At 38.9% G+C, this 130,061-nt stretch overlaps 1 protein-coding gene across 1 annotated transcript; it reads left to right on the top strand.

The window, feature by feature from the left end:
- The first annotated feature begins 13,057 nt into the window (after positions 1-13,057).
- Positions 13,058-121,620, top strand: LOC122992315 (diacylglycerol kinase beta). The gene is made up of 25 exons (XM_044366078.1): positions 13,058-13,387; positions 30,017-30,696; positions 37,732-37,808; positions 47,764-47,914; positions 51,368-51,631; positions 53,279-53,431; positions 53,901-53,950; positions 54,334-54,408; positions 55,532-55,651; positions 57,339-57,456; positions 57,826-57,914; positions 58,711-58,827; positions 60,037-60,135; positions 61,610-61,720; positions 61,819-61,892; positions 64,343-64,417; positions 68,560-68,645; positions 69,384-69,473; positions 72,954-73,114; positions 85,571-85,635; positions 94,793-94,883; positions 99,523-99,724; positions 113,946-114,066; positions 116,344-116,404; positions 119,309-121,620. The coding sequence occupies exons 2-25, from the start codon at positions 30,630-30,632 to the stop codon at positions 119,405-119,407; spliced, it is 2,616 nt and encodes an 871-aa protein (XP_044222013.1). The 5' UTR covers positions 13,058-13,387; positions 30,017-30,629; the 3' UTR covers positions 119,408-121,620.
- Positions 121,621-130,061: the final 8,441 nt, after the last annotated feature.

The raw sequence follows: 130,061 nt of genomic DNA, 5'->3' as shown, positions 1-130,061 counted from the left end.
GAGCACAAAGGTCTTTGTGACATTTCTATTTTGGAGCAAGGGCCTCTCTGCCACTCTGCCGTCTGCTGTCTTTGTTACAGTCTGCCCAGCTGTCCACTGTCTGCTAATGTCACAGATGAAGCGCAAACCTCTGCAGCTGACTGCTTGCATCTGCTCATCTCACTTCATTTTCACATTAAAGAAAGCCTGCAGCTCTTGTCGTCACACTTTCTGAGAGGGTGAGAGGAAGAAAGGCAAGTTTTATAGGTGAGAAACCGAGGAAAAACACTCCCACCTCTATCCTATACTGCCCGTCTCAGGAGTGAGCAATTTTTTTCTGAATTGCCAGGTTCAGGCTCAACTCAATAATTTATCATATGTCTTATGAAAGGCCTCAAAACAGTGTTTCAGGGGGGTGTAAGAAATGTTTTTTTAAATGCAACAAAGCTTAATAAAAAATGCATAACTTGGAAGGAAGGAAAAATACAAAACTAGTATCTACACAACATGTATGCTGTTATTAAGTCAATGGAGCCTGGAGGCTCAAACTGGTCATCTGAGCATCATGGAAGTTCATCAGAAGTTTTCCCGTGTTAAACCTGACGAGGCGGCGGTAGTAAAAAAAAAAAAAAGATAAAATGTCCCATGTGTGAAAACTGCACTGGATCACATCTCATGAGCCCATCTTTGTCTCTCCATCAGCCTCCATTATACCTCATAAACTGAGCTGGCAACTGACAGTCAATTTATATTGTACATAAACTGTGACAGAGTCAAGGTGACCAATGAGGTGACCAATGAATATGGAGAAGGAGCAAAACAAAAATACAAAACTGTGAAAATTGAAATAATTGAAAACAGTCATCAGGGCCAGAAAAGACTGAATGGTAAACTGACCAATTATTGTGGGAGTGCCTCTATATATGTAAATTAGGAAGACAAAATAGCAGAAACGCCCTTCAGTATAAGTTCAGTCTTTGTTCAGTCTCTTTTGCATGCATGCACAGTGCACACAAGATAATAAAGGCAAGAGTTACAAATAAGTAAAAAAAAAGCCAATAATGGTGCAATAATACAACATCACCACAAAATACAATACTGTCAAAATGTACCATAAAGTTAATGAGTTTCACTTTCAGTGTAGTATTATATGACATGGAACATGTGGTTCACTGAACACTGTTGACAAAAACGTAGACAGTCAAAAAAAGTCTCTCCAAAACAACTGTCTTTGTAATGTTTTTCATTTTCAGGAAGCAAATTAATGAATAAAGTGCATAAAGCCAGATTAGTTCAGTGTAGATAAGACTTCAGCTTTACCCTCTGTTAGCTGATTCTAGGCCCCTGTATGTATTTCACATGCAGCAGCTTCTCTGGTGGTCTAATGCATTTGAATATTTTAAATCCAATTTATGCATTTTCTTTTGAATTAAAGATTAAATAATTGAAGTGAACCTTTGAATAATTCAGACACTGCTTTGGGAGCTGAGGTCAGCAAGATATGGCGACAGATCTGTAATAAGAACAGTTGTAGTGCGACCATCATACAGACCATCTTGTACAAACACAGTGGAGACTATCCCACACAGGACACTGATTAGGTATCTTTTTGTGACAAAAAAAAGAGTAATATGAGGAGAGAAAAAGAATATGCACACAGGTGGTTCAGAGGTTAAGATCCTGTCCTCCACTGCAACAAGACTTATACAGGTGTTCAATACATGTATGAATGAATAACATCAAATCACTACTGTCACTGACCAAATCAATAGCTTTTAGCAGTAGAGCTGCTCACTGGTGACTGAGAGCACTGTTGTCAGTTCAGTGTGATTCATGGTACGCTACATCCTTGTTAAAAGCTTATTAAAAGCCACAAAACCCACAGAAATAATCATAATGTGATGACTGTCACAAATAGTTGTCTGCTGAGCTGTTATCCTTGTAATTGGTGCTTGTACAGTATCATCCTAGTTTAGTCCTGCACTGGACATTGACAGCTTGAAACAGCAACTGACTGAACATACTACTGAACTGAAGACAGAATCAGTGCTGAACGTTGCAGCAGTATGATGTGTTCATATATTGAAGTGTGAACGGTGATGTGATTACATTACTTTAGAATAAAGTGAACAGCACAGTCAGTGCCTATGAATTCTTGATCTGAACTGAACAAAATGATTGAATCGGCAAAGAGATTTGTTATTTCCACATCTTAGGCACAATGTTGACCATCTTAGTTTAGCATGTTAAGATTAATTACAGTAAACATAAAGTACAGCTGAGGTTGATGGGAATGTCATTAGTTTTGCAGTATTTAGTCATAAACCCAAGTCATGGACAAAGCTGAAAAGCTGATCAAATTAAATGATCACCATAGTTGTTAAAAGACAAAAGTCAGTAATGCAGATACAAATAATACATTTTTTAATGCTTTGATGCCAATAGAAATAGCTAATGTGCATCTGTGGTTTGACTGATCCGTTCATAGTATAAAATACAGAATGCAGGTTTTTATTAATGTACAGATGTTTGTCGAACTGTAAGGGAAACATGCAGAGAGACTTAAAAACACACACACATACACACACACACACAGCTGCATTGGTGGTGGTAACTGTGCACCTAAATTATTATGTGGACGGCACAGTTATGGGCAAATACAAACTCCAAACCATTAACAATTGCTACAGAGCTGTTAACACGTGCAGACTGATGGCTGATCCAGCTGTGCCCTTATCATCACAAACTGACGTCACCTCAGATGATGATCCGGAAGACAGAAAACATATACACATTCTATAATGTTTTCATGTCTTGTCTTGTCTTTTCTCAAATAAAAAGATACTGTGTTTACATTTATTATGGATTTGTTGTGATTTGCTGCCCTGTACCTGGTGAAATGTGTGGTGTAAAAATGTGTTCTTATGCTCTTGTTCATCAGTGTTGATAACTTGAGCTGTAAAAAACATCTTCACTTCATGCACTGTTGCACAATGATTTTGCTCCTATTTTTATTTACTGTACACCTATTTTATAATTCCCTTGTGTTTGGGTTCATTTTTTCATTCTTTTTATCACTATTCATGCTGTTTTAATCATTTTACAGTTAAATATTAAAGGCTGTTTTTGCAGCCTGCCTCATTCTGGATGAGGACAGAGAACAACCTTGACCTGTTGTTATGGGGTTGTATAAGAAGACAGAGATTACATTAATAATAATTTGGTTTAATTTATATTGCATATTGCACATTTCATTATTGTACTTAATAGGTGTGATTTCTTAATTTGAATATGCCGCTAAATTCCTATCTTCAGTATGTGTTTGAGGATCACTGCTTGTGTTTTCTCATTAACAGTCAGCATGTGAAAAGTGGAGTGGCTCAGTGACATCAGAGAGGGATTCAACTCGTAAGATCAAAGTGATCCTTGATATTAGTGTCCCTCACTGCCTGCTCTGTTTTCCTGCATCCACCCACACGAGTCGCCCATCTGGGATGATTTCAAGAGACGGTACGCTTCAGATGAAGACATAATGAGCATGTGAAATCTCTGCATTGTTGAACCTGCACATGCATATAAAACACATTCACCTACTCTTTTATTTGGTCACGTCTTTTTCATTATGTAGTCTGTATAATACTGATCTGTATCTACTGCGAAAGGAAATTAATCATTATGCGGTTTCACACGTTAACATTTTAATAGTGTCCAAATTTATGTTTGATTCTCTATTTTATTTTTCATATTTTTGTATTAAATAGTTAACAGACAGGGTGATATAGAAAACATGTTTTTTATTTCAAGGGCATCAGTAATTGGAATAACACAGTAAAGACAGTACACAACATTCAGTGCCAACCAAATCCCAATCTATCCCATCTAAATCCATCAAGTCCTTTTTTAGTGTCTCCCAAGCAGGCCTGTATTTGCCATTTATGACAACGATCTTGATGTTGTGTCTGGAAGTCGAAGGCCGATTCACACATTTTCTTTAGACTAAATATCTTTGTATATGATCAGTTTTAGGCAATAAATAAATAAATGGATTTTTATATTGTCTCACCAGAATTGTATTCCCGGCAGAGTAGTGAAGGCTTTGGTAGAGCATTTAAACCATCATGTTGGTTGATAAAATCTACAGATAATATAACAGTATAATCAGTAGAATGAATAAATAAATGTAAAAATGAAAAAAAATAAAATTGCTGTTTTTAGTGGCTTGGTCAAACATTTCTCATTTCAAATTTCATCTATGGCCCTGCTCTCGAGTAGTGAAAGATAAAGATTTTTAGAAAAAGAAGTAAAAACAAACACTGTTTATGATCCAGCACAGCTGTTTGTTTGTTCTCTCTGGAGTGCAAAAACTTAGGTCAAGTTTTTTTTTTTTTCCATTGCAAAAGTAAAGTCTAGAGAATGTAATTGCATGAAACATCTGAATGCTGTTCCAAATATCTTATTAATATTTCATAAAGCATGTCAGTCCACAAATGGTGCTATACAATTATATCCAAATACTTGCAAATCCAAAAATACCCCATCTTTAGTCTTACATTCAAAACAAGTTTTAGACAAATTATGGTTCATTTTATTATGTGTCACTGCAATGATATTAATGTCTGACCAGTGCCATCAATCAAATTTATTCTTTGTTCCTCTGCATGTTTGTCTCTGCTATAGGAACCACTGGTCTATACCATATTTGCTATATACAGTACAGTCAGTGGTTTTCCTCTGTATGCAGGCTATACAGTTCTGGGTCACATGTTTCAACATATTGAACCTTCAAGACTTTTATGTTGGTCAGCAGTGCAGAAAATAATACACATCAATGTTTTCAACCCCCCTCATGAAGTTCTTAGACTCTTCTCATATTGTCAACAAAATTACATATAAATATAATATAACCCACGTGTGCATGTTAAGCTAACAACAGTTTTCAGATATCTTGTCCAGCTGCTTCATGCAATTTCACATGGATTTCTTTGGGGCAAAGGTTGTCAGTGGCTCCCACTGACAGAGCACAGCTTAAACTTTGAATTATTATATCATTAACATTTTTGTCAAAATGTGGAAAATGTAAGTTAAAAGTATCTTTAAATAAAACACTGCTTGGGTGGGATTTTTGTACACTAGATACTTCAAAGTGTCCAGTTTCCCTTCACACTAAATGATCAATATGAACGAGAAGCTAACAAGAAAACTGCCTCTTTTTGAAAGGTGTGCATTCTTTTTTTATTATCAAGTTACATTAAAAAGAGACGGTGAATATGGACAGAGAACAATGTGACAATATGGATTTTGAATTCCTGATATTTGTATGTCGAATGCTTTTGCTAGCTGATCCATCAATAGTCTGCGGTAGAGAGCAGCTCACAGGCTGACCTTTGTGTTAGACTTTTTTCGTCTCTGTTTGAGAGTCTATGTATGGCACTATCTTCCCCTCAAAGGAAGGAGTCAGAGGTGTGGAGGCCTTTGGGCTGGAGGAAGCTGCAAATAGGTTGATGGATAATTATGTACGTTTATCATTTCACTGCTATAGTTATTGATCCTACCTGTTTAAAAGGTGACATTTAAAGATCAGTAACAAGCTCTGTTGTCTTTCTCCATTGATTTGTTAACTATGCAGCAATATAGCAGGTTTGCTCCCGATTAATTTGAAGGATGCTTGATTCGGGATTATTAGTCACACTGAATTTAAAATTAATTTTTGCTAAGAAATAAATCACAGACTCTCTCTCTCAAAACAAACAAACAAACAAACAAACAAACAAACAAACAAACAAACAAACAAACAAACAAAAAACCAGCTTCCCCTACATTAGTGTTCTCCAGGGAATATGAATTTTTGGTTTTAGACTGATTGCTACTAGCTGTTTAGACAGGCACTAAAAATAGTTTGTTATATCACTTCAATTCCAAGGGACACAGGCAGTTAACCTCATGGAGACCAACATTTTTAGACATTTTTTAGTCCTATTTGTGATTTGAGAACTCGCTATGTTACTGTGTGAGTTTTGACAGGCCTCCACAACTGGACTCATGAAAAAGAGACTAGCTAGACCCCTCCTATGAAGTGTGGTCAACACAGCACAACAGTGTTGATAACCAACACTGTGTGGTCTTGTTGAAAAAGGAAGGGGAGCACGGAAGTTCGTCTCCTAGCAACGGTTGGTTTTTAGTCGTCTGTCAGCCATTGCCATGGGAAACGCCCACCCAGAGGCTTCACTATCTTCCCCTCAAAGGAAGGAGTCAGAGGTGTGGAGGCCTTTGGGCTGGAGGAAGCTGCAAATAGGTTCCTCAGAGGCTTGAAGGTTATTTCCACAAAAGTGCCACAAAACTGTTATCTTCTTTTGAAAGAAGTGAGGAGAAGTCAAATTCTTGTTCAACTTTTAAGGTTGCTTTAAAGGATCATTTTTTTGGTTTATTTTTGTAGTTTCGGCCATCGTTTCTATAAACTATTACATTATACTCACTACGTTCATGGTTGAGATCTCTGAACACAGCAAGATCGCTAAGAAGACTTCCAGTACGGTAAGACATATACAAGCTGCCATTCTGCATACTGACCTACAGGCAACATATCTGTCAGCTGAACTGTTCATCAACAGTTACTTTACATTTTATTGCTATTTGGAGAAGCTGGTGAGTTGCTGCATTAACACCGTGATGACAGAAAGTCATACGTCTTGATGTAATTGGCCTAGCAAATGTCACGTCCTACATAAGGTGAAGTCAATCAATAAATTGATTCTGTGTGATTCACTCACCCCACTTTTGGCCATAAGTGTCAAGCCCCTGCATGGGATTAACAGCTGAGGAAAATTTGTTCCTAGAGCAGCAGTTATGCAGCAGTGACAGAGCCTGTTACTTCATTAACAAATAAAAAAACTGTGCCCCAGAGTGCATTTTAAATGGGAATTTCTGCTAATGTTGACTTCATTTCATGATGCCTGAGAGGCTGTGTTGTGTTTCTCTGTGATATTGGCAAGCTTTTTCAGTTAAAAATATAAAATAATTATCACACTAGCTTTTCATCAATCCAATGGATTTCTTTGTGTATCAAAAACCACATATTGTACTATAGACTCAATGGGGGCTCAGAGTGATGGCTCAGCCTTAACTCAACCTGATGCTTCTTCTCCCCAGAGGAAGTCCAGGCTGCTCAATATTCCAAATATGAATCCCTTTATTGGCTGGCTGTGATGTATCTGGTTTGGCTGCATACATTAGAACGATCCAGCCACCAGTGAGTAAAAAGGCAGAGCAGAGAAACTGACAACAACTCATGAATGTCATTCTTAGTTTCTTCTCCACGAAGACCTTAAATGTGCAGTTTTGATCCTGTTTTTGTCCTTTTTTTGCTGCAACCCCCCCCCCCCCCCACACACACACACACACAACACACGCATTGTCTTATTTGTAGTTGGTTACTTCATCTCTATTCTCAAAGGTTGCCTCTTCTGTAACTATTCTGCAAAAATACTAAAAACTGGATGCTTTTAGATGAACCTTGTCTGAGGACTATTGAATAATGAAAATACTGAGTATGGGTTTTCAGAAATGATGGAGCTGCCTGCTGATGGAGGAATGAATGTTGATGTCAACGCCACTGTGCAAAAAAACAACCCACTCTTTTCAGTTATTGAGTCATCAGCCACTATCAGCCGTGAGTGAGATCCATTATGAAATGTGAACAAATGTTACTAAAGGCTCTGGAGAGTGTCCCTGGCTGTTTTTTTTTTTTTTTTTGCAAACTCTTTCATTCATACATTGTGGGGGACGTGTGAATGCAGATGAGTGGAGCTCAGTTCAGTAGGCTGGACAGATTTGGAAGTGAATGACTACTGCTGCTATAACTTTTCCAAGTGCGACTAAGTATGAACATATCAGTCATGATACCGGGTGTAGAACAGCTGCTCCAGAGGCGAACCACTGGAATGGAAAAAGCTTTTAAGTGATGTTGTTGTGTAATTGTCCCTCTTCATTGCTCAAGCAACTGCCGAGCCACTGCATCTGTCTTCAGTCCATTTATTACTGCCCACTTCCTGTTTTGAAGTTGTTATATTGATTTTTATTGTGCGCATGTGCGTAAGACACAGTCTGTGTGGGTGGTGTGTAGTGTATACATGGTGGTGAGGTATTCAGTATGTAGACTGTTTGCACAAATTCTATTGTCCATGACAACAAAATGGTAAAAATACTAATGATGAAACTGGTCTGTTGTCGGTTGTGATGGATCAACATCGCTGTTCTGTGATAGCGAAGAAAAGTTTCGAGGAAGTGAAACAACAGGCTGTGGTGCAGACCCATGTGTAGCCTTTACTAACTCAACCACTACAGTTAGAGAGGATCTCCAGAGGTGAAACAAAGACAAGTTACACCAGAGTTTGTAGCAGATGCAAACTCTACCGTTTTTTTTTCTCTTGCAGCAGGTGTCACATCAAACTGATTGACATGTGACCTTCAAACCCTCAATCTGAGCATCACAACTTTAAATCTACTCACAAACCACTCTTGAAATCTCACCGTGTGCGTCTTCTGTGACGTGTTTGATGTTGCAACTGTTGTTTCTCCCTGTGATGAAACCAACCTGACCGACCTCTTATCTCATCACTTAGACGGTTAAAAGCCACCTGTGTCCAAGCCCACATGATGCACCCACACACTTCAAGCTTGATAAATGGAAAATAACAAAAACAAACAGTCAATCAGGGAGACTGTAGACGAGGTTTCTTGTTCTGATTTGCTTTCATTTTTCTCATTTCACAACAAGATGTTGTTTCCAGAGAAGATTTTTCTCAATAAATGACCAGTGTGTACAGAGGAATGACTGCATGAGTTAAAACAGAATGATACTCTGATAATGACGATATTACTGCATAAACAACTTGGTCTCCTATAAATAACATTTAAATGCTAGTCATTTCCAACAGCAAATATGTTTTCAGATGTTTTTGGTTTTTTATCAGCATGATGGGGGAACATTTTTAATAAAGGTGTCTGCCAAGAAACAAAACTGTTGATACTGAATGCAAAAAGTCAACATTTTCTGTTTTTGTACAATATCCACTCACAACAAGTAAACCATGATGAACATTTTTTATGCTCATGTTTAGACACTGACACCACTTTAAGGTTAAGGTTAGAGAGAGATTATAACCTAGGTTAAAGGAATAGTCTGACTTTTTGCTTTCTAAGAGTTAGATGACAAGATTGGAAAGACTGGAAAGGTGGAAACAACTAGCCTGGCTCTGTTTAACAAAATCTGCTCATTAAACCATAAATTGGGACTTTTACACTTTGATTTTTGTTTGTATCAAACAAACTAGATGTATCTTTTAGTTAGTGAGCAGCTTGGCAGGTCTGTTGCCTTTACACAGAGCCAAGTTAGCTGTTTCCTCCTGTGTCAAGACATGAGAGTGGTATCAATCTTTTCATCTAACTCTCCGCAAGAAAGGAAATACACGTATTTCCCAAACAGTCAATCTGTTCCTTTGAGTATTGAAAAAGTGCCTCACAGACATTCTCCACCAGACAGGACGAGTTTACTTTATTAAAATATTTATAATCTTTCCCCAACCTCAACTAAAGTGCTTTTATTGGCTGTAAACCAAACCACAAGCGGAACACAGTTACAAAGTCCACGATTTGACTACCCACCATCCATCCCACCCTCCTCCCTACAACATGCATGCAGTACAAAGACGCAGCACTTCTTACACCGGAGAAAATGTCACTGAACATAATCCAAGCAGCAATTTCATCTCCCATCAAACTGTAATTGGCAAAACAAATTAGTAGTAAATGAGTTTGGCATGAAACATAAAATCCTTCACAAGATTTCTTCACAGAGACTTGAATTTAAGTTATTCCGAGCCAATATATCTTATGCAATGGGAATGTCAGTGAAACGTAAGCCAGACATTAACAATCTGCTTTTGATCACAAAAGAGGCAAAGTACAACAACCTGCTATTTTTATCCTATTTGTCTGCTTTTCAAATTAAGCTGCTGGCTGTTTGTTTTCCCTGCTGCAGTTTGCGCCCCTTCTTTCTAGAATTGCTGGCGGCTGATATTTGAGTTTGAATTAGCAGAATGTGACTTTATCCCCGCCACGTGACCTTTGCCTTTACAATTACATCATCATCGTTGACATTAAACAGGCCCCCTTTTCTTCCCCCGTCCGCCTCAAAAGCCCACCGACCAGTGCTTGAAAGTTATCAGTGAATGTCAGACATTCTCTGGGAAGTGGTAGAAACTTGGAGTGAATTGTATTTTCCTCCTCCAACACAATCACATTCCTCTGGGCTACTTAGGAGAACCAAGGCAGCAGGAGAGCCAATATCCCTTTTAAGATTAGTTTGTGCCCTGTAGGTTTTTATTTTTTCTCTTGTCCTACCAAAGAGTTCCCATCGTTATGATTGTTCCCATCTGGACTGTGGCGTTACTGCAGAACCTCTCTTCATTGCTTCTCTTGCCTCTCTGCTGCTTTGTTTGACTGCTGTTCTGTCAGAGTTACAAATGAATGAGGAACAACATTGAAATTTCATTTGCTGAAATTGACAGAAGCTCGGTGTAACTTCCAGACGACAGGAAGATGGAAATATGAGAACGAAGTGAGGGGGAGAGAGAGGAGAGAAAATAATAATACACGCTCCTCTTGTTTCTCTGGGGATCTGCCTCTTTTAGCTCACATGTACAGCAGCAGGAAACGATGCAGCATTCTGTGAAATGAGGCAACACACCACATGTGTGTGAAAAAGAAAGAAAAAAGAAAACTAGTATGTGTGTGTGTGTGTGTGTGTGTGTATGTGTTAACGCTCTTAGATGAGCTGTGAGAAATGCAGGGCGGATAGTTCAACGCTACTGGCTTTATTCATCAATGACTTCACCACAGAAATAGCCAGCTGCACAACAACAGGCTGACACATTGCAGTGACACCTTTAGAGTTGGTTGACATACTGCATGTGTGTAGGGTTGTGAGGGGAGAGCAAGAGAGACAGACAGAGGGTGTAATGGTGGGAACAATAGATGAAGAGATGAAATATAAAAATCAAAAAGAGAAGGCAGAATTTGAGGGAACTCAGAACAGTTTCATGTGCTCTTGTGCTGTTGTTTTGGTCTTCTATTGGGCTTTGACATATATTTATATTTGCTTCCATGGCGATGTCAGTTTTTCCCCAAAGCAAATTTTACCTTGATTTGAGAGTGTATTAAATTCTTTGTATTTGAGCTTTGTTTTGGTAAAGAACTTGGTTGTTATGTCTATACAACTTGCTGCTTTCTATTATTTCCTTGCAACCATTTCCTGTCTTTGTCTCCTTTTACATTCTGAATGATTATACATTGTAAAACTTGAGCGAAATGCTTTGGAAATAATTTACTTAATTATGGTCATGTCAATAAAGCAAATTAGAATAAAACCTAGGCCTGCGAGCAGGTATACAGGTGTCCAGGCACCCGAGCTGCACTGACTCAAGGCAACCAGGAGGATGAGCAGCTCGTCCTCCCAAAAATAATAACACTATAGGTCTAAAATTCAGGCCAGCTAAAACGACCTATATTTACGTTTGCGCCATCTAGTGGCCATAGTAATTATGACCCGGGAAAGTGACGCTGTTCTGATGACGTTGGTATAAGGTGACTTGGTAAGATGATTTTGCCTTGTTACGAGGAGGTGGGTTGGGTGGATGGATAGATAGATAGATAGGAGACCACTGTTCACTTCCCGTTTCCAATCGCGAGTGTCATGTTTCCAAACGCGTGTCAGGATATTTCTTTAAAAACCATAATTTCAAGTGATCTTTTTAACCCTAATCCTAACCAAGTGGGTTTTGTGCCTAAACCTAACCAGACCGTTGTCACACCATAAAACATAATTATTTCTTAACAATGTTTTGTAACGATTTTGGAAAGTTGGAGTGCATTACTACAGCCTGAATTTTAGACCTATATTGTCGTTTTTTTTATGAGGATGTGTTGAGGATGAGCCAAGAAATGCTTCAGCTTTGGACCATAAGGGCCGTGGAGTGTGGATTTGTGCAAAACCTTTTCTCAGTTGTCCTGTCCCAAGCCACAAAAATACTGGGAAAACCTCCTGTGTGAAATCCAGAACATGTTGGGAACCGAGCTTGAATTTGGTCCAATGTGCTCCTTGCATGCACATCAGTAATGTTCATTATAGACAGTTGTTTAATGTCTTGACAGTCTGTGCAAGGAAAAATACATTACTTTAAAGGCTCCCACAATCTCTGGTTGGGATGATAATAATGGCACATGTTGTACTGGACTTCCTGACTTGTCCGATGCATTCCAACAAAAATACCTTTAACGAAATGTGGAGACCCTTCATTGAATATGTTACTGTGAATGTGTATGAGCCATTTTAACTCGGCCTTTTGTGTGAAGTTTGCATGGGATGCTAAGGCCCAACTATAACTGAGTCTCAAAATGAGGTATAATAATATTTGACAGGTGTGCCTGTAGAGAAAGGCATTTTTATTTATTCTTTTAAATTCTTTTAAAAAACGACATTTCTTTTTCTAATTTATTTTTGTTAGTTCTTTGCGTATTTAAATTGTACTGCACCCGTTGTGCTTTAATGTCTTGTCTTCTTTTGTAAAAAGACAAAAGAAAAAAACAATTCTCAATAAATCATTGCGTCTCGATTCACGAGTGTTGAAGTGTCTCCCAGATATTTTTCTCTGCAAAACACTTAAAACCTACAAGGCAAAAATAAAAATGCATAATACTTTTGTATAATTTATAATACTTACTTTTTTTTCCTGTTCACTGACTTGTTTTTCACTGCAGAAGAAAATAAAAGAGAGGAAAGGCAGATTTAACCCTACAGAAGTTGGACTGGGGGAGGAAAAGAAGACCTATTTACAGCTGTTGATTAGTGAAACAGAAAGCAGAGAGAGAGAGAGAGAGGAAACTGAACACAGGGGGAAGCAGAAACACACACACACACACACAGAGAGAGAGAGAGAGAGAGAGAGAGAGAGAAAGAGAGAGCATTAACCATGCGCACATGGGAATCACAGAGACTGAGTGAGAGAGAGAAGAGAGACAGAGAGAGAGGGAGGGCAGCAGAGGGAGAAAAAAGGCTTAATTAATTCAGGGTGGATGGGAGGGATGTTGCTGCTGTCCCTGCCGAGGCTCCTGTGCCTCTGCTGTCGTGCTGCATGTAACCGAGTGTTTGTGTGAACAGAGAGGAGGACTCGGCTGCTGCCTGCTGCCTGCTTACTGGGAAGCAGACGCTAGAAAACCAGACACCAGTCCAGCTCAGCCACAAATCCACGTCCGGGAGCCCACTGGCTGACTGACCGGCAGACTGGTTGGGTCTTCACTGAAGAACTAAACAGGGATGTTACATGGACTATAGTGGGAGTAGCGATGGTCAGAGGTAGGAAAGATTTTCTCTGTGATTATTCCTGCTGTCCCCTTCTCCCATTCCTGTCTCCTTCTTTTCCTTCCATGTCGATGATCATGCAGTTTTTCTTTTTTTTATCAGTGTCCTCTGATCTGTCTTTGTTGTTTCATCTTTCTCTCTATTTTTAGCACATTCTCAGCACTGAAATGTTTTTGTTTCACCATATTTCCGTTCCTGTTTCATGCAGAATTCCCTTTTCTTTTCTGGACCTTTGCCACCGAGCCCAATTTTGTTTCCATTGTATGCCGATTACAGCTTTTGTGCCCAAATGTGACATAATCTTTACTGATTCCCAACTTTTTTTTTTTTTTTAAATGAACTGTATCTGAACCTGTGATGCTGATGAGGCTTTCTGGTAAGGTTTTGTGATAAATGGCATCACAACTTCTCTTGTAGTTGAGGACATTAGAACAACAGAGTGAATGACAGGGGACGTGATGACTGTTTGGGTGGAGATGATTAAAAACAAAACGCCTCAGACTCATTTTATTTCAGGAAGCAGCTGCAGACAACACACTTCAAGAAAACATATGACCTGAAAACATATTTCACCAGTAGGGTAACATGGGTCAGGCAGTAGCAAGTCAAGGGCATGATGATTAACTCTTGTTGCCAAAAGATGTTTTAGTATTTTACACATTCATCCCTTGTATATTTACTCATATTCACCCAGGATGTATCTTAAATTAACTAAAAATGTAGTGTGTGCTTTAGAATATTGTTTTCATACAGTGCTGTCCTCAGTGCTGAGAGGGAGAAGCAATATACAAAGAGGCTGACATATTTAATTTAAATTATAAACTATAATTCAGTGCTATCACTTTATATAAAAGGCCTCTAATTAAACGGTATTGGTTTTTGAGTATATGTTGCACGTCTTAATGTCACTCCCTTTTATTCCTAGGCTGACTCCTTGAGAGCGATGCTTTAGCATGAGACGGCTGACTTCCCGTGATTAATCTCCAGTCGGCACGCCTAATTACATCTCATCAAGCAATCACCAAATGCGATGGTTATTCATTCCTTGACAGTATCCACTTGATCGGTGATAAACATTAGGGATTCTCTGCCCAAGCGTCATCTGTGAGAACGAGCAGAGAGGGCAGCGCTGACAGAATGAGGAGAAGATATTCAGCAGAGAGGCAGAAACACTCGAGAAGAGGGAGAATCTGAATAGGGAGGAGGAAGAGAGAGTGTAAGGATAGAGGATGGAAAGAGGTTGAGGGGAAGAGGATCATTTCGCAGCTCTGTTATGCTGCTCACGTTCTGAGCCCCAAGACAGCATATAAGCGCCTGTGTTTACAATATACGTGTGTGCGTGTGACAGTTTCATGTGTATGTATGCTGTGTTAGTCATGTTGAAATCGTGTTAACAGTCTCTGTGAGAGGCCAGCTGCTGGGTCAGTGGAGGTCTGTGAGGACGGTGGTGAAAGCCTCCTGATGATGTTGCCCTCAGACAGTAATTCATCATATGGATTAGGAGGTGAACAATCGCCTGTCTGAACATGGATCTGTGTGATTAGGACGAGAGCATGTACAGACCCACTCAAAGTGATTCCATTCATTTCCGCACTGACCTGAAAAAACAGAACAAGCTAGATGTATATGACACATTTAATACGTTTTAAACTTATTACCACGTTTACACGGAGGCCAAAGCTAAAAAAGACACTATAAATCACTGAAACCTAGATTGACTACAGGAATCTTTTACGTCAAATCCTCAAGCTGAAGTGAGTGTTCTGAGTCATTATTGTTACTGAGCTTTTAGCATCACAGCTCCCCTCACGGGTGACGGAAAGCACTGATGTTGTTCACCCGTGATATACAGTATTTTTCTTACTTTGCTAAAATACTGCAAAACCCACAGACAATTATAATACAATAGCTGTGTTGTTACACGTGATTGCAGTTAAAATGATCTTTTAAAAGTAACTTTATAGGCCTAGATTTGTACAGTTTGACCGAGAGACACACTGAGCTTAAAATCCTTGACGTAATGAGGCCCTAAGGGGCTGTTCAGATATTGCGTCCAAAAGCGCATGGAAAACGCCAGCCGTCCTGCTTTCATCCTTTTATCCAAGGTGCTTGGGAGGTTGCGCTACTGTTGCGTCTGCTGTTACTAAGCAACCAAAACCGGTTTTAACTTTTTGGTTTTGAATGGTGGTTGGCAACCAGCGTTGGCTGAGCTTTCAACCGGATGTTTTGACGTCCTTGGATGGAAAGGGTGAATTAAGTCCTGTGGAGCTGATTGGTTCATTCTTTTCACATCACCTGTGGTGCGCTTGCTGCATTCAAAAAAGCTGAGATTTTTCCATGTAAGTGCACTGTGGGTGTGCCTGAAAAAACAAGTGCAACGAATGTGTCTTGCAATGGTTCCACTTTTTGTTTTGAGTGTGCTTGTCACGCATCTCCATTTAAAATAATGAATTTGTGCATGCAAAAGACGCAAAAAATGGCATCTAAGGATCGAGGATATTATGTGCCGTACAGATTACAAAGCCCTTTGTGGCAAATTTGTGATTTTGATTTGTGATTTTGAGTCACATAGATAATTTGACCTGATGTGTTTGATACTACAACAAGGACTCCTGGATCAGCTACTTTGTCAGAAATACAACAGACAAGCAACTGTTGTACAATCTGTTTACAGTGCAGCCAAATAAACTGACCTTGTTTTTAATAAAGAAGTCTGATTGACAATCTGATTTCATGCTGTGCAAAGTGCGAGTACTTTTATGCATAATAGGAGGGCACAGTAAAGTTGGTGACCTTGCTGAAGAGTTAGAGGTGCCTGTCACCTCTTCATGTAACAGCTTGTGGTGGCTGCTTCTTTTTTTTGAGCCACTTCTGAAAAATGCAGAAAATAGAATGCTAGTCTTGTTTTGAAGACACATTTTTTATGAATGTTTGTGATCAGTGCTAACTATGGTAACAAATACATTGCTTTCCTGTTGGTGCTTCACAAAAAAAGCCACCCCTTGCTTCATCAGTTGAATGCACTTAATGTGAAGCAGCAGCCTGAAGGAAATGTTCAGTTTGCATTAGCAGTAATAAAATATAGCTCTGATTCACTGTAAAGAGAGTGAACACTAAACAGAGACCGTTATGCATACATCGTGCTTAGGTAGGCAATCTGAACCCAGCTGGGGAATGATGGACTCTGCCACTAATAATAAAAACAATTACACAGAGAGGTAATTACTGAATCCAAATCTATTGAATGGCTGTTGCAGAAAGTAGTATAAATAATATCAAAAACAATGTTTGATTTCATGAAAATCTTACAGATTATGCTTTAATACCATAGTTTTCACTTGAATAGTGATGCGACTGCTTAGTCTAAACATGATGAAAGATCAACAAAATGATTATAATTTTTGAACACCTAAACAAAATGATATGAATCAGTGAAGTAATTCATAATATCCACTTCTGCTAAATAAACAAAAAAATTAAGTAACAAAAGTAATCCTGTTTGACGTTATTAACCAGTAACATGACAAACTGCTGCTTGCTTGTAATTCCATGTTACTATGTTAAGTAGAATTAGTATTATATGTTACTGGATTGAGCTGTTTGATGATTTTTTAAAGCTTTCAGCTCAGTAGCAGCTCTGCTCACAGGCATTCCTTCACTCTGTTTTTCACATGCATCACATGCTTACACACTCGCCTGTTTTTGCTTTGTTTTGTTTTTGGGCTTAACAGGCCAATAGGAAATGTGACTAAAGGACATTCAGTAGACTGTGGACAGGCTTACACTCCCTAATTGAACATAATGTAAACACCAGGCCTGCAGTACTGATATGCCTGTCTGGGTCGGAATATTTGTGCTGGATTTATTGGTTTGACTTTTTACTAGTTCAGAGTGTAATAGTTTTAAAGAGGTGCCCAAATTTACAACAGATTTGCTGAAAGTGTAGAAAATCTTCTATATCATTAAGTAGAGCCTCTTTTATGCACGAAGGTGTTGGTATTCACTCTCATGGGTGAAGCAGCAACCTAAAGTGTTTGCATTAACAGAAACTTCCTTACAGCTCTGAAGAGAACAGGAAAAGCCTGCTACTAAGAGTTTGCTTCTCACATCATGTCATTTTGCCTGATTGGTGGTAGATGACATATGGTCGTGGAAAAACTGAGTGGAAACAAAATATCTCATAATTTATGACTGAATGATAAACTGTTTATGGCAGCCTAGATTTGCTAAAAATAAAGGCGGTGGTTGCTTTCAACATATTTCATCATTTATTTATGATTTAATAAAATTCAAAAGTTTCCCTCACGTACAGATACGGAACATACTGTACATGTGATACAGAGTCATACAGTGTGGAATAAGTTTTTTTGCCAAAGATAAAGAACCTTAAGACTGACTTTCTTTAGTCTTTAATGTGTGCTGTTGCAGAGGATGACTTGGATCTGTGATTTCAGGCTCTGTTAACCTTTTCATGTTGTTGACACATATTGACATTTTATATTCACAACACTGGCCCATCACAGGCCAGAGAAGGAGAATGTACAACTATTCTTTTCAAATGGTTGGCAATCCCCTTTAAATACAGTGCAATCGCTTGTTGTGTATAGCTTGGCCTTTCCATTCCCCTCTACGTTTTACACACAATCCCCCAGTTGCCATGACACCCAGGCCTTCCATAAATACTCCTGGTATTTGTGAGGCTACATCCCCAGTAGGTTAGAGAACAGAAAGCCAGGGCCCTATGTGAGCCTAGCCTGCAGCAGGGCTAATCACAGATCAATCCACAATGTTCTCAGATAGTTTGAGTGTCAGCTACGGTGCATTTCCTAGCATAGGATCTGCTCACTGTGCTGCAGGTGTCAGCCACAGTGGCTCACAACACAGCGCACACATTTCGTTTGTATTTCTTATTCCTGTAACCTTGACAATGTACACCTGCTGAAGGCAAATACGCATGATAAAACTTCAGTATGACTAACGATGCTGAGGAAGATCTGACAGCGATCAGGGTTTGCTGGCCTGGCAAGCTGTGAAAACAGAGGCGAGAACCGAGGTGATTCATTCTCTTGAGATGGAAAAAACTATCACAGAAGAGATCAAATTTTAAAAAAGGACTAAGTGGAAACACTGAGTTGTGATAACGGGGGCAAGAGATGATGATAGTTTGGGACAAGAGGCAGGAATAGCATGTGTGTGTGCGTTTTAAGTATGTGTGTGTGTTGTCAAGTCTTGACAAGGGATCAGCAGCAGTCCTTTTATGGATAAAGATGAAGCTCAGTCAACAACCCCTTGGGACGACTATGCCCCATGCAGTTTGTTCTCTAAAACAATACTGGCAACTTTCTTGAACTATGTCTTTGGCCTGTTGACCTTTGCCCCTTCCCTCTGATGCCTTCAGACAGAGGAAAACTATACTAAGCAAAACTTAGTGGTTAAAGGGGCCCTGTGGAGTTAGTACACTGAGTTTTACTCACCAAAATACATTGTGTGTATCCTTGAAATCTAACAAAAGTGTGTAAAATATATTTCCTTTCTCATAAAAAATTTGCAAAGCTGATCTTCAAAATGTACTTTAAATTCTTGAATTGCTTATATTCATGTTTATGAGCTTGCATTCTTCTTCTTCACTGCCTTTGCTGGAGCACTGCTGTGTTTCTTTGCACATTACAGCCACCTTTAGTTCACTGGGATAGTGTGAAACCATTGGTAGGACTCTGTAATTATTATTATCCCTGAATGAAAACTATTTCAATATAATATTTTTTTCTCTAAATTGGAATTTCCAGTTCCTCTGTATTGTGGTCCTTACTTCTCCTAATTTCCCCTGTTCAGCTAGAGGAAGGTGTAGGCATGTGCCTCCAGCAATACACATTACTGTTCGTCACCAGTTGCTTCTTTGCCATTGAGGAGCTTCACCAGTTCATCTCATGTCTTTATTGTCCCACAGAAGGAAATTATTATTTTTTTTCACAGCAAAGCAGCTTAAAAAACAATCATACATTAATGATGTGAATACAATACACACAAACTACAAAATACACTGCAGCAAATAAGAGTACTGATAAGCTAAGTCTTGGGCACAAATACTGTAATTAAATACAAATTGGATGTATTTTATTTTATTAAGTTTTACACTTTAATTCACTTCATTTCAGAAGGAAATGATGTGCTTAAATTTATTTGACATCTATAGTTACTACTTACATACAAAAGATACAGTATGATCCGCTTATAAAATATAATGAATTGCTATAAAAGAAACATGTAAAAACATTAATGATGGGAGTTGCCAAGATGACATTTTCTTTTCAATTCTAAACACATTTCAGACAGTCAACTCAGTTAGAAATGTTTTGTAGTATGTGTAGTGTAGTATGTGTAACTGTGTGGTTTTGCTCATAAGCAGGGAGTGAACAACAAGCAGTCCAGTTCATTAAATGTAAAATTATACAATTTGAAATATCAGCCTCAAATTTAACTGTCCACATTAATGCCTCTGTCCATGTAATATGATGTTGAAAAAGTGCTGTGACGTAACTTTAGGTGTGTGAGGGTTCGGTGTATAGGATTTTTCTTAACATTTGCTTGGCTGATTGACAGTCTATTGTAATTGGTTTAATGTTGTAATGGCATTTTGTCAGTCATATCAGTGTCTTAATAGCCTTGCTTTATTGCTCAAGCATTGTGAGCATTTTCTTAAGCATCCTGGACCATTACAAAGAACCATCACTGGCGCTAATTGTTCTAAGCAGAGGAAACCTAGGATTCAGGTGATTTAAGCGCCTCAGTGACTAATACTAAATAACTGGCCCTCTCTTGGTCTCAAGGGTAAATAATTAAAACCTCAGCCCACACACACTTGAGCCGTTTGAATTCCTTGTTTTGTGGAAAGCTCTGAATGAGCAGAGAGCGATTATGATGGCAAAAGTGTGGATTTCAGACACACGCAATCCCACACACACACACACACACACACACACACACACACACACACAGGTCACAGGAAAATGCAAATCCAGCCTGAAGCGCCAACAAGCTCCTGCAGGTGTGCAAAGCTTTTATAGTCAGGCATGACGCTGCTGTCAAAAAGTTTCTGCATGTGTGATTACACTGCATGTTAATTACACTGTTGTGTTAAACTATGTGTTAAACAGGGAAAGTCCAGATGACAATAAAATAGAGAAAATGCAGAGCACGTAATGCTTTCCTGTCACTGTGTGCAGGTATTTGTGTAATATTCAGGGAGCAGCATTTGAAGCTGTTGAGTGCTTGGAGAGTGTATTGATATACACACTCAACCTGTTAATACCCATGAGACAATTAGTGTATGTGGGAGTTAATATTCTGACTTCACTGGATTTGAGTTTACTCAACCTTCAACTTGTTAAGACCATAAATAATATGGATTATATGGTTGATAGTGTCAATAAATTTTGTGGTGTCAATAAGTGTTGGACCAAAATTAGCAGAAGAAATCAATGACCCAGAAACAACAGAAAGAGGGCTGTTAATGATTATGGGGAGAGAAATGGGGAGCTTCAATGTTTCTGAGAGCTGTAGAAGAAAAGGAAATCATTGATACTGTTAGCAAGTGTAAGAATAAAAGTTCTACTGACTTACTGACTGAATAACTACTGAAACTGATATGACAATAGTCAAGAACATCATTGATGGTACTGCAAAACCATGAACTCACATTTGTAACTTGTCCTTCAAAACTGGTAAATTTCACAGCAAAATGAAAATTTCAAAAGTTATCCCATTATATAAAACTGGAGATAGACAACACTTTACAAATTACAGGCTGGTCAAATTACAGGTCTTTACTTTCACAATTCCCAAAGATACTTGAAAAACTCTTTATTGAAAGGTTAGAAAATTTCATGGAGAGGCCTAATTTCCTGACTGACAGTCAATGTGGATTCAAAACAAACAGATCAACATCTTTGGCGCTAATTGAATTAATAGAAGAAATTACTTATTGTATAGATAAAAAAAGTATGGAGAATTTATAGATCTAAAAAAAAAAAAACTTTTAATGTCATTGATCACGATATATTACTTGACAAGTTGTAAAGGTATGGTATCAGAGGGATTGTGCTGAAATGGTTGAGAAGCTTTTTAAGAACAGTCAACATTTTTAAAGATAGGTGAGCATAAATCAACATGCATGGCTATTACTTGCGGAGTCCTTCAGGGGTCAATATTAGACCCGCAATAGTTAATTTTGTACATAAATGATATATGCATGCATCAAAAATACTGTTATTGTTTTATTTGCAGATGACACTAATATTTAATGTGGTTTGACATAACAAAATATCATTAAATTTGAACAAAGCAAAGATTATGCTGTTTGGAAATTGTAAAACAAACACTCATGTACAAGTGATGATAGACAATGTTAACATAGAAAGAGTATATGAAATAAATTTCTGTGTGTGATATTAGACCACAAAATCTGCTGGAAACCTCATATAAAATATGTGCGAGCAAAGCTGGCAAGGAGTGTTGCAGTTCTGGAAGAAACAAGACACATTCTGGATCATAAAGCATTGTACACTCTGTGTTGTTCACTTGTTTTACTGTGTCTGAATTACTGTGTAGAGGTGTGGACTAACACGTACAAAAACAACTTACACTCTACACAACTGACAAAAAAGAGCCATAAGGATAGTTAACAATGTAGAACATTGTGAACATACCAACATGCTGTTTTTCACATACTTTGAAATTCATGGACTGGTAGAATTTAAGACTGTACAAATAATGTATAAAGCAAGAAGCAATTTATTTCCAGGTAACATGCAAAAAATGCTCTTAGACATAGAGGGGCGTTATAATTTAAGAGGAAAGTTTAACTTAAAAAAACATTGTGTTCATTCCACTCTGAAGAGGATGTGTATGTCAATTTGCAGGGTAAATTTATCGACTGGTTTCGATATAGAACTCAAACAAAGTCCAAAAATAGATCAATTCAAGAAGATGTACAAAAAAATAATTTTTAAGAGGCATAGTGATGAGAAAGGGTTGGTAGGATGAACAGTGAATTGTATATATGATCAATATGGAGTTAATTGTTTGAGTTATGGAGATCATATAGGTGTATACTTCTTCCTACTCCTTTTTGGACATGGAATATTTATTTATCTTGTTTGTTTATGTTTATGAGACTTTGTTAAATGAGAGTTTGCTGTACGTTTACTGTTCAATTTATTCCTTATTCTTGTTTTGTTTTTATATTTTTTTATTTGTTACATGTTTGAAATAAACACACAGTCAAAGTGGTGTCAATACAGTTTTACCACTCAACACAGGTGTGAATTGGGGCTTGAATTTAAGGTTTCTGGAGTTGCTGTGTAAGCTACGGACCCAGTTATAGCGGGGTATCTATATATAGCAAGTGCTTGCATCATGAAGATTATCTCTGTGCTGTAAATGACTGTTTGACACAGAAAAGCTTCTGTCAGAATCCATTTAATCATATGGTCACACAGTCCTATGGTTTCCTGCAGCAGGCACGTATGCACTGACAGTGAAAGCGCTTTGCTGGTGAACAAGTGTGTTGAGAGCTTCGCTGCTACTATCAGAGCTTCTGCACACTCTTCCTGTAGAGAAGGCCTGCCTAGCCCACAGCATCCTGCTTAACACTTGATGGGGGAATGTCAGTTAGAAGCATCCTGTATGGCATTTTTCCTCCAGCAAAAGTGCACTGCCAACTTTAAGGTAGACTCTTCCAATTCTGATGACTGGACTGACTCTCCATCAGCCCTCTGCTTTTTTTCCTCCGTCAGACTCCTCTCCAACTCTTCCTCTGTGAACATAATTATGCCAGGCTCCTGTTTCTGTTTATCTATATAAGTGTATCATTATCAGTATCCTAATTTGGCAGTGCTGCGCTCTCCACGTGCTTTGTGCCTTGGAATAAATCTTGGTGGTGAATGTGCAGATGCAACAGCAGCAGACTGGAGCTGTGTGTTGGATTGGATGGAATAGTAATGACAATAAACTGTAGTGAAAATCTTCAGCTTCCTTCTACCTTAGGTTAAATGATAGGGATTGAGTGATGCTTACATATTTCTCATCTGCATTTTTTTCTTTTTTTTTTTTTTTACTGAGAACAAGCTATGTTTACATTGGCCTGACAAGGATGTTGAAATTTATTTGTGTTAGCAGCAAAGGCAGAAGTGGGTTCACCGCTACAAAACCTCTTGGGGAGAAGGTTGGTATGTAGATAGTTTGGATAACTAAGTTGTTTCTAGTAAAGATTCAGTCCATTTCATTTGAACCCAGTGTTTCCCAAAGCTTTTTGAGTCTAAACATAACCAAATCTTAATCATAGAGGTGGCTCATCAGAAAATGGTCATGTTAATTATTTATAAAAAAGGGTTAAGTGCACTTGGAAGCTACTCACACATGATAGTGTCCTGGTGATATCAAAAATACCAAAAAATTAAAATATATACTAACTAATATTAATTACTAATAACTAGCCCAGACTCTAAGTATTTCAATGTTAGTTCATGCTCAAAGGGCTCACACATGGCTCAGCCTTGATTGAAAGGTCATTTGGGACAGTGGCAACATGCAAAATATTTTGTCCTTTAGTTAGGAGGACTCGTTTGTTTTATTCCTGTTGGGTAGATCCAATTACCGTAAAAAATATATCATGCAAGTATGTGACAATTACATACTTGTTTTATGGAACTGTCACAGCATAATTCACCCAATGATAGATTAAACACAGTTGGAAAGATTAAAAAAACATCATTGGGTTGCATTGGACAGCTCTAATATTTTGGTAGAAAAATCTTTTAGCACTGTAAATCACATAACAACCTATCTGTAAACCATTTAAATCACATATTTGTACTGTAGGAGTAGCTGACAGATCCTTCACTGTGCTTTCCTCCTCATCCTCCTGCAAAATGTAATCAAACAGACAATGTTTCGATCCAAGTAGGATCTTTGTCAAGTCCCCAACAGATGTTATCATTAGTATAATGATGATAGTTATAATGATCATAAAAGTGTGACACCAGTCACATTTGCCAATATGCACTAACACACATATGCGTATATACATTCAAAGGTGACCTTGTTCATTATTTCGGTGTTGTGCCAATACCTGACTCCCTTTCTTTGGAACAATGTCTTCCTACATCCAATTCACTAATTAGCCACTGCTTTTTCAGGCACACAGAATGAATGCGTGCTGTAATGAACGTAATGTGCTTTGGAGGTGTAAATAACCCTTTTCTATTCCTCTGTCTCTTTTCTTTTCGTAACACAGAGAGGCTCTGTGTGTCAGTGACGCTTGTTAAAACCACAGCACTCAAGCAGCAGATTCGAAGAAGTCTCGATTCCTTGGCCGAGGGCGGTAACTTAACTGGAGACTTCATTCGTTGCAACCCCCTCCTCCCCATACTAGTGAAATGTTGTTCTTACATACTTAGTTATATTGTCCAGTTTAAACATACAAGATGTAATGTGTTTAGAGATTATGGTTACAGATTTTATTTTCAGATGGAGCTCAGAAACTAGCTGTTTCCCCCTGTTTCCAGTCTTTATGCGAAGATAAGCTAACCAGCTACAATCTTCTTATTTAACTCTCAACCAGAAAGCGAATAAGCCTATTAAATATATTATTAAACTATTGCTTTGAGAAATGGAACTGTTTTTCTGTGGTTTAACAGGCAAAGGTTTATCAGGAGCACAGTCAATAAAATACAGTCCTACATGTATGTGGTTTGTGTTAAAAGCATCTTCAAGACAAACACGTAGTGAGGAAATATGCACACAATGTATGCTTATCACGTAGTTACATCTATCCATAGTAGCTGTGGTGATCTCTCTCTTCCTGTATCTCCCCCTGTCTATCTCTGTCATGGTGCCTCTCTTTGTGTGCACTGCAGTGACGTCATAGTTGCCGGGCAACCTTGTGAGCAAAACAGAATCCCTCTCTGCACAGAGGGGAGGCCCCGTACGCTTGATTGGCACGTGCTTCTCTCTCTGTTTCTCTGTCACGCTCTCACAGTAAATACATATAGATATTCCCTTTGTTCCTTTCCCTGTGTTAGTAACATTACTAAATATGTGCAGCCTGTGAGTATGCCATGGGCTGTCTTCCATGTAGTCCAGGAGTGAAGAAAGCAGCTGACAGAGGGAACTGGAGGCATATTAAGTGGTAAAGTAAGAACACAGCTTCACTTTTATAAGTGGCTGATGAAAAGGTGGAGATATTCTGTATTTTTATGCCTCTGCACCAGCGATATCTGTGGCCGGAGGCATTATGTTTTCGGGTTGTCCATCCCTCCATCCCATTCTTGTGAATGTGATATCTCAGGAGGAATTTTCTTCAAATTTGGCACAAATGTCCACTTGGACTCAAGGATGAATTGATTGGATTTTGGTGGTCAAAGGTCAAAGGTCACTGTGACCTCACGTCAGTCCCATTCTCATGAACAGGATATCTCAGGAACGTCTGTAGGGAATTTCATTACATCTGACACAAATGTCCACTCAGACTCAAGGATGAACTGATTAGAATTTGGTGGTCAAAGGTCAAAGATCAAGGACACTGTGACCTCACAAAACACGTTTTTGGCCATAACTCAAGAATTCATATGCTAATTGTGACAAACTTTAACACAATAGGATAAAATGATGAAGTGATGACATTTTTTATCCAAAAGGTCAAAGGTCAACTTCACTGTGACATCATAATGTTCTACAAAAACACTTTTCTGGCCATTATTCAACACCATACAGGAACAGAGGGGGAGATTGTGACCATTTATCATTTGGTCGGATACTGAATTGCTTACACTAATCTTGGGTGTCCACCTTGAAACTGTGGTGATTTTATTAAATTCCACCAAAGTTTTCACTACAAATATTATATGAGTCTGGACAGACATGGACGCAAACTGCAACTTGACTGGTTGGTGGAGGCATACAACCGCAAAGTGGTATTTCTAGTTCTTATTGTCAACTGTCATGGCACATACTACTATTGTTGTCAGGCCCATAGGGGAATTAATCACCACTAACCCTTATGGCTAAAGGCTATGACAGAAACTAAACCAAAGTGTTTCAGGGATGAGAGTTATCATTCATTGTCCATCACAGTCTCAACAAGTTCTTCACTATCAGCGGCAAGCCACTCTCCTCTCTTTTTCCTCTATTATTTGGCGTATACCCTCCAACCAGTGTTGGCAACTATTTTCATTGGAAAGTCAGTAGATGTCGCTAGATGATGTCATAATGTCACATTTAAAAAAATAAAACTGAAGAAAATGAAGTCAAACTAAACAGAACTGACTCCAATAAACAAAAAATAAAACAAATGTATTGTAAAATACATTTACACACAAATATTAATTTTATTTACACACAAAATATCGAATACATGTAGTAACAAGAAAACTGGATTCATAAGCCTCACTGTCAAATTAGTTTTATTGTCCCTTAATATCAGGAACATTACAAGTGAAAGAATTAGGGAGTAACAGCTACTTCCATGGAAGTGCAAGACAGCACTTAAAGTAAAGATATACATAGAATAAAAGTAAAAAAGTAAGATACATAACAGTTAGCGCAACAGTCATTTAAAGTCCAACTGAAATTAAATTGCCTTTTTCTTGTCTGCTACAAATCTGCTCTGTAAATAAATTGTCATGCGTTCTCTGAGAAAAAATCTGAAACCAAAAGGGAGAAATTTATATTTTAAATTCTTTGATTTCATGATTGTGCCCCCTAGTGTTAAATTGTTTTGATTATATACCACTCTGCCATGCACTTGGTGCCTGCAGTCCTTATTTTGATACAGCAAATCCAATCTTTCATAAAACAATAATGTGACGTTCTATCATAGGTCACACTGAGCCTGATATTTCTGATATTTTTCCAAAGACCTTTATTTTAATAACTGATTTTTACCAATACATTAAAAAAAAAATGTTAAACAGACACCCCAACCGTTGTACTCAAAACAAATAGCCTCACATCTTGGTTAGAAATAACATAGATAACACATTTACAGTCACAAAATAACAAATGGAGCATGTACAGATAATGGTCCAATAAGGAGATTTAGAGAATATTTTTTTGTCATAGATCTGACAAAACAGTGGATGTAACAATGTCAAGTTAAACTGCTGCAGAACTGTGACAGCAGGGTTTTCAACTGGCAACATAATGTTCAGTTGAAACCAGCTGATGTTGGCAGAACAGCAACAAACAGGACAGGGAAGTCAGAGAGTATTCAGAGACAGCCCAAAACATTGTTGGTTGTTGGTCTTTTCATTGGATTTGTTTACAATAAGAAAAATAAACACCAAATTATTCTTTAAAAGCTGAGTGTTATACAGAATTATATTATATTTAATTTCAATATTACAATTAATTTAATATCAACGTAGTAATTTCTCCTTAGAAGCAAACATCATATTACCTCGAAAAACCACAGTCACTTGACATATTATTAATCAAACATACCTGTTATCTATTGCCAATGATCCATAGACCCAAACATTATACCCAAAAGTGTAATAAATCCAAATAGTTCATGTTATCCCACCTCGCTCCAGTGAAGTGGCTCATATGTAAAGCAGTAGCTCAGAATCGTAATATTTTATGTTGATTTATGCTTTGAAGAGTAAAAAAACGTTATTCAACCTCACTTCTTTCAGTGGAGGACCATTTCTAAAAATACATTTTTGTTATTCCCTTGGTGAATTTGACTTAGTCACCCATGCTTTCATCTCTTCTCTTGGAACTATGTGTACTTGGGCATCAGTCAAAAGTCTTCTCATCTCCAATTTACACAAAATGTGCGAGTATGAATTCTTACTGGAGGCAACACACTATATGACCCAATTTTATTTTTATACCTTTCCATCAAAGCCTGTTGGCAGTCAATCAGTCAGCGGCTGATTGAATGTATAAAGTGTCTTTATGAAGCATAACATTTATCAGAAAAGCACAGGTGCAACTTACAACATCAGTGATAGCTCTGTTTCACTTAAATGTCTCAGTAAGCCATCCCAGTGAACCGGCATACCATAACCAGGGCTCTGGAACTGACATACTGCAGCAAACTCAAGTCCAGCAATTGATAATAATGTGATTAGTTACACCTGTGCCAGACATGCCTAAATATCTGCTGCGGAAAATATCTACTGCCATGAAATTAATGGTATTATATGTGTGTCTCATTTTTGAGGGCAAAATGGGCGGTGGGTCAAATGGGACATTTTGAGCACAGAAAAAGTTTTCTTTTTTGCAAGCACATTTATTTTGTCAAAAAAATATGATTATTAAGAATAATTGAATTTGAGCAAACAAAACTCTATTGTGTGTTTGATATTATCCACATAAGGGCACAATAATAACCTCTAAACTCAGATTTTCTCATTTGTCTTTTCTCAACATTCCTGATCTGTGCACTCAAGTTTGCCTGCAGTCTTGCTCAACCTGACACAGTAGACCAATAACATTTAGTACAATGATAAATGAACTGTTTTGTCATGAGGACTTGTTGGACAGAATTCTTAGACATCTCAGCTGCTTCACCTGTTCTACAAGAATAACTGATATTTCTTATAATAAAGTGTAGATTTTTACCACTGAGGAGCAGCTTCAGTGGAAAAATGATAGTGGAAAATATCCTTTACCTGAGAAGTGAGATGTTCTGGACAAAAAGCACATGTTCCCTGAATTAAGATGTTGTTTTGGTGAGGATGCCCTCTGTGTTGTTCATTCCAGTTTTATGTGTAGTTTCAGTTTCAAGTCTCTATCAGCTGTAGGAGTGAAATGTGTTTAGACATAACCCAGATAGCAAAATTGCCGCAGGCCAGATCCGGGCCACACCCGACACTTGCAGCACTTTCGTCCGGCCCACATAGCGTGTGGAATGATGACACTTGGGCGGTCCACTCCTATTTCCCAGATCTGGGCCACAAGCAAGCCATATATCAACCAAGAACAAACCAGATAAACCAGAACTGGTCCACATCCAGAGTACACATACCTGAGAACACTGTATCTTTACCAAAAAAGGCATTTGATTTGGGATATTTGGGCCATATTTGCTATTTTACATGAGGGCCGTTTCAGGCTCACATCCATTTTGTCTGGGCCAGAAGAAGGCCAGCAGTGCCGCATCTTTGCTTCAAGTGGCCCACTTTAGTATGCTATCTGAGAAAGAAAAAAGAGGAAGAACCAGCATTTCCCTCAGTTAGCCGTTTTCCCTGATCCTCAGTGTTCAGATGCTTCAACACTCTTCACCTCACTTTCTGCTATAAATCTCCTTTTGTTCGTACTTTGCTGTCATCCTTGTAGCCGCTCTCCCTCCTTCCTCTTCCTCCGTAAACCTCCCCTCCCTACCCTGTCAGTCTATTAAATGACTTTGAGACTTTACTGATTTTTCCTTTTCGACTATACAGCTATTCATACATTTTATATTTTATAAACAGGCCAGACAATGCTGATGATCACCTCAATTTATGTTTTTCTCTTCCCTCCTCTACCTTATTCTTGTGTTTGCCTCTCTCTCTCTCTCTCTCTCTCTCTCTCTCTCTCTCTCTCTCTCTCTCTCTCTCTCTCTCTCTCTCTCTACAGGTCAGAGAGGGTATTTTCTGCTGCAGACCTGCTGAGACGCCGTGTGCCATCTCCGAGTCATGAGGAGTAGTTAGTTACTGTGACAGACAGTCGCCTTTGTGGACATAAATCAGACTTGACATTATCTTCACTGCCACAGGCCGGCTGGGAGCTGAACCACATTCAACCATATCATAGTAGACTAAAATCTATTTATTTTTGTATCCTTTTGTTTTTGTATTTTGTCATTTATGACAAAATACAAATACATATACATAATATATATATGACAAATTCAATACCTGGAGCCCCTCAGCAATATTCAGGACGTGGAAGCAGCGACCTCCAGCCTCAGTTCAACTACACCTTTCAGCTAAACCCCTCTGAACTCAACATTTATCATCTCCCCAGTTTCCAGCCTCAACCTCTACTCGTGTGGCTTCACTTATTTCATTCTTTCACCTCCCACATGCTCGTAAGGTGCTTTTTGTAGAGGGGCAGAGATGATGTCCCAAAACCTCTTGCCTCAGTCTTGTTACACAACTTGACCCAAGGATAACCATCAGTCCCCCTAGTGGCACTTGTGGACCGACTCATTCTCAGACACACAGCCTCGCCCCTGGCCTCAGGCAGTATGGGAGACGGGAGCTGGGTATGTTTGAGCCCAGCTGAGTTTACCCAGCTGCAGCAGTACAGCGAGTGTGAGTACCCACGTGCCTGAATCTAGATTTGTTTTTTGTTCTTTTGTATGTATGGAAGATATGGATGATGTGTTTCTGTGTGCCTCTGTGTACGTGTGCATCTGTTCAAAAGCTTTATTTGCAAAAAAAACAAACAAATCATGTGGTATTGATGCTGTAGTGTGTCAAAGGTTTCACACAACTCATGTCAAAAGAGCATCAAATGGGTTTAAAGTAGCCACAAATATCCCTAACAAGCTAACTGAATTTGTATATGAATACATAAATATATATAAATATATTGAGTCCAATTTTAAAAAAATCTTTAAAAAGTATTTTCGATGACCTAAAATCAGTCAGTTACAAATTATTTTACTTACCGTTTTCTTTTACTTGCTATGTTAAGTTTTCAGCTCTTTGTGTGTAAAAATAATCTATTTGTTCCACAGTATTAGTGATAATTTCCCATTTTCTTTGTTATTTATCTGATAATGGCTTTTTTAAAAACACTTTTAAAAAACTGATTGGAGGTTTAGTTACAAAAGCAAACACTAGACAAACAAACAAGGACTTGAGCCTGGATGATTGGTGTGACGTGACTTTTCCTTTTTTTTTAACATAAAGCCTGAAAGCAGGATGACCTCGAGGCAAACAACCACATTTGTTAGTCAAAAGAGCATCTATCCACCTGCTCCTGGATTCTGTCCATCTAATACTCTCTAACACAAGCCATTCTGTTGAGGAATTACACAATCATGCATGAATCATTCTTTTATAGACTCGTATGAAGTGAAACCACAACAGCTAAATGTGATAGAATCACTGACTGAAAGGTTTGAATCTCCAAGTTCTGATAGAGTAGATGGTTCATCTTGACTTTGTGGACTTAAACTTGTGTGTGTGTGTGTGTGTGTGTATATGCATGGGCACACACATGTATGTATGCATGTATGTGGCTTAATTTTATGTATGAGGAAAAATGCTATCTTCAGACATGATTTCTAATAGCTTGTGAAGGGATGCTGCTTCTATTTATTGCTATAAAACTCTCTTTTCCCTCTCTTCGCAATTCTTTTGTGGTTAACCTGTCAACTCTATCAGTTCCTAAAATTCAAAAGACAATAAGATAAATCGCTTTCTCTTCGTCTTTTCCTACCTCACTGGCTGTTGTGAAATCCTTATATAAGTGTGCCCCTTGATTTGATTGCCAGTTCTTTGGTGCCAGTAACAGAGATCTGCAGTGCTGATGTGGAGGATGGTCAAGATATTCTGTTCTCAGACTGAACAGCAGAAATTAGACTTAGTTGCACTAAGAAGAAAGAAAAACTGATTTGGGAACACACTGTATCAATTTGTTTTTGGATCTGTGTGTATGTTACACCCGGGGCAGTAGTGCAGGACAACATACACCATCATAATAAAGATTATATATGAGATATATGAGGCTAGAGCAGTGACAGTTAAATACATACCCAGTATGCCCCGTGGTCCGACGATACCCGAGCCAAGGGCTTCTATTAGCGACTGTCTTGCTAATCCCACAGTTTGACAGGTTATTTAGATCTGCTGGTTACTTTAGCTTAGTAGTTAGCAATGACACTCATCCACCCATATTTCTTTAATTTTTTCTATATAACAACTCCGATTGTTGATCAGCAACAACATAACATAATTGTTTGCCTGACTGGCCATAGGATTTGGGCTTCTAATAGCTAAAAAGCAATACGCAATAATTTTCTTATTTTATGCTATTAAATTGGCAAAGACCGCAAGTCAAATTAGAGGGACTGTTTTCATCCAAAAAGGGGCTGGGGCATGATGCAAGGGCAACGTACTGGAATGTCCTGCTCTCATCTATGGTGGAGATTTTGAGCCACACTGTAGTAATTTTTGCTCTGGGACTCTTAATATGTCACTTTATTAAGTTTTAATATTTTTTCAGGTGAAAAAGTAACCATGTAGATTCCCAATATGTGGTCAGTTTAACGGCTGTTTGTAAATCTGCTGTGACGTTTCGGAGCCGCTGGCTGGGTGAGACCAGCTGGTCATCTCATAGCAGCAGCCCAACTCCTGCGTCGTCATCCTGGGGGTAACATGATCTGATGAACTGATCTGTGCAGCTCTTTGGTGATTTACTGCTGCTCTAATGACTCTGCAGCATTTTTATATATGATAGAATTCCTTTTGGAAGATAAATTTTGGTCTCACAGATGAAATCTAACTATGCCACATTAGTTTCTATGAATGTAAAGTGAAGCTTCATGTTTTTACCGTACAGAACAACAGCACTGCCTCTGGGGCTCTATATGTACAGCTATCACCATATTTCAATAATATAAATGTATTAAAATGAACAGATGAGTCTATATTAAATATCATTTTATTTTATTGAGCTATCTCCTCCCATCCTCAGAAGTTTGTACTCCTGAGTCGAACTTGCCAAGTCCTCAACTCACCTACCTGACTGTACTGTAACAAAATAATCTCAACTCAAAGCTCTAACACTTTTTTTCTCACAAAAAATAAACTCATTGACAGAGAGATGCAGTAAATTATGTTATTCAGTCTGAATTGCAGCTATAAAAAAACCCCACTATTATGTTGCTTAATGTAATGAAACGAAATTTAATATAGACTGATCTGTTCATTTTAATATATTTACATTTATTGAAATGTGGTGAGATCTGTAGTACAAATAGAGCCCCAGAGGCAGCACTGTTGTTCAGTCCAATAAAAACATGAAGCTTCACTTTATATTTAGACAAACTAATGTGGCAGCTTCAATTGTTACATTTCATCTGTGAGACCAACATTTATCTTACAAAAGAAAAACATCAGAGCCAGCAGTAAATCACCAAAGAGCTGCACAGATCAGTTCATCAGATCATGTTCTCCCCACCATGACGACACAGGACTCGGGCTGCTGCTGTGAGAGTGCTGGCTGTTCTCACCCGACCAGCGGCTCCTCATATCTCCAAAAATGTTGCAGCAGATTTAGGAATAAGCGTTATTTGGATAAAATGGCCACATTTAGGGAATTTATATAGATACTTTCTCAAAAGACTTTAAAATATTAAAACTTAATAATGTGACATATTAACAGTCCTAGAGCGAAAATGACAAAATTACAGTTTATAGCCTGGTTTAAAATCTCTGCCGTTGCCCTTGGGGATCATCAGACTGCAAGGCATACTGGGTAATGCAGTCTCAGCAGAAAGTTGACACTGAAAAAAAAACTGAGAGTGTAAAAAAAAGTTGTCACTGAAAAAAGACAGAAATGAAGAAAAAATCTGAAGATCGACATTGAAAAACACATCATAATGCATAAAATATCAAAATAAAATAAGATTGTATAATTGCAATTTTTTTAATGTCCTTGTTTTATTTTTCAGTGGAACTTTTTTTAGTGCCAATATAACTTCTTCCAATACAAGTGCTTCAATGCCAATGTTTCCTTTTTCACTTCAGGTTTTAATTTCAGTGCCAAAATTTAACTGTCACTGCCCTGACCCCATAAAGATATTGCAGGAGTTCATTTTTAAATACAGTATTTATCAACATATAATTTCACTTTAAGAAGATATTACAAAATATATTTTAATTTTTTATGTCTACGATGAATAGCGTACCTTTGATAACACTGTAAAAATATATAAAATGCAAGTGGGCTACTTTAAAGTTACTAAATGGCTCTGACATAACTGTTTTAAACCTGCAGTGTGGAACTTTTACATATAAATGAACGTCAGTTACATTCAAGGCCTTGAAAAATGAGTTCACATGATACTGATTAAGACTATCACTGCCAGATAAATATCTCTGTATATCACAGTATACAGAGTTTTTGTATCTGGTGTTTGGTTTGACATCCCACATTGGCCGCATTGACTACTATTCTGATTGAAATGAATCATTTTGTGGGGGTTGTGAGACGCTCGAAACAATTTATACACCGTTTTACAGCTGCAACAGTAGTGATTGAGTAGGCTACGGCAGAGCCTATGACGTAAGCACATGTCGATGGTATTTTTGTAATTACTCTCACTGCCAGAAGGGAGGACAACGTCCCGCACTCCAGTTTTAAAGTAGTTATAGATGGACAGATGCTGTGGTGGGTCAGGGCTTCTGATTTCAATTGTTGAAGGGTGCAGCATCTCCTACTGGTTGGAATTCTTAAGTAAGATTTATTCCTACAGTAGGTCGACAAAGACAGCACCAGCACTCCTGTCTAAGAGACAATATACAGCATATGAGATATAAAGATATACCATAAGAGATTTTACCATACTGTCCACACTTCACTCATGCTGCCCGTCAGACCCGCTGCCTCTTCCCGGGGCACCGAGCCATGGTTTGTTATTCAGGTTAAAGTGGGAAGAAGCAGCGGGTCTGACGGGCAGCATGAGTGAAGTGGAGCCTGTGGAGGAAGCACCGGGTTCGTCAGGGTGAAACAGTCCGTGAAGGGAAGCACAGTCAGGGGGCGGAGGAGAGGGCAACAAATCGGCCTCTCATAATCGGCAGAAATGGCCGATGCTGATATTTCATTTTAAAGCTTTTATCGGCCGATACCGATGACATGCCGATAATATCGTGCATCCCTGACTTAAAAGAAACCCAATGCTTTTTACCCCAAATTTCACACAGTGCAACTAGCTAATCCTGTATACTCCTAGAATATTTACGTACATCTTCTATCTACTAAGGCCCAATCTGTGAATTTACAGTAGTACTCCATATATAGAGGAGAAGGCAACCAGCTGCTGAATAACAGGTAAATTTTTTCCATAACGTCTGTGACCTTGACTAACCGCAAATACTGAGGTTAAATGCATTCATGCAGTGTTCTCAGTCAACTGCTTTTCAAGTTGGTTACCCCCCTTGTTGGAGTCACACAAGCTAAATTTATTGTGTTATATTTTTAGGGGTTCATTAACTAGTGAAACCAGATATATAAAAAAAGAATCCTGGTATTTTAAACCACACAAAACAACAGGCAGACCTAACTTCACCCCCACCACCACTCACTGGGCAGCTGAAGTCTAGCCACCAGGTGTGTCATTAAATAAGTTTCCCTTGCTTTTGAACAGCGGAAGTAGCTTTCTTGTTCTTTATCATGTCACAGTATTATACATTTAGCTCACTCTTAAAAGTTATTTTAGAATTGACCCATCATTTATGTGTTTTTTAGTAAAGAATGTGGCTTTGTAAATTAAATCAACTTGTGAAAGCAGCCCAGGACGAGACCCTGCACAGGACAGAAAAATAATCTAGGCTAATGCTCATTCAATGCACATTCGTGTTGCTGACACTGTGGTCGACTCTGATTTTTGGTTTATGAGCCAGGTAGCACTCGAGAAGGACTGTAATCAAAACATGACAAATGTGCACACTGGAAAGGCCCCTGCAGGATGGGAAGGTCTCATTTTTACTGATGGTAAGAGGAGGAGAGACAGGAAGGCTTGTGTATCACTAGCCAATCAATCAAGGACTCAATGAAGGACACTGGCAGTGTTTCGTCTAGAGATACGGCTATGTGAGGGAGTAATACTGTTATAAAGCCATATAATCAAATAGATCAGTCGATTCATAGATTGTAGCCATTTTGGTAATTGTGTAATTGTTTGAGTAATTTTTCATGCAAATATGCTGCTGGTTTTAGGCCCTCACATGTCAGGATTTGCTGCTTTTCTTTGTGTTCTGTGATCATAAACTGAATGGCTTTATGGACTGTTGGTCTGACAAAACAAACAATTTCAAGATGTTGCCTTGGCTCTTGGAATTTTCACTTTTTTCTTACATTTTGCTGACAAAACAAATAAATGAATTGAGAAAATAATGAGCAGATTAATCAATAAAGAAAATAATCACTTTTTGCAGCCCTAATATAATCAGTTAGAGCTGAAATAATTAGTTGATTAATCAATTTGTAGTAAATATTTTCTGGTTCAACATTCCCAAGTATGAGATATTGTGTTTTATAAAAAATAATGAAATATCTTTGGGAGGACTGTTAGTCGGTGTGTTGTATGATGGACACTTTGCAATATTTAATTTATTACATTAATTAATATAGTAATCTGCACTGACAGTGAAAATAATCATTATTTGCCCTATAAACAATTGAAAACCTCTTTGCATGTTCTTATACTGTCTGAGTACATTAAGTTGCAAATGCTGGTCACTTGTGTGCATTTGATGGATGCACCTCACTAATCACATTGTGCATACAGTTAATGCAGGAGAGTAGACTGCACTTTTTTGCACACCGGATGCTCTCTAATCATATTTCTCTCATCTTACCTAAGATCCTAAATTCTCTCTCTCTCTGTCTCCCTGTGTCATTGTGTGAACATCTAATGCACGGCAGGACTAGGAAAGCATTACAGCCTGCAAAGCTGCTGAGCACTAAAAATAATGAAGTGAGGTGTCATCCGTAGTTGATTATAAGAGCTAACATGATTGGTCTTGAGCGTGTGTGTGCATAAGTGTGTGTGTGTATAATGGTGTCGGTGTGGTGATCTGCCCATGCACTTGTGTACATTTGTCCCCTGTAATTTGTTTGACAGGTGATCGTGGGAGGAGGTCATTACAGTTAGTGCTCTGCACCGAGGCTTTGTGATGTGTGTGTGTGTGTGTGTGTGTGTGGAGAGGTCTATGCGTGCATATGGATATGGGATTAGCATCTAAAAGTGAGAAAGACACCATGTTCCCCTTTTCCTTTTAATTAACAGGGTGACTCACAGGCTCAGCTCAACTGATGTAGTCCTTCGTAGAACAGATGAGTATTTATTAGGCCATTTGCTAATAAAATGCACCATGCTCGCTCACTTTTGAGGAAGGATTGTGTGCGAAGGAACGTTTCAACTGAGAGATGAGACTAAGAAAACCACTTAAAAAAATACACCAGGTGTACATAGAGTCTGATGGGGCCCCTTCACTTAAAAATGCTCTGCTGAGTATGTTGCAAGGTTTTCATAAGTGAGCCAAGTGTATCAAAGCAAATACATTGCGGTAAATGCAATAAGAAAATTCTGTTTTTCTCTCTTTCCTCCTCAGACTCTACAAAGAAGCTAAAGGATGTGCTGGAGGAGTTTCACGGTGAAGGAGTCCTTTCCAAATACAATCCTGAGCAGGTGTGTCTGCGCCACGGTTCCCTCCTCCAGTGTGATTCATCTGCTTTTATCCTGTTGTTCTGTCTCTGTCTCATGCTCAGACTCTGACACAACTACTTTCTGCGCTCACACAAACACATGCTGTGACGTTATCAGATGCTCGTTAAGTTCCTCTGATTCAGTGTAATATCAATCATCGAAATGTTTAGTCATTTCCTTTTAGCCTTTTAGATATAGGCTATGGTGGACACACCCTCAGATTCATACTTTGGCAACTGACGTCAGCATACATGTATCAGCTCTAAGCTGCAGGCTGTGATCATAGCAGTTGGTGTAGACTTTTTTATACTGCCGCCTGGACTTTAGACGGTCTCCTTGTCTCCAATATATTCACCATCTAAGCTCTTTTAAATGACCCATTGCTACATTTTTGTTAGATCCAGTGTGAGACATTAGAGGAAAGTGGTGTGAGTATATTTACAGAAGTAAGTGAAACCTTGCTTACCATAGTTTTTTGTCTTTTTTGTCTTATGTTTTGGGGGTCTTTTGGTGTAAGGCAATTTTGTCAGCCAGCCAACCAGGAACAGTTGGACTGATGTGCGTTGATTTGATTGGCTTATTGATTGACAGCTCTTAAAGTTTTTTATAACAGAAGACCAAACACTGTTTATGGACTTATAAGTGGTGAGTGGTGGTAATCTTGCAACCTCCTCCCTTCCGCAGTGCTGGACGTACTGTATATGCAATATGTATTTGTGTCTCCTTCACTCACAAAACATCCAAGCTGTGCAGGACTAAAATCAAAGCGAAAAACAGACCATTTACAAAACCACAATAATCTGTTTCAGCTGGTGTGTGTGATTTGCATTGTCACCACGCCGTTTTATTTTTTATGACCTGAGTACGTGCTGCTCTGATAAATGATCACAACGAGAACGTACGGTGTGACCACTCAGTCGTTGTTACTTGCTGAGCTGAATCACAGCTGATGCATGTCGTTATCAATTAAGTTGCCAGAAAACAGTCTAAATAATAGCTTCACTCATGATATCATATAAACGTTTTTTATATCATAACACAATGTTGTTATATATTTCTCTTTAATTCATCTCCATTCAGTTCTCACGTTCTGTTTAAAATGCTGCTTCCTGTATACACTCGCTGAAATTTCAATTTTACATTTTAATGTGTTCTAAATTTACATGAAATACTGTATTTCCTCTGATTACAATGCAACAAATCATGGATTGCAAGTTTGTTGAGTTATACAGTAATTGTAAACTAACAAGTAATGCTGGCTGGAGTTCACACAGCACTTTTACATCTGTAGAGATCGGCTTGAGTGGTACTGTATGTTCATGCTATTGCTTTAAATTTCACACTAGTGTTTTAAGAATAAATAACCACGTAAAATGAATGCATTACCAACATTATAACATACTCTCATTGAATTAAATGGGCTAAATAATCTGATCAAAGGAAACAAAATGATGGCTAAAATAAGAAAAGGACATGATAAATATAGTGTTTTGGCAGGAAACACATCTCTCTGGTGCTGAACACAAAAAACTTTAACAAAAATGGGCTTTAGGAATATGTTTTTCTCATCATATAAATATAGTAATAAAAGGGGAGTTGCTATATTGATCTCAAATTCAATTCGGTTTGAATTCATATCTGAAATAAGCGATGAAGAGGGCAGATTTGTTCTGATAAATGGGAAAAAAGATCAAAAAGAGCTGACATGATTACAGTAATGTTTACGCTCCCCCTGGGAGTCATATGTCTTGTTTTAGAGAGGTATTTGATTTGATTGGAGACTTAAATATGCTTTTTGACCCTCTATTAGATACAACCAATAGGAAAAGAAGAAGGAATCCTACTGAAAAAAGTATAAATAAGGTACTTAAAGACTGATGCATGGTGGTCCGTTCATGGATCAGACCCAGGATACACTTTTGTTTTGTTCTCAGGGGAAAGATCATAGCCAGCCCAGCACGGCTGGGTTGTAAAAGATAAAAGCCCCAAAACTGTCAAGACTGCAGGGAAAATTGAGAGATCTAGAACAAGCTCACATTGTTAATAAAGACTCCTCTATTATACACCAAATTAGAAATGTCAAGCAGGAAATAGATAAAATACTAAGTGAGGGACTTGAGGAAAACATAAGGCTTATGGAGCAAAGATATTATGAGTCAGGCCCCAGAGTTGAAATTGCTTGTTTGGAGGCTCAGAAAACATCAAGCAGAGACTACGAGCAGCCTGGATGGTATACAAAAAGCATTTGAAACACACTACAGATCTTTATATTCCCAGTCAGACCAGGTTAATAGACACACAAGTGTTGAATTACTGATTTGGTAAAGAAATTAATGATAAACTTTTCTCACCAATAACAATGGAGGAAATAGGTAAAGCTATTTCAGACCTGAACACCAACAAGTCACCTGGTACTGATGGGTTCCCCCCAGAATGGTACACATCCATGAGAGAATGTCTGCTCCCTTTACTGGAGACCTGTTTTAATTACATTTTAAAATAAGCCCCCCCCCCCCCCAAAACTCCTGGAGGAAGGCCTGTATATCAGTTATCCCCAAGGAAGGAAAGGACAGGACGGACTGAAAAGGATATAGACCTATCAGTGTCTTAAACACAGATGACCAAACAGGATTCATAAAAACAGACAAACTCAAGACAATATAGGGAAAGCCTCACGGATTATTGAGCAGATTAATAAGGAAAAAGTTAGCTCTGTTGTTCTCAGTTTGGATGCTGAAATAGCTTTTGACTCAGTTGGGTTGGAATTTCTTTATCTCGTAATGAACAGATTCTGCTGTAGTGAAGATTTAATACATTGTATCCAGACACTTTACTCTTCTCTTACTGCAAGAATAAAGGTTAATGGTAGCCTTTCTAACTCCATAACTCTGCAATGCGGCTGCAGGTGGGGCTGCCCTGCTAGCCCCAGTTTCTTCAGTTTATTCATTGAACCTCTGGCCCAAGCAATACAACAGGAGACAGAATTAAAGAGTATAGCTGTAGGAGGATAAAGTAAGTTTATACACAGATGATGTACTGGTCACAGTCATACACCCAGGTTCAGGCCTGTAAATGCTGGAAACGTATGGGTCAGTGGCTTGCTCCCTCTCGACTTTGACAGCAGAATCAGATCAGTTAAAATGTACATTCTTCCCAGATTATTTTATCTTTTCTTATCACTTCCAGTAGAAATCCCTCATAAACAATTTAGAGAATGGAATAAGCATATTTCACGATTCATTTGGGATAAAAAGTGACCAAGGTTGAAAATTCTCCTTAAACCATGCGTACAAAAGTTTTAAGCACAAATCCAGGATTCATCAATATATTCTTACCTGAATTTGTTCTTACTCGTCGACCAAATTTAGAGCTGCCTTAGATCATGCATACACACAAATCATAAACATCCCACAGTCTTAAAAAAAAGATATAGTCAATATTTATTTAATGTAAACAGTATATTAGAATCACAATTATTAGGCTTAAATATAGCTACAACATTTAAAAGTGTGAAATTGCCAGTAACACACTATTATTATATTTGCTAATTATAAAATTAATAGTTAAGACTTTGTTATCCATAAACCATCGTCATAAATGTAATGAAATTATTAATATATTAAAATTGTCCTGTTTCCACTTTTAGATGACAATAGCTTATACATCGGTATTTCTATATTGGACGGCATCAGAGTGATACCTGCAGCTGTTTAACCAGCAGCCTGTTCAGTATCTTCAAAGCCTGACAGTCCAGTAGAGGTCCAGGGAGGGACGCTCTGCTTTCACTACATCATGGCCTGTTGTGGACAGAGACGAAACACAATGCACACCTGGTGCAGTTCATCAGATCTACACATTTACCAACTTTTTATTTTGTTACGGACATACTGCTTGGTAGTGGTGCAACACGTGTGCAGGCTGTATACACAGGCTCCAAACGGTTGTACCAATGACATGTTTACAGCCAAATCCACCTTTTATGGCTTCTACTTCTGAGACTATTGTTTGCATTTCAGTAGCACTAAAGTTTTCCTACATTTTTGCCATCACGGTCCTCTTTGCAGTGAGTGACAGCTCTCTCCACTGCTGCACCGCTCCAACAGAGATTTCCTTATATAGAGAAACGGGGTGTGGTAGTATGATAATCACCGAGAGTGGGCACACGCCTGTCAATTTAGAATGATTCTGGTGGTAAGAATTTAATTGGCTGGTATACATGTGTCATGAATCTGACAGTAATGCACACTTATTTATGTGCAAAGTAAGAACATTTCAATACACATATTAGTGAATGAGGTCCAATGGGTCTATTCTGGTATCACTTCCATATGTAAGATTGTCAAAAAAATGGGAGTTTTGATAATCTATGTCAGACATATGGGTTGGACTTTTACGGGTATTCGCAGCTTTGTGATTATTTCTGTAAAAAGGTAAAAGGTTCTAATCCATGAAAGCCACCAACTGTTATTCATATATTTATTAATGCTTATAACTCAGGAAGCAATAAATGTCTTATAAGTGAGTTATACCATAGCATCACTTCTCTGAATAAGGGCACTACAGACTATGTGAAATAATGATGGGAAAAAGAACTGGACATTGAAACAACAGAAGACACGTGGCTGAACGCCTGGGAAACACCGTCATCCTCCACCAACTCCCGGACCTGGAGAGACTTCTGCTTTATTATCACTCCCAAACAGAAGTCTAAACAAACTGGCACTCAGCTATGCTGCTGGAGGGAAGGTGGAGAAATCATGGTTGATCATGCTCATGTTTTCTGGCCTTGTCCCTCTATTCAGACCTTCTGGAAGGAAGTAGCAACAGTCATCTCAAAAACCCTGGTTTTAGTATCAGTCCAACATTCACATCCCTCTGTCTTGGATATATCCCTGACAGGCTGAGTAAAGATGATACCTAGTTCCTAAAGGTCTTGCTGGCAGCAAGTAAAAAGGCCATTACAAAATACTGGCTTCAGAAAAACTGTCCTACTGCTGACTTCAGTGTCAATATTGTTAAATACCTACATCTTCAAGAGCAGATGACCTACTGTACTCAAATGGTGTGTTTATTTAGCCAATGAGACAGATCCTTCATAATTATTATATGTTTCGTGTGCAACATTTTATTTTAAATTAGACGAATTTGCCTTGATTTACTGATCATCCCATGACCTCAAATTTGTTTGCTTTTTTGTATTTTGTTTCTTGTTTGCTTTTTGCTTGCTTTCCTTATAATGTAAAAAATCTTCATGAATAAGAAGTAAAAAAACAACTCACCACATTCATAAATGATAGAATTATAAATCAGAGGGGGGCTGGCTGGATCAACCATACGCCCATGTGTTCACTGTCAGTGCTAATGTGCTTGACTCTGCCTCCGCAGTCATGGTGGTGTCACAGAAATCAGCCAGTGGATTAGTCTATATATGCATATGATTTTTTATGATAATGACACATTTCTTCCTCCTCCTGGCATCTCTGTCATCTTCACATGCATTATATTTTCCTTTTTCTCTCGCCTCTCCTCGCTCGTCATTATCACCTCCACTTTGCTTCTCTTCTGTATTTGTGATGACGTGACTAACAGCCCGGCTGGACGTTTGGCACCGTAGGAACCAGACTTTAATGTTCACGTAGTCTGTCTGAGACTGGACTGTCACCTGGCGCCACAATGACCACTGTGGCCCTGCTTCTGCTCTTTGTCAGGGTGTGTGTGTGTGTGTGTGTGTGTGTGTGTGTGCCTGCAATGACTCATCAGTCTGTTGTACCAGCTGTAGTGGAATCTACTCAGCCAGCTGATGACAAAAGAAGACTCTGACCTGTCTTTCTTCCCACTCAGTGTCTGTATTAGTGGTGAGACCACACTGAAGAGGATAGATGGAAAAAAGGAACAATGATTGACACACTAGTCATTAGTGTTGGGGTTTCTCCTTTGAACAGATTAGCACACAACCGTAGCACCATAAATCTTGATGATTGATGAGAGACTGAGAGACAGGGACTGTACATTACAGCCACAGCGCTCCATACCCGTTCAGACATGACGGATTTATCATTATACATTCAGCTGAGCTCTCTGTTTGCAGCATAAATGATGAGGTCACATAAAACCTTTTTTATGGTCAGACATGTTCAACATAAAACAGTTAAAAAGCATGTTTTTAACTGTGTGATATATAAGAGTTGTTGATCTGCCAGAGATGTTATAAAAGCATGTTAGAATGAACTACCTGTTGTATTGTAATAGTATAAAGGAAATGGTGGAAATGGAGAAAAACAAAAAACTAGGCACTAGGGAAATGCAAGAAAAAAGTGTTTGTTATTGCGACCTGTCTGGGGTGTTTATTTTGAACTTTAACAACGGATGAAATAAGATTTTAAGAAGATCCATGTGAATTTATAAAAATGTTCTATAAAAAAAGTTATTTGCAGCACAAACACTATTTCTTTGACAAAGTTTGGTGATGATCTGCAGCTTTCTCTCTATTTTTTTTCTATTTTGTGAAGCATTTTTTGACTTATCCCTTGTGCAAGAGGATCAAGTCCGCAATAAACTAAAATTAACAGTGTCTTTTTGCAGCAGAAATCAACTTTTGGATCAGTGAGACATAAAATCTTCCTTTTAATAAGCTATATTTAGCACACCAAGGATCCCAGGTTCACATCCCCCTTTGTTCATGCCTGGCTTAGTCCTTCTCGAACGTGCAAGGTGGCTCATCACCAATGACATCCTCATTTTTTCAGCCTGATAACTTTGTACTTTAGATGAACAGATCTACTCTGCCAATCTGTGATTGAGACAGGACGTTAGCCTCCGTGGTCCTACCTTTTAATGCCAAAAGAAAGTCAATCAAATCATTCTGGCAGCCCTTCTGAAATGAAAAAGATTAAATGAACCATGTAAATGTGCCATAGCTGCCCTTGGGACATATTTACAGATTGGCAGCCTTGAATGTGAGCCCGCTCAAAAGGAAAATAATCGTTGGTTAGACTTTAGGGTAAACGTGTTTTCTTCAGGGACGAGATTTTCCAAAAATCCATCTGGGTGTACTTACTTTCAAGGCCATCTATCAAAATATCAACACAGCATTTTGTGGTTTTATATCCAGTATATCTGAATATGTATGTGAGAACAGTTCTGTGTGTGTATGTGTGTGTGTGTGTGTGTGTGTGTGTGTGTGGGTGTGTGTGTGTGTGTGTGACAGAGAGAGAGAGAGACATGCACTAATATGAATGTGTGTGTTTTCTATGGCTTGTGTGCACATTTGTCTGAACTTGCCGTGCTACACGATGCGCAGCAAATTAAAGTCTCGTGGTTTGTTTGGCCAAATAAGGAGAGGAGAGTGATATGAATAATGTCTGGGGAGCTTTGGGAGCTCTCAGGGTTAGGTCAACAGTGTTGAGCTGCAGGAGGATCCTCATCACGGTGTGTTCTTCTGTGATGGGCGTCAGTTGCAACAACTCCAAACCCACCGAACAAAAGCATATTAGAAGCATATTTCCACACTAAGGCTTGACGTGCGAAAGGGATCAGCTTTACTTTGTCCTATTTTGGTGTGAACTAAATGTTCCCTGAGAGGGAAGGGGTTTAGTTTGCCCATACAGCTTTATTATGTTTGCTAAGTTTATTTGCATTTACTTTCACCAGATTTATTTAAAACCCGAGAGGAAATCTTAACCACATAGAATGCATCAAGCACTGATTTGGCAAACATAAATGACACTAATGTGCTTCTTCTGGGAGCATATATAAAACAAATCGTTTAACCAGACTGACATGAGAATACAGTTTATTTATTTAGGGCAAAGGAGAGTTCAGGCTTACTTACGTGTAAGGATATTTTCTGAGCGCAGTAGTTCATTCAGTTCATGCTGCAGTACGACCATGTGGTCAGTCATCACGTCATGTAGTGTCAACATTTTGGATTTATTGAGAGTTAAAAATAGTGAGCAGGCCTTAAATAAGGTCCTGGATGCTGGTGGTGGTGGAGAGATGGAAAGACAACAGGAAGATAATGAGAGTAGTTTGGGATGTGGCCTCAGAAATATAGAGACATGAACTGATAGTTAAATGGCAAAACTTGCAGAAACAAACGACAAATTGCATAGATTCCAAGGTTCAATATATTCATCAAAAGAAAAAGAATTATAAAGTGCTCCCATCCTGATCAACCAACTCTGATTACAGAAGACACAAATATACTTAAAATAACACTGTAAATAAGAACATTAAACTATATTCTACAATAAAAATCTGTTAAAAACGTTAAAAATGGGAATAAAATGTTAAGATCAGAGAGGGACATGTTTAGATTGTATAATCTGGTGACCACTTATAGCAGAGGTTTTGACTTGAAATAGCAGGAAAAGCACTGGTGTAATCACAGTATTAAAGCTCAATGTCACAGTAACATATTACTACTACACTAAGTGTTGTAGTTGACTCCCACAGGATGTAATGAAGGATTTAGCTTCATGTAAGACTTGTCTGTTATGTGATGTAACGAAGGATTTAGCTTCATTTAAGACTTGTCTGTCATGTCTGGTGTTCTGCTGCACAGGGAGTTTGTTTTTCTTTTTCTTTACAATGAACAGAAAACTATTGAATTTCTGCATGTATTTTTCAGTCTATTGTGATTTGAGCATTACATCCTTCTTCTTGTTACTGTCCAATGTCATCAGAAATGAAACAGAATATAAGAGTTTTAATGGTTGCTCTGTTTATTTTAGGCGTGTAGGTAAGTGATGCGGCAGCATGCACAATGCCAGGACTGAATGGAATACAACCATCATTAGTTACACCTTTATTTGATCAAAAATCTGCCAGAACAGGCTAATTTAAAGTCTGTACTTCTGCATCATACCGCATACTCATGTTTATTTGATTAATCGCTTTTAATCTGAATTCTGAGTATGTGGTCAAGACTTCCTTCAGGGATTTGAAGTGGTTGAATTGTTCAACCAGATAGCTTCAAGCTTTTCAGATTATGGATGAGTATATTTGAGCGAGTGTGGCACAATAAGTCTCTGCAGAAATGAGGAGCAGTCAGCCTGGTCTACACGCTTACCGCATATAGCTAACCCCTTCTCTTCTTCTACCCACTCCTCCCTCACTCCTTCCTCCTCCTTCTCCTCTTCATTGTTCCAACTGTTAAACAGCAGCAAGACGTTCTCAACCAAGTAAGCCTAAGCCCGGTGGGCTCTGCATGCTGTGTGGTGTCTGTGTCAGCAGACTGCATGTGCATTCTGTCCACTAACATAACATAACCCCGCCTTATCCGCTACAGATGGTGAAGAGGAAAAGGCCAGAGTTCATGGGGTTGTTGAGTTGAGTTCAGTGCCACTATATATCTATCACATGCCTCTGTGAGTGGCAGCTGAGGGAGGGGCAGGGGTTTGCTGGATGTAAATGGTCGGACCATTAACAACATACATTTCTGTATTCAGCACTGCAACTCAGAAATGTTGATGAAACATGTTTTTCTGTCTGTATGGTACATTGTACATACATTGTTTTTTTTCTTTTAAGTCATCAGGCCTCCAAGTACCAAGGTTTTTATCTGGAAGCAGCTTCCAGCACCTCCATTCTGCCCTTTCTAACCTTAGAGACATATTCTGTGCTGGTCAGCTGGCTGGTCTGACAGACTTTGTGATTATGACATTTTACTGACCTTCAAGCCTGAGCAGAGAATGTTTTCACATTAGTGGCTTAAACCCATATTTTCATTAAGCTGCTATTTTTATAAAAGCCATGCCAAACAAAGCTGCAGACCTTCACACAGGGCACTTCAACTTGAGCTGAAAAATCCATCACATTTTTCCTCTTTACTCATTTTTGTAACAAATTACTTGTCCATCTGTGATTTGATGTGAACTTCATTTACATGTACTTCACTGGTTCTGTTAACCTGCCTTTCCTTTTCTGTCCTATGCAGCCCATTGACTATGAGGGCTTCCAGCTCTTCATGGCCACTTATCTGGAGAATGACATCCCAGAAGAACTGTGTCAGCACCTCTTCACCTCCTTCAAGAGCAAGACAGGAGGCTGCTCTCCTGATCAGTCTCGTGCAGGAACGAGCTTACTGGGTAGGTTGTTTTTGTATTTTTGCAGGCAATGATGAGCAACACTGATCACGTAATTTAATTCATAATCTATGAAATTTTTGTCTAAATTCTTTTTGGTTTCTTACAACACACCAGTGAACGTTTCCTCAGGTGTTTATAGGCCTTTTAACACTGACACATGAAGGAGCACAGAAAGACAGACATCTTCGGGGCATTGTAGGTCTTCACTGTGACAGCACTGTGCTATGTGCAGTATCCTAACTGTGCGTACATCCCAGTTCCTTTATTTGATCGCTCCTAACTCGATGACCAGACATCATGAGGGACGTTCCAATTCCCTTATTTCTGCTCTGAGGAGCGAGAAGGGATCCCTGAGGAGTCTTGAGCGAGAACACACAAGAGCAGCCTTCGCGGAAGTCTTTTACCATACCGACACATCCCTTTTTTGGAAATCTGCTAGTGATTGGACGCTGCAGTTGATCATACTACTCCGATACATCATCATAGATTTATATCAGGTCAAATAACACAACCAAATCTCAAGTTTTAGATTTTATTTGTTTTCTGACACACAATTATTGGATCTGTGTTAAAAATAGGTCTGGTTAACAAAGGAACCATAAAAAACTTTCTTCAATCATTAGAAAGATGTTTCTTTTCATGATCTGTTATCTTTCCTTTTAATCTGCATTATGAATAATATGATGATGTGTGTTGGATAGAAACTATAGTTTGATGTGAGATACATTTACATAATTTTCACTTTCCCTAAAACATTTGGGCTTGTAAATCAAATCTTTACAGTTTATAAGACATCCTAATCTTAACCTGCATTATTAAATAATGAATTTACAATCAGAATATAAATAAATGCAGATGCAAAAACGCATTCTGCTAGAAATGGTTCATGTGCATTCAGCATGAGCAGTGAGCATTTACACACTGTGGTTTCTCCACAGTCCTCAGAAAAAAAGTACAAGAGCTGTGAAATTTATGGATTGGAAAATGGATTTAATTAATGTGCAGATGCAGTTTATTCCAAACCATCAAAAGTAACCACAGAGCTCTTAAAGCCGACTGACAGCTGATCCAGATGTGCTGCCATCTTCAGAAACAGACGTCGCTTCAGGTGATGGTTCAGAGGAAAGAAAGTCTCCTTCGCTTCAATCGTGTTTCCTTGTTTCCTCTATCCTTGCATCTTCAATGAGAGGGACTAAGATGCAAGGAAAAGACGTAAGTGAGGGAAAGTGAGGAGAATCGGGATGTGCCATGTGTCTGCGTCCACTCTTCCATGTGAATGCTGCGTGGGCTCTGCCTGTCTGCTCCTCACTGCCGAGCAGCTGAGGGGACAGATGGACTGTTGAGTTAGAAATCTATTTCTGTGGTCTAATGCTTGTGAAAGTAAGATGCAACAAGTGTAGTGAGGCGAAATGTGAGTGACAGCTTGAGAGTCCTAATGTCTCTGTTAGCTTTGTTTGTGATGTCCGGAGTTTGACCCCATCCGGTGACATCGTTTACAGCCGTCCCACTCACTCTGTGTGCCATCATTCAAGACTGTCTGAACTGTAAATTAACTAATAGCTGCAGTCATATTTGCATACGTGCATAGACGGGTGTGTTATTTTTGGATGATGACAGAAGAGCTTCAGTCAGATCAGTCTTTACTTGTTTTCCACTCAGACTGTAAAGCCTCTAATATACTTGCTTTTAACTATGCTTTTGCATGATGGGTACCCCATATATCCTGTGTTCCTTTGGAGTGTTAGCTGTGTTTGTCCTCAGAAATGACCTCTACACATCCGCAAGATACAATTAAGCACATGAATAGTGGGGGTTAAGGTTAGTGAGTTTATCAGGATGTGATGTAAGGTCAAAGGAAGACAAAGACTGAACAAATGATAACAGTGCTGCCATGTTTAGTTATATTCACATTGTGCAAAATGGTAATGAAGATATTCATGTTTTGGCCAGGGATTATTCACCCCTGATCTTTCCCTAGCACACATACTTTTTAATTCACCAGACACACACAATTAATTCAGCTGGTACTGTAGTGTACAGGCTGTAATGTTCTGTAATTTTCCCTTGAATCCCCTGTTTCAAAGCTTTTTCTTTGGGCTTTGGCACACAAATGTGTGAATAATGCCGCTCACGTCACAGCTGTTAGTCTACACATATCGTGATGGTAAAAAGCAAATATATCACACAGGACATGTGACTGTGTATGAAGAATCCCCCCTTTAGGATTTTGCAAAAACACATTCAAAGCTTGACAGCAAAACACACCGGGGAGTTCACTGGCTGGTGTGGATTCTGCTGCTGCTTCAAAGTGTGCTTGGGATCAAGTTCCTCAAGGGGAGACAACTGATACAGCCTGCACTGCCACCTGGTGGTAGACTTGAAATACATAACTAGTGGTCAAATTATTTAAAATCTTCCAATGTATTTTATAAATGTTTTATTAATGGATTTATTCATACATTTTTCAACTGGTATCATGAGGCCACAATGTCAGAAGCTCCCAGTCAAAGGAAGCAGATAAAATATTACCTCCAATTATGCTGTTTGAACAAGTATAGGGAATGCCTCACTATGCTTTATATGCTTCTTTCTGTCTTTTGTCTCTTTAATCACTTCCTCCGGTCCCATGGTATATAATAGAAGCCTCTATTTGGTCCACTGATGATGTAGAAAAACATTAGCTTTCTGCTCTTGACACTAATCAGAGGATCCAAAATAAGGTTGTTATTCTGGTGTGCTCACTTACTGTAATTCAGCTTGCCTCCTAATAATTTTCTGCCCACAAAGTTCTTTAAATCTTGCAGCCACACAGTAATTGTCTGTTCTTAAATAGTATATATACAGGCAATACACAATACTCTTTCTTGCCTAATTTCTCCACTGATGTTCACTCACACCTGCTGCGTCTGCCGCTGTCTTTTTTTTTTTTTTTCCTTGAAATGTTGACTGACTGCAGAAGCCCGTTCCATTGACGCAGGCATCTCTATTCAGACCGAAGTGGCCTGTGCCCCCATTACAGGTACCAGAGCGGGCCGACTAGCCCGGTGATGTCGTCTTAATGGGACAAGAGTCCTGCTGGCTATAACCTCCTGCTCCCTTGTCCGTGTGCTCTTGTTGTGTTGATGTGAGTTCATGGTATTTTGCCTGTGGATAAGTGGATGACTTGATGGTATTTTGGCTTTGTGAAGTATTTTGTAAGGTTTTGACGTAACTGCTTCCTGTCTCTCAATGCATCCTGAGTTTCTTGTAAATGGGTTGATGTTGTGAAGTTGTATTCCTTTATGTTGCTCCTTACAATGAAGCGATACTTAAATTTACCAATCCTTTTTGCATCTAACATTCCCTTCCTCTCATTCTCAACTATATCCGTAATTTCTATTTGACTAACTCTTTCCCTCCTTTCTCTCTTTATCTCTTTTCCCTGTCTGTCCTGTCCGGTTTCGGTTCAAAAAGGGATGAACGGGAAAAGCATCCTGTCTGCAATGGGTCGACACACGCCGGAGCACTCCAGCGTGATGAGCACAGCAGGCTCAGGAGCCACCACCTCTCCTTGTTCATCTCGCTCCTCATCGCAGCATTCAGGGACCGGGACCCACACACCTGGGGGGCCCCACCGTTCACCTTGCACCCAGATCCAAACCTCTGACAGCAGCAGCAATGCCCTGACCCCCAATGCTGCTCCTGCCAGGTCCCCAGTCTCCCCCAAACTTTCACCAGGTGAGACCATGTACACTGAGACAAGATGGACTGCACATGGTTAGGTTTACTTCTCAGTGGTACTTTGACAGGCTCTTATCACTCTTATAATGGCCCAGTATGGCAGACTTATAAAGTATCTGTTTTTACCGCCAAAAATCAATACTGGGAATGATGATGACTGTTTTTAAGTGTCAGGAAACCAAGACTTATCAAGAGCTGAGCATCTAGTCTCATTTACTGTGGGGGTGTAATGGTACAGTTAGATTATAGGTTGGTACGATACATGATACAGCATTCACCAGTAGATGTGCTCATAGTATCTTTAACAAAAATGGAATGAAAGCATGGAGTTATTTCAAAAAATAGCTATTTCTATCTATCTATCTACTTTAAGCAGAAAATTCTTACTTTGTAAAACTAGTTTCTCTTGACCTTGAAAACAGCAGTTTGACAAAATATTTCTCATCACAATACCATCTTAGTTGTGGTTTTTCAGTTTTCAGCCACATTTCATGGTCTTCTTCAGCAAATATTGCTCAGTTTTCAGGGAGATGGCTTAGTTATCATTGAAGATGGAGATGGCTATTATGAAATTTCAAAAACCTAATAGTTTTCTTATTCTAATCTAATTTTGAATTTTCAATGAAATGTAGCTATTATTTTGTACAAAAGCAATAGAATCTCTTTCATTAAAAAAAAAACTTTATAAGACTAAACTTAAGAATAAAAACCTCCAGATGAGAGTCTAAAAAGAAAATGCAAAAAGAAAAAGAAAATGCAAATATCTGAACAGGGTTGGAGTAACAGTATTTTAAACACCCCAATTTAAGCATCTTCTCAAACTGATTTTAGATCTGTGGAGTAGCTCAAGGACATTTTTTAAGAATATAAGCTTGATAACATTTGAGGCAGCAGTTGAGAACTCAGTAGTTCTCAGTATTAATAGATATCATGTAATTGAACCTGCTGACATTCATTCACATTTTGTATTGCAGTATTTGAGCCGCAGTATATTGTCACAGCCCTACAGTCTTAAATGAAGAAAAATATTTTGTGGAATCTGAGTGGGGCCTTACATTGCTGTACCAATGTCCCTAGCAAACATTTCATTATTGGGCATTAAACCAGTGGTTAGCGAAGTAAATCTAATAAAAGTTCCTGCTGGCTGGAAACAGTGCAACTGCAGATGATGTTGCAAGATAAAGTGAGGACATCTATGTGAGAAAGGTCTCCTGATGTTTGTTCCATATTTAGAAGCAACACGAGTAAAGGTAATATAATAAGAGGTTTGTTTTTGCCTTTTTTTTTTTTTTTTTTACTGTGCTGTATTTTTTAGACTCGTTCCCTCTAGGTGCTGCTAATCCATTTATGGCTTTCCAGATTGGTTATCCCTGTCACATGATTTGATATTGTTTTGTCTGCATCACCATCCTCTGTCTGTACTCTGTGTAGTGTTTTGTCAACCTGTTCTCCACTGCTCTGTTTTGTCTCTACCTGTTGTGGATAGATCACTTCTGTAAAACTGTCAAACTAATACGTTAATGCTTAATTTACTGTTGACTGTCTGCTTTTCCTTTCATTAATTCCACCAGAGGAACCACAGCGGAGTAGAAAGAATGATGGGTGCTGTGAGTAGCTTTGAACACTTGTGTTGTACGTCCACAGAGAGAAGCCACTCTGACAAGCGTTTATCACTGCGGAGGAGTCCGTCACCCCAGAAGGGCCCCCCCCTGCCGTCGCCCCAGGTGGTCTTCCTCAAGGACATCGTCTGCTACCTTTCCCTGCTTGAGAGGGGGATGCCGGAGGACAAGCTGGAGTGTGAGTGACAGGGATGGGGGATGCAGGCGGAGGGTCAGCTCCTCTCAGGGGGGCGTGGAGTGGGAGCAGCTGTCGTTTGCAATGTGTATGTGTGTGCTCAGGCCACTAATACCGCTGGTCTCAGTAGCATGTCAGCTCAAGTTGACAGCAAGCGTAATAAGGCTGTTCCTTCCTCTTCTGGCTGCCTCCCCAGGGCCATAGACATGGTGATTACACCTCCCACATGGGGCAGGTCAGTAACATGCTTAAGCCCTGCTGTGCCCAATCTACTTCTTTAGTGTCTAAGGCTATATTGGTGCACACTGACAAGGCTAATCTCTTCTAACTGGTCCCCATGCCCCGGTACAGAAGCAGCATGCTTGGCCATCTGGAGGGAGTCCAAGAAGGAATGTTACAGCTTCACAGAACTACTAATTATCTGATGGTATCTGAGTCATCATGGGATCTCTGTTCTCTCATTCCCCTCTAGTCATGTTCCGGTTGTACGACACAGATGGCAATGGGGTTCTGGACAGCTCGGTGAGTGGATTCTGTCTCTCCCCTTTCTCCCTCCCCTTCCCTTCATCTTTCCCTCTCTGTGTTTTGTCTCTACCTTTGCCCTTTGCACACAGCAGCTCCAAGAATAGTAACTTGTACACTCAGTGACAGCAGTTGTGTTTACATGAGATCATTTGTAATGGTTCCGTTCAGTTTAATATTAGCCATGTGCTGAAGTGATCACATAAACAGAGAAGCTCTTCTGTGAATATGTTGTACATTATATGCAGGGAATTCCATGTAGACTTCATTACGATTTATTTACATTGCAAGCAGGAGTATTTTAACATTTCAGTCATCCATGTTTGAAATGTATGAGGAGTGATGATTGTGGCAGAGGGTAAATGGATGTCTTTCTTTTGTAGGAGCTGGATCGCATCATCAATCAGATGGTGCATGTGGCAGAGTATCTGGAGTGGGATTCAACAGAACTACGACCGGTGAGTGAAAACACTCTCAACTGCAGTTGAATCTGAATCAATCAACCAAAAAACATCATCATTTGCTGACTTGTATGCCAGCTGAAACCTCACCAACCACTAAACTTAACCCTAAGATGATTTTAGAGTTCCAAAAGGTAGAAAATTGCTTTTGTAGCAAAGTGCTACAAGGACAAATGCCTGGCCTATTAGAGGAAAGCACCCGTATTTAGGACTACAGTTTATGAAGAAAATGACTCACAAAATAAGAAATATGCAGGATACATTTGAAAAAAAGATTGATTCTGGGGGACATAAAATTATAATTATATTGCATAGAGAAAAAGGTTATGTGTCAGCTTTTCAACCCTCTGCAAATGGTCAGATGGTCTTTACTTTATGTTCTGTGTCTAGCTATAACTTCCTGTTATTCTGTTGGTATGAGGTACCAGTTAAATATGTGTCTATATAAATGACATAGCTATAGTTTTTATATGTATCTGTAGTTAAATGTATGTAATATCATACTTTTTATTTTCTCAATCAGCTCATTTAACATGCTTTTTTGTTTTGTTTTGTTTTTTAAGTTAAGTTGCGCTTTACCTTTTCTGCGTGGATTACTTACATGTCAGAAATTGTTGAAATTGGAAACAGCATTTATAAAAACCGCTTTGAAAAAATTAAGAATTAAAAAAAGAATTTAGGATCTCCTTATGATCATTCAGGAGCATTTTGCAGTTTTGACATCTACAAGAAAAACTAAAACTGGTGAAACTGAAAACACAATTTTTGCACATTTTATCTGTATGGAAGAATTTTCCACTGTCATAATGGATTTTTATTCACAGCGAGCCCTTTAATCAAACCAAACCATGACCTGATTGTATCGTATCATCACAACCCTACCATTATAATTATTTCAAAGCTGACCGTAAAGTTTGTAAATCTATGTGTCTATTTATAAGTGTATCTGGTGAAGGTTTATCGGTTTGTTTTTAGCTCCTATATGTTGACCTCATGGAAATTTAACAGAATTCATAATAATATTAAAAGTACTTGTTTTGAAGCTGCTAACTGCCTACAACTTCTCTTTTCTGTGTAAACATACTGTGGTTTTAAGGAGTATGTATCTCTGCCACTTTAGATACTGAAGGAGATGATGGAAGAGATCGACTACGACCGAGATGGGACAGTCACACTGGAAGAGTGGATCAGAGGAGGACTCACCACTATCCCTTTACTGGTCCTGCTGGGCATGGATACGGTGTGTGTGTGTGTGTGTGTGTGTGTGCATTTGCATGGTTTCACTTCACACAGCAGTTTGACTTTTGATGATTAATATGATTCTTGTGCTTTATGTCATTCTTCTCTGTTGTTTTGTTTTGTTTTTTTGACATCTTTAGCATTAAGCACTCATTAACTGGTGTTTTTTTTGAGGTTATGGGGTTCTATAGGTGCCATTTTCTTGGTCTGTGTAACCATGGTCACTATCGCTCATGGTACTATAAGTGTTGTTACACTTAAGTGTTACTGCTGGAAGTTTGAAACGTTATATACAAAACATACTTTCTCTGAGCCACAGAGTTTTTGTACATCACATGTGCAGTATCAGCTTTCATGAACTGCGTATTAGAACTTGAATGATACAGGATTTTTGAGGCTGATACCAATATCGATCATTAAGTGGTAAAAAAAAAAAAAGTCATATTGATATATTGTCCATTGTTTTGTTTTTTAGCATGAATATAAACAAACAAAAGAATCCCTTAAACATAATTGTTAAAAAATTGTGACCCCGACACGTACTGAGTTGGAGATTTCACAGTCAGAAAACAGATGTGTCAGTGCTCTCTGCTGGACAAACTTTACAATGGTGACAATTCCTCTTTTCTGTGCTGCAATTTATTGTTAATAATAGTACATATACTGATATAATGTATCAGTCAGTATCTAATATGCATACTGATTGATTGATTGATTGATTGATTGATTGATTGATTGATTTTATGGATTATTACACACACACACACACACACACACACACACACACACACACACACACACACAAATCCAAGGGATAACATGTTAAAGTGAAAACAAAACACTCATTTTCAACATGTTCCCAAGATGTTAAAAGACAAAGAAACATAAAGAAGCATTCAACATAAAAACTAAACAACACAATCTGATATTCAAAAACACATCACCATTATTTAAGAAATAAAAAATTATAACTCCCCACATCAAAACAAGGACAGCTAAAGTTACAATCATTAACAGTCATTGCATATAAATCTGTGACCCTGTTCCATAAAAAAGTCCTACCCTGACTTTTATAAGCCCCTCTCATTTTTAACAACTTGATGCGTAGCAGAAGGCTGTTCCACAACATGGCGGCAGTGTAACAAAGGATCTTCTGGCTACTTCACTTGAGGCACTTAACATGAACACACACCGGCGCTGGTGTTATAGTTATGCTGAGTATCATTGTTATCTGAGAACACAAGTATTGAGGAGCATACCCATTGTTAATATTGTACATATTCTGTTGTTCTACTCTGAGCTGTACTGGCAGCAGTCCTACCTTTCTGAATTCATTGCTACCATCATGAATTTGAGGGGATATATTTCATAAATACCGAATAATATTATTTTGCATCACTTGCAGTTTGTTCGTGAGTTTAGCTGTCAAACCACTGTACTAAGCAGAACACACACAATCATAATGCATCAATGATGACACAAGACAACATGTCATACTGTAGGTTGTTGGACTATTATGTGAGTTACTTCTAGTCACAACTAAAGTTCACAACGGTTGGGTCAGTGTAACTTTGAGAATCCTCTTTACTGTTTGTAGCAACAATCATCACCAAAATCCTTGAAAGAAAAGTGTCCCGCTAAAAGGTTGATTTCCACACTTCACCTGCCCTTTGTTGTCCCCCCTTTAGAATGTACAGGAAGATGGGCAGCATGTTTGGCGTCTGAAGCACTTCAATAAACCAGCCTACTGTAACTACTGCCATACCATGCTGCTTGGAGTTCGCAAGCAGGGCCTCTGCTGCTCCTGTAAGTCTCCATGTCTCCCTTCTCTCCATTTGTCTGCCATGGTGTGTTTTTCTGTCTGTTTACATCTCCATGTCTCCAGTTTTTCTGCTCGTATGACTTCCCCTTCTTGCCAATTTCCGTCATTACCTCTTTGTTTGTTCCTGCATCGTAATCTGTGTCTGACTCAAGTTGAGGTTGTTTGTTGTGCCTGAGTGCCTCTGAGTCATTTTTTTTTTTCATTAAAAACATTAACAATGTTGTATATTAATGTGGCACCCTTGGCTGTGCTGATTTGTAATATAAAGGATGTTGTGGTAAGAACTGGACCAACATCATCCAAGTCAACTTCAGAAGCTAATAAGAGCATGTTTCTCATTCTATTTCCTTCAGTATGCAAGTACACAGTGCACGAACGCTGTGTGTCCAAAGACATCGCTGCCTGCATCAGCACCTACGCCAAGTCACGTAGGCACACCAACGTGAGTACAAACACGATGCGATAAAAGGCTTCATTCTACAGTACACATGAAATGCCGTGCTGATAACATGGACTGATGCTGCAGGGTAATGAGACAGGAACACTGACCAGTCTGTTTGACAGATTCCCACTGGCTCATGGTCCTGTTTAACAGAACAGTAAGGATCATGGGATGCACTGGGAGGTCATGGAGGGCTTCTTATCTGGTTAACATCCTTTGTAATTTAGCATTGACGCAATTAGGAGGTCTAGAATGATTTCTCTGGCTCAGTGGTTGTTCTCTGGCTCAGGTCACATGCTGATTACAGCCTGGTCTGGGTTATGAACAAAACTCACTGTCAGGCCTCTGGCTAAACCTCACATCCATCAATGATTTGAGCCTGGTAGGGCCAAAACAATAGCCTATTAATGATGAGTCAATCATCAGAACAATCTTGATAACTGATTACTCTTTCAAGTCATTTATCAAGTAAAAATGCCAAACATTTCTTAAAAATGTGGGGATTTACTGCTTTCATTGTTTTATATCCTCGTTAATTGAATATCTTTGTCTTTTGGACTGTTACCCAGTCAAAGCAAGCTATTTGAAGGAATAAACTTTTGCTGTTTGAGCTTTCATTAGCATTTTCCACAACATGTTTATAACAGTGATAACTGCATTATTCATTTTGTGAAATAAAATAGAACAAATCCTAAATTGTGTTTGCATCGCTTATGAGAAATTTCTAACTTTGTGACTTTTAAAAAATCAAATAGTAATAATTCCTTACATTTCTCTTCTCTCTCTTGCACTCCAGGCTATGCAGCATGTATGGATGGAGGGTAACTCTCCTACCAAGTGCGACCGCTGTCACAGAAGCATCAAGGGTTACCAGGGCCTAACGGGCCTGCACTGTGTGTGGTGTCAGATCACTGTGAGTTTCCTGTTGCATATAGACACAGATGAACACTATACTCTGCAGTAAAGTGTCTTTTTTATCAGAGTAATCACCTCTTCTTTAACATAAAAGCATTGTATGCAGTATGGAAATATGAAATAATGTATTCATTTTAGTAATATTATGCTATTTACTTCATATTGTAACCTTTCTTAGTGCATGTTGCACTGAAATGGTTTATGTAGGTTGGCTTACATTCACTCCATTAAGACGTTAACCATAACAATTACATGCAACCCCAACCCTAACCCTAACCCTAACCCTAACCCTAACCCTAACCCTAACCCTAATGCTAACCCTAACCCCTAACACTAACCCTAAAGAAAAATGAAGAGGCCAAATAATTTGATTCACATGCAGTAAGGGAAGTCAGGGAACCTTGATGAAAAAACTGGATGATAACTGTGAACCAGCTTGTCTCTGATAGTAGGGACACACCTGTAGGATATTTTGGGAGAGAGGGTAGCTGTCTAAAAACGCTGCTGCAGATGGAAACCTCTTGAATTTTTAAAACTTTAATGCCTTATATCCAGTATATCCAGGTTTGAATGAAGAAATAGATTATAAACCCTTTTTTATAAACAACCTTCTTAATTGTACCTATTGATGGGACTGTATACTCTTGAGTGATACGGCATGATTTCTATGTTCATTATTTATTTATTGTTTTCATTTTAAACAATCCGGTTTTAATATTTCCACCCTGATGAAGACCCTGTGGGGTCAACACTAGTCAGAGGTTTAACCAGTATGCCCGACTAAATGCAGGCTTTCAATATAACTTCTCTCTTTGCTCTGCTTTCTGAAGGAATGTTTTCTTTTCTGTGAACTAAAATGTAATGGTTTACTTTTTAGGGAGCAGCTTCCACCATGTAACAGCGTGCTTAATAGAGGTCACACACACTTAGCAGTGCTTTTTAAATCCACTAGATGTCATCACTGACTTGGATTTCCCTCAATATCAATGCTGCTGTTAAAACTCTCAGGTTCACAGAGCATGTGTTCTCATTCCAGCATGAAAAATATCTGTCATAAAAATGACAAACAAATACATTTTTGATTGACACTGTTTGGCCTGTCAAGCGGTCATATATCCTTTCTGTAGTGTTTCATACTGCTACACTCAGTCTCACAGATGGATAACGCCCACAGTTCTTATGTTTCTGCCTCTCTTCTCTCTCATAGCTCCATAACAAGTGTGCATCTAATGTGAAGCCAGAGTGTGATGGAGGAGCCTTGAGGGACCACACTCTGTTGCCCTCATACATCTGCCCTGTTGTCTTGGTGAGAATGTTGTTTTTCTCTGCTGTCCAACACTATGTACAACACAGACAATGGAGGGATAGTTTAATCTCTTATAATATCATTCACCAGAAAATATATATAAAATCATGTGTGAGTTCATTCAGTAGAAAGCTAAATACTGAATTACTGCTTGCAGGCTAGTAGTAGCACAATTAATAGGCTTAAAAGCTTGCTGTAAAAAGTTTATAGGTTCTTCATAGTTTATGGATAGACAGGAGAGAAGTGGGTGATACTCCAGGAGTGAGTTGAAAAGTTTCCATGGATTTTGTGATTCCCCTGCTTTGCCATGACAATTCGTCGCCGTTGATTCATCCAAACTCCATGAATCTAAGCTGACCACAACTGCTGTTCTTTAGTGAGGAAATTTTGTGCAGCAACCTTTCTAGCCCACATGTTATGATTATCTAGTACTCAAAAGGTAGACTTATGTGAAGCATCGCTTTAATGGTAGTTAATGGTAGAGTATATCCAACTGTATGGAGACTCTCACCTGTGTGTTTTTGGAGAAAGTGGTAATTAGTACCTCTGATGGCAAAGTAGTAAATGAAGGTTGTTCAGTTGATCAACATTGCCCACTGTGGTTGTTGGAGGCTAAGTTGGAAGCACTGCAGCCATGGATGAAACCTGGTGGCTGTTATGATAAAACACTAAACTGTGAGTGTATTTTCCTCTTTGCAGCAACTGGCACCTTTACTTTGTCAGCCCTGTCTCCTACACTACTAATATGATTTACCACAATATAATTACTGGATAAGGGAGAATGTCTGGATGTCTGTATGAGCACATTTACACCTTGTATTGACATGTGATCTGCATCTAGCTATCGTATCTGGATGAGGAGGAATGTATGGTAAGGCAAGGCGTAAATGCACTCAGAACGCTTTGTATCGCATTATGATCTCAGCCAGGTGCAAATGCAGTCCATACAGAAAATCAAACCAGCAACTTGAAAGGTCTTTTCCTGCTTGCTTAAGTAAGCCTGGTAAAACCTGCAAGTTGTAGCTTGTGCTAGTAGCTGTAAGTCTTCCCTCACAAAAGATCTATCACACCCATCTAGGCACTAGTTCCTTTGACCAAGGCGTACTTGTTTGTCGACTTGTTTGTCCGAACACAATGTGGGTCATTATCCAGATAATGTATCCAGATACAGATCACATGTAAATACCAGGTGTAAATGGGGTCTATGTCTGGATGGATGACTGAGCTGGCAGTATTAGTGACATGTTGCCATTCAACAGCTTTCATCTAACAAATCATGTCAGACCTATGTCTACCAAACACCTGCCTCAATTTCACACTCAGTAATGATTCTATTTTTGGGCTTGTCATCTGACTTCTTAATTTCCCTCACAAATACCTCATTGACAAGCTGATTCATATGCATATCCATTTTCACTGTGGGCATTTCATACATTAATACAAGGCCCATGCACCTGTCTTCCTCCTTTCACAGGACCGTCATTCTGTGGTGAAGCGTGGTGAGGGGGAGTCGCCACCCAGCACCAGCCCTGATGACACCAATCAGATTTTCAAATTCTCCCCAGGAGATGGACAAGCTCTGCAGGTATGTCATCCAGGAGCTATGTATCCTGTATGTTGTTAAAGTGACCAAACAAAGCTGGTTAGCAGATGCCTGACTCCATTTCTCCTTCCTGTATCCAGATCACCCCTCTCCCAGGTACTCATCCGCTCCTGGTCCTGGTCAATCCCAAGAGTGGAGGGAGACAGGGGGAGCGGTAAGTTGCTGCCACCCAAGGGCCCTCTACTGTGGTTAGTTGGCCCGCTCTAGTTTTTTTAGTGCTTATTACAATATCATTTGTGTATAGAAATTATATATTCAAGTTGATGACAGCCATTTGACTTCAAATAAACACTTTGAAAACTAATTATTTTTAAGTCAAGGAAAAGTAAGAATCATCACTTTTTGGGTTTTAATTTTTCTAAATAAAATATAGTAATTAAGTGGATTATTAGTGGCTTTGGGTTTTTTGAGGGGATTGGTAAAAAAAAAAAAAAAAAGTGAAATCTTAAAAACGAGATAGGTCAATCAATTGTTTTTTTTCCCATATGTAGATAATTTAGGATGAAATAGAAAAACAAAAAGCTAACTTTATATCTTAAAAGTTCATTTCCACTTTCTAAATGCCTTATATAGGTTTTTGCTTTCTTTTCATTAATCATGTCAATTTAAGCTTTTGCATTTAGCATTTGATTTAAGCTTTCTGCACTTACATTTCAGGAGTTTAAATTTCACTTTTCATTTACAGTATCTAATATCATTTCTCAGTTTCTTTTTCACTTAAACATTTAATTATGGTTGGATTAGCACAATATAATCACAGTTTATTTGCCTTTTTTTTCTTTTAATATTCTTGTTTTCCTTTTATTGAATTTGAATTATGGGTGAAACTATCTCCATTAATTCAACCAAATTTTTTAGCCATTAATTTATAGTTATCCATTTTGGGGGTCTTTGGTGAATGATCAGCGAGCAGCCCATTTGTTTTCTCCTCACTTATCTCCTCACTTTTTATTAACTGAAGCATTTTCTCAGCTGTGCTCAAGCGGACTACTTTAGTGGAAACCGCAATGATCAGTGCCTTCTTGCAGCAGGAAACAGAACTTTTGTGGTGCGAGCCCTAAAGATAATTTCTATATTAAGTATAGTATCTTTGTCTAGTGGCTGTAGTGAGGAAGTCAACTGCGGGATCACATATGAGGACTTATCATAATTAGTCCCTTTGGATACACAGATATACTGTAGTATGCTTAAATGACACTATTATTTAGCTCGAAATTACAGCACACTTCAGGAAACTGATTTCTGTGTCACAGGCCACCAGAGTTTCGAAACCTCCCTGCTGTCATTCTGAACACTGTTATTTAAAGATGAAGAAGGCTACACATGCTGTAAATAAATGTCTTCATTGTTGCTTTGCTCCCCACCTACCACACAACAAAGACCAATCATACCCTGTTGCTCTGCTTCAGCTTGACACATCACCATAGCAACACACTCTTTATTACCATTAGAAAGGAAATTATTCTCTATTAATAGACATTACATTACTTGTGAACAGGAAACAAGAGGCTATTCTATTGCTATTTCTGTCTGTGTGAAAAGCTAAGTGAGGTTTTGCTTTCAATTTTATAAATTGTTCAATTCAGTTGATGACTGAACCAACTTACCAGAAGTTGTATAAGCATCTACATACAAATGCTATAATTTTTAAACTGATTTTACATAATCAGCTGACTGATTCAAATTTATCAATCCCTCATGTACCTTTGTGTGTAGATTTGCAGTACACAAGTCTGTAGCACCTATCTGTCAATTTATTCTAGTAGTCTAATGATATACACTGACTAGCCTCCTGTTGAATATTAAGAGTATATTAGAAGCCTGTACAATTGCCTGAAAAAAGAAATGTATGAAAATCATTGTGGGGGCTTCAGTGAGTATTTTATGTAACTATCACAAGGTTACAGGAAACTGCTGTGTCGACGTGAAGCTCCCTAATACACTGACAGTTTATGAGAGCAAAAAGATCATAGATAGGAGAACGCAAAGCATGCAAACTGAAACTCTCCAGTTCTTCATCTCTCTTTTGTGATATGCTTCTTCTTCCTGAAATGATTATTTCTGTACATGTCAGATAGAACCACAGCACCACTGTAGAACAGATTATTTAAAATGGTGTATGTGGGATGCACAGAGGCCACTTCACATGTATTCAGTAAAGCTATATGATGCTTACACTAAGTGAGATATCCAAACCCAAAACCCCAAGATTTTTATGGCTGTACCATTATTGAAATATAATTTTATACACGCATCCCTGAAATTCTACCTTACTTATTTAAAGATAAATACTTACTTGGTATCTTTGGAAAATTTGGGATATTTTTAGAATTTAATAATATATTAGTATTATTATTAACTATATAAGTAATATAGTTCAGTTCAGGCACTGTTTGGCTGCAAAGTTTGGAGAGATGGACACATAGGGCAGAGATTAAGAGGTTAAGATACTTACATTTTCAGTTCTGCTAACATATAGATGAACACTCCATCATAACCTAGAATATTCAGGTTCAGCAATTGCTGGTCAGAGTACTCCATATACTCTCACTGTGTATCTGATTATTTCAGTCATTCTCTTTTTCTGTCTCCTCCTTCTTTCAGGGTACTGAGGAAGTTCAGGTACCTATTAAACCCCAGGCAGGTGTACAGTTTGGACCAAGGTGGACCCATGGTTGGGTAAGTCTGCTTCAGTCATCTCTTTGTTGGCTTCTTCTTTTAAAGGGGATATTAAACATGGCCAAAGTATCAAATAATGAGGTAAACTTATGTAGAAGTAATCCTTGTCAGCAAAAGGCACCAGCTCCAGACTGCTCTGAATGCTTGGTTTCCAACGTTTTTTCTACTTTCAGCCCGAGCTGACGTCGGCTTGTGATGGATTTCTTTATACAGACATCTGCTCCACGTACAGTACGCGAGTTCACTGCTCTGCTCCGTTAACATTATGGCTTTTTTCCATTGTTTTGGGGATAGTCACACTGAGCCATGACTCGAGTTGAGCTGGCATGCTGTGAGTGTTTTTCCATTACACAGCAGGGCAAAGCAAAATAAGTTGTTTACCTGTTGGAGGTGTGCTGGTCATCAGCTCTTCATCAAACATTATTATCACTGTTGCTGTTTCCGCTTGTGCTATTCCTCCCTGCATTATTTCTAACTGATCTGCTTAACAAAGAGTAACCAAATATCTACATATTGTGTTGTGTCGACTGATTTTTGCGCTGTTTACAAAGCTCTGCTAATTCAGTGAGGAACATGTTAATTTCCTGTAAATTCTTCACAATAAAAGTCTCCTGTTATTTGGTCATTCAAAAGATTTTGATATGAGGCGGTAAAGCAGGAAATGTGGAGTTTGCATCGGCGGTAACTTAACACAACTCTGATATAGCTGCCCCTCAGCAGGCCTCTGGAAAGCTGGCCAATCAGAACAGAGTGGGCTCATCAGGAGGGGGGCCTTAAAGAGACAGGAGCTAAGACTGCCTGTTAGAGACAGATGCTGAACTGAGGTGCTGCATAAAGGGTCAGTGTAAGATAAATAAGGAGTTTTTTGAACTATGGATCACACAAAGCTGCTCTAGTGGAGTCCCAGAGTAAAAAATATAGAGCTGGATATGACATGAGCATAGTAGGTCCCCACATTGTTTATAGTGTAGGTCTCAGCAGTCAGAGTTGTCAGGTAAATATGAGGATGACATACTTTTGTTTTCAACCAGAACATGATGGGGACATTTCAGAACATAAAGGGAGCTTCGTAATGTTAAATATAAAAAAATATGATCAAACAAATATTAATATTTCACTTTTAAACCCCATTTGGGCAGGATTTATTACTTGTTAAGTGATGTTAATATATCATCCCATTCAGAGCCCCTACATGTAGCTGTGCTTTTGGCATGCTTGTATGTTCACATGTACCTCTGAGAGCTGCTGCTGCTGATTGTCACAGGATTTTCCTGTGGAATATTGCTGGCTGTGTCTTCTTAAATCACTCCCTATTTACTGTATAGTACCCTATATTTAGCCTCCTCAATTTTTTGTGTTTGAATTCTAAATGTGAAATTTATGCATTATATAGTGCCCTCAAAAATAAGGTGCTGACCATGAACCCAACCAGGGACCTTTGTTGCATCTAAGATTATGGAAACTTCTGACTGTCTTTTATTGGATAAAAGAATGACATATTTAAAGCTACCATTTATTTTAAAAACAGTAAATACATGTGTGCTAGTAATTTATTATACAGTGACTTTACGCTGCATCAGGAGTTTCAACATCATGAATATAAAGTACTTACTTACTCACTTCTCAGTCTGACTTGTGCTGTCAGACCACCTCCTCCCTTCATGTCAAACTAACCTGCTGTGGAGGTCAGTGAAGGGGAATGGGAACACTGCATTATTGCCATGTTGTGCATTTGACCTCTTGACACACACACACACACACACACGCACACACACACACACACACACTTGCTCATACGTCAGAGCTGAGCACTGCTTGTACTTTGAAATGAATACTGTTATGCCTTCTGTCCATTCATGGGAAAAAATGCCCTACACAGCACAAGAGGCGTAAATGCTTTACCTTGAAGGTGAAGCACTCCACTCAGCATCCTTTCACTTCCATTTGTGTGAGTCTCTGTCCTCCCTTGTCTGTTTCTCTCTCTCTCTCTCTCTCTCTCTCTCTCTATCTATCTCTCTCTCTCGCTAGTCACGACAAGCAGATCTGCTGCCCTCGAGAACCAATTGTAGGAAAAGCGACCCAATGACGCACTCAGGTCTTAGGGGAGAATGCTGTAGATACATGTGGTGTCAAACACAAGACTAGATTAGAAAAGATCACAGTATCATGATCTGAGGCTAAACCTGATGGAATTTTATTTTTTGTAACATTATTACTATTAAGATCATAGGTCAAAATATTGTAATATGTATCACTTTAGCTCATCTTTAGCCTTTTTAATGATGCCTTTTTTATTGCATTCATAATAAAACATTTTCAGTACCCTCCTCAGTACGGTATCTGAGGTTGAGAACATTTTGTTGTGATTGGGACTTGGGGTAATTATGTAATTATTAATAAAAAAAAAGCTTCTGTGTCGTGCTCCACTTCATCTTTTTAAGTGCTTATTGTCTATTATTCCATTAACACATGTCTGAGCACAGGGGTCTCTTCATATCTAAAATGAGGTGATGTAATATTGTTATTGCTGAGCAGGAGGTGAGTTGTGCTGGTGCTGCTAAGAGGGGGACAGGGGCTCTACAGTATGCACAAGTGAATATAAACACATGCATACAAATAAACACACAGGACTGAATGAAGGTCTCTTGTCACATAGAGGGTTAACCCAATCTCAGCTGACACCAACTGTTACCATGGCTCCCTAGCAACAGGATCAGCAGGCTTTGAGGTGAGAGGCAGCTTACTCTGAGTAATTTGTTTAGGGAATGCAATTAGCTCACTGCACTTTCAGCCATTACAAACATTGTTTCAGACCTTCCATTAATGTAAACCTCCATTTGGCTCTTTGTTGATGCATATGTTTCTCCTAAGCTGTCATACATAAAGCATAGCCACAAACAGTCAGGATTAGGCGGCTTAATTAAAATTTTATGCTGACATAGAAGGGATACACAGCTCCACGTTGTGGAAATATCCTCAATGTGGTTGCATATTGGTGTATTTCCCCTGCATGGCCATTGGAGAGGGCTGTCTGCTCCGTGACTTCTGCATCATCTGACCTGATCCAGAAATAATCCACCACCACCTACTTTCATTTGTGTAGAGACCATTAAGGCCAGAAAACAAGATCAGAGCAAAAACTGAGAAGGCTATTTAAGACTTAAGGAAGATGCAAGTAAGGAATAAGTCTAGTAACAACATTTTTATTATTTTCAACAAATTCTTTGAAAAGACCAAAACCATGAATCAGTTGATCTGTTTCTCAATACTTCTTGATTTCCCTAACTTGCCTGTGGGACTCAGCTCCATGCCCATTGGGAGTAAAGAGTGCATTTATTGGGGACTTTTCAGTCGCTTATCAATAGACATTTGCTCCTCTATTTAAAACTTACAGCAGCAGGACGGTGTATGTGGGATTGACTCAATATAAACTACAATGCCTGTGTTCATTGTAGTGAGGGAACATGTCACTAAGTGAAACAGCAGCAGTGGCTCAATGATGTGTTTTTGGACTATGAATATAACATAAAGTACTAAGATATATCAGGCTTTGGCAATACACGAAATTCTTGTTAGTGTGATCAATTAATTATTAGTTTTAGTCTTTTAACAGGATTTGATGACAATAGTGTTGAGTGAGCTTGTTATTATTCAGAACAAATCGGCTACGGTTTATTGGCTGTCACTGTGCAGGACCAGGTGATTGGTGTAAAAGGGGTTGCTGCCCTGTATGCAGCTGTCTCATGACGGAGAGAGATGAAAGCCACTTTCGACACCTTTGTCCCAACACACATTAAAGGTTCCTTTGAAGGGCACGCACTCTGTGACCACTCTGTGACTATGGTTTCTAGGGAAAGGAGTGGAGTGAACACAGCTGGAGAGAGCACACACTTTGATTAAACTCTCTCTCTCTTTCTCTCTCTGTGTCTCTCTCCTCATCAGCCTTTCTGTTCAGTTCATTAAATCATTCAGAGCTTAGAAAATCCCTGTCTCAACTGTTACAAAATCCAATCAAAGGATTTATCACCTACAAATAGCATTCTTAATACACATTGACATTGAGGAGATTTGTGCAGAAAAAGGCCAAACAATACATTTATTAAGTGCTCGGTTCTGCATTTCTTGATCTTCTGTCCTCCTAGGCTCAACTTTTTCCACGATGTCCCTGATTTCCGGGTGCTTGCCTGTGGAGGAGATGGCACTGTGGGCTGGATCCTAGACTGTATAGGTACACAGATTCTATCCTCTAGAGTAATGACTTGAGTATCACAAAATTAGTCATAATAGAATGCTGACTGCAGTATGAACCATCTCAAACACCTGTTTTTCAAGGTTAAATCAAGTTTATTACAACTTGGATCTTGTATTTTCATAATCTGGCTATTGTTTCTGTTGATTGTAATACTACTGCACTTAATTTAATTGCTGAGATCTGGGAACTGAAAAGAGCCTGTCGGAGCAACAAATTCAAGTAGTCAGGAGATCAGACAGGTTGTAAATAAACCCCCAGACTGGCCAAACTGTTTTTTCCCAGAAAAACGAAGGTAGACAGTGATCTTTCTACCCAAACTGTCTGTTGTAAACATCGATTTACAGACAAACTTCTTTGACCTGTGATACTTGCCGTAATCATGCACACAGTTTTCCTGTGCAATTAGGGGTTTTTATCAACATTTGTTTTTTAAGTGATTTAAACTGTTGGCTAGTTTACGACCTGTCTGATTGTCTGACTGCTTGTGTTACTGTCCCATTGCATGTCATTGTAGTGATGTCACCACAGAGTTTAGCAATTAACTTGATAAGTACAATGTTGTCATAACCAATAGAAACAATGGATGCCGCTTTTAAAGTAAGGTCCTAGTATTTCAGAATTTTCCTTTAATTCATCAGCTGACTTAAAAAAAAAACTGTGACCAAAGATATAAGAGATATAAAGAGATTGATCTGTCTGTCTTTGCCTTTGTAGATAAGGCCAACTTTGCCAGGCACCCTCCAGTTGCTATCCTCCCTCTGGGAACAGGGAACGACCTGGCACGCTGCTTACGCTGGGGAGGAGGTGAGACTCTCGCTCAATCATCTTTGTCTGTGTAATCTTTCACAGAACGTCTGTGCCTGCATAGATTGTGAAATTAAAGTTAACCAGACCAGCACAGCCCAGTTAATTTTCATTATCTTCACACAACTATGTTCAGTGACCCACAACACACTCTCCCTTCAGTTGCTTAATAAAGTAATTTGTGTCTTTTCTATACTTGTGTGCTGCACAATCTGATTACCTTCTGTCTTAAATGACAAACCATCTAGTAGAGAAACAGTAGACAGTAACTTAAATCCTCCACGTTCCAGTACTCCTCTTAAATCCCACTGACAACGGGTCATGGTAGCCCACTTGTTACAAACTTTATTCAAAGCTTCCAAACTCATTTTTAATTCTAGTTGAGATTCCCAAATCTCCAAAGATACCAACAATATCAGAAGGGAGTTTGGGAAACTGTATAAAGTGACATCTAGAATATATCCATTTGATGGAATGATGCAGCCATGAAACAACACAGAGTCTTGTTTTTCATACAGTGCAAACATCATATAGTTTAAATAAGGAGCTGGGAAAAGTCTTACAAAATATGTAATGTCAGACAGAGTTGAAAAAGAATTTTAAAACCTTAAAGATACTTAAGGGGAAATTAAAAAAGGAAAACTGGATGTTAAGGGGTTTAAACTGAAAAATTACACAGGATGGGAAACTCTGGATAATGAGTCCTGACCAAGGGCAGAACACTCATTTACAGATTTCTTCTTATCATCTAGTGTTAGAGGAAAAAGATAAAGAAATCTGACTGGTACAGTTCAGCTTTGGGCAATTTATCTCCACTGACAAGCTGGCTGATGGTTGGACTAACAGATATTTTAAGGGTGATTGGTTCAGTAGAGACAGAACAGACTTAAAATGGATAGTTGATCAAGTTGACAGCAGTTTAATCAGTGTTAAGGTTAATTTCAGTGCTCAAAGAATGACTGTAGTTTCAGGAAGGCTCTCAGTTGAATACTGGAATACAAAAGGCAGCCAAGTACGTCTGTGTTTTTAGGAAATGAAAACTGAGGAAAGTGGGAACGCTTATGGGACAAATTAAAAACTGTTAATATGCAAAGCACTTGTGTTGTAAATCCTTTGCCAGTCATTGATTTGTTGCAGTACTTTGGGGCAGTAATTAGAATGGCTGGTTATGACGGTTTGATTGTTGCTGCTTGGAAGACCAGCAGAGCACTTACCCAGGCTAACGAATATTTGGTTAATAAGCTGCTAGTTTTAGAGGGTTTTCGGAAATTTGTTGAATAGATTTTCTTTCCCAGAAATGAACACTGACGTAGGAGCTGGAGTCTCTGCAGCCACTTCACTTGATGAAAAGTGTAAGCAAGGCTGGTCGGCATGGCTATAGGAATGACAATAGCAGCTGGTCAGTTGGTTGGTTCAGTCTGAAATATATCAACGAACACTTGGTGAATTGTCATTTGTACATGCATTTGTTACAAGAATGACTGGCAGTTTGGTTTCTTGCGTGTCTACGGCCAGTTGGTTCCCTAACACAAAGTGTGTGGTTGGAAATTACGGCTGGCTTGCAGTGGGATTTGTGTGGGGCTTACCTCCGATCAACAACAGCAGCTAGCTCCAACCGAAAGCTCCCCACGAGAGTGAGTAGACAGTTCTTGTTAGAGTTTTTTTTGTTGGCAGTGGTTGGTCCCAGAGCAAAACAAAGCTGGGGGTAGTCAGCTTGCAAGTCTCACAGCTAAAGACAAAAAGTTATTCCGGTGTCAAGTCTCTCACTCTCATGGCAGAGAAGCAGATACTTTTAGCCACTTTTAGCAAATTACTGCATTCATTTAAGAAACAAAGTATTAAATTAGGTCTATTTGTGTTATCAATACGAGGGAGACAAATTGCCATAGTCTGAGCTCCGACTTTATTGAACTTCTTCCTGTTCACATCTAGCAGGAGTGCGTCACCCTCCATAGGACACACCTACATATAACATAGTCATTACCACAATATTAGCCATTGTCATCTGTAGATTTGAGACTGTGAAACTATTCAAGGGCATTTTGTGGTACACGTGTATAATGCACAACATAGCCTAAATATGTGTATGAATGAGCACACATTCAGGATAAAATCTGGTGATGGACCCAGGGGGAATCATGTGAAATATAATAAAAATAAAATTGGTGTCATATCTTAAGCGTACCAATATGTCAGAGTATGGCGGTATTTATTAATGTGCTGATGACACTGTTGGAACATACTTCCATCTCTGATCACTATCAAGATGCCTTACTGCCAAAAATAGGCTGTCAGCGGCTGAACAAAACCAGAGGGCTCCCTGGGGTGCTGTCAGGCCTGGGCTGTGTTCTGGGTTCAGAGGTGATGGGGAGGTTGGTCTCAATGAAATGGCTAGCCTAATCAGTGCCATTGTATTTGATGTTTGAACCCATATAATGCACCATTTCACCAATGAAATACAGGAGTATTAATATGGTTAGGGTGAGATAAAAATTATTTAGCAAAGGTGTAGTCAGGACCATTGATTCAAATCTCACATGTACAGTACAGATGCTCACTAGGGTTGATTAAACGTATTCAATTTCTATTTTGAGCCCTCGATTTAAAAAACGTAACCCGTTTCATTACCTCATTCCTGAGCCAATTTCCTGACTTTATTTTATTTTACAATACAAATTGTAGGATATAATATGAATGAATGAATGAATTACTTTTATAACTTTTTATTATTGTGTCATGCATACAACTATGCCCAGCCTGCCTGCATGGGCTTACAAGACACTATAAATTCACATAAGCCATAACCAGAGTGCTGCATATACATCTCCAAACAACAGGAAAAGTCTAAAAAAAAATAGAGGAGCAACTTAAACAACTTTTACAATCAAATCTTCATGACATCATTCTCAACAGCAAAATTCATAAATCACTGTCAGGAATATTATATAGTACTGGAGAAATCAAAGTAAATACTAATTATATAGCTTCTTTTCAAACGCAGCAAACTTAAACACATCAAAACAGCCATTTCAATTTTTTCTCATCATCTCTACATCAGAATATTTAAAGGTTTTTGAAATTAGATCACTTACATCATCATAATTTGAACTGTACAAAAGAAAATGGCACTCAGTGTCCACTTCTGCCAGATCGCAAAGTTTCAACCTGAAAAATTTTCAAATCTACCAACCTCAATGACCAAGAATACCACTTCTCAACTGTGCAACTAAAGATATCATATGTTGGGGCACTTCTATGTGCTAATTCACTTGCCTCAAATTGCCCCCTGAGGGATGAATAAAGTACTTTTCTTAATCTGTAGAACTAGATTCTTCACAAAAAAAAGACATCCTCAGGCCCCCAAAGTAAAAAGTATGTGGACACCCCATCACCTTTGGTTATATCCTTTCTGGTGTTCATTTTAATGCATTTGCTTGTATTTTTAGCCCTTGCACCTTTCTCTGTGGCTTTCCTTGGCAGGTTACGAGGGCGGCAACTTGCTGAAGTTCCTTCGAGATATCGAGCACAGCACAGAGGTGGTGCTGGACCGCTGGAACATAGACATCGTCCCTGACGACAAGGAGGAGAAGGGAGACCCTGTCCCCTACAGCATTGTCAACAACTACTTCTCCATTGGAGTGGTAAGAAGACATTTACAGAGTATAACATTATATATGACTGATTCCATGAATTCGGAGTTTGAAAGGAAAAAAAATCCAAACTGAATATTTATCCATATTTGTGTACAACTTGTTCCTTAGAGAACTTGAAAAGCATAAGACTTATTATATAGTATTATATAGTGTATAAGACTATATAATTATTTATGTTATTTACCAACAGTTATCAGTAGATATTAGTAGTTATATTAATATCTATTTTTATGATCTCCTGGTACTGGCAATAAGAGTGAAACAAGCCCTAATTTGACATTGCACAAATCATCTGGAACAATGCACTGCTGGGAAGCTAAAATGTAGAAGACACAAAAACATCAGTTTCCATGTTATTCAGTGATGACCAACTCTAAGCATGACTGTGTTTCATGGCTAGTTGACACAGAAGATCTCAAAGAGCTCAAAAGATTGAAAACTTGTCTGGTCTTTCCTGTACATTTTTCTCCTAGAATATAAAACACAATTTAATAAAAACGTTGGTAAAGACATATTTAGAAAGTTTGTCTTGTCAGAAATTGAATTATATTAAGCTAAGCAAACCCCGTAATACTTTGATTGTAAATTTAAACCAGTATTATCACTGTATATGTAAAACCATAACTAATTTCATAAATAAATAAATTATATTATCTATAATGCATAATATGGTATCAGATATATTGTTTTTTTGGAAATATGAATTCCAGTCAATAGGTATCCGTAGGCCACAGATGACATATACATCCTGTCCCCAAATTGTCTGATTGAGACATGAAGTATTTGTTACAATAACAACATGGTGACAAAGATTATCTGGTCTGTGTGGACATAAGCAATTAGTAGATTCATTGGTGAATTTCTGCTCCCTCTTGGCCAGGTTTCTTCTTTTAATTAGTGGAAAGAAAACATGCTGCCAGGTTCCAGTTGCTTAGCAACCTTTTTATCTTGCTGTGTCCTGATGGAGGTACTAGCATAAAGGCTCAGGGACGTTTATATGGAGGTGACAAACAAGGCCTTCATGAAGCCTCTGTGATGCTGGTCTGCTGATTTACCTTCAGTGTAGTCAAACAGTGGATGTGTTCCCGCTGCAGATCATGTCAATAGTGAAATGTGTTGTTGAGGGATTCACAAAGTTACAGGACTTCACCACTTCTGTTTTGTGGTTTGGACACACTGGAATGAATCTGAAGCCCATAAATAGTCCCATAAATAGCTTACACCCTAATTTCTTCTCATTCAGTACTGGTCAGTAAGAATGAGCCTTCACTCGTGTACCAGCACAGCAAATAAACACCATCATATCTAACATGTAATTAGAAGCTATACTTTTCAGTATAGCAATGGAAACCAGACTGGTAATCTTGGTGTATTGCCAAACTTTAAGCTGAGTCATCACCATAACCGCTAATGTAGGAGCCATCTGCTGTGTTTTTTTTTCCTTGACATGACATCCTTCCATGACAGCACTATTAATTTGATGAATAAAAATAACACTTACACTTCTACCTCATCAGATATACAATACACATGACTATAAATAAACAACAGTGAAATAAGTGTGAAGAGGACATATGTGCATAGGTAGAAATTAGAGGGCAAGTTTTGGCAGGAAGAGGATGCACCACTGTGACGTTACACAACTGCACTCCTGCTGATATGTGCATGTGTGTCGGTGTAAATGCATTACACATACGCATTAACACTAACCTATGTCTTTGCTTGCTGTAAGGCCATTCTGGTTGTATCTTGCCCTGGCTATACAGTTTTTTAATCAAAGATGCAGCAGTAACTGAATCAACTTTGACCTTCTCCAAACAATGATTCTTTCTTCTCGAACACTGGGGGCAAAGGAGGGAGCATTGTCTTCTTTGTGGCCTGGGTGTCACTGCTAGTGCGTCAGATTGATGGAAACAATTGTATTTGACAGGTTTTCTTAGTACAATTATGCATATTACTACATTTTATCTCTTTTATTTCTCACTCTGGGATAGAATTACTGCCATCATTCAACTGTTTCTGCATCATCATTGTATACTCACATACAATAGTCTCCACAAGTTGAAAGTAACCAAGTTTATTTACGAGTCTATGGTCTGATTTGAGGTGATGGTGCTTTCTTGCGATTATTTGCATCCCCACTACTAATATTATACATTTGACTCCATTTCATTTATGTGAGGTCTGCATTTACTTAAAGATTTCATGCGTAAAATATAGCAGAAGATTATTGCTTTAATAAACCTGCCTGTACATACTGTAAGTTAGTGGCTTGGGGCTACCTGGACCAGCTACAACATCAAAAGGCCATAATGAGTATGTTTATTTTTGCTGACAAGTACTGTATATATAGCCAAAGCCTAATATAACATATTCTTCTGTGCCATAGACCTTCATTGTTGTCCAAAAACTATTAAAGATACACTAGTGAGCTACACCGTTGCTCTGTTCCTTTGTTTCGATGAACATGGGAACTGTAGATTACTTTGTGTTGTTCCCACATACACTGCCCTGCCACAGTAAATACTTGAATTGCACCAAATATGTATTAGTGTGTGCTGAAAAGAGTCCCCAACAAATTCATTATTGACTGATGTTTCAGTAAAGTTTGTTAGAACTACAGTCTTTTTTAAAATTAAATGATAAATTTTTAAAGTCCCCCTCCACTCAAAAAAGGTGTTTTGCTTATTGTGACTTCAGCTGGAGGTTTGACCTTCACTGTGCAGAATGATATACGTAGGTGCATATTCATCCACTGAAGGGGGAAAGTTTCTCTGTGCTCACCGAAAATCTGAGTTTACGCGTGACATCACAACTAGTTTAGAGACAATCCAGGACCAGTATGCAAGCGGGATGTGGAAACTTGCAGTAGATATAGTAGAAGAAGTAGATGTAATCAGGTAATTTAACTTTTTTTGTGGAAAAAAAAATTTTAGACACAAATTGTTATTCAAAGCAGAGTATTCTTATGTGTCTTAAAACATGTCTGGAGGGGATCTTTAAAGATGTACATCTTCAGTAGGAATCAATGGGCTTGGGACTGAATGCCACAGACAGAGTAAAGAAAGAGTTTTGATCCTCTCATGAGATTTGTTGACAGTAAAAAAAAAAATACAGAATAACAATGTACAAGCCGTCTGTGTAAAACTGTGATTGACTCTCAGGTTCTGACAACACTCCAACGTGGCATGGCCATTACACCAGTCGACAGATCGCTGTGCCTCCAGGAGCCATAGTGACAGATGGCTGAGTATCTGGGTGCATACAAAACCTGAGCAAACCAATCTCTGACTCACACCAATGATGTAGCCATTAGTAACCCTCAAATCTGGTTTACTAACCATACAGGGTTTGCGTTTCCTGCCATCCCATCACAGACCTTGCTACTCTAGGTTTGGTTGCTATGGAGATGGGAGGCTGGCAAGGCTGAATCTGAAAGCTTCCACAGTCATCTGTCCTTTATCTCACCGACTTAATTGTGGATGACATGGTGTGGAGCATGCGGTTGGCTGAGCCAAGGCACTCAGAACTGCAGATAAGAAGGTATATTATGTGATTTCTGTTTCAAACTGTGCCTGAATTTTAGATTAAATAACATTTTATAGATCCCCAGGGATGAAAATAAGTTTGTCTGCTTTCACTTTGTAAGTGCAAAAATGTTTAAATTTGGAAAATGTAAAAAAAAAAAAAAACATACCTTGAGAAGTTGTTTTTAACTTCTTTATAGAAATTGAGGATTTAGTCCAACCATTGTGCTGCTGGCAGGAGCAAGTGGATGTCTAAAGGGGCAGTGAGGAGTGAGCTAAACGTGAGGACTGGCAGTACTGAACTAAGCAGAGAGGATAGTGATGAAAATATGTGCAAAGACTCTGCCTCATGTTTCAGCTTCACGTGGCTCCATATAATACCATACTGTCGCATTTTATAAGTCCATTAGTTACGTCACAGATATTTCTTCCCTTGTTTTAGATGTATGTTAATATTCAAGTTGATTCACTAACAAATATTAAAGTCATGTAAAATACTTTAAAAGCATTTGAGTATCGAATAAAGAAAAGCCTTTCATTCACAAATAATGGCAGCAGATTTAACGATCAGTGTACAAATGCATGTCGGTGTCGGTTCCTTAAAGTGTCTTCACTTGACCTGCAGCCTGGAAGGAATCTTGTGAGAGGAATTTGAGAGAAGGAAATCACACCATGTCAGCAGCCATTAAAGATGCCACCTCATGTTGCAGTGAGGACCTTGATCCCTCTGCAGAGCATTTCTCTGTGTGTGGGTTTCTGTAGTTGGGTACACAGATGTAAATGTGTATGTACATGCACTTGAATGCACATGACTGTGTGTCTGTGTATCCTGCAAGCTGATTCCCGGTGTTCATTGCCAATTCCTAATGTGCACCACAATCCCTTACTTTGCCATTAGCCTGACTAGTGCTGACTATCCTGTGCCTCTTCCTGTCTTTTCAAACATCTTTTCATTGACATTTTTCAGTTTTTTAACAAGTGAGCATATGTAAAAAATAGCATGACAGCATAGCATAGAGTCATAAGAACACAATAAAAGAAAAAAATACTAAATAAAACCCCGCCCAAAGAAAAGAGGTCATAGATTGAAGTCCATAGATAAAGTAAGTAGAAAAAAACATAATAATAATAAAGATAAAACAAGTTTTAAGAAATTACAGTAGCGATTGTAAGGCACAGTAGGTAGGCACAATAAATTCATAAAGTCTGGTTTGCACTAAATAAATGAGGTGAGATGAAGCACTAACAACTAGGTTAGTATTGTAGGAGTCAGCAGAGGTGCTGAGGGTGTGTAGTGTCAGAGTATACTTTCAGTTTCAGTCTAAAGAAAGCAGTTATGAAAGAATGTAAAAAAGGGTTCCTATATTTTATGGAATGGATCTTCACTACTTGTAGACACTAGTGCAGTTCCTGTTCAAAATGTGTCTATTCAGAACGGGACGATTGCTTATTATTTCTCGATATATATATATATATATATATATATATATATATATATATATATATATATATATATATCTTGTTTGTCCAGTTATCATAGAATTTCCATTTTTCTGAGCATTTAAAGGACTTCTCATCCACAGTTCATTTATGACAGTAGTTTCTTTCTAAAAGTAACACCAAAAATGTGTGTCTAGCGAATTTTGGGCCTGTATCTTTATTCAGACATGCAGATACAAAGAGACAGGACACAGCAGGATGTCAGTCATTTTAGAGTCTGGATTAAGTTCACTACGTTTAAATTGTGATTATCTTTCGGGAGAAACAAGTCTGACAAAACAATAGTGCTTGAATAAAATTGGCAAGGGAAATAAATACACAGCTCTGTCAGAAACCAACAGCCCAAATAAAAAATGATTCTGTAAAATATGTGCTCAAACCTCAATACACCAGAAAGCTACAGATTCAGTAATTTGCTGAAAACAGCCTGCTTCTTTCTAGATGCATGTCTGAACTCCCTGTGAGACACTCGATAAATTCAGGCTGAGGATATGATCACCCAGCTGATTCCCCTCTGCAGACAGTGCCAGTTGTGTTTGTTTGAGCACTCAGACAAAGCAGAGGCTCTGCTGAGGGGAGATGAACTGAGATCAGCTCCCCTCAGCAACGGTTGGTGAGTGTTTGCCTTTGTGCCACCAGAATATCTCGTAAATTGAGAGGAGGTTAAAGGAGGTTAAAGTAAGAAGACTTTAAAGTTACTCTCTGACACCACTGCTTTCAACATGTAACCTGTTATGAGAGGGTACTGAGACAAAGGCTCGATAAATTTAATGCTGTCCTGAGCAAGAGTGTGTTATTGTTTATTCAGAAAACAGCCAAGGCAACAAGGAAAAGAAGGTGAGCCTATAAAATTTTGTGTATGTGTGTATGTGTGTGTGTGTGTGAGAGAGAGAGAGAGAGAGAGAGGGAGAGAAGGAGAGAGGGAGTATCGCTGGCACAGACTGAAGGTCAGGGGAAGTATCAGTGACAGGAAATCAGCGGCTGCCAGGTTCAGGCCAGGTTACCATGGTAATGAATGGCCGTGCTGAGTGACACCTGGCTGGTCTTAAAGACAGGAGGAAAGGCACTCAAAGACACAAATGGTCAAACACGTGGACATACAAATACATTCACACACATACAGTACATATACCTAGACAGCTTATCTTGTAAACAAAGTTATTTAAAGTCACTGTTTCCAACCAGAACACATTTTTTTCTTCATTTCTTTCCTGATAAAACATTTGAAAAAGCAGTTTTTTAAAACCTGCATCGTTGACTAGCTGGCAGTCTTCTTCCCTGCCACTGATGGCAGATTGCTATGTTTCTTGGCACATTATGGCCACCAACTTTTGATCAGTTAAATACCGTAAAACCATTGGCAGGAATGTGTATTATGATGCTCACATGCCTGAACACTTTCCAAAAGATACAAACAAAACAGCGACCTGCTCTTAAAACCGCTGCTCCATAGCACTACTATTCATCAAAAAGTCCACAGGGTACCTTTAAGATACTCTAGGATCCTTCATCTCCTTCAGTTATGTGTTGCATAACTGAGCTCACAGACATACAGCACATATTTCAAAAGCCAAATTTCTTATTGTTTTATTCTCATATCATAAATTCTCATATAAAAGCCAGTAATCAAATAATGGCAGAGTTTCAAATATTAAGTGGGGTGTGGCCAGCAAAAACAAATTAAAAAACACATCAAAGGGGAGTGGAATTACCTGTAGCCCACTTGGACAGCTCTCGTGCAATGCGAGCTTACAACCACTTACAGTGCTGTCCTTTCATCCCATCCCAGTAGACTTAATCATTCACATTTGGCCTCGTGTGACAACTCCAACGACTGTCGCCTCAGGTGACTCCAACGTCTCTTAATGACTGTCGTTATAACAGCCAGGGCAACTCCAACGACTGCCATTTACACTTGGCCTTAGGTGACTCCAATAATTCTTAACGAGTGTTGTTATAACAGCAAGGAGCACTAACGAACCAAGTGGTATCAATGACCTTTATAAAGACCCCACAGAGGTTAAATACCTGGGACTCCCCGCCAGTCAGTTAGAAGTGAAGAAGCCCCTCGGATGAGAGGCAGAACGTCTTGAAGTATCTACAACCAAGAAGTCCAGTTGCCTTCGACTCAACCCTCTCTGGATGATGGCTCACATGGTAAATTTAGTATAATGTCCATCACCACAGCATTAATTCCTTCAGTCAGTGTCATTTTCAACACTCTGCCGCTCTCAGTTCCTATTTTTAACAGAGTTACCTGCGTCATCCACCTATTAATTCTACATTTCCATTCTCAATTAACGTTAATGTGCCATCAGTGAAATCAGACACTTCCTATAGATTTTTCACATTAAAAGCCAACCAATAACAGGCAGGCTGGAAGACTTTATATGTGAAAAATCAGATGGAAGTTTTGAGTTACATTCACAACTTAACATTGGTTGGGAAAAGCAAAAAAGTAAAAAAAATGTATCAATCAATTGGTGAAACAGTATGTCTGTTAAAGAAAAGAAACCGAGAGCAGCAGAGTAGTGAGTATGACGTGTCTCTTGTACTGATGGAATTAGTGCTGTGGAAATGGACATTATACTGAATTTATCAAGATAACAGTAGGAAATTTTGAGTTTGCATTAAATTAGAAATAAAGGCCTGTCTTTAGTGCACGCCTGTCCCAGATAAAGGCCTGGTTCTTTCTGACACTTAAATAAAGGCACCGCACACAATTTGAAAATTTACAGTTTATAGGTACTACAGTTTTGACACAGACACATAACACTGAAAAAAGAAGTAATAATATTGTTAATTTAATCAAAAGAAAAAGAAATAATAGAGTTTCAAAAATATCTTACTTTTCACTTAAAACAAAGCACTGTTGATATTATATGGACGCCCATTTCTGCCATGTAAAAACTATGCTTATTTATGAAAATGTACTTATTTCTAAATGATGAGATATGTCAAAAATAATGAGATGCTAAATTATGAGATAGTAAGTCAAAAGTTTGCTCATACTTCAACTTACCATTACTTATTTTTATTTTGCCTAACATTTCATGTATTTTTTTTTTTTTAGCAGAAATGGGCTTCCATAATATAAGCAGTATTAAAAGATCTATGTTTTTCGTAATATTAGATAATCAAGAGCTATTTCTCTTTGTTAAATCAGTAATCTCAGCTCACTCTGTATCATGCATGCTAACCTGATTGCCCCAGTATCATAGGAGATGAGAGATTTGAGGCTCACTATATGACATTTCTTTTTGACATTAAGCTAACTAAGCCTCTAACCAGAGGCCAGTGAAACACAATAGGGGTGAACTGACAACCTATTTATCCGCTGGGTGCTGTGGGTCCCACTGAGGTGACATTTTCCAGCCAGTGTTTTTGTTGTTGTTTTTTGTTGTTTGTCTCTCTCTTTTCCCTTCCTCCTTTTTCACATCACCCATCCAGCATCTAGCACCTCCTCTTGCCCCCACACACCATGTGCAAAACTTCAAACGGCAAGATCAAAACAACCTTCATCACACAGGCAACTATAGGCGATAGCAAATGTCACATATTGTTAATGCCAGATTTTTCAGTAGGGCAGAATGAATAAAAGTAGGACTGGTCAGCGATTGCCTGCAGCAGGGGACTGAGAGCAGATTTGGTGACATGAAACAGCCCGTCATGTTTTGGAAAGCTTTGCGGTCGCTTTGTGTCATTGTCTGGCCGTGGTCCACATGCTGTGCTGGACTCTCTGCCCACAATGTATCAGAATCAGTAAAAACATAACTCCCTCTTCTGTCCACATGGGACAAAGGCTCCTCAGGCAGATTATTAACAACTTCCCCTCACTGATTTGTCCAATGTTTTCCTCTTTTATCTACCCTTGTTGTTGTGATAAATAACCTTGCCATGAGAATCAGAATAGTAAGCTTTTTAGTTTGAGCTCTGTGGGCAAAGTTAGCTTCGTGTGTCTTGGGTTCATTGCAGAGGAGATCGCCTGTGATGTCTCCTCGCACACCAGGTTTCAGTATCAAATTCCCGGCCAGTTAAAGCAGCAGATGCAGCTCTATTTTAAGATCTGATATTCGCTGATGCTGTGAGATCTCAGCACATCGGCGTAGCGTCTGGTTGAGGAGGTGCAGTGCAGCAGGCCGGTAGCACCAGTGTATGGTTCTGACGGTGACAAGTGGGGGTGCGTATGATAGCACCTGTCCACCTGTCTTGTCACAACCTTCCGTTCTCCTTGTTGCAGAGCACTGAAACACCTGCACAGGCAGGCAGGGTGCCAGGCTGTCATCACAGATAAGTTTGCCTGTCCAAGATGGAAGATGCAAGACTTCTGTGGAAATATACACCTCTATTATTAGTGCCAGTGACAAAAGAGGATGCTAAAGATAAATGGTTTAACTGGAACACTGTAGATTCACCAGGAAATGAATTAGCACATAGGTTATACTCGCCTCTGCCCACAGTAAGTGGAAACTTTTATGATGAGCTGGGTGGGAAATATTTCACTATCATACTGTGTGGAGTTTACAGATGTTACATTCAAACATACATGTAATGTATGTTTATTGATATTTAGATTTTAAGCTTGGTGCTTTCACACTCTAAATTTGTCTTACTTTCATTATAAAATGTACAAAAGATATGTATTGTGTATAATAGTTTGAGCATTTGTAGAAGAATATTTGTATATCCAGCTTTACCACTGATAATTGTGTGTGAAATGAAGCCTTTTTACTGATTTGTGAAGCTAAGCCCAATATCTCAGAGTAGTCACTGCACACAGAACAGCTTGATCATTAGCCCTTCACTTATTTATCTCATGAAATTATAAAGCTTCCAATTTCTCCAAAATTACAGATGCATAGTGACCATGTCCCCCTCTGCTTATTGTACCAGCTTATTTAATTTTTTAAAATTTTTTTTAAACAGCACATTCAAAAGACAGATTGAAGTTATATGAGAGTGTCTATCAAATTACGTTACTTGATTAAAGGGACAGTTCATCGCAAAATCAAAAATACATTTTTCCTCTTACCTGTAGTGCTATTTATCCATCTAGATTGTTTCGGTTGCCGAGTTTTGGAGGTATTGGCTGTAGAGATGTCTGCCTTCTCTCGAATACAATAGAACTGGATGGCACTTGGCTTGTGGTGCTCAAAGCATCAAAAAAAAATGTACTTGAAAAGCTCAATAGCAATGTCTCTTTCCAGAAATCATGACCCCATTACTCAAGATAATCTGCAGACCTTGTTGTGAGCAGTTTCATGTTGGAACTATTTTCTTTCTTCTAAACTACACCCGCCAACCATGAGTAGATGCGTGCTTCCTTCTGCGCAGTTTTACAGCCTGTTTCATAATCATCTCTTACTGACTTGACAATGTCTTTATGTCCTTATTGCTTTTATGCATCAACCATGTTAACCACCCATGTTAGCAATCATGTGTCTTGTCTCTGTTAAGCACTTTAAGCGGAACCAGATGATGTTATTATACAATGACAGAGTATAGGAAGGAGTCCTTAATTCTGCGTTTTATGCGTTAACATCATTACTGACTCCACCAGCAGAGTGACACTTTCCATCCACCATGCTCTGGTGCTGTATGCCATTTCTTTCACATGAGTCCCATATAGGAACATCTATGTTAGCCATACCACTTCCTATGACATATATTAGATGTAATCTCTGGTGCCATACATCTTGAATTTCTTTTATATGTACAGTGGCTGTTTATCTGTGAGAGAGAAATCACATCCTCAGGCCTGAGTGGAGCAGAAGCAGCTCTGGTCAAGCTCAAGCTGCAGTCAAATTGAGGCTGCTCTGTTCAATTGATCACATCCACTAAAAGCTCAAGTGTCCAGAACACTACTGTATACTGTATGGCCACAGTATACACACGTTTTGTACAATATTCATGATATTCATGTGCTGCTGTAGTCTTTATGTTAATATGACAGCATTCAATTGAGACTTGAACCACAATGGAAGTATTATGGACATTGTCCACACAGTTACGTAACAAGGTGCATGTCTGAAAGGAGCTTTAAATCTATATTCTTCTTATTAATTAAACATAAAGCACTATTAGAGGCTCTTGTGACTACCAGGCTTTTGAAATAGCTTGATAGCTTGAGATTAATGAAAAAGGTTGAGTAGAGGAACATTATATAACATTTCTCCATGCTTTAAGATGTCAAACACTGATGATGCTGTTGTGACAGCATGATCCCCAGCTGGGGTTTACGTATGTCCATAAGGAAGGTCATACTGAGGCTGCTCTTGTGACTGATCAGGGTTACATTCACCTCTGCCCCAGAGGTCAGGGGTTAAGCACATGGGGAGAGGGGGGTAGGGTCCCGTCAGAGCCCTGCTCAGATCAATGTGTGAGCTTTCATTCAGTGCTGCGTTGTGTCATAAGTTAGAGCTGTATTTTACTTAGTATTTTACGATGTCACCCAGCTTTAGTCTAAATTACTGCAGTACATGATGAGGAGTTTGTCTGAGTGGGGATGTTACAGAGACAACTTGACTTCACTGGGAGACACTGTTGTCGATTAGAAAGCAACATTAGATCTAATGGAAAATTCACATTTTGGGTCTTATTGTGGTAGTTTTGGTCAATGTACCATTATCTTTAAATTGTTTACCTGTACATCGCTGTCTGTGTTGATGTTAGAGCTGAAACTAACATCTGTTTCATTATTGATTGATCTCCTAATTACTTTCTTGATAAAGCAATTAATTTTTTGTCTATACAGTTTTAAAATTGCAAAAAATGACAATTAGAATTTTCCAGAGCCCATGGTGACATCTTTACATATCTTGTTTTGTCTTACCAAGAGTACGAAAACCCAAACATATTAAGTTTACTATCATAGATGGCAAAGAAAAGCAGCAAATCATAACTTTGGATTAATCAATCAATCAGTTAATTGTTTCATCTCTAGTATGTATATAAGACGTCAAAGTCGGCCAGCAGTTTGAACAGAGAAATAGTTCTTCAAAGCAAATGACAGTCACAATGGAATATTAGGAAACTAACATCTAATGTTTATCTTTGTCATGCCTCCAAATATATGCTTTTTATAGCTGGGCTAAGATTGGGCCTTTTTAAAAGCCATCTGAGGCTTCCTTTGGCTTCACTGGACTTTGTTGTAAAGTTGTATGTCTAGTAGAGCACTGAAGTCTATGATCTTGACATTGATGGTGGTGAGTACAATGATATGCTAACCTGTAGGTATACTGGTGAAAACTACAATAGCAAAGGGGCGGATATACTTCAAAATTGGACTGTATGCACCAACCAGGACTCTTTCAGACATGGGCAGATGACAAAATGTATGTCACACAGACCACTGCAGCTATGCAAATGCAAAAATAAGTCCTGTAGGTAATGTTGTCTCTTCTCTTCTCTCCTACAGGATGCCTCCATCGCCCATCGCTTTCATCTGATGCGGGAAAAGCACCCTGAGAAGTTCAACAGCAGGTGAGGGAATGGGATATTTAGAATACAGGTACAAGGAGCGAAGCACAGCCACACTAACGTTGATAGTAGCATTTCACATGATGTTTAACCAGTCAAAAAGACTGATGACCTTCCCTGTTCCAGTGTCTTAACACCATTAGCTAACAAGCAATCTCATAACCAGCTACTGAACTCGCACTTTAATCTGGAAACCCAATATCACCCTGAGCTGCAATAATCAGGAATCAATAATAGGACAAAACCTGCCTGCACAGTTGGATCATTATATTGGCAGTGCCTCATCTGTGTTAACTGAGCTATGACATGAGAGTGCATGTAACAAAAGTCTAACTGGGCCGGGTCTATGGTTTCCATGGACATAATGCAGCCATGGCTTCACTTACTGATTGCTTTTTTTTTTTTTTTTTTTTTTCAGTTTAGGTATATATGTTTTCAGTTAATTAATAATGTAAGTCAAATGAAGGGTTGATTATCTAGAAATAGTACTATTACAATGCAGGAGAGCTGAATGAATTCAGTTAGAGACAGTTATGACGTAAATTAATGTTAACATCCTTCTACTAGCAGAGAAGGTACAGTATCTTCAAATGGCAGCCCATGACGACAAGTGCATACCCATCTAATTAATTGTTATATAACGCTGGAAGCTGCCTCAGTCTGACTAGAGAGGGAGAGAGGTCAGCAGAGAGAGTAACAGTGATCCAGAGTCAGATGAAAAGAAATATCTGAGCAATGATGCATACTGCCGTTAGCAGCGCAAGCTCAGAAAGCTGAATTCAGTCTTGTCACACCAGTAAGATATATACGTGCATAAGAGACCTTTGCGGCCATAGAATCTGTCTTTATCTGTCTTTATCTGTCTGTGACATACAGGCTTTCTGATAAGTTTGAAGTCTCAAATGTAATCGGCGATATCCCTGATGATAACATCATTAGATTTTTTTCCCTAAACTTTACAAAGCTCTCTCCAGAGCCACAAAAGGCATTACATTTTTTACAGGCTGAATAGTACTCCTAGTGATAACTAAACTGATCTTCATATGTAAATGGGTGGAGTGCCCATTAAACTGTGCCATGTTTCTGGCCATATTCTATATGTTTCCTATTGTCAGTAAATCCTCTGTGTGTTTCTGAATAGATAAAGCTTGATACAGCTTATTCCTCTGTGTCATAGATCTGCATTGTTGATCAATGCATCGATGAGCCAAAGTGTTTTGTTTCAAGTTGATCCCACATACATCACCCTGCTGCTGGAAATACTTGCTACTGTAGCGCACCAAATGTTTATTAACCTGGTTTTGAAAATAGTCTCCAACAAATGCACAATTTACTCCTGTTGAAGTAACTAACAAGACTAAGAATCTAAAGCCATGCTAGCGGCTCTGTGAGGGTGTACCTTGGTACAGTTGCTCACAGTGACAAGGCTAATATGCTGGTGTATAATGTTCACCATCTTAGTTTAGCATGCTAACATGCTAACATTTGCTAATCATGATCAACTAAGTAGTCAGGATGTGGCTAAAAAAGACTAAAATGCCCAGACTTTTACTCAACTGAAACTTGATGAGGTTGACTAAATATGATAAAAACTAACAAGGACATTTGACATAGGACTAAGACTAAATAAAAAAATAGCTGACAAAATTAACACTACGTTGGCCTTTAAATATAAACATTAAGCAACCTCAGCACCATGACCAACACCATCCACAAATATGAAAAGTTGTAGGGAAAACACCGCCTTTGATGTCTCCCTCCTGTCATTTCCAGCAGCCTTTTGCTGTGGCCACATGTCTTTCTGACGACTCACTCAGATTCACAGCTGAGAACAAACACCAGCAGTATTCACACGGCATCTGTAGACTGATACTGTAGCCCTGAGGTGAATGACAGTTGATGAGTCGGCCAGTTGTCTTCGCTGTAGCCTGAGACTGGGGTGTGTGTGTTAACAAACAGATTGACATATTTGTGAATGTGATGTGATGAAGTGTTTCCTAAAACTAACCTTTATGCAAAGCATTGGCTGGTGTCACTGATGCATGCAGAGTTGCACCAGTCATTTGCTTAAAAGCCATTCTATGTATAGTGTACATTGTCTGTGTGTTTGTGCTTAAATACGCACATAAGCATAAATCCCTGAAGGCGTGGCTCTGAAGGTTTAAAATCACTAGTTGTCTAAACAGTAAAAGAAACCATGAACTGAACCCTCACCTTGTCCACTTTTACTTTATCTGACGACTCAGTAAAGTATAAAAGCTTGTTTTGAATGCCAGTGACTCACTTGGGACTTTGGTATGCTTAGCTGGTGTTTCATGTTGTTTGCATGATGACAACAACATATATATCGCTGCTTTCCTCCACAGTTAATTAGTCTACATACTGTAGAATAAGAGCTAGTAGAGCAAGAGAGAGAACAAGAGAGATGACTTGTTTACTCTTTGAAATTCAATAATTAATGCCTAAGTTACCATCCCCAGTCCCATATCTATTTCCAGCATCACAGGCAGAAGGAAGAGAGGGTGATAAAAGATAAAAGAAAGATACCTCTGTTCTCTGGAGGCCCTCTCTTTGATGCATTAGACAAGGGCCGGAGTAAAAAGATGTAAAGCATTTATGTGGAGAGCAGCAGACATATATTCACAGTCCGCCAGATTAAATCAGAGGTTAAACACATAAAGCTCTCTCTTTTTTTTTTTTCAAAGAGACGCCTCGAGACTTCACTACTGTAGCTTTTTGATGGTATGAAACAATTTCTGTTCTACTGACTGACAACCGCATCACTATGTGAGCCTCTTATGGCTCCAATCAAACTGTAGCTCCAAGCGAGAGTGTTCACAAAACATGCACTATATTGACAGTCACCCACACTCAAAATAATACCAACAGTCTGATCTGCACTATTTACAGTAAGCCAACACTGGAGTTTATTGTTCTTCTGTGAAGTTTCTTCTTCAGGACTTCCACAGAGCAACAGACAGCTGATGGACAACTGCAACTGTTCTGTTGTAGTCTGACTGATGTTTTGGCAGTATAAATATCCGTCCTTTTTACAGCAATTTGAATTGAAAGGAGTCAGTGAGGAGAACGAGCAGTTTTCTCTCTACGGGTGAGCAGATGATAGATCACCTTTGACCTGGTGAGGGAGGCCCATAGCTGCATGGAGCACTTAGCTCAGTGCTTTATTGTCCTCCCTGCCACTCACAATCCCACATTGTCTGTGTGCGTGTGTGTCTCTCTCATACACACACACCACACACCATCCCCTGCATGTCTACTTGCACACAATGCCCCCCCAACCCCTCCTCCAGTGTCACCCTGCCATTGCAGGCCTGTTGGGACAGAGGGGATGTGTGACTTCTGACACTTCAGCCATCTAATGTTCATAGTAGTCAGACCTGCAATAGTCCAAAGCCCAGGTGTTAATGACTTCTCACACTGGGCACAACACACATGTTTATTTAGGTCACATTTGGGGACATTACATAGACTTACATTAATGTCCTGAAGACTTACCCTAACCCTAACCCCTAACTATAACCACTATTTGCCACTGACCCAAAAATCAGCTTTTTCCCAACTGGGGACACAGCTTTTGTTCTCAACTGGACAAGCCATCCCCAATTAACTGGTCTTGGGTTTGAAATGTGTCCCCGAAAGTAGGCTAAGTCAGACCAGTGTCTTTCTGTTTGTATATGTGTGTGTGTGTGTGTGTCATCCCATATTCAAAGAGGAATAGTTAAGCACCATTCTGACATGCACCCCTTTACGTTAATCTGATGGCAATTTAACATGTCAATCTGGTGTCTGAATAAGCACCCTGGTCACTTTTTACTAATATTTAGGTATCACTTTCAACACAGCACAAGTCTGAACTGAATGCCATCAGATTAACATAAAGGCCACAGCAGCACAAGGTAAAACGTGCAGAGAGAGACATGTGTGTCTTGTTTGCTTTCTAACATCACTATAATAAATTTAATATCTCAATCATCATTTCTTATGCACAAAATTGGTCTAATAAACTAGGAAACACTGTGAAAGAGCCAATTTTAAACTGTTGAGATCTATCATGGAGCAGAAGAGTTTAAATAAATATATCTTGTCATGTCTGAATGATGAAAAGCCATCACTTTAACAGCTCGATGAATCCAGCAATGTTACGTATTTCATGTCTGAAAAGGGTTTTATTAGATTTAGAGGTGCTGAGAGAGGAGGAAATGCTTTTAGAAATCATTTTAGACATGAATTTTTTTCTCCTCATTTTGGCTTATCCACACTTTGCCAACCATGAGCCAGTTTATCTTAAGACACATCTATTCCCTGAATGTAATCAGCAACAGTGAGTAGTACATTACATATAAACATACAGTATAGTACAGATGCAGCCAACCAATAAATTGGCCAGGCTGTTATATCAGCTTGAGACAGATGTATTGCTATTGACATATTTGTCTTCTGACAAGTAACAAAAAAATGCAGAACAGAAAGCCTAAGATATGTTTGAGGTAATTTAGAAACAGTGTCGCCATTACATAGTTTGTCCACCACTGTTTGTTTTTCAACTGTAAAATGTCCCTCCAAGTACATATCTTACAATATGCTGTCTTTGCCATCCATCTCATTTCTACCAAGACCACTGAAATAAAAGCTATTTTCATGCCTGTTGTTTTTACATTTAGTCATCATTAGCTCTCTCCATAAGCTGCTTTGTCAAGTCTAAAGAATAGGTCACTGAAACTTATCACCTGATTGGATTAGCAGAGATCAGATGTCAGCATCTTCTTGACCTCTGTCTCACACCACTGCAATCAGTGTTGTTTTTCCCTTAGGTGTTCTGTTGATGAAGTCAGGAGGATTTTCTTTGCAGGTGGTGCTCTTTATCTGTTTAATCAGTATCCATACTCACAGCCAGGTTGTGTATTTATTCCAAACAAACTGCTGGAACTGCTCCTAGCAAATTAAAAGCTTCAGTTCCTGTACACATGGGGATTTTCCCTGGCAAGACCTACTGTATCTACTTCAGCAAACAAAAAAGCTTTTTTTCAGTAGAAGAGGTGTAACAGTGTCCTGTAAATTCATCAAATTAAAAAAGATACACACCGAAGAAATCCCCTCCATTTCCTTCTCTTATTTTGAGCCACTAACAAGATATTTCCTGTAGGCACATCTTTTCAGAAATGACCAACTGTCAATAAATCATGTTTTTTGGAAAATTCAGGTGACTACACACTATGTACAGTAAAGTCTTTGATGCAGCTGTTACTTTGAAGCTCTATTAATCCAAATATTTTTTTCTTATTTCTTCTATGATAGTAAACTGAATATCTTTTGGTTGTGTTGGTTGTGACAAAACTAGACATTTAAGGTTGCATCTTGGGTTTTGAGAAACAGTGATCAACATTTTTCCCTATTTTATGACATTTTATAGACCAAATGACTAATCAAATAGATAGATTAAACGATAATGAAAATAAATGTTAGTTGCAGCCCTAGTACTTTGTATGGATCATTGCTGATACTGATGCCCTTTCTTTTTCAATGTAGATTGATTTCCTCCCGGTATTGCTGTGCTACAATTAGAGAATTCATAACAGATTTGTTATAAATAGACGTCATAGCTCACCTCTATTTCCCCATTCAGACGGTCACAATAACGCAGGTCAAACCCGTGTTAGGGGTCTATCTATATGAGACAACATGCGTCAGCTGACCCTCTTTCATGACAGGGAGGAAGCTGCCCAGCTTTGGTGAACTGGCTGACCCACCAAAAAGGGGGAAGGGGAAAAAAACAAGAAGAAGAAGGAGGGTGAGAGAATTGATGGTTTATAAATGGATAACTGGTAACAGTTTGAAAGAGATAACTTATCTTACAGACAAGGAGTATTCATTTAAAGTTGAATAGCATTAATAAGTACTTTGGCTTGGTGAATTAGTAGTTGTTACTTCTTCCAAACACACTGTTGAACACTGAGCTGGTGTTCCAGTGAAACTAATGCCTTCTCCTTACCGGTCCAAGCCTCAGGGCTCAGCACAAAAATGTCTTTCTATCACATTAGACGATTTAAGAACCTTTTTTGTTTTGGCATTTCATCAGTTTTAGTGTAGAAACATGGGAATAATGGATGAAAGGCTTATGGAAGTAGTCTGTTTCCCTGTTGCACCCTCTGTCCATAAGAGAGGGAAAAAACGTGAGTTAATTGCATTTTTTACAGGCTGTCTCAAGTGGAAGCAGCTTAATGAGGTTAGGCAGCTTGCCTCATTGAGAATCGCAACTGTTCCTAATTGTGATCTCAAATATGCTCATAATCCCCTGATTTGACAGAGGCAGAGGTTTCTGGGGAGGTATTAAGGTGAAAGAGAGAGAACAAGGGACAGAAAGACAATTAGAAGGGAGAAAAACAAGTGAACAAGCACAGCGGCTTAAGATATTTGAGCTTAAAGTAAAATAAACAGTAATGAGTGACTTTAATGCTTTGTTTCAAGTCTGTAGTAAGAGTTAACGTTGAAATTGTTCTGTCTCCAGACTCATTTTATTGAGGATGAGTGTAAATAAATGAAATCCTTGAAACAGTGTGACGGTTCCTTTAAGTCAAGTTCTGTTTAAATGTTCTCTTTCTCAATGCCAAGATGGCACATAACCTTGGACCTGATATACCCACATGATACTGAGCTGTTGTGTCAATAGTCTTGTTATCAGTATCAGCAGCACGTCCTCATGCAAATGAATATGCTGTTATATCATGAAATATGTGTCATTTCCACAGTAGTGCAGGGTGAGACATCAGTTGTGCTGGTTTTTCAGTTCTGTTTTGGTTTTTTTGTCTGTTCAGAGATGGTGGTTTTTAGCTAGCGTCAGTTTATAGCTAGTGGTGTGGCCTAAGTGTTGGTAAATTTGGTTGGTCAGTCCTCAACTTTGGTTCAGACCATAGACTGTACAAAAAAAATAGACATAGCCAACATGACATCACCCATTGATTTGTGGACTCCTGATTTAGAAGCTCAAATTTGCATTTTGACTGTTGCCATCTAGGTTTTTTGGAGCCAGAAGTGACCGTACAGTATTTGGATAAGAGGGTGGAGCTGACCTTAACGCTAGCTGCTAGCTGCTAGCTTGGTTAGCATGGTGCATTTACAGTCTATGGTTAACTGTGATAATGCTAATGCTAATTTTTGCTAGTGAAAAACAGGCTTAAAACCATTAAAATAAATGTACTTAACGTTGTCGCTGTGGTAGCAACTTGTCAATCACAACGTAGCTAAGCCCCATATCCTGCTTTATCATCTATTTTACTCTAAATGGGGCCATAATTTACAAAATGAACATCATGATGTATTGAAGAGGACTTGAAACTAGCAATTGAGACCATAAACCAAGCTGCAACCTCCAGTGCTGAAAAATGAAGCCAATACGGAGGTGCCAAAAACAGCAGTTCCTTGAATGGCCACTTGAGGCTGGCTCCAAAAGCGAGTCAATCCTGATAGACCCCTATGTTAAAATGCCCAACTTTACAGCAGAAATAAATGTGTTTACAGCCTGGTACAAAAAACGGTTTAGGTCTAGATAGTTAATTTCCCCTTTCATGACCACTGTACGGGGGTGAATTTTTTTATAACTCCCTTGTTTAAATTTTGCTGTACAGTTATGCATAATTAAGGACATGGCTGCTCTCAGTGACAGGTCGCTAGCCTCTAGGTGGCTTGTTTCAGCAACCAGGCTTCATTCAGCCTATCTCAGCTCCACCTCTTTGCCCATTTTGGATTAGCTGGGAGTGAGGCAGAATTGGGCACTGCCGAGATGGTGATGGCCGGAGACTTCCATACAATTGGACCTCTTTTTGGAGCCAGTGGAGTCGCCCACTGATGGCCATTAGAGAGAATGCAGGTTTAAGTCACTTCCACATTGACTTCACTTTTCAGACCTGTAGCTAAGTTCAGACTAAAATATATCAACAACTATTGGATGGGTGCAATGATATTTAGTACATTCATATCACCCTCAGGATGAATTGTAATCACTTTAACATTTCCTCTAGCACTATCATCAGGTCAAAATTTCAATTTGCCCAATACTTTGGATCATGAACAAATATTCCCATCAGCCTTAGCTGTACTTTTTAAGTGCTTGTTAGCAATTGTTCACATGCTAACACACTAAAATAAGATGGTGAACATGGTAAACATTATACCTACTAAACATCAGTATAGTAGCATTCATTGTGTGCATGTCAGTATACTGATATTAGCATCAACAGTTTGTCTTTGCTCACCCACAGAAAAGTTAAAATAAATCTTTAGATAACAGGTTAGAGTGTAGGACTGCTGACTTTGAATGTTTCTTCACCCTTTCGTGACAGACTTTCCACAGTTACCTCCAGCTGTCTTTAGTTGTTAACCAGCTGGTTTCCTAACTATTGAGAACTCTGAATACACACACCGTCAGTGTTTCATCAGTATTTAGGAGGTTTGCAGGTGATATTTACAGAGAGCAGAGATTTCACCTTAACTGTAACTGCAGTGTTATTAATTTATTGTTCAGTCCTAAAACTGCAACAAATCACAACAGGACAAAAACAAAACTGCATCCATCAGGTCACCTCCGACAAATCTGCCTGTAGGGCAGAAATGAACCGTTGCTCAAACAGACCTGTGGGTTGCTTTTAATGTTGTGAATCACAATAATATTTACCCTGATCTTATAGTCTCCACCAGCAATGTTTCACCCCTTGTCCCCACCAGAGTCACTGTTGATGTTTCAACTCTTGGCATAAGGGCACTGAGGTGAAAATGTGTGCATTGCTTTGATGAAAGAGCAGACAACAGCCGAATGCCTGTCTGACAGAATGGTGGGGTTAACTTACTGTGCTTTAGTATTTAGCAAGCAAATGCGCCCATACCAGTGTCTCCACTTTAAGGCTTTGAGGTGCATCGATGGAGCTTTGACCGCTGAGGTCACATGGCCGATAGCTGTCCTCGGTTGTCAGATACAAAATGTGAGATGACTCAAGGCACCGGACAGCTTCAATATGTGTCCATCGCACCCAAAACAAATCATGCTGTAGGCTTATGCCATAGTGCTCATATGTTAGTTAAGTCAGAACTGGGAATATTTTATAACGTGTTAGTCAAAAACATGTCTGTCCTCTGTTTCTCTACCCAGAATGAAGAACAAGCTCTGGTACTTTGAGTTTGGCACCACTGAGACCATATCTGCCACCTGCAAGAAACTTAATGAATGCATAGAGGTTGAGGTGAGTCACCGTCTTATTAAAGCTGTTGTTACTAAAACATAACGGTTGACAAAAAGTTACTTGTTGGATAATTGACAGAAATTCTATATTTGGTGCACAAAAATGTGAAAATGTGAAAATCTTGTGTAAAGGCCCTATTTACACCTGGTATTAAAATGTGATCTGTACCTGAATACATTAACAACAACAACAACAACAACAACAACAACAACAATAATAATAATAATAACAATGCATTTAATTGGAACTGCACTTTTCATTTGCAGTGAATCTCAAAGTTCTACAGCATTAAAAAAAAACGCACATAAGAGAGATTATCTGGTTAATGACATCTATATATTGATCTATGGGTCTTTGCATTTACACCTGGGATTAAAATGCATTTTGGTGCCTCAGCTGTGCCTGCATTGTGATTGGGTCTTAATATCCAAATTAGCTAGGCGAAGCTGGCGGACTTGTCAACAAACATGAAGTGTCCAAAGTCAAGAAAACTGCTGCCACGAGTGGACTTCATTTATTTCTAAATCACTTTTTTGTGAGGGAAGACTTTTAGCTACTGCTATTAGTTGTAGCTTTAACAGGACTTGCTTTAGATAGCTGGAAGAGGCGGAGTCAGGTGACTTTTCAACTTACTGGGCTGATGTTTTTCTTATGAAGTTAGTCACACTGTACAGATTGCATTTACATCTGGCTGAAATCTGACCACAACGCGAGCCTCGACATGTGGTCTGGACGATCTAAACAAAGTCCGATCACAATGCGTTCTGAGTGCATTTACACCTTTCATTTACATGTGTTTCCCTTATCAGATAACATATCCAGATGCAGATCACATTTTAATGCCTGGTTTGAATGGGATACAAGTTTCTTTCTGTACTCTGACAGACAGAAGTGCTGTTATTCTGTGTCTGTAAAAAAGTGTTTACAACAAAGTCGATTTCCCATATTAATGAGGAGAGCTATTCATAGTAAATCCTCAGAATAATGCTCCATACTGATTGCCTCATTCTGTCATACAGAGCTGCTTAATCTGTCACCTGGGTACTTAAAGCACAGCAAGATGCCAAGAAAACACATCAGACACACACCTTTTAGGAAGCCACCAAATGCAAAGAAGCTGTATTTCATCTCAGCAGGTTCATGTCCAGGTTCATTAGCGAATTTCTTGATTCAGTGTGGCCTGGAGAATGAGATAACATCTCTTGTATTTACTTATATTTTTGACAAATATTGACTTATACAGAGCTGTACTACTAAGGATAAGGGTGGCACTATTCTATTCTATTCTACTTTCTTTACATCTCACAGCCCGTCAGATTCATCTTGTGACATGTTGGAGGAGGCTTGATCAGCTAGAACAGTAAAATGCGACTTATGCATCAATGTATCTTTATTAACCATTTTAATAATGTCATATATAATAATATATGCCTCACAGGAGACATTTTTCTGTGGAATAAGTGATTTAACTTTTTTATACTTTGTTGATAATACTTTTGAACCTTTTCTTAAGTGTGATTTGTAATGGGCTATTTCTACAACATGGTATTGGTACTTGGTGTTTTTCATGCAGGGTACATGAGCATGTACTAATGAATGTATCACATTTTACAGGCACATAGAACCGTGCTTCTATACTGAAGCAGGATTTTTCAGCCTGATCACATCTCAAGGCATAATCCGATTGTCGCTGGGCAGTTTTGTAAAAGTGCCCTAGATTTTATTATGTTTCATTCAGAAAACCTTGTACCTGGGTTGGTAATACAGTGTCTTAGAAAGTATTGTTAACTTCCCTTCAGCCTTCAGCAGTGACTCTATAAAAACATTTGCGTGACGAGTTTACCACTGAAAGGGATATGATTTCCACGTAGGGTGACATCATGTCTAATAAGAAACAACTGTGCAGGCAGGTAGCAGATATGAGGGCAGTCAGGTGTACACAGAGACAGGAGACAAGTGGAGGGCGCCTAGTGGGAGGTGCTATACCACAGAATGACAAAAATAAACACCAACACACACACAGACAAAGTCAGAAATGGACAGAGAGGGAGACAGTACAGGTGTCTCTCTGACAGCTTATACTGTGAAGCAGCTGCACTAATTGTTGAGCTTGTATTACTGTGACCTTAACAATAAAGCAGTGAGGCTACTAATAGTAACACCCATTTAGGAGAGTAACAAAATTATTATGTCTTATCGGCCCAGATATAACACACAGTGGAAAGTACACAAAATAAAAGTTGACTTAAAACAAATTCAATGTGTTTGACAGTAGTGTGTGAATATACAGGTGAATGACAACATATATATGTGAAAGCTGAGTTATGAGAGGCCCAGATTATGACTTTAAAATTATGGCTTTAAAAAGTATTATCTAATAATTGAACCAATTATTGGATTATTGGATCACTTACCTGTATACACTTTTGCTAAAAACTACTGCTCAATGTGCTGTACCAGGACTGGATTGCTCAGTTACTGTAAGTCTCACTGACAGAGTCACTCAGGCACATTTTAATAGCTACATTTAAATTAAAATTTAACTCGGGGCAGGACTCAACTGGTATGACCAAAGAACTTGTAATCATTGCCAATTTTAAAAGTACACTGAAGTGTTACATTAAAAGTGCGTCAAGCACTTACAGACAGTTTTATTACCCTGATCTGAAGCTCTGGTATTTCCATAAATAGTGTGTTGCATGAGACTGTACTCATTTTCCACACCTCAATGAGATGTAATCACTAAATGATTACACAGTTTTTAACAGCCCCAGGAATACATTTTCTAATAGGAGAGAAGTGATTAAAAGACAGTTGTGTTTCCTTGTGTCTGCACTCATTTGTGTGTGTCTGTGTGTGTGTGTTCATGGGTTCATGTGTTTCATTGTTTTTTACAGAATCACAGGTTATGTGATGGTTCTTCTGTGGTTTGCCAGCATGTTGTGGGTGTGTGGTAAAGTCCTGCATTTTTGTTGTTCCTTTAACTCAGCATGAATCAGTTGTGCATGCTGAGTCACAGCGATGTGTTGTTGGCATTCTCTGGTTTGTTTGAATTATTTGTTGAATCCAGATGAAGCTAGACACAGTATTTTACACAGTTAGGCCAAGAGTACCAGATGGAGTTAAATTATGTCTGTTAAGTACAAACGATGTGTATTGATATTGGGCCGAGTCTGTTTTACTGCCAGATTCACACAACTGCAAGATTGGCTTGTGTCCAGGGAATGCATCAGGACAAAATAAATCTTGCAGTCAAATTGCTGATGCGCAAAGGTCAGAAAAGTGTATATACAGTAGATGTCATTCTGTGATAGAGCAATTCATACACTGTAGCCGTAATGTCTGCAGTACCCAAGAGATTAGATGTTAGCATTAGCATCCTCTCACTTAGTACATTTATATGCACACAAGAAACCAGGTTATGATCGGAAAGCCCATGAGTAAACCTTTGTAAAATCATTGGATAATAACTGAGAAGTGGAGCCCCACACTGATGATGAAATACAGTGAAAATTATTTTCCTGCTTGAACTTGTTCTAAAAGCTTCATCAGTGATGAAGTGACTTTCTGCCTCTTTTTTCCACAGCTTTTCCTCACAGTGCAAATATGTCTGACTTTTACAAATTGTGAAAAATAGTCCGCTGCTGAAACCAACTTATTTAGACTTCTAGATAATAATTTGTGGTAGTTTCAGTTTTAGTTGTAGTTTGGATAGAATTATTATACATACGAGGATGCATTGCCACGTCTAATGATCTCTCCTTTTATCTTACCATTCTACTGTTACTTTCCCTGTCTGAAGTTTGGCTCATGAACATACACACACGTAAAAAGCCGATTAGACACTTACATGTTACGTGTAAACATTGCCAAGACGTCGACTTTCTCCAGGAGAAGTCTAACTGGGGAGATCATATTCATACAGTTACAAAAGCTGGGTTTTCATTTACATGTAAGGAATCAAGTTGCTGCACAAAGCTTGCGGTCACATAAGTTAATGTGAACACACTGACCGTCATGTTGTACTCCAAACTAATAGTGACCTTTTCAGTCCTTGTGTCATCCTACATCAGTAGAGCATGTAAATCCTGAATAAATTACAAAAAAACTAAAACTGGTTTCAATAAAACACAAGACAGTCTTAGGGCGATTTACTAAAATTGCAAAGAAATCATTTTTTTTCTATTCATCTATTCATCCCCATAGTTATTTAGTGACTTGCCAAGGTCTGGAGATATCCGGTGCATTCATCTCTGCCTACACAGCTGAGCTCATGGCAGTTTAGACTGAAATACATTGAAAACAGCAACACAGTTTCACTGAAGTACTTTCTACCAGAATACATTTTCCAACTGTGTATGTTTGCACAGATTGAATCTGACCAACCTGACAAGCAAGTATATTAGCATAAAGTTGCATTACATAATATTACATATTACCATAGTGTCATTCTGCAACTTCGGTGTGTATATAGGATATAGAGGCATAATATCTATACAAAACTTTATTTCCTTTATGAGTGATAATCAGTCATCTGCTTGTGTTGTGAGATTTTGAGCAGCTCCTGTTTAAAATGTTTCTTCATAATCAGTCATTCTTTGTCTCTGTCTTTCCGTCTCCTTTCTTAATTTCCCTTCAGTGTGACGGGATCATCTTGGACCTAAGCAACACCTCCTTGGAGGGCATCGCTGTGCTCAACATTCCCAGCATGCATGGTGGCTCCAACCTGTGGGGAGAAACAAAGAAGAGGAGGAACTACAACCGCATGAGCAAGAAGGTTCCTGACAGGATGCCGGCCAGCACCGTCACGGACGCTAAAGAACTCAAGTTTTGCATGCAGGGTGAGTCAAAAGAAGGGAGGAATATGCTTACTAACTTACTTATTTACTTACATTGACCAAATATATGAGAAAAAAAACATCATAAAAAAAGAAAACATCTCTTCTTCTTTTAATCGATGTATAACAACTCAGATTTATCTTGGGACCCATTGATGGGATCCCATCCCCCTCAGCTTGAAAACCATCAGACTATATATTTAACATGTAAAGCTGTTGTTTGGACTATTACGTAAATTGATCACAAAAGATGAGACACAGTCAAGATGACGGTATTAAATGATCAAGCTGACACACTGGATGTTCGCTCAATGGGTTATTAATCAAAGCAGCATGTCGCAGAGTGGAAAACAAAACTTCCTCTGAGGTTGTTTTTTTTTTTTTTTTTTTGGTTTTTAAAAATGCTCAACATCCCACTCACTCACAATCAGCTCCACTGTGCAGCACACAGTGATAGTGGTTGGATATACTGTATAACATGCAACACTCCAGCTGAAAAACAGAACTTTGCCCATGAATCTGTGTCATAGTTTATGTTACTGTCATGACTCAGAATCACAAAGTAGCCAAATACACAGAGGGGACTGTGTAGCTGACAGAGAGAAGAGATAATGTATTTCTCATGATGAAATAAAATATACAGTAGATGAATTCCACCCATGAACCGGGTATATATTGTACTGCAGGGTGGAGTACATTATCAGAAACGAACAATCTCATATTCTGTGCTGTATGTCTGTTTCCACTATGCTCTATTAGCATCCTCTGGCATCCTCTTGTCCCTGGAAACAGAAAGTGATGGAAGCTGGTATTTAACATCATATTTAAGATGAATGCCACAAATTGACAACCAACGCTGCGTCAGCGATGAGACGAGAGAACGTTCAGTAAATACATATTTGATACATTTAGAAAAAGTCCATCAGTTTTTCTGCTGGTGCTTTCAGATTTATACACGTGTATGTGACTGCTCTCTCTCTGATTGATGCATTTTGAATTTCAATGACAGGATGTTTTGGAGGAGCAGACAGAGAGATAGAGCTGTGACTCTTCTTTAAAATCTCTCGCTGATTGGACACATTGGTGCAATCAAGACAGACTTTCTGACATCGATACAAGTTCAGCAACTACAGCTCAATGCCGACTCTACAAAGTAAAACACTTATCCAAGTAGTAATTATCAAACTTCAAACTAACCCCTGCCTGAGGTGATTGTGCGTTGAGTTTTCCTCACATTTTACCACCTGATTGTTAGTAGACTGCGATTAACTGTGGTTTAAAATGTTACCTTCTATACACGTTTTCTCTACAGCAATCATTTCCTAAATTGACTTTGGACTTTTAGAAATTTTGAAAGTTCTCTTAATAATCATCCAGCAGAGAGCAACCATTTAATAATTGTAGTTTCCAAAATCACCACTTTACCATTTGTAACATAAGGTTTTTCTTTCAGATGTAGGAGAGTAGCTGAGTTGATATTTCCGACAATGTGCTTCTATTTCTTCACTTGTTGTAAACCACTGGTCACATTGATTCTTAATGCTTAGTAACTGTATGTAGCAGACACTAATGCTTTGGTGCAGGTGCTCATTAACAAACAGATTTTTCAAATTGCAGATATATATACACAGTACATATGTTGGCAGGTGATGTCGCTATGAGACTGTTGACACCATAGTGCCACAGGTGTGTCTGAAGCAAGTCCAGTCTATCAAACAAGCCTGATTTTTGTGACAACATGCAGATTGTGTCACTGTGGACGACAACATTTCAGCAGTTTATGACAACAGCAGATAAACACTGAGCTTATCTGTTGCTATTGTAAAGGGGAACTCCACAGAATTACATATAAAGGTCAGTTTACTCATCGCTGAGAGTATTTCTTCGCTTGTGAAAGCAGGTATATGATGTTCTGTCATGTCAAAGAAAATAATCCTGATTATGTCATTAGGGTTATCTGGAGTTGGGCTTTTAGAGACAAACCATCTTCAACAGAAAGCCTGCAGTACAAACTAGAACTGTGGAGTTTGAAAGACACGCATTTAAATCTCTGGATTACCCTTTAATTTAGCAACTACTGTAACTTCAAATGAATAAGAGCCTGCAGTTTCTGTCTAGTTTATCACTCTCCCTAGTGCACTTACTAACCTGACACACCAGATGGTTTGCTACACAGAACCATCAGAAGTCATCCTTGGAAACTGTTTGGAAAAGGGCACTTTCACAAAATACTTGGCAGGTGTTTGGATGAACCATCTGTCTATCACCATCTATCACCATCTTACCTTGAGAGGCAGCTGGATTCGCGAGATCACGAGATCACATGAGAATCCTCATAGGATGCAAGCGCATAACTTGAAGTCTGACAAGATGGATTCTCACGTGATGTCGTAATCTCATGAATACAGCTGCTATACAAGGTAATGCTCTTACAGGAGGACATTTACGTTCAAGAAGTGAGACGTGTTTTTTCGTCATATTGACTCCTAGTCAGCCTGAGTCATATGGTGGGTTCATGTGTGACTAATAGGATTCGTATCCAGGCAGGGACTTTTACCACGTCATCATTTTTTTCTTCTTTTTATACTGGCCATTTTGCTAAATTACAGCAAAATAAATCAATCAACGCAGCGCAGCATCCACACTGTTTCAACCGGAATCAAAAAGGGAAAAGAAGTTATTTTAAAGGCCACCTTAAAACATTTTCAAAGATTCGGGACCATTTGCACTAACAACAATAATTTGTAATTGACCTGTCATTTATCACTAGCACAGGAAAATTAAGCAAAAATTATTATCCCATAATATTTTGTCTTCATGACGTAAGTGTAACTCTATAGTTGAATTACAGTGCTTTCAACAACCACAGGTGCAAGTGGCAAGTTTGGTTTTACCAGCATACAGTAACTTATAATAACGTGTATCTGATGTCCAGAAACATTAGAAAATAAACCACCCCCTGCTTTCACCAAGGTTTTCTCAATTCATCCCACTTCTGTCTCTTTCACGTCATTTTGTCTCTACCTCTCTGCTGACTGAGCTTAACCTTGTTGCCATGGAGATCTCAAGGTCATACTGAAGCACTGGAGACTGGAGGAGAGGAAGAGCAAAAGACATACAGGAAGAAAAAAGACACAGGAAGAAGACGTAATATAAAAGAAACAGGGATGACTCATATCAGTCATTTTCAGTCTCATGTACTGTATGTTTGTAGCTATTAGTCTCAAGCAGAGAGGCTACAAAGGATACATAAGCCGCTACTAGCATAACACACCCAAATCTGTGCAGTGTTGCATTATGGGTAATGTTGTTGCCTGGAATTAAAAAAGACACTATTTCTGCTCTTACTGGATCGATACTGATCCTTTTTTTTAATCGTAAATGATGGTGGAGTACTCTTTTAAGGATTTGAACACTAGAGACACAACAGCAATTCATTAGGAGCAGAACTTCAAAACACATGCACCACTAGTCAGTTTTATTCAAATGCCCTCTTACATGCTGGAGTGACAATAAGTCATTTTGATTCACTTGTGAAACGGAAGTACATAGTTGTTTTCCACCCCACTCAGCTACATAAATGAACTTCAAACTAAATGGAGCAAAAACTTGGAATATAAATGCAGCTGTTTGCCGGAAAAGCGGATCGCACGGTCAATAACTTCCCGACACTCTAACTTTAACAAGATCACAGGACTTGCGTATGAAAAAAATTTGCACACAACTACTTTGCATATAACTTCCCTATTATTGGAGATTAGTATGTAAATCCTCAACACAAACACGCCTGCAAGCTTCAGGCTCAAGAAAGACATGAGACTACATCTGTTTGTGTAAACGCACCATTACGTTGTAAAGTTCTCCCTCCTCCATCTCTCTCTGCTGAGTTTACAAACCCTGTTGCTGACATCTCTCCAGCCACCATATCTTTTAAATCTAGTATCTCTCCTCGGTTTTTCCACCCTTTTACATGCAAACTGCATCGAAAATAAGCAAGACAAACTGTTTCAGTCTGTTTCTGTGTTGGGGTTGGTTGCCTTGCGATGCGATTCTAATCACAGTCCACGTGTCATTCAGTGTGCTGTTCTCTGTCATTCAATATGCGTTTTTTTCTGAATGTCAAGACTTACAAATCTGTGTATGTTGGTGATGGTGGATGGTTATGTGGAGGATGTTTCATTTTGTAGGTTTCAATTAAAACCTACAAAATACCACAACATTCTTACACACCAGAAAATTTTATTGACAGATGTGTCAGATCAGTAACTGATGTTTTGGTGCTCAGACCTTCACCTTCAGGTAAAATTCATAACATATCCCATTTTTCACCCACAAGAATTTGACCTCATGACCCCTAAACCTAACCCTTGGTAAAGTGAATGCAAGTGACCTGGATTTAATGCTTAAGGAAAACACATACATAGGTTGTACATCCTCTGTAAGTTCCCATCACATCACTTTGTGGTGACCTTTGAGGCCCCATTAGCTGTTGACCCCACCGTCCTGTTTACTGTCACTGTCCAAAGGCTCTGTCTGACTCCACAGGACCGTTCAGTCTCTATGCCCAGGTATTTATAGCCACAGAAAACATGGGCAGACTTCTACACACTGAACTGTGCACACAAGCGCGCACATACACACCTTTTTTTTTATCTCTGTACTTGAGTCTTTGCAGCCATTCATGTTGTAAATCCTCCCTCTGGTCTTAACTCTTGGCCTAAATCCGAGACATAATCCCAAAGTAGCCTCTTAAAAGAAGTGAAGACCAACAAACTATCCTCACTTGAAGGGATTCTCCTTATCTCATTATACAGAATGACCGGAAAAAACATAAGCCCTTGTACACTGTAATACAATCTAACAGCTCTGTAATGTATATAAAAGCTTGGTGAAACGTGTGTATTTTGATTATTTGTTGGCACTGTGTCAGAGGAGGAAAACATTATATGAAAACAATTTTCTACAAATCAAGTAATTGATCAACTAAAAATTATTCATCAGCCATTTTCAACCCAATACAACCACACCACAGATTACATCCAAAAATGAGCATAGAGTTGAATCATCACTTCACTGACACAGTGGCAACAATTACAAATTTCATTTTTTCACAAGTTTATTTATTACATTGCTCTTTTAGTGGACTGCATTCCCATGAACAGGTATTTCTATTTTATGGTGACCAAATATCAGTTAAAATCATTACATAATGATATAAAGACATCCCCTGATAATTATTGCGATACTGTTCTCCCATATTTCCCAGTATTCCCCAAGACAGGACTTGATAAGCCAGATGTTTTTGTACTTTGTGCACACATAAATACATATACGCTTTATTACGAGTATACACTATAAAGTTTGTGCCATTTACTAACGTCACCTGTCAGTTTTAGTATATTAATATGTAAATATTTCCGTGTGACTGCCTCGATGTGGTGCATATTAGAACATGTGTGATGGAATCTTGTTGTTCTCCAGCATCGTCCCTCAGGATTTAACCCATATTAAATTAGCTACTCCTGCTAATGCTATTTGGAAACAGGACTAGTTTCAGAGAGAAAGTGTGTGTCCATACTAGGTATGTATTTATGTGCCTGTTTCTCTGTGCCTCAGTGTGCCTCAGTGTGTGTGTGTGTGTGTGTGTGTGTGTGTGTTTGTGTGTGTCTGTGTTCTTGCGTGCCTCTGTTGGTGTGTATGCGTGCCTGCATGTTTATCATACAAGTAATTGTTTATGGCAGTTGCTTTCTCTGGCACAATAAACTAAAGCTTTTAAATCCATTTGCTGCAGATAATACAATCAGCCAGGGTTACCCAGAGAGAGTGAAAGAAGCCTGGAGCACTTCTGACCTCAGTGATGAAACTTCAGGCCTCTGAGTCACTGTGTTTCTGCTCTGGCTTTTGTATTCCATTGGCAAAATTGACAACTAAGACCGACAGACAGGGACAGTCTATAGGAACATTTACATCATTTACAGCCATTTACGTCACGGAAATTTAAACACAACCATAAACAACAGTGCTTTAACTGGAATAAAGGACCTGCTAAACTGCTGTAAACAGACTGAATGCAAAGTGAATGTTTGCCTTGCATTATTTGTGCAAATTTGAATGTCTGAGTGCTGCATGTTTATTCACTCCAAACAGCATGTACAACATTTACACACTGTCTGTGTGTGTCTGTGTGTGTTTAGGTGACGTCTCAGAGTCTGATGGCTCTCAAAACTTACCAGGAACTTAACAGGAAGTTCTTTTTGTCTCAATTCAGGGACAGCATCCCTCAAAGGCTGCATTTGAAGACTAAATGCGTCACTGCGGTGCAACCAAGCCTGTCCCATTTTGAAGGCTCCTTCAAATGCAGCCGAGAAATGCGGCCCTCTTTTCCTGAATTGAGACCTATCCCAAAATACATTTTGCACTAACCGGCAGCAATGGCCGAGACTTTGAGATTTTGAGCCAGGCTAAGCTGTTGTAATTTTCGCTGTAGTCCTTTACATCTTAAAATTTCTTATATTGAAGCATGTGTACTTACAAACACATTGCATCTAGACATTCACCACAAGGTTTCCAAATGTGCCATGGGGAGAAAAAGTCAACCTGTCTGAATTTGTCAATGAAGTGGGGCCAAAAGTCCATTCCTGTCAACTAGATGAAGATAGATAACACTCAGAGGAGCTGACGAAAACACAGTGAGGGCTGGAGCCAATGACAGGAACAGGATTCACGTATGAAGGCCCCGGTGTCAGCCTATCCCATCACCACGCCCCTCCTCAGCTTTTATCTGTGCACCATCTTTCCCCTCCCCTGTTTATTTCCTCTCTGCTCCTGGATCAGATTTCCTCAACTTCCTGCTGTGGATTAAACTGCAAAGAATGGATATAAATAAAGTGGATGTAGCACACAGCACTCTAGGCACTGAAACATGAGAATAAATGAAAATTGTGAATTGTTTAATTGAAAGTGGTGAATGAGACAAATGTAGATGTTCTGTATTCAGCATTATCGTCAATTATATGATTACTTTTTTCAGTAGCAAATGGTGTAAGATTATAATTCATAAATTTAATAATTACCTTACAGTTAATTATCCCAGTGATGCTCCACTACTGCAACATTTTAGCTTGATTGCTATCTTAACAGAAGTTGAATGGGTGATACTCATGTTGTTTCTGTGCCAAAATATGTCATTAAGTGGCTGCGGGGTGGAGTGGGGTGGGGTGGCAGAGATAACCCTAGCAAAGAGAAATCCACCTTTGGGTAACTCCAAAATTGTACATGTTGGGTCTTATCAGCTGGCTTCCTAATAAGCCTCCATTCAGGAACTCTGTGACTTAACTGGAGAGCTGCTTGCAGTAACGAGTGGGCAAGTTACTTGAAAATGTAATCACTACAATTTTACTTACTTTACTAATTACACAGCAGCAAAAGTTATTAGTTACGTTACTTTTTCAAAAATTCCATCACATCTTCTGCATTAAACACACAAGGAAGAAGGGCCAGGCAATGGTTTGGAGGTATTCACTGACCATCAACAGTTAGCTTAGCTCAGTTACTTCAGAGCGAGGGGAGACACAACATGTAGATATCAACAACTTCTGAGTTACAAGAAGGTGTATTACTCTTCTCTTGGCAGTGGCTAACTGCCTCACCTCCAGCCATCCAGTAAACACCTCCAAACTGTGGACTATCTGCTTGTTAAACCACAATATCTTGTTTTCAGTTTATACAGAAGATGTGATGTGTGATATGGATGCTTTGGAGTTGTTGGAAGACACTTTTGAGGGTTGAGTAACAGAAACTAATGTAGTCGATTCTCCTGACGAGTAATTACTAAAGAGATCTGAACACTTTTCAATGGGTAATTTATTACATTGCTTAAGTAGCTGGCAGAACACTGGTGCTGTGTTACAGAAATGTGCTATTTTAATTTTATGTTCTGTCCAGGTTGTCATTGCTTCTCCTCTTCATGACTCATTTGTTTGTCCGACACTCTGTCCATTCTCTGCTCCTTCTCCTCTTCCACCCATCACTCTTCAAGCTCTTTCCCTCCCCTCAGCATGCCTTCTTTTGCTCCTCCTTCCCTGCTTCTCAAGGCTCCCAAACTCCTGCCTACTCTCCCTAACTACAGTCAAGCTGTGACACACAATGAAGGAGGCTATTTTAGGCCGCTCACATCCAGAGACTGTGTATTGTTTTCTTCTCACACAACAAAAACAGCAGTCTATAATTACTTTGATTCACCCCCACCAATCTGTGTAGCTAGAAATAGTTCCTGTACAGAGCTGCTGAGTTGCTCTCAGTGGATGATGGGAAAGTGGATGACCTTCCAGTAATACATTTACTTAAAGTTAATGAGTGACAACTCTTCTGATTCTTAAAGTGGCCAATCACATTGAAGCTTTAATTTCTTAAAGGTTCTTTAAAAAACTGAACAAGTCTATAATGTGTTCTTTCCCATGCTTATTCTTCTTCTGTCTGGAAAATTCTCATGACATTTTGTGGGAAATGGCTGAGAAACCATCACCATCTGGGTGCTTATAGTCCATGCAAGAGTCCAGTGACATGGTGTGTGGTGTATTTTTGTACTGTATCATAGTAACATAGTGTTCTTTGTCAAAACGCCAAGTGCTCTCCCCCGTACCTTTACCTCCGTTGAGGCTGGTGAGGTGAGCTGCAGTTCCTCTTGACCATCTGCCATGACTCTGACCACCCTGAGACAATAACAGGCCGGTCGAGGAGGGAGGGAGGGAGGGAGGGCAAGTGGGTGGAGGAAGGATACACAAATATGCCTGCTCATAATTATAGCCCGACACCAGAAGCTGATGCACAATAAAAGCTTCAGCTATTCCTCTAGGGAATTTATAATTTAACTTTCGGATTGTAATTGAGGCACTGTTATAAATAACTCGATTTAAAACTTGAAGGATAAGACTGGTGATATTCTATGTTGGTCTTATTGTCAACAAATCAACCAAATAATGAATTGATCCTTCTGACAACTATTGTTTTATTGTATATAAGGCTTAATATTGGACAGAGACCTCTATAGTTGTCCAAAAACTATTAAAAACACACCGATGAGCCACAATGTCACACTGGGTGGCATGTTCCTTCTTTCTGTAATTTACCAATGAATAATAGACAAGAAGAATGATTTTATCTTGTCTTTTTGTCTTTCTGAGTTCCTCATCATGACATTCTTGGTTGCTTGACTGACGATTCAGATGCTGGTAGACACTTTTCACTCACTCATCAGGACTTTTTCTCCACTGTTGCCACAAAAAACATTACAATAGATGTCAGAAATTCCTGTAGGTTTAACTAAACTTCTTAAACACTTTTGACTGACTCTAAGAGACATACAACAGACATACTCCACACAGACTTGAAGAAACTCGCCAGCCTAGCAATATGTGTGAATAATTTCAAAACTTAGATTTCAAAAATTAAACTACATATCTTTGACTCATTTTTAGGGATTTACATGCTCAGTAGGAATGAAGGGCTTGGAACTGAGCCACAGACAGGATATGGAAGTGGAAACACATTGGTGTTGCTCTTTTCATGGGATTTGTTGACAATGATAAAAATATAGAATATCAACTGCCTTATCCTTTAATTTATATTTTCATTTCTTTGGGTTCTAGTTTTGGCTTCATACTTGTATATATTTGTATTTTAGGTTTAATTTGTAAAAAATATACTGTATGTATTTTATATATCTTCTATTTGATTAATTCATCCTGAATATTGGCAGTTAGGAGATTTTCTAGTTGGAAGGAAGATTCTCACATGTGACCATATAAAGTGTTGTGCTGTTTAAAATAATGAATGATTTTTCACTGACTTCAGATTGCCTGCACAGCAGAGAAAATAGTGCAGCGCAGCAGTAACGATTCTCGCTGCCCGCTGCTTGGCAAAGCAATGCCATCCCATCCCATCCCAGAATGCACTCTGGCTGCGTTATGTAAGAGGCTGTTCTAGTCTATTCTTAGCTCTACCTCACTGAGAAGTAACAGTGCTGTTTGCCTGAGAGTCAAAGATCTGATGAGGCGGGAATCATCGGTGAGGTGAGAACCAGCACAGTAGGCTATTCTGCCTTCAGGCTCTCACACTGGGACACTGGCAGGACGGCATGCCCATTTTTGGTATTTGGAGGAAGTAGAGGTGTACAATATATGTGGGTGTGCGATGGAGGGGGATTTATACATTTAATAGTACAACAGGAAAAGGGTATATGAATAGTACTGTTTCAAAATCTAAAGTAGGACATATCAATGCTCACTGGAAATTCTTACCTCTTCTCTCTTCAAACCCAGCAGTAAAAGACTGTGTCACAGTTTTCAGACTCACATGTTCCCTAGTTTACAACTGCAGAAAATGACAGCCTGTGTCCATCTTTACATGCAGCCTTCCTTTTAATTCCCATCTGTCATGTGAATCTATTGTATCACTAGTCCCTCTTCTTGATCCCTTAGTCTCCAACTGTCCAGTTTTTTTAATGGATGCCCAATCCTATTATGATTATTTCCTGGAAAGCTCTACAGAGACAGAGAGATGCATATGGCGAATATGCGTCTTTGTGTCTGACCGGTAGCATGCAGATGAGGCATCATTTCTGTGTTTGACACAGCATTATGAACATGTGATCAGGGCTGTAGATGCCGTTTAGGACACTCAGATTATCCTTTTCTGGGAGTTTTAGAAACCTGGGGGAGTTCACTCAACAACAATGACAAAACATTTTATAGGCTGATTCCAGAAAATAATTCAGTATACATTTTATTCCGGGCAGTGTGGAAAAAGTGTTTAGGTCTTCATGTTAAGAGGTAAAATTTACAGAAAATATAAGTATATAATATAAGTTATACAGTTAAAGCTAACCAATATTTTTATATAAACAATGCGTCAGATGACTGCATGTAATGTGAAAGGAGTCACTCGTAGTGACAAACCCACAAAGACTGAACACCTGACCCTGCAGTTCCCCTGAGTTCATGTTTTAGAGTTTTTCAGCTCATTGTTTTGGTTTTCCAGCCTGTGACTTTACTGTTTTGGTTCAGCCTTGTTTCCAGTAGCAGCAGGCGGCTGTTTTCAGCTATAAAAACTCACTATATACTACCTGCCCAACACCAAGTGGCAGAGAGAAAAAGTTAGAATTTAACTGATTAACACATTTAGCAACTAAAGAGCCAAATTTGTCCCTCAGGAGTTAATGGAGACCAAACCAGAGCTACAACTGAATTCATCAGATGGAAAGACAAACAACTCCAAATTAATGCAAATGTTGCTCCATATCTGCTGGAAGTTTACAGTAAATAAGCAACTGTTTGCTGACACATGTCAAAGATATTCACTCTAACAAACTGCAAGATAATATATAAAACAACTCTTCAGAATTAAATAAATGTAATATGCCTCTTTTGCAGCGGCATCAGTCACTAATTTAAACATTTTGCAGAGTTCTCTTCACCTTTTCATATTAATATGCACATGTAATGACACATTAGTCATTGTATTTTATTCCTTTTCCTCACCAGCACCTCTGTGCAAACGCACAATTTAATTCTTAAGAGGACTGACAAAGTAAAGTAGTACAAAGTACACCCTTTGAGTAATTTTAAAATGTTTGTTCCTTACTCCACTCTGACATTTTCTTTTGAATTTGTCATCTGAAATATTAAAGAGTGCTAGTGACTCAGCAGCAAAGTTATTCCCAAATAAACCTTGGTCATCTATGAAGCTGTGCACGAAATGGCAGCACTTCTTCAAATGCCACACATACTGTACAGGTCAAAACTCACATTTTTATACACATGCTCCAATACAGACAAACACAACAAAACCTATGTTCCTCAGCTGCTTTACACATTTTTATTCTGACCACAGAGAGAATAATTGTTGAAGAGAGAATATATAATTTTAGAATTAATCAAGAGAGACTTTAGTATTCAGTATTTGATTGTTGTCATTGTCATCGCTCTTTTTTTTTTTTTTAAACGCACAAGTTCCCTGTTTGTAGTTTGAAACAAAGGCAGCAGGGTGAGCGAGGTCTGATGACATCGGGAAATTATTGACATTGTTTACACTGTAACAGACAGACAGACCTGCAGCCTATGGCTCCAGTCACAACAGGCTGCAGTGCCAGTCCTGGCTTGTCTGTGCTGAGACCCTCAGGGAATGGTTTGACTGGTTTCCTGGGTGACTCTCGTAACCTCTCTTTCTTGTCTCCTGCTGCACTGAAGCCAACTCTACTAGAAACATTAAATCAACTAGATTCATTGTCTTCATATTTATCAGGATTCTGTGTCTTTTTACACTTTTCTGGCAGTCACAGTAGGGATTTTTGCATGCATGCTAAAGGACCAGGATATGTTTAGGTGTTAAGCAGGCACAAGCCACACTAATTTGCATGATTCACTGACAATAGGTTAGAAGCAGAGATTTGGCTCTATGATTCAGGGTTTAGTTCAATAATCATAAGATCCTGATAAAAACCACTAAACCAATAAAAAGTAAGCTAAGAATAAAAACATGAAATATTTAAACCTTTGTTGGCCTAGTCAGCTCACTCACTGTGGTTCCTGCACCACGTTTGGACACAGTTAATAAGTGTAGTCGAGTTTGTCACCATCACAGTTGTATGAGTGGGTCTGAGATTTGATTCTACTGTAGCAGCTCACAAATTATCACACTGGCTGTGAAGATGAAATATTTCTCAGATTTCTCTCTAATAATTCATTTGGCAAAGCATTTGTAAAACCTGTGAAGTTGTTTTGGGCCATAGGAACATATCATTTCTTGATCATATTAGGTTATTTTTGATCGAAAGTTTATTGAAACTGAAATGTCAAATGACATCATCGCTGACCTGTAAGATCATGTCTGTAAATATTCACTTTTAGGCATCATACTTTTCAAACAGAGAGAGAGCACAAAAGCAAATGTATATAGTAGAAGATAATGAGAAGACATTATCTGCTAAATGGTTTGACAGTCTCAGAATTAGAGTGAACAGTTCCTCTCCTCTGCTCCGTCTCTTTTTCATTCTCCTTTATTTTACCAAGTGAAAGTCTCTCTGAGATGATTGTGTAATGCCATGTGTGTTGGTGAGAGACAAAGAAAAAAGAAAATAAAGGTGAGAGTGTTTGCTTAGTGTTTGTCAGAAGTTGGGACACACCTTCACTTGAATGAGAAAGTGTGTCTAAACCTTTGACTGATACTGTATGTGTAGCATATGTATATGTGAAAACTGCAAAAAATCCAAATGATTAATTAATGTACTGTTTGTGATTGTCACAATCACAGTTTACCTACACGCTCAGACAACGCTGAAGCAGAATTGTGTCTTTTGGAATAGAGTTTTGTTGCTGTTACATTTACCTATACTGCCCTATATACTGCCCATGAAAGGTACATATAAATATATATATGTATATATATATATATATAGAGAGAGAGAGAGAGAGAGAGAGAGAGAGAGAGAGAGAGAGAGAGAGCATTAGAGCTGCTAATTCCCACCTTCCCTTACTAAAAAGTGGTCATATTATTAAAAAAGTGGTATAATGGTACAATGCCAAAGTAATACTGTACTGTACTATTATGGTAGTGACCACATTACCAAGCCACCACACTTACATGATACAACAGTACTATAACACTGGTGTAGATGATGGAGCCCTCACCAGTTCCCTTTGTTTCTTTTTAACATAAATATTTAGTAACAAAAATAGCCATTAGTTTTAAACACTGGCTGATGCATGAAACAAACTACTTTGCACACAGTGTCGTCCAACACTTTCGCTTTTTGAATGGCCACACTCGAAAGCTTCACAAAAAACCTGCCATCAGAGAGAGGGATGAGACACGATGGATCAAGTGGGGATGACGGTGCACACTGTTGGACAGCCTCTCCTCTAAGGCTTTCATGGTGTTGCACTCGATTGTACACACAGAAAGTAAAAGAGTTGTAAAAAGAATAAAAAAAAGTTCAAATGCTGTCTACTCTCTCAAATATGTATCCTAAACTACCAGAAACTTTATAAATTTATGGTAAATTAAAGGAATGCCTCTGTTTAATGAGCACAACAGTGAAAAATTATTTTTCATTACAAAAATTAAAATCTTATTCCTCTATTTTTAGTTTATACCATGTCAATGTGCATGCGTACAAATGAATCCATAACATCTCTCTGTGTCCCTCTCTGTAACCCTCTCCATCCAGACTTCAGTGACCAGCTGTTGGAGGTGGTTGGCCTGGAAGGGGCGATAGAGATGGGACAGATCTACACAGGACTGAAGAGTGCAGGACGCAGACTGGCTCAGTGTGCCAACGTTACCATCAGGTCAGAACTTCCTGTCTTGCAGGCTGTTTCCTCCATCTTTTACCACATTTAATCCATCCCCCTCCCTCCTGTTACCTTCTGAGCTCCATTCTCTACCCTTCCCTTCATCTGCCTCAAGTCACTACCCTCCTCTCCTTTTCTCTTCCTTCTGGTCAACCAACTGGAAGCTGTACTCGCTGCAAGAAGTGAATCCATCTCCATTTTATACATGTATGATCAAAAATGTATTCCTTTTGAGTGTTTTTGTGCATTTGAAGGCTAAAATCCCTGCAGTATCCAAACAATAGCACGCCTGTACCTAATAAATTATATATTTCAACTGCATGTTTTACTAAGTGAGCTGTTGGAGCCAAGGACTGAGTTGCAATCACAAGATGAGAAATGATCTGTCTGTTGGGCTGAGTTCTAACAAATATCCATTTTGGATTTGGTTCCGTGTTGGCAAAATTCTCTGAGCTCTTATAAAAATTCTCTCAGCTCTAATAAATCTCTCCACACTCTCCTTTTATTAGCAAAGAGCAATAACATTAAGATAGAAGTCTCCTTGTTTTTAGTCTGTGCAGTCCGTCACTGTTGCCTGTTAAAATGGCATCATCATCTGTGACAGATATCAGCTGTAGCTAATTTGATGTTAATTCTGTAATTAAAATGTATAATTTCTGTTAAGGCTGCCACTTAATTAAAAAAAATGAACAACCTTTTGAATGTGGGAAAAAATTGAGTTTCAGTCCATCTGTAATGATCCGTCCAAATTCCAAAATTCAGTGTATAAGTGCAGCACGATAAAGTTGAGGAAGTTTGCTGATTTTTAAATGCATCTGCCTTACAGTAACATTACCATGACAACAAATCTTAAGTCACCTGTTAGCTTGTTACTCAAGTGAGCCAGCAGAGGCTCCTCATATGAATTAATGGGGGGAAAAAAATCTGTAATGAAGTTTTGCATTTGAATGAATTTGAAGAAAGAATGTGTTCATTATCATTTTTTTTCATTTGTTTCGACATGACTTTTTGAAAAAGTGACAGCCCTTCTCATTCAATTCAAAATTCACATTCAGGAAAGGATAAGGCTGGTAATTTTCTATATTTTGCTTATTATCTAAAAATCTCATGTGCATAGCTGAAACCAACAATGAACTCATCCTACTAACAAGTATTGTGTGTGTATCCAAAGCCTAATATATCTTATTCCTCTGTGCCATAGACCTCCGTTGTTGTCCAACAACTATTAAAAACACGTCAATGATCCACACCATTGCACTGGGTGACGTGTTCCTTCGCCACAAAGATTTTTGGCACATTAGTTTGTTTAGAAATAGCTCGAAAGACTAATAACAGCGATAACATTTTCGGTCTCTGGAGAGAAGTTCCATTTAAGGCAGATACCACTGTGCATGTGTGGGAATGCGTTTCCGTTTACAGAGCTTCGCTAACTTGTTGTGCTACATGTGCCAGTATAAGTCTGCCGAGGCGCAGCTTCTGGAAGTTGGCCAATCAGAGCAGAGTGGGCTCATCGGGAGGAGGGGCCTTAAAGAGACAGAAGCTAAAACAGCCTGTTTCAGACAGAGGCTGAACTGAGGGGCTGCAGTTACAGCCAGTATAAGATAAATAAAGAGTTTTTTTAACTATAAATCATGAAAAATATTCCAGTAGAGCCCAGTATATAAGTATATAGTATATAGTATATAGTTTATAGACCTGGAAATGTGCATGATACGTCCCCTTTAAATGCTATTGAACCCCAGCCCTATTTGTCTGACAAATCCAAGAGCACTGTGCCCACATTTTTGGGCCAAAAAAGACCTGGTCCACTTACTGTAACATCCACAGCCAGTTACTGTACCAAAGAAGTGACATTTACAAGCTGTTCTTTCACGTATCCAGCGAACTGCCCCTAATATTTTCCTAGACCAGAATTAAAGAGCATTCATTGCAGTCATTCTCCCATACTGTGATGCTTCAGCTAGAGAGGTATGCATGAAAGTCTTAAACCAACTTTGAGTGTGTGTGTGCGTGTGTGTGTGTGTATGTGTGTGTGTGTGTGTGTATACATACAGTGGGTCTGTGAGTTTAAAGAGTCGGGGCCTGTCTGGGAATGGGTCTCATGAGAACAAAGGGTGCAGTGTTTGACCCTGTCCTGGGACAGTGTGAACAGGCCTCTCGTGCCTCAGAGGTGTGTGTGATCTGACCTTCACAACCTACCACCCCACCCCATCCTCTCTCTCTCTCTGCTCTACCCCCACCACTCATGCTCGTCCCTCTGCTTTCTCTTCACAGGACGTCCCGGCGGCTGCCCATGCAGATTGATGGTGAGCCCTGGATGCAGCCACCCTGTACGGTGAGAGTGAACACTGCCAATGCAGCATTTTCAACTAGAATCACTGCTTCATGTTTTAAAATTGTTTCATGACAGGGATTCTTGGATATTTTCCCTTCACTTCGGAGGTTCTTGTTATGCAAATATACCAAAGAAAACTGACACACTTTAGGCCAAAGAGAACCACATATACTTGGATATTGTCCATGCAGCACAAATATGTGGGTAGTTTTGTATAACCAAGTGCAAAGGTTTCATTTCAGTTGTGGGGTAACATTTTGAATCGGAGCCAGCACATGACCATGATATACTATAGGGTAGCACTAGCCCTTGTCCTTCCTCCACATATAAGTCAAGGTGAATCCTCTCTGCCACTCTTCACAACAGCATAACTGTAGAAGAGACTGAACCTTGAATTGGGACAAAGACATTGCTCAACTGACTTACTGTACTGTACGTTTTAAATATTAAGAGATCTTTGAACTTAAGACCAACTCCAAACTAATGGTAAGAGTAAATTATTAATAATAAAGAAATAATTTGGTATGCAGTGTTTTGAGTTAAGCACTGAATCTTTAGTTATCATCATTGTGTGGTCCCTCCAAGAACTGCCACTTTACATAGCATTCAGATTCAGGCTGTGTTTTCACATTTAGTTCAGTTGAATAAGATTCTGGTTCATTTTCCCACTTGGTACGTTTCGTTTGGGCAGATCTGAACACAGCAATCGTACGTAGGTGTGGTCTCAGTTCGATCACAAACAAATTTTGTAGTAGTTCATTTGTGGTGAGAATGTGATCTGACCTGGACCTGACCCAACTACAAGGCATAGTCTGCATGTTTGAGCTAAACGGCTTCTGTAACTGCTTTGCATACTGGGATGCGGATGAGTGAAATCAACAACAGTTGCTAGCAGCTAGCCAGAGAATGAATCAAGGTCAGACCATGGATGTATAAAGAGAACTGGATACAGCATCTGTTCATTCCTCTGAAAATTGCCCAGTTGCACATGAAGCCAAAAAATCTACTTTCCCATGATGAAAACATACTGCACATGCTCTATGGGCCCTATGTATCCCATGCACCCATAGAGCATTCTCAAAAGAGACTTCCGCCACTGAGACAGCTAACTTCTGGTTTAGCCCTCCGGCTTACTTGAATGGGGATAAAACAATTCAGTTGTGCAGCTCTAGACCTTCTAAATGTGATCACACTGAATGGATCAAATTCTGATAGTGAAATGAGTCATTGAGCGGTGGTTGTGATGCTCAAAAAAATGTATCCACCGTTTTACAGCTGCTGCTTTTCCCATGATTGTGTGCAGGAAAAATGCTTTTTGGGCCCCTGTCAGACCTGGAAGGTGTGATTACACAGTTTGGCCACTATATCAAATTGGCTTCAAAGCCCAGCGCTGTTCCTGGGGGCTTGGGTCAGACCTGGACTAGCAACGAAGTGCATTGCTTTGAATGATATTTGAAGAGATAGAACCTTCTTTGGGACCTTCTTCCTGTGTTTACGTTCTTGCTCCTGCCCCAGACACATCTGACCAATAAGTGGGGAGAACGTTTTCACTGACTTTTAGTGATGCATTTTGGTTTGCTTGAATTTTTTTCTGCATGAAAAGAAACTGAACCAAGGGTAAAATGCAACAAGTGCACCAACTCGTCAACTGATTTGGACCAGAACAAACAAACTATAGGTTTAATAATACTTTGAGGGAGGCTTTTACAACTCTGGTTATCACAGCAACAAGCATTTTATTCTTCATCTCAACAATCAGGTAAATGGGAGAAATATGCTGTTAATAACAAGTAATCTACCAGAAATGGGCGCTTGCGCATATTTGATTGGCAAACACTATGGGCAGCTCTGTGATGTCATATTGCATTCTGGGAAAAGTCGAGCCAGGTTCAACTTTTTTGCCAGACGACCCTTCATGTTTTGCTATAGCCCTTTGCGTTGGCACCTTTACTGTGCCAGAACAGTGCTGAGTAGGTTGCCTCAGAGAGACAGAGATTCAATGACTGCTAAGGATCGGTGTCTTCAGAAAGGAATGACCTCGGCCATGTCAGGGTAACCAGGGTCCTGTCCTGGAGCCAGACCTGGAAGGGGAGCCTGTATCAGTGAAGCTCAGTCAAGTTCAGCCCAAAAAGTAAGAGTAAGGTCAACATTATGGACCAACACCTGCAAAGTTAGGTATAGGGCTCTGGTGCAAAGACACAGGACTTGGCAGACCAACCCGGCTACAATTGGCTCTTGGAACAGGGAATGTCACCTCTGGTGGAGGTGAAGCCAGAGCAAATACGAGAGATGACGCAATACCAACTGGATATAGTCGGGATCACCTATAAGCACTGCATCAGCTTTGACCTGTGTCACTGTGTTGGTCTGTATGGAGCATCAAGGTCCTCTAAGCATCCTCTGGATACCAGTGGACAATCTCTTATCCTAGAAAGCTGATAAAGTCAACTTTACACCAGATAACACTTTCTATTGCAGCAGCTTTTTTTGTACTCATGTCATATCTGGCTCATTTCCGTGCTCTTTTGTTCATCTTCCTCCGCTGCACACCCCCAGACTCAACCTCCAACACTGTCACGCCATCAAATATCACAAACTGGTTACAGTCCTCATATAAAAAGAAGGAGATCAACTATTTTCTATTCATCCTCACAGCATTTTTCATTTTGTCACCTTCATGGGAGTGGAAGGTAGAGAGCTTTTTGTTATCTAAGTTATTTGCAAGGCCACAGTAGGTGCTTTTGTAACAGTGTGTTGTGAAACGACAGGAAGTGATGATTGTCAACCTAGTAAATCAGTCAAAATAGATATTGATAACAGATTTCTGTAGAACCCTTAATACCATTAATCTTGCCTACCTACAAAGTGGTTTTTATCATGTCCTTTTCTGTCTGATTCTTACAGATCAGGATCACACACAAGAACCAGGTCCCCATATTACTGGGCCCACCTCAGAAGACACCGTTCTTTTTCTTCAAGAAACGCAACCGGAGCCGTGACTAGGACACATACATGCACACACAAACACCAAAACATACACATATACAGTACATGCAGTATATGCACACACACACATGCCACCCACTGTATAGGCAGCTCCATCAGATGACTGGTACACCGTTCCCTGGTTGGAGTTCGAAAGTGGGAGTTCATTAACAGGATCACATCAACAAGTGGAACATTCCTAATGTCAGGATACCTACAGACAATTCAATCCCAAAGGAACCTGCGGCGAAAATGATATGACTCTAAATATACAGTACTGACCTATTCCTGTGTAACCATCATCCTCTAGTCTGTCTCCAAACATCTGTCCAGCTGTGAAATTAGCCTCAGCCACATGCAACAGCCAAGTCGCCCCCAGCCCAAAAAAATCATACACCAGTGCTGCACTGCCTGCTAAACACAACTTTGGTTGCTGGGATATCCTTACAGCCCTTGAATGAAGTAAGGAAAAAGAAAGTGATAGTCTATGGAAAGCAGGTTATATGATGAGCTCAGTAAAGAAAGAAAGAGATCCAACACACTACAGTGAGAAAAAGAAGACGGGGCGAGAGGTGGAACGATTAAAATGAGAGTGGTGTGGCAGTAACGTGGCTGTTTACAAGGCTGGTGAGCAAGTAGAGTAAGATCCACCTCTTCGTTAAAACACCTGTATGAATAATGAAACAGCGGTTGCTTGTAAGGACGCGCACTCCAGGGCCTCCCCACAGACTGACAAGACGGTACAGCTGAGGAGAAGAGTAGAAAAGCCTCATCCATTATTGACCTATTTTGTTTATGGGTTGATGGCAGTGGGGCGTAACAGTGGCCTGGAATTGCTGGAAACATGCAGGGATTTTGGCCCCTTAGTATCACTGGCCTACAAAACAACATCCTTTAAACCATACTTAGACTGATCTGGCCGTAGAGTTCAGGCAGAGGAAGTGCCTGTCCAGTTGCCCACAGTTATCACTATATAAATTGACCAGAGTCTAGATTGAAAGTAGAGATTGGATGCACTGTAGCTTTCTCAAGAAACATAATTGTCCTGGTGGTTTGTGAGCTCTAACACTACCATCCAGATCAAATCTATAACAGTTCCTGTGCACCGTATGCCATAGGACACTTCTAACAGGTCAAGGATTGAAATAAATCCCCTCAAGGGAATCACAGCAGGGCCCCTGGGGTTTTTATGTACCAGAGCATTGACAGGGGAACTAAATTTATCCCTCTATTTCAGGGAGGGTCTATTTCTCCTCCTGTGAAACCCTATGCCTGATTACTGTGTCAAACATCGACTCACAATGTCAAGTGGGCTGTCAGAGTGCAAATCCCAGAGCCTGCCCCCTCTGCAAGATGCTGGGTGGCTTCGGTGCGTTCATGATTTGTTTAACTACGCCAAATAAAGATGTAATAGTAATGGAGGAAACTGACAAGATAGGAGGAATTTGTTTTTACCAGAGATGATGGAGGAAATACAAAATATATGCTAGAAAATAATTCAGAAACTGTTCATCAGGAAGCTTAGCTCAGTGTTTATAAAGAATGTATCTATATTACTGTCCCCAAATATGGCAAATTATATTATACAGTATATGCAGACAGAGTATATGTATATTTCTGGAAAGTAGGTAGAGCTCACATATACTGTACACACGAATGTGTTTTAATATATCATTGTTATTAATGTGGAATTCTTAGCTTAGAGGGGCTCAGATCAGTATTCATCACCATACAGAGCAGCTACAGTCGCTCTCTGAAGGCAGTTTTCCACTTTGTCTAATTCAGATTATTTTAGATTTAACTTGAGTGTGAATCAATTTCTCTCCTCCCAGGAACAAGGAAAAATTGCATCAAAATTACAGAATGTATGACAAAATGATCTCAACTCAAGGTCCACTGACTAGCTTTTTCAGAGATTTCAATGGCAACAACAAGCGTTTGTCAGCAGGTGGAACTGGCTAAAGTGTTGACCTAACTGTGGAACATCAAGTAACCACAAGTGGTTAGTTACTGTTGAAAGTAGAGCTATATTGCAGACATATCAGTACTGGGATATATGTCACCCAATGAGAAACAAGAAATTACAGTACAGAAATGTCAAAGATACAGTATGATAGAAGTAATTTGACAAGACTACAGCCAAGCTAGCATTCTTACAATGATAATGCTAACATGCTGATGTTTAGCAGGTATAATGTTTAGTTTCCTGCAGTGTGGAACTTTTGCACATAAATGAACGTCCATTACATTCAAGCCCTTGCCAAACAAATTCACACAATGATGATTAAGCCTATCACCGCCAGATAAATCTCTCTGTATTTCACAGTATATAGAATTTTTAAATCTTGTGTCGGGCGCGACATTTCTGCACTGGCCACTTGGCCATTAATTGTGTGGCTCTTCTAGACTCTCCAAATGTTATAGGATCAAATTCTGACAGTGAAACAAGTCATTTCGCAGGGGTTGTGTGATGCTCAAAACAATTTAACCAATTTATCCACCATTTTACAGCTGCAAAAGTATGTTATGGCCAGTGGTGTACTGGCAAATCCCAGTGGGCTGGTGGACCGTCAAAACATCTCCGTTTTTACCAGCCCTCTCTGTGTGCCTGTCATTTGTGGTGCACATGAGAGTGTGCTACATGCCTGTGTCAGGCAATCACAGCTAAGCACCCCCTTTTCTCTCACTGCCAGAAGGGGGAGACAAAAGTCCCATGCTCCAGCTTTAAGGTTCAGCGTGTTACCATGCTACATTTCCTAATTATCACTAAACACAAAGTACACCTGAGGCTGATGGGAATGTCGTTAGTTTTGCAGGTGCCTGGTTATAAACCAAAGTATTGGACAAATTAAAACCTTGACCTGACGATGGCACTAGATGAAAGTCAGGTGATCACCAAAGTGCTTGCAATTTATCCTGGTGGGGACATGAACTTGTGTACCAAATTATATGGACGTTCATCCAATAGTTGTTGAGACATTCCAGTGTGGACCAAAGTGGTGGACCAACTGACAGACTTGAGTTGAGATTATTTTGTCTCACACACTTTTCAGTAAAGAGTACCGAAAATTATCTTGATCTGAACTAAATGGCACTGATGTCTTTCAAAATTCAAATTCAAAGAGAAGGTAAACATGTGAAGGTTGAAACACACGGGACCTATAAATGATGTGAGTTAGACGTTTTGGGAAAACTGTCTTGAACCCTGCTGCGATTTGTTTTTATTAATTTTATTTCAAAATTTAATTAGAGGATAAACCCCTTGAGATGCACCATCTCATTTTCAAGATGGTCCTCACGCACAAAATGGAAGTTAACAAACATTTAAACAATAAGTAAATAAATACATAATAATAATGATGATGATGAATTAAACAATCCAATGACATAAAACAATCAACATAGTAACATCAACAAGGACATACACATAAGGGCTCTCCCACCATCCCAAAGCACTCCTACTATATCTGTTACAAGTGTCATCTGTACAAAAAATTAACAAGAAATAAAATAAATCAACAGACCAAATAATATTATGTCAAAGTACTGAGTCTACTTATAAACTAAAAAATTAAGGTAAATACAATTTAAAAACAAGAATGAGTAGATTTAAGATAAACAAGCTAAGAAGTCTTGAAGTCATGGACAGAAGTAAATGATCTGAATGAGTTCAATAGTTTGCATGAGGCAAATTATTCCAGCATGATGGTGCTTTAAACTTAAAAGCATGTCTCCCAATTTCTTTAAAGATTCTAGGCACAAAAAAAGGTTTCTGAGTGTGTCTGAGTGAATATGATGATCTGAATGTAAAAGCTGTTTAAGTATGGAAGATAGTTAAAGTAAATGCATTTGAAAACAAAGAGCAACCAATGAAAATGTCTCCTAGAGTGAAGTGATAGCCAGTTCAGTGTGTCATACATGAAACAATGATGCGTGTGGTAAGGACACCTTAGGACAAATCTATAAATATTATTGTTAACTACATTTAAAGGATGAAGATGTATTTCAGAGGTCTTCTGGTATATGATATCACCATAATCAATAATGGGAAATAAAAGCTGTTGGACAATTTGTTTTCTTACTTGGGTAGTAAAACAATAGATTGACTAATATAGTATTCTGGGACTAGACTTATTTTATTTCTAATCTTCTAAAATCAATATGAGGCCTGAAAAAAAAATCAGAATCAGTCCAAAGTCCCAAGTATTTAAATGTATCAACTTTATTAAGTGGAGACCCATCAGTAAAATTAATAGCCAACTCAGTAGATGAACAATTAATATTATAACTAGTACCAAACAACATGCTATAAGACTTCTGCTTGTTTAATATGAGATTGTTATTTAAAAAGCATTTTGGACATTCTGATTGCAGAGAGCTTTGAATTTTAGTTACATTGGAATTAGATGTGCATATAAGCGTGTCATCTGCATATAACTGAGCAGAACAATTTAGAGAAAAGAAAAAGAAAAGGTCCTAAAATAGATCCTTGTGGTACACCCTTTTCAACAGTTAAATAATTTGATTGATTGTGACAACAGTTATGAAGGTAAGTTTTAAACCAAAATAATACCTGTTGAGAGACACCCATAGCATAAAGTTTATCGAGAAAAGATAATGGTCAACCACATTGAAAGCCTTGGTTAAATCAATAAAGGTGGCACCTGTAAATTGACCTTTGTCTAAAGATGAGAATACATCATTGGTAAATTTGACAAGGGCTGTTGTAGTAGAAAAATTGGAATGAAGTAACTTTAGCACATTTCCAAATAGATCGAAATTTACTAGTTGTTAGGGACAGATTAAATAGGTTGTCAAGCCCTTGAGAAGCTAATTTTATAAACTTTATGGGCACAGCCAACATTAAGGGCAGAAGTAACTTGCATAATTTCAGTAGGTAAAATATGTCTAAAAGAAAATGAGCCACTGATAGTCGAATTGGTAATATGATGACAAAAGTAAGGTGAAACAATAGAGAGATGTATGTGTTAACGGTGCAGGGCAGAGTGAGACTGGTGAGATGTTCTGTTGGTACAAACTGAGCTCCATAATAGGGTGAGGCTTTGACGCCTTTATGCCCTGGTTCCCTTTAAAACACACTGAGTAACTGCTCTTGCACCCAGGCCCCATGAAAACCAAAACAATGTCTACTGTATTCTCATACCATATTTAACCAACCTAGATGTGATGTTGGGTTCCTCCAAACCGCAGCAATCCAAACACTGAGCTGTACTTCAGGTTTGTTACATGTCACTTTCATCCATCTCAGTGGTTTATGTTTAAAATATAATATCAAACCTTCATACGACAACAACACTGTGGAGATATCACAAGATTTTGAAAAACGCACATCACAAACTAATTTTTCTCCATTTTTTGTTGTCCTAATGGAGCCTGGGTGCCAAGAGAGCTCAGTGTGAAAAGAGTGCATGTTTACAGTAATTTTACATTTATTGAAAGAATGGTTTTAGACAGCTATATTACCAAGTGTATATATTTGTTTATAATATTTTATCTGAAGTAAACTTACATCACCGCATGCCTGCTGAATCAAACGTAGAGTGAACAAAGGAGAGTGTGGATCAGACTATTCAAACTTATTCTTTGCTTAAAACTCCATTCATCAGATGAATGGAGAAAACAGGTCACATTTATTTATTTGTTGTGGTTTTGTTTTTTTGGTAGCGTCTTTATAATCATGTGCAAGAAAAAGCAGACAAGCTGTCTTGTTGAGTTAAAAAAGAAAAACAAAGTACAATTCCCAGATGAAGTTTATACCATTACAACATCCATTCGTGATTTACAGATGGCTCAAGGGGCAGCAACATGAACGCCCACGCAGATCCTGTCTGAGTGAATTTCCAATGTGTGTCACAACTCATGTCTATTCTTGTCCTTTGAAGTAATCAATTGCCTTAACAAATAAATGGACCCACTCTGTGCTCACAGCTTTGCACAGGGCTAACACAGAAGACAGAGAAAAGTAGAATATATATCAGAATACAAATCATCAAATCACAAAGAAAGGATGATTATTTGTAGCAACATTTCCAATAACATATCACCCTAAAAATGACCAAAAAGGATTTGCTTTACCTGGACTGACCCACAGCATGGAGACAAACAAAGGGGAGACGATTTTATCAATACTTGGCAACCCACCGGTGTCATTTTGTGTCATCCTAGCCTTCAGTTAGCAGCAGACATTGGTTGCCATCAGGGTAAAGGACTATTGTGATTAGCTGTCATTGAGCTGACCTTTATTAGCAAACAAGGGAGGTGATATCTGTGTTCATCTTTGTCTGTGTGTTGAGTTTCCTGAAGCAGGTTATCTGTAAAGATAAGGCAACAAATCCCGTAAAAAAGATCACAACCAACAATGTGTTACTCCTCTCAGTATTTTTCAACTGTGGCTACTGCTCTGACTGTGGCACCCAAACTAAAGCCCCTTTGTTCCTACTGAATACATCTTTTAAAAACAGGTCACATATATATGTGGTTTAATATTAAAAAGGCTAAGTAATTTCTATAACAGCTGGGTGCTTAAGTCTTTATCAAACATCACTCAAACAGGAGTAAGCAGTAAATTTGTTGGGGACTATTTTCAGCTGTGTATTAATACATATTTGGTGCTGTATTGAGTATTTCCGGCAGCAGGACATTGTATGTGGGATTTACCCAAAATAACATAAACTACAATGCCCATGTTCATCGTAATGAAGGAATGTGTCACACAGTGCAACAATGTGGCTCATTGATGTGTCTGTAATAGTTTTTGGACAACAATGAAGGTCTATGTCACAGAGGAATAAGCTGCTGCGTATCACACTTTGGATACACAGGCAGTACTTGTTTGATAGGATACATTCATTGTTTGTTTTGGTCTTTTCATGGGATTTGTTGACAATACGAAAAATACAGAATATCTTTTGTATCCTTTAATCTATTTCTGCTACTTTTTAAATAACTTTTAAATTTTAAATATCTTTTAAAATATTTTCAAAAAGCAAATGTAGTTCACCAGTTTCAGTAAAATTATAAGAGAAATCCACCCTCAGACTCTCCAGTATATCAATCTGTGATGTTCATTCCAGGAGCTATTTTGTTCTGAATTGTGATCATGTTACCTTAACCTGCCGTTTACTTATACTTCAGTTTTAGATCCTGTGTCTCTGAGAATAATGTGTGACAACACTCAGTAAAGTAACAACATACTTGTCCTATTCAGCTGTGGGCTATATATCTAGATACCAGGGAGGTTATACAAAACACATGTGGCTGCATTGCTCTCTGGTCTACTCAAGCTCTAGTCTCGTCTCTAGTCTACTGCTGAAGGAAATGTTGGTACCTCTGCTTCTTTTATTTCTCCTTGTGTAATTTATAAAAGTTATTTCAAATTGATGAGTCAAGAAAGAAGTCCTTGGACTGTGATTCTGTGGATCTGGTATTAAAACTTGCCTCACATTTCTCTCTGAAAAGACGTATATTGTAGTCAGACAGGAAATATCATTATGGGACATCACGTCATCTATCAATCATATCATTCATAATAAATAAATAAATACAACCCCCAAACAAGAAAAAAACAGAAATACAATACATCAAGCAGATTAGCTGCTTTTTTAACCAGGTTTGATCTATTTCTGGTAGATTTTTGCTTTTTAGGAATAGTTTGACATTTTGGGTTTCTTACCAAGAGTTAGATGAGATACCACACTAATGTCTGTATGTTGAATATGGAGCTAAAGCTGTGAAGCAATTAGCTTAGCTTAGCACAAAGACTGGAAGTTGGGAAAACAGCTAGCCTCGCTCTGTCCAAAGGTTGAATACCCACCTACCCACAAATCTAAAACTCACAAATTAACCTGTTGTATCTTTATTTAATCTGAACATAAACATAATGTAAAAATGACAATTTGTGGTTTTAGATAAAGTCACATGCTGGAACTATTTCCTGAAGTATAACAGTTTAGCCATCTGCAGACAAGACTTCAAAAAGTCACTGCACCCAGCTGTTTTTCACCAAGAAATAGCACACCATAAAACCACAAATTATTATTTTTACATTTCTGTTCATGTACATTATAAAAAACAAGATACAACTTGTTCATCAGGGAGTTGGTAAGGATAGTTTTGAACTAGGCTAGCTGCTTCCAGTCTAAGCTAAGCTAATTGACTACTGGCTATAGCTGCAAACATATGAGAGTGCTATCGATCTTTTCATGTAACCCTAAAAAAAGCAAAAAAGGATATGTCCCAAAATGTGGAACTAAGGCTTACATGTTACTGTATGATATTTAAACTCTGGGCTCCTGTGTGATTTGAATACAATCACCACATTAACCACATGTTCTCAAATAGCAGCACTTTCATTAATCAACAGAATCACAGTTATCTGTTTCCATCTGCACCCCCATGTGGAACTATCTCAACCCCCTCCCCCCACACTTTGCCTGGCCTGTCCCCCCTCTGAGGCTGGGGTGGTTCTACAGTCCTGACAGTGATCCTGTTCTCATCCTGGGACAGATTAGCAGTATTGAGTGACATCAGTGGCACAGATGCAGCAGAGCCCCGGCAGTGTGTTGTTGCTCTACATGTACATTAAACTATCAAATCATAGAAATAGAGTTTACAGAGACGATCACACATCAGATACTACATATCACAATAGCTCATTCATCACACAGCTTCAGGGGATTATTACAGAGTATGAAAAACAAGACAGTTAATCAAATTATCTGATTTATAAACTTTATGTCTGTGGTATGAGCCCTCTGTTCCCCCTCAGGGTCAGTATATGGTAGGGGACTTTCAGCCCAGAGAGGGTCAAGGGCAGCCCATCCCCCATGTTGTCCGGGATGTGATTGGATAAAAGAGGTTGAGGAATCAATATGATCAGCCTCTGCAGTCTACCCTGCGTCTGTCTCCATGTCACCCTCACTGTTTGGCATTTTGATGGACAAAACATTTTACCAAATAAAGCGAAGACGTTGAATATGCATTTTTGTCCCTTTTTTCTTTAATCACACAAACTAATAGCCACAGATTCTGGCAGTGCCAGCACTACCACGCTGAATTTCTACTTAACCTGATTGGATTTGAATTTGAACAGTTAAGGCCATCAAACTTCATGCAGTTCCTCTGATCTTTTGAATATATACTGTATATATTCGCTTACTTGTGATATGATCAGAATGTGTGATCAGAATGGCGTCTGTTAGCAGAGCCTGATAAAGACAGACACTTGGTTTTTGTAATCTTCATGGATCAGCAAGAGACAAATGCATCCAACAACACTTGTGAGTCACTGATGACATTAAACAGTCAGAGTGAAACTGAGGAAATCTGTGATGACTGAGTGAACAAACAATGAGACAATGGTTTGAGGAGGTCTACATGAGTCAGGAAGTGGCCAAAGTAACAGAAACACCTATCAATATTAGCAAAATAAAGTTGAACCAACAACTTTTTGATGCAGCGTCACTTTTTCCACTTCATACACATTTATGTTTGAACAATTTGTTAAATTAGATTAATCACACACTGCTCTTGTCCTTGTCAACTGCGAACAGACGTCTCAAGTTTTGAACAAGATATAGTAAATATGAAATCACTTGTTCACAACACAGGTAATATAAAAAGTTAAAAACTGTTATTTTTTAATATATCGATGGTAATGTCTTTGGTTTTGATTCTTTAGATTGCCATGAAATTTATTTCACAAATTTGTGCCCCCTTCAGGATGAATTGTAATCCTGAATTTTCTTTTAGTGTCAGGTCAAAACTTCGACCGAAGAAACTAATGACTCTCCCATCAGCCTCAACTGTACTTTGCATTGTTTAAACTAATGTTAGCATGCTAACAAAGTGGTGAACATATATAAACATCACATTTGCTAAACATTAGCATGTTGACATTGTCATTGTGAGCATGTGTCCATTGTGACATTTTTACTCAAAATAACACTGTGTCTCACAGAGCTGTATAACTGTAGACTCTTACTCTTGTTAAAAGTTACATGTGCAGTTTGGTTTCACATGTGTTTTGTCTCACAGAATGAAAATCATTTGAAACCTCAAAGGACAGAGGCACAGAAAACAGTTACTGAAAACATATGCTATGCTAATTACAGTAGAAGAAGGGGAGGTGTGTGTAGCACCTCATAATTTCCAGCATTTTTCTTTTGGCCCTAATCTGTGGCCCTGTAGCTTCCTGCAGAGCCTGTGAAAGCAGAGCGAGACTGAGAGAAAGACGAGGAATCTGGATGAGAAAGAGAAAATGTCAAAGAAGAAGGAGGCATTGAATTAAGAATGGGAGAGAGACCAGAGAGATATAATAAAAGAAAGCATGGTTACACAACTCTGAGCTTCAGAAGAGTCTGCCTTTGGCAAGGCTTCTTGAGTATGGCTGCTAAAATAACAAGGCAAGAATTATCTCCCAAACTGCTATTAATAGCAGGCAAGTCACATCTTGTCCCTCACTGAGAGAGCATCCTGCGCCCAAAGGCACTACTTTCCTATTTCAACCCTTTTTGAAATGTGCATTTTGACAGACATTTGCAAGATAGGACAGACTGACTCTCAATTATAATGGTCTCACCTACTTATGCTTCACCACAGTGGCTGTTATTTTTACTGTGATAAGACTAAAGGTCATTTCATTGATGGGCTG

The sequence above is a fragment of the Thunnus albacares genome, chromosome 11 (genome assembly GCF_914725855.1).
Source record: "Thunnus albacares chromosome 11, fThuAlb1.1, whole genome shotgun sequence".
Lineage (NCBI taxonomy): Eukaryota > Metazoa > Chordata > Actinopteri > Scombriformes > Scombridae > Thunnus > Thunnus albacares.
The sequence above is the reverse complement of the archived record's forward strand: the minus strand, read 5'-3'. Positions and strand labels throughout refer to the sequence as shown.

What these genes read in the sequence shown, in the direction of transcription:
- LOC122992315 (XM_044366078.1), top strand. Translation starts at nt 30,630, where the DNA reads ATGGGAGACGGGAGCTGGGTATGTTTGAGCCCAGCTGAGTTTACCCAG. An exon ending in GCAGGGCCTCTGCTGCTCCT is followed by an intron (nt 57,457 to 57,825) that starts GTAAGTCTCCAT and finishes TATTTCCTTCAG; the next exon opens with TATGCAAGTACACAGTGCAC. An exon ending in GGAGGGAGACAGGGGGAGCG is followed by an intron (nt 61,893 to 64,342) that starts GTAAGTTGCTGC and finishes TCCTTCTTTCAG; the next exon opens with GGTACTGAGGAAGTTCAGGT.